The sequence below is a fragment of the Cheilinus undulatus genome, linkage group 17 (genome assembly GCF_018320785.1).
Source record: "Cheilinus undulatus linkage group 17, ASM1832078v1, whole genome shotgun sequence".
NCBI lineage: Eukaryota > Metazoa > Chordata > Actinopteri > Labriformes > Labridae > Cheilinus > Cheilinus undulatus.
The window spans coordinates 14,060,263-14,168,906 of NC_054881.1; the positions used below are offsets into that span (position 1 = coordinate 14,060,263).

A 108,644-nucleotide genomic window follows, 5' to 3' on the forward strand; every position below is an offset into this window, starting at 1 on the left:
TGCCCTTATATGGGCATGAGACTACAAGGCGGTGTGCAAACACAGAAGGCTCACAGGAATGCGAGGAAAAGTAATGAGATGTCAGTAATGTCTAAATTAAACCAAAAAAAAAATCAAAATACTTTGGTATCCCTAAAGTGGAGGAGCTGCTCCAAATGACACCAAAAGAGGAACATTTTGTTATATTTTTAGCACAAGTAGTAGATGTTAAATATATGCTTCAAACAGATCATTGGATGGCACTTTCATCCACTTACTTTTCCAGCCTTTGGAAAAGTGTTGCTGCAAACAAATTCACAATGAGCTAATATTTTTTACAAAATGGTAAAATGGGTCAGTTTCAACATCTGATATGTTTTAATGTTCTTTTGTGAATGAAATATGGGCTTGCTCATGAAATTTGCAACTCGATGCATTCTGCTTACAGTTTACGGTGTCCCAATTTTTTTAAATTTAGTTTGTATTTTCATATATATGGGCTCCAAATAAGCATTGCATATTGTGTATTTTTCTTTTTAATAAAATTAAAATTAAGTGAGTGGTTTCAATCGTATTTCTAAGTTAAACAGCCTTTTGAATTTGCTACTGAAGTGAGCTAGTCTCGGTGGATCGATGACGCTGTGATCTGTTAGCAGGGTCTTGTTGATTCACCGTTGCTGGAGGATTGTTGTCATTTTTGGTGGCTAGCCGTCAGAGCTAGCTAGCCGCTTGGTTTTCTCTCCAACATACTTTGATCCAGCAGGTGGGTCACAGTTTTTTGTCAGTAACTTTGTGCTGCATCACGCTGACAGAGCCGTGTAGTAGAGGCACTGGTGTATAATAACAGCAGCTCGTTGTCCGGTGTAAATGTCTTTACATGTTACGGGAGCTGAAAGTTAAAAACAAATGTCAGCTAGCAGCTAGCTGACTTGGTAACAAATTAGCTAGCTTAACGTTAGCTTGATGGAAATGTCTCGCTAGCGGCAGAGCTGAACTAATTACTTTACTTATTTTTTATCAAAAAACATGACGTTACAACACCTCTGCTAGTTGTCACTTCTCTTGCTTAGTAATGCTTGTGTGTGCAGTGCCAAGACTACAGAGTGTGTACTTTAAATGTTAACATAGTAAGTTGTTTTGAGTTTTACGCGCAGCGACCAAAAATGTCCATGTTAGGTCATCTGTAAACGACGGGTTATTCTGATGATAAGAGCTGTTTTATCTACCGAGGTAGACAATATTAATGATGAATTATAAGAAAGAATAGTATTCATGAAATTCCTGATTATGCACGGTTGTGTAATCTTGTTATTGAGGATATGCCACGCTAACAGGTCTCCGCTCCTGATGAGACTGTGAGAAAATGTAAGGTTTTTCACGGTTCTACAGTTTAATGCTAGTAAAAAATCAAACGATATCGACATCAACAAAAACATAAGTCTCAGGCACTCACTTAAGGATTGTGTTTTGCTTTTAAACCCTCTAATATGCAGGCAAACTCATGAGCACTGCCTGAATTGCTCAGATACATTTGACGTATTTCCTGTAATGTTGCCAACATATTTTGAGTAGTCTAGACCGGACTGTCACTCTTTGATACATGACAGATTTGGTAAAAACAGTGTTACTGAAAGCTGTCATTCAACATTCCTTAATACTAGTGATCATTAAAATAACAGAGGCTGCATCTGTTTATAACATGTGGCTTTGCCATAGTTTGACAACATCTGTGTGAATATATCATAAATTCCTCTTTCGATCTGTCCCTAACACTTGCAGCCCTAAAAAATGAAGAGAACAGTTGAGGATGCATTTAATATGACATGCTAAGGTAGTCTAACTATCAATTCTTTCACACTTTTGGATCCCAGATGCTTTTAAACAGTATAATCTTATCTATCAAAAGTAAAGCAAAGTACCAAAGCTCCAGGCTCAGTTGCACAGAAGAGGAATATAGCCATCAAAAACAGTAAGCAATCACCTGCACAACGACCATATTTTACAGAAAAAAACAACAGAACAAAGTTTGAAAATGCTTTTGCTCAGCTGAGACAATGTGCAGGATTTGTCAGATTTTTTTTTTGATTGAATACAAAGAAATTGCCCAGTTCTAGGACTTTGTTTTTTGTTGCTGCAGTATTGAAACAGATGGTAATATTACATTATTTTACTTTTATCTTATATAAATTTAAAACCCATGCTATATTGACATCCCTATGTAAAACATGATAATGCTGTCTTTTCACTGAGCGGCTTTGACTAGAACAGAGCTTCCTTCATTGCAACACGCACCAGTTAAACAGCTCTCAGCTGTCAGGCTCAAATTAGTCCCAGTCTGGGTGGGGCCTCAAGTTATTTATGGTTGAACAGGGTAAAATAATGTGATTATGTTAGTAAGGTTGTCAAAACATTCAATACTTTGATACCCTTTCATATTACTATTTTAAAACAATGTAGTCGCTGTTATTTTAAAGATTTATGGTATCTGTAAGTACCAAATCCTTAGAAAAACACAGATTTTCAGTCATATGTTTATCTAAAAAGTTGTGGCCACAGAACGAGAGAAATACTGTGTTGATTTTTTTTTTTCAAGCCCTGAAAAGGGGGAGTTCAGAAAACTGAATTATTTGCTGCAAAAAAGAAAATTAAGAAATAAAAGGCATTAAAAAGATCAGTAGAACAAGATTGGAAACATAAAGAATTAGTATACAAAGGAGTAAAATGAACTATTCAGGACAAAATTAATTTTTCACAATTTTGTCTCTACATTTTTATTCAGCCCACTGAATTAGATTAGAAATTGTTCTTGAGCTCCAAAACATTTAAAGAATCTCAAATATACAGATTCTTTTGCACTTTAACTCTAGAAATCCATGTTATAGCCATCCAATACAAAACCAGATTAAATCTGATTGGAGCACTTTGGGGAGATTAAAAGAGAGAACTGTGTGGATTGAGTAAATTTGCTTTAATTTGAGGTTAAACCCATTGGCCTTTGGGTTATGTGTGTGTTCTTCGATACTCAGGATGTTAGTATGGAGTGTGTCCCAGTTTTGCCGGACAGCCTGGTGTTGGAGATCTTCCTGCGTCTGCCCCATGATGCCGTGCTGAGAGCTGGTCTGACCTGCAGACAGTGGCTCGCCGTCTCTAGAGATGAGTTCCTTTGGAGGGAGCTGTTTTACAGCTACTACCGCATTCCTCGCTCTGTACCCCGACACCCAGGTAAGTAATTACACCCAAACAAGCCTTCCTAGTGATTGGAACATTTTTTAATGGGGATGTTTTAAAAAAAAAAAAAAAATCAAATCTTGATCTGTCGTCATGCAGCGGCGGTGTCATGGTACAGGGAGTTCAGGCGTCTGTTCGACTGCATCCCCTGTGTGGAGGTTCAGACGCTGAGAGAGCACAGCGACCAAGTCCTCCACCTGGCGTTCTCTCACAGGGGTCACCGGTTCTCCTCCTGCTCCAAGGACTGTACTGTGAAGGTAGGATTAATAGATTACTGAGGATACTTTCACACTGGATCTCACTCCTTACCAGTCTGTCAAGTAATTCTGTTCAACATTTTGTTACGTCCTTATCAAAAGAGCTTTTCTTTTCCTGGTTAGTTTGTAGTTCTGCTTTAAAATGTCAAATGTTTTCTGGTTTCAGCCTCTGGTAATTAGGATTAGCTGCTTCTCAGAGTTTTTAAGAATCAATAAAGAGTCTTTAGTTCTTGGTGTTTTTGCTGAAGGAAAAAAAAACTTTTTGAAGACGTCACTTTGGTTTTAATAAACATTTTCAACATTTTTTACATTTTACAGAAAATAGTTCTTTTAAAGCAATTCTGCTAAGAAAAATTGATGAAGTAAAATATATTTTAAATGTTTCCTCCCACAGTGCTTACATTTTTACTTTTCAAAATGTATTTTCAGTTAACTAAAACATTCTGAAGCCTGTTGTGTCTGAATTTTCTTCAAAAATATTATGGAAACGAGCTGAAAGATCAAAATGACATCTGCTTTTAGCCATCATTTATGCTATAATGGTAGCATGCAGGCATCATTTTTTGACAATACAAAATAAAACAAAGATACAAATCAAAAGGTGGTGCATTTAAGGTAGCTGCTGACAATTCTGTCATTGTTATTCTTTTATTTTTGTATATTTAGACATTCTTGAGCTGTTTTCTTCTCTGTTATCCACAATGTGTGACCAAAAGCAGTTTTCATCTTTATCATCTGCTCTTTTGTTTTTGTTCTGGCTTTTTGTGTGCAGCTATGGGACACTGAGCGCCAAGATGGCAACATCTCCCTGGTGCACAGCTCCAGTATGCGCCAGTTTAACTGGGGATACACACAGTTCTCCCAGTTTAATGCTGACGACACCCTGCTGCTCGTATCTGGTGTCTACCTGGGTCCACACCACTCTTCCTCTGGGGAAATCGCTGTCATCAGTCTGGGTATGAACCACAAACAGCTTAATCAACAGTCAGGTGTCATCATTTCCTGTTGATGTTTCTTTAAGCTGAGCTATATTAAGATTTCACACTTTGGTTTTGAGGGCGTTTTTCCTTCCACAAATGAAGATTTCTTCTGTATGTGTGCTTTAATTTTACCGTCAGACCTTAAAAATAGTGGTAATGGTATATTTGTAACAAAAACACAGCATTTCATGGAAAAAACAGCCATTTATTTCTACCAACACCTCTCTTAAGTAGTTTCAAACAAAAGCAGGAATGTTATCAAAAAATGCTTTTGTCAAAGCATGCATTGCCTTTTGAACCTGTTGTTGAGTTTATGGGTTTATAGAGACAGCTAACAGCCTTATATAGTGACATAAATGACTGATATGCCTCTGTGTAAAGGTAACTTTAAAATTTAGACATTTCTTTCTGTCTACACACTACAGAAAACTACACACTGTTGTCTCGTGTAAGGAACAAACCTTACGACGTGTTTGGCTGCTGGCTCAACGAGACCCACCTGATCTCTGGTAACCTGCACTGGATCGGAAACATGACGTCATGCTCCGTGCTCTGGCTCAACAAAGCCTTCCAGGTGAGATTGTGAAACAGCTTAAGCCGGTTCAGACATGTCAGTCAGATTTTTTTGTCTGAGCGTAGAGGGAGGGACCAAGTGGTCATACATTTGATCTTTATGAAACCTTGAGAAATCTTTGAGAAACTTTCGCTAGGTAGGGATAAACTCTGAAAAAAAGGATTTAAATTGTTTCTTACATGATTTTATAAAGAGCCCAGTGCTTAACAAGTACATAAATTTAACAAATAAATTGGAACATTTGTCTTTAAAAGCTCATTTCTCTCTTTAAAGCAGATAAACAGTGTGTTATTAATAGTAATGCTGAAATATGACTTTAAAAAGCAAACTGTCACAAGGGACAAGATTAACTGTCTTTTGTGCTAGACATTTTTAACAAAGATTAATTTTGTTTGTCAGAAAAAATATGTACATGTATACAGGACAAGATCAGCAAGTCTCCTGTTTTTTCCAAAGGAGGCGCCAAATCAACACAAATCAGACTTTGGTCACAGGAGCTTTAAAAAGAAAAAAACAAGAATGTGTTTGATCATGTCTTTTATCCTTCTATTGTTCTTTTTCTCCATCAGGATGTTGAATCAGAGAACATCAACGTAGTCAAGCGCCTTTTCAAAATCCAGAACATCAACGCCAGCACCATCCGCACGGTGATGGTGGCCCACTGCCGCCGTCACGACAACCCGGATTTGCTGCTGGACTACGAGGCTCAGTCTCTGGCTCGACGGCAGAAAGGGCAGCAGCAGCAGAACCACCAGCCCCTCCTCTTTGACCTGGGAGCCTCCGGCAGCGAGGAAGAAGACGAAGAAGAGGAGGACGAGGAGCGCCAGAGAGAGGCGAGATGTCACAGCCACACGACCCGTGTTCCTCAGCCCACATTCACCGGCCTGGAGCATGTTATACAGGTGAGTGACGTGAAACTACAGCATTTTGATTCAAGTTTAAAGTTATATTGTTTTTCATTTTGGGTTTTTTTCTCCTTTTCTGTTAGAGTCGTAAAAATGTCGGGCCCAGGGAGCTGGAGATTGAGACCCAGGTGGCTCAGATGATGGGCAGAGCATACACAAAGGCTCCTGCCTCAAACCTAATCGAGCCGTCTGAACCTGGGGAGGGAGAGGACAAAACGTACTTACTTTTCACCACCGGCAGCCTTACTTACTCCCCTCACCAGATAGGTAAGAATGCATTGAATTAAATTTAAACACAGTACCTTAAGATGCAGATGCTGTAACTTAGTACCAGTGCATTTTTTTTGTCTTTTTCAGGCATTAAACGGATCAAACCAGACCAGATGACCACTTCTGGTCCTGTTCTTGGAGAGGAGCGGAGTTCAGATGAGTTTTTTGATTCCCTGGATCATGTTATAGATATCCACGGACACATTATTGGAATGGGCCTTTCTCCAGACCACAGGTTAGCCTATATGTACATGTTGTTAGCTGAAATTAAGGCTGTGTATACATCTCCATATTGAATGCCTTTTAAAATGAAAAAAATCTGTACTTACAAGAATTTTACTTCCTTTGGAACAATAGTGTCCTTCCATGTTAACAGGCGTGTGATTGTGCAAGTCTACGTATCTGTCACTGCTGTGTCAGACAAACAACTAACAAGGAGAGCATTGGGGACTTTATCTTCTGTTTTAGAGCGCTGTTTTATAGCGTCTTAATGGATTAATGGATAAGTCAGCACCAGGATGTGGGATAACATTGCAACAATAGGTCGCTGATGGTTGTCTGTGACCTGTGCAGAAGCTGCAGCCATTAGGAGGAAGACTAACAGATCTCCATGGCTCATGTGGGAGCTTATTGTTGCTTTCATTTCACTGAAAATCTGCATCAGACCACAAGGATGCATTTTCATCAGTCCATGGATTACAAACATTCTGAGTGTGGTTTGGCCATTTTAACCTCAACAGTAGAACAGCATGGAGACAACAGATCTCTAGGCTGCAGCCCTACACTCTGTATGAAGGAAGCAGACACAACTGCACTAAATGCAGTTTTAAACACAGCATTGTTTTCTTACTTGTGACTATTTCTGTACAAACATTTACCTGCCATGTGGTGCAATGAAATGTATTCTCTAAACTGAAAATCAACCCACATTTGAGACTTGGCAGTGTTAAAGGGATATTCTGGGATTTTCGAAGTAGGGTAGTATGAGGTACTTGGCTATAGTAGTGGCATTAGCCTCCAGTGATATCTGTGAAAGTTGACCCTGTGGTTATAATGATCTCAGAGAGATACGGCATAGTGGCTGTAGATGGGAATGTTTTATCCGCGTAGTTTAACATAATAATGGGCCAAGAAAATATGTTGGCTCGCCCGTTCTCAGTGTCGAAAATGTACAAAGCACTTCATTTCTCTGAAAAAAACCCCTCTGTGTCAGGCACTAATTTACGATGAAGCTTTCGGCATTTTGTCTCCTTCCGCCGCGCACTTATCCTCTGATCAGCTGTGTGGGTCTGCGGGCTTCTACAGGGATAATAACACCACACCAAGCTAGAACAAAGATAATATGAGTGAGTGATTTCGACTCGAATGATGATCATGTGCCGTTTACTGTGAATACGAGAGGATATTTGGACCAAAGTACATCGAAGAAGAAGAACTTACACCGATGGAGAGTCAGTGGGCTGAAAAAGAGATCCCGAGTTACCTGGTGGTGTAGGTGTGGAAAATGCAAACCCATGCTCGGGATCTCTCCAGCTCAAAACTTTCAAATGAAGTTTCTCTGCTCTCTCTTTCAGCCTGCTGACTCTCCATCCGTGTAAGTTCTTCTTTGATGTACTCTGGCTCAAATACTCCAAATATGCAGCCCATTGGTTAAGCACTGGTCGCTTGAAACTTCATCACCTCTGTTTGCTCACCCAGAATGAATTTCCTGAATAACACCTGCAGCTTTCACACATCAGCTCACCACAACTTCAAGCACAAATTTAAGCAGATGGGGAAAAGGCCATCCAGAGTCAGGCTGAAACATTGAGCTAATCAAAGTTTCTGTACATTGGTATCTGACGTCAAATGTCAGCTCAACAGGTGGCTCTGATGTCAGGTTTAAAGTCAGCCTGCTATACTGACTTTACGATTTCACAGAAAAAAATGTGTGAAAGGAAGTGAAATATCCTGAGGTGTTGAATTTGTTTCCTTTTAAAGTGAGATGAAAGTGTTCAAATGCTTCAAGAGACTGAAGAGCCATATCAAGAGCACAACCAGCATGATGCAGCAGATAAAACAGCCACAGGCTGCAAACTGGAGAAACCAAAACTTAATATTATTACACGCTGGGTAGCAGATTTGAAACACTGCTCGCCTGAATGAGTGCAAGAGCTGCAAAGATCACTACACTCACTGTTGTGATAAAGATGATTCAAATGTCAGAGGCAGTTGTAATCACAGAGCTTGTAGGACACTTATCTAGCAATCTTGATGCGATACTTTTTAATCCACGTTTTTCACCGTGTAGTTTTGCATCATGTCATATATTCACTGTATATCAAGAACTTACCAACACTTCCCTCTCGTTGATTAGGTACCTTTATGTGAACAGTCGGGCGTGGCCTGCGGGGTGTGTGATCTCCGACCCTATGTCTCCTCCTCCAATCGCAGAGGAGATTGATCTGCATGTGATCGATCTTAAGAGTCTAAGGGAGGAGAGGAGGAGTCTACGCGCTCACCGAGCCTTTACGCCAAACGATGAGTGCTTCTTTATCTTCCTCGATGTCAGCAGAGACTTTGTTGCCAGGTAGGTGAGGAATAGATTAAATTTCACACTGAATATTTTTTTGCTTTTGTTGATATGAAAATAGGGAAATGGTAAAACAATGCTGCCCCAGTTTGACTGTTTGTTTTAGAGTAACATCTCTGTTTCAGAAAAAAATAAATATTGCACGCAAGACAAAGAATCACAAAGATTGAACGATGGCTGTGTTTCAAATAAAATGCGAAATACAAAAAGCAACCAAATTAAAACATAACTATTGCTGTTTGCCACTCCCACTCTCTTTGTCGTGCGTTTCCTTTTATTTTAATGGGTCTGTGTCCATTAAAGGCTACATACCCCCCCAAAAATTGAGAAATATCAAAGATTGAGTTTGTGTTTGTGGACTTGAGTGTCTCCTTTAGGAGCCTTATCCCGGTTTTGACAATGCTCAAGATATGGCAGGGAAACCTTGTTATTCATATTCCTGTAAACATGATAGAGAGCAGGAGGAAGGGATTATATCAGACTATCACAAGAATCTGATGAAATTGTTGAAACAGAAACGCTTTATTTTTAACGTGATGTGACATCTCGGTCATTAAATTTACAGGAGAGACATACTAGTAGATGTCTCTCTAGTATGCACAGATCGCGATTTTATACAGATGAAAAAATACAAAGAAAAATGGTTGGAAAATTAACTTCGGTGCGTGTAAATATTCGTGGGTGGCCCACCTAAATTTTGCCTGTGTGTGGGAAACACTGACTTATTTTTAAAGCCTGAAACCATTACTGGGGGTGATAGTTCACCAAGTGAGTTATAGCATATGTCAGAAACAGCCAGAAGATTACTGCTGAGTGTTTTATTTGAAAGCTAAATAAAAGCAGTATGATATTTTTTGTTAGAAATGCATAAAACACATATACAGGACAAAACCAGTAAGGTATTTCTTGGACCTTAGGGAACACCAGAATCAAGAGAAGTCAAAGTTCCTCACAGGAGGTTTAAAGAATAATCGTACTTGAGGCATTTCTGTCAGACAGGGAAGAAAATGTATGTTTGTAATGATACATAATGATAATAAAATAAGATAAAAACCATGACCAGAATCTGGCTTATGGCAGACTTCAGAAACATTTTTGAGTTGAACCTCTCCTCCTTGATTTGGATGTGCATGTTGGGACTTTCCTTGAAGAATTTCACCATAAAAAGAAGCTTTTCTGTTGGTGAAACCCACTCACTGGCATCACAGATTGGCGTATTTGTCTTGTGGGTGGAAGGGACTACAGATTGATCAGGTGTACGAGTCTTGGAGGATTTTCAAAGCTGAGAATGAAAGAAGAACTGCTGAAGGCCGTTAGTTATACTTTATAAATATGACTTTTTGACAGCAGAGTTAATCATTAATTGAGTTGGAATTAAGAGCAGTGGTGCTCAACTTGTGGGTTGAGATCCAAAAGTGGGTCCCAGAGCTGTTTTCAGTGCACCTGGAGATAAAACAGTACATTCATATATTTTGGTTTTCTCTGATTTCCTATGTTTGGTTCTTTTCTCTGGATCTTTTTTATTAATTAATTTATTTCATTATCTTGATAAACCACTACAGGTTAATATGGCTTATGTAATATTCTTCAATAATTTTAAAGAAACAATTAAAATGTATGTGTTATCATAGGATTGCATCTGATTGAGATGCTGTGGCATGACCTTAAACAACCCTCTAGTGTGGCTGAATTAAAACAGTTCTGCAAAGAAGAGAGGGACAAAATTCCTCCACAGTGATGTGAAAGCCTTAACCAGTTATTTGGTTTTAGGGCATTTGCTTTTCACATAGGGCCGGGTAGGTTTGGGTAGCTTTTTTTCCTTTAACAAATGAAAAAATATGCAACAACATAAGAAATCAGGAAGGGGGTAAATGCTTTTTCACAGCAATTACGCACGCATACCCTCCTAGGACTTATCAGCATCATTTGAGGAGAAAGAGGTGTTAATGGAAGGATGTGTGCAGAATGATTTGTTGTAAATAGAAATGTCCTGGTGTGAACAGATTAAAGGTAACGCTTTGACGGCTATTTCACTGACCTCTCTCTCCCCCATGTCCGTAGTGGAGCAGAGGACAAACATGGCTACATCTGGGACCGCCACTACAACATCTGCCTGGCCCGTCTGGCACATGATGACGTGGTGAACTCTGTGGCATTCAGCCCCGCCGACCAGGAGCTGCTGCTCTCTGCTAGTGATGACTCTACCATTAAGGTGTGGCGTTCGCCACGCATGGTGCGCCTGGCTCAGTCCTCCGCTCGCCCGCCGAGGCCTCGAAGCCTATTGTCATCATGGCTGAGTCGAAACAAGAACTCATCATCTGCCAGCAGTGTGAACGGAAAACCGTGAGTCAGGACGGAATAAAAAACACGAGCAGTGGGAGGGAGAGGGAGGGGGGGAAGTTTGATCTTTTCCTCCGTGGTGTGAATACAAGTATACATACACTCCATGTATATGTACAGTGTGGAAACAGTTGGTGGTTTTGCTTGAGCTGTCGTGACACACAGAAGTGCTCGTTGTCTACAGCTGACAGGAGACGGTTTGTGATGTGACTCAGGGTTAGACACAAGAGGGCGCCAGAACACCAGCACAAGGACAGAGTAGCACAGACTGCTGGGCAGGAGTGATGTGAGAGTTTTATCACAGATAGTGTAGAGCTGACACCTAAATGCACAAGACAGATGTCCTAACGGTCTCCCTGTGACGGTTTCTGTCTGTTTCTTTTGTTGGAGTAGGTCGACACAGGACGTGTGGGCCTGAGGTGTAAATGTGTAAATGTTCTGCAGAGAGAAAATCTTATGTCCTGCTCATCAGAGGTGAAACCGAGAATAATTTCAGAAATGTCTTTGCTTATTTATGGATGTTATTGTCACGAGTTTAAACACCTCCCAAACCAGAGGATTCAAACAAAACAAAGGGAAGATGACATTTCGCTGCGTTTACTGCAGTTGGCCTTTTTTTTTAATCCCATCTTGTTTTTGTGCCCGAGAAACGACCCTTCACCTCTCTATCAAGGAATAATTTTATCTAGAAGACTCTTTGAGAAAAAGTTAGCGTGAAGCATGACCGTAAAAAAAAAAGAAAAACAACAAATGTTTGTGTAGCTGATTGTTATTTGGACCTATATAACGTAGAGATGTATTTTAACACCTTCAGTAATTTGTAGCACTCTTTAATTTTGACGCATCAGGATCAGTTTTCCCCTCCTAGACTTTTTAAATAAACATTTCCCATTATATATGCGGGAGGGTTTGTGTAAAATCATTTTACTTGGTGGAGTTTGGTGTACCTGCATATAGAAAACCAAAAAAACCCTCTAAATACAGCTGAACTAATGTACAAGAACATTTAAATGGCAAGATATCTAACTGACTCATCACCCTGTTATCGCTCACATTTGTCCCTTTAAGCTTTTTTCTTTGGTGTCACATTATTGAACATGTTACTTTATATATTTAAAACTTTATATGCCCTTAAGGATACATTATGCATGTTTTTGTTGGTATAAGAGGGTTGAAGATGCCCACATTGTTGAATTTGCAAACTTTAAAACAACACAACAAAGATCTATTGGCGATTTAACATCATTTGAAGTTTTGTTGAATAACCCCTGCAAAAACTAAAATCTTAGGCTGGCTACACACTTGACAATTAAAAGGCCAAAACTTGATAAGATCTGCCACAATCAGGGGCCGATTCAAGGTTTGTCACAGCTGATCATTTGTCCAAATAATCCTCAAGTGTTTTGTGTCAAAATGATTCGTTTATTGCTCCAGATCATGACAGAGCCACCCTGATCTGGAATCGAAGATGTTTGATATTTATGATTTCATATCAGGGAGGCTCCAATGGGTGTAGCCAATAAAAGCCAAAGAGAGCAAGCAGACCAGGAAGTGTCACCAACTGGATGTTGGGTACTTTCACAGTTCAGTACTTCATAGACCTTTATCGCAACCCACTTTTGGGTCCCACCCCAACAATTGAGAATCCCCGGTCTAGTATGTGCAGTTGGAGGATTAGGATGTTAAAGGTCACATATTTTACCCTTTTAAGATGCATTTATATTGGTTTTAGAGGTCCCCAAAACATGCCTGAGAAGTTTGTTGCTGAAAAAACACTCCAGTGTAGGATTTTTGCATGTCAGAAAACCGCTCTGTTTCAGCCCTGTTACTGTGTCTGTGGCTTTAAATGTTACTGAGCTGTCGGACTCCGCCCCTGACCACGCCACTCTCAGGAAATGGATGTGGCTCTCCTGATCCTCGTGAGAGGAGGGTGGAACTTTCCACTAAGTGGGGAGGGTCAACTGAACCTGGGGGCGGGGCTAACTCTCCACATGACATCATGAGGGGAAAATCTGAGAACGGCTTGTTTTGGCACACATTTTCTGAAAGGTAGAAAAAGAGCGGGGGTAAGGGAATGGATTTTACTGATTTGTGGGGTGATTGTGGACAGGCCAGGGGCACATATTTTTGTTAGAAAAGCCTGAAAAAGTGTATTTTGCATAATATGTGACCTTTAAAAATCAGTTGAAACTTTCCTTGTGTCTGTGGTTGCCCATGTTTTTAAAATCAGTTAACATCTGAATATTGAATTGTGGTTACTCTGCCTTAGCATGTGCTTTTAGTTCAACTATAGCCTTAAACATCTTTTTACACCAGTTTTAAACCATAATCACCCAAAAGTCCTGATAAACATTGTATTTTAAGATGAAAAAAATCAAAAAACAAACATCAGAGATGCTTGTATGAGATTGTAAGGTCGTTTTCACACCTGATAGTCGGGGGTACTTGGTTCGACTAGGAGCTGAATTGCAACATTGTTGCACTTTCATGTGCACTTTCAGGCTGGACTTGGTCAAATGAAACAAACCGTAAGGGTAATGTCAAGCAGTTCTACATTTGTGGCGCGGTAGGTTCTTTGCAGATGACGCCACACAGCAGCAGAGACCCTCCTTGGGGGGCAATTAGGGATTTCTGCACAGAGAAATGCTACCAGAAATGCCATGTTTTGAGCTTTTTACAACTATCCCAAGCATTCAAAGTGCGAAAATGTTAACATTTTTAATAGTAAAATATTAAAGAAAAAAAAAAAAAAAAGCCTGGACAACAGTGACAATGTATTAAATCATATATATGCTACTTCCTGCCTTTGGTTCACTTGGTCTGCTTTGCTTTCACACCTGAAACAAACCACCCCAGGTTTCATCTGGAGGCGAACCGATCCCCTTGTTTTTAAGTGGTTTAGAGCCCACATGTTCAGTCTGCATCAGAGTTTAAATGAGATTTCATACCACTCCAAATGAATGAGGCTACCAGGGGAGATGAACCAGGCTTCATTTATAGTAGAGCAGACAGCTACATGTAAAAGAGACCTAACATATTGCCGTAGAAATGTACGTCAGTATCTGGAAATGATGTCTACATCTAAATTTGTTAGTACATCTCTGCATTGGTTGTTTTTTAATCACTACTTGCAAATCAGGTCTCATTCTTTACTTGCTGTCTTGAAATTCAATGTTTATCAGGACTCACCAGGAGAATGTGACTTATATAAAGTGTAATGAGATATTTTTGATCAGAAATAAGACAAACAGACCTGCTAGGATTTGAGTTTTTACAGTTTTTGTATTTAAAAAATACCTTTACAGCAAAACAGTTATTTTTATTTAGACACAATGCATGCTCACGCTGTTAAAGTCAGAGGCCTGTGAGCATATTTGCATTAATGAACAGCTGTACCTAATGAAATGGCCAGTGACTGTATGTGCCAGACAACTTCAAAAGTACCAGAAGCTATTGTGAGTTCACTTGCTGATATCGACCAACACTAACACACCTGTATTAAACACTCACAGCCATATAAAAACAGAAAGAAATGCTTTACCATATTCTCGTTAAAATCCTCTTTGGTGTTTTTCCCCCTCTTTTTTGTCTCCTTAAGTTTTTTTTAATGTTTTTGGCAGCATGGGTTTACCCCTTATTTTCCCATCATGCCTTTTGTCCTTGTTGACGCACATCAGTCTTAACGCTCAGTGACTTTTCTCTAATAAATCAAAAGTGACACATCAGATGTTGACATTTGCATTCAGTTACGGTTAAACCAGAACAAGGTTCAGGTACTTTACCTGCTGGGTACTCTGGTTTCTTGGAGATCCCCTTCCTTAAACAACTCTGACTAATTTAAAAACCCTAAAAAAAGGCACTAATATTTATGATCTGGTTGTATTTGCATGTCCATTTGTTAAAGTTAAAAAGTGTTAAGTGGTCACTTCTTTGGCTGACTCTTGCCACCAATTGAAAAATATTTCCCGTGTTATTCCAAGTGTTTGTAATAGGTCATAAACTTTCTTTGATTCCCCTTTCTTGTCTTTTATTTTGACTGTAGCTGCATCTTTTAAATCATGTTTCCTGTCAACTTATGTTGTTTTCATACACCCCTAAAATAAAAAGCATGCCCTGAAAGGCCAGAAGTCCGCAACTGTGTTGGATTACTTTTCTGTTTCAGTGTGTTTGAGCAAAAAAAAGTGAACGCGAACATGAGCTTTCTGGATGGTATAAAGGGTTAAGACAGGATGACTCTTTGTTTTCTACTGTAGGTACATTTTGTTCATTGTAACTCCACAAAAACATTCATGATCATCAGCAGTCAGACTTGTCCAACATTTATCCGTAAAGCTTTTATGCTGCACTTCAACATAACACCTCTTAGATTAAAGTCAACATCTGTATGCTGAAACATCCAGTGTTGCTGCTACAGAGACAAATATAAATGACTGAAGCAACAAAGATCTACATTAAACACCCCATTTACATGTACATTTAGCAGATACTCAAGAACGGTTAGTAATTATTGATTATTTCAAACATTTTATTTAAAAAAACTAAAGTACTACAGTAGTGCAAATGATGCTAAGGATGATCGTTAACATTGAGGAATTTTAAAATACTAATCTTATGTGTTAGTAATTACTGGCTCAAAAACAAAATAAAAGTGTGACTGAGAATAAAAATGCAATTTTTTTCGAACCAAATCCGTTTGGTCTATAATCAAAGAAGCAAATCAGTAAAATGAGCGTCTTTCTACCAACGATAATAAATTACAACTCACTTATCCTGGATTTTTATGTAAAACTGAACTGGATCACTCATATTCAGGTATGGACTTTAAAGGATCACAAAATCTGAGTTAACTTTGCTTTGCTGTTGACTTCATACTACTTACTTTATCCACAGGGGGGCGCTAAAGCAACAAAAGAAAGATTCTATATGAAATGTCTGCAATGATATCTGATAACAGTTGTGAGGAAAAACAATGCATTTTCTTTTTTTTGCATTTTCATGGGAATTTAAGCTTTTTTTGGATGCCTGTGGAAATTTGATTGGAATTCTTTCTGGTACTTTCAAGAAAATTAGGGAAAAGTTTTTGTAAATTTCTAGGAGTTTGATTGGGACTTTGGGGTGACAGCGTTATCCTTTGAAATTTTTAAAAAATCATGAATAACTAGGGAGAATATGATTTTTTGTTAATTTTTAATTTAATTTTTTTGCATTTTCATGGGAATGTTTTAGGTTTTTTCCTCTGATGTTTTGGGATTTGTTAGGAAAAGTTTTGTGCATTTTCAGGGAAATTTAGGGAAGGTATCTGAATTTCATTGAGTTTGATTCAGAATTTTTGGTGGCAGGGTTGTTCTTTGGAAATCTGAAGAATTTTCAATGATTTTATTGGAATTTGGGACATTTGTTTGGATGTTTGAGGAAATTAATTTGGATGTGTTCAACATTTTCATGGAATTTTGGAGAATTAATTTGTTTTTAATTAGGGGGGAATTTGCTTGAAATTTTTCAGTAATTTGCATGAAACTTTTGGGCACATTTTTTCCCTCGAGCTTCATGTTTGAGTTTCACTGAAAAATCAGAAGAAATTTTATGGTACTGTTCTGGAGATACATTAGAAACATGTTTAAGTTTTTTCAGTGACATTTTGGGGGAATTTCTTTGGAATTCTGGGAAACCTGTGTGGATTTTGGATTAGAAAATGTACAAATTTGTAATTTGAAACATTATTACAACAACAGTCTAGAGCAGATATATATTCAAAAAGGTCAACTACCTTTAAAAAATCCTAACTTTACTCAAAAGTTATGAACAAAACCAACAGGATTTCATCCTGATAACCAGGATTAGATTACCTGATCCCTCTGATTGCATCATCTTCCTGGATTATTTTTTACACTAGTCTGATATTATTTACACACATACACCCCCCCACCCCACCCACACACACACACACACACACACACACACACACACACACCCACACACACACACCCACAATCGTATCACACACACACACACATATCTGTTTGGGCTAAAGTCAGAAAATGGTTTGCAGAGTCTTTGGAAGATAATGTTCAATGTGTTTTGAACTCCTTAATCCAGATATGTTGGCCTAATATAAAAAGCAGAGATTAGAAATATTAAGATGGAAACATTTGTGCTTTAAAAGTCAAGAAGCCCCAAAAAAATGAGATTACAGTGACTGCTCAGCATCAACATTTGATTTAGAGGAAACTCATAAGTAAAGAACAAAAAGGGAAGGCACAGTCAGAGAGTAATTTTATCTCACAGACATAATTTCTAAGATGAGAGAGAGCTTTGGTAAAGACAGAAATTCCAGTTTCACTGTATCACAGTCTTCTGACAAGAAACAAGCCGGCACTTCCTCCAGTGTTTCCCAACATGTCTGCGAGTCTGTTCTCTTAAACCAAACCAAACGTGACACCATGGGTTTCCCTTTGTGCCTCAAAATGAGGGAGCCACTCAGCACATCGAGTTCTGGACTGGTAGTTACCACCATGGTAAAAATTTAGCTTCCTTTGTGGTAAAACTTAAACACCTTCAGTCTGCTGCAGGTCTGAGGTGACTCATTAAGGTGTGTTTCTATCAAGTTTGGTTTCATTTTCTTGAAAAAGCTCTGAATAGAAGTTATTTGAGGGAATGGTTGTGATGTTATGGTTAAACTTTCTGCAACTTTGAAATTGTGGGTTACACTTTACTTGAAGTTTTATTCACAAGACTGACATTATGCTGTCATAATCATGACATGACACCTGTCATTAACATGAATAGGGCTTCATGAATGTTGCCATTAAGTGTCATTTGCTAAATTATGACGCCTTTACCGCAAAGTTGACATTTTTTGTCATGATAACCTGACACTTGCGGTAAAGGTGTCATAATTTTGCGAATGACAATGACACTTAATGGCAACATTCATGAAGCCCTATTCATGTTAATGACAGGTGTCATGCCATGATTATGACAGCATAATGTCAGTCTTATGAATAAAACAGAGGTCTAATCTGGGATGAAATTAGGTGAGACCCAATCTAGGAGTAGTTATGCGACGGGCTATCACTTTAGCTACACAGACAATAAAACTATTGAAAGCTCTGTTAGCTTTAGCTGAAATTAGCAAATCTAAATAGGGCCACAGGTTGCATACCTAACGAGTCTCACTTTAGCAAACATAGCATGATCAAATGTAGCTTTGTTTGCCTTGCTTAAGCTATGTTAGTTATGTAGCAACGTTACCATGAAGCTTACTTAGCTAATGTGGCTTTGTTTGTTTTTGATTCAGCTGCATCAGCTATGTAGCTGCAGTGTTTATGTAGCTAATGTCGTTTTGTTATCTTTGATTTAGCAACGTTAGCTACAGTAACTGTGTAGCTAACAACTTTAATAGCCTTAGCCTTAGCTATGTTAGCTGTGTTACAGTGTTTTCATTGAGAACAAGCTTGCTTGCTTCCTGACTATTTTTGTTTATTAAAAGTTTTGTAATTAGATCAGGTTTTTAACTTTTAACTTTTGGTACCCTAACCCAGTGGTTTCCAACCCCCCCCCCCCCATGCCTGTATCTATGAAAGGCTACGTTTAAAGTAGTTGCAAAAATAACACTGCCAGGAATAAACCAACTGGGGGGATGTTGATGAAGAAGTGATCCAATCACCACAGTCCATAGGATTCATCCTCAGGGGACTGTAAATCTACAAGCTGCTGAATAGCAGTTGATTCCCCCTCCCCTTCATTAGCTTAAGTTAGCATGCTAACACATACAACATTTTAAGCACAATGAAATGTTGTTTAATTTAAACCTGAGTTTAGTAAATGATCATTTAGTCCGTGAAGTCTGAGTGAAAGTTTACTGAGCAGTTTACATGCAACCGAAAATAAAAATGTTCTCGTCAGTCTCACTGCTTTCGTAGGTGAGATCTTGGTATGCGTTTGCAGAGTTGTGAATAACCTCTTTCACATTTTGCTTTCCCTTTTAAGGCAAAAAGAAAACCTTGGTGGTGACAGTGACCACAGAAAATACAGTTGAATTTAGAAACCAAATATGAATAGTACTGTAGCAATTATGACAGCACATTGACAGAACATTTTCAGGCAACGGTAGAAGGATTTTGAATTAGCAAATTTGGTACCTTATATATTTGTTTCAGATGACTACATGTTCTTAGTATGTTAATTCAACATAGCTAGTGTTACACATGAAAATGGGATGCAAAACAGTCTATCCTAAAAGGGGCTACTTTGTGCAGCAGATCTACCAGCATGACATAAAATCTAACAAACTAGTTTTTAACAATTTAAAAACCACATTTAAAAAAAAAGTTGAGACAGTGTATAAAATATTAAAATGGACTGTGATGAATTTCAAAACATTAAAACCTCGTATTTATATGCAACGGTTTAGGAGCTGTGCAAAATGCGAATACAAACAGAATGCAATGAACAGATGTTGAAATTAAGACACTTTACCAATTAGTTATTTTTTATTAGAAGTCACACATTATGCAAATATGGCCTGGCCTGGCCCTCATGAAATCATGTGGGGAGTTAGCCCCGCCCCCAGGTTCAGCTGACCCTCCCCACTTGGAAGAAAGTTCTGCCCACCTCTCCTGATCATCCTCTCAGCTGTCAGCTGAGAGGATGATCCATTTCCTGAGAGGGGCATGGTAAGGGGCGGAGTCAGACAGCTTATTAATATTTAAAGCCACAGACACAGAAACAGCTTGTTCTGAAGAGGGCTGTTTTTTGTTTTAGACATGTAAAAATCCAATACTGGAGTGTTTTCTCAGCAACAAACTCCTGTTTTGGGGACCTCTGAGACGAATATAAACTTGTATTAAAAGGCTAAAATATGTGACCTTTAAATGGTCAAATGTCTCCGTTTAACATCTGATATATTATTTATGTACTATTGTGAATAAAAAAAGTTGTTTGTGAGATTTTCAAATCATTGCATTCTGTTTTATTTACATTTCACAAGTTGACCCAATTTTTTTGAAATTGGGATGTAGATCAACAACAGCAAATCAGCTATGAAAAATACTGAAACTGACTTGATTGCATTTTTTTTCTGTTTTTGAATCATCATATTCTGGTTTGATTTAGTCTACACAGCATCCCAACTTTTTTGCAAATTAGGGTTAAGGTGTGCAAATTTTAAACACTGTGACAGTTTTAGTTAAATTTGAAATCTTCTGTACATTCACAGTGCTTTAAACTACCCACACAGACAGCAGATAAACCACAAAACGATTCAACAACCTTTAAAGCTGAAATGAACTTCTGGCCTCTCTAACAGTTTTTTTTTTTTTTTTTTTTGGTTGCTGTTGTTGACACGGCCGTTTACTGTGTGGATATTTTCCTCATTTGCAAAGCAGGGTGTTGTGCAGGCAGGGGACGGACGGTGTGACACATCAAAGCTGAGATGATGCAGATAGCAGAGCAAAGAAAAACACGTGGGAAATACACCTTCAGTAGAAAAAAAGTTTATCTGCAACACTTTGAGGACTGTCAGAGAAACAGCAGCAGGCTGAGCTGTGGCTCAGAGGAAACTTTTGACCTTTAGTGATGCTGGCTCTGTCATCACATCCTTATAAGGGATAGGGGTAGAGATGATCTCATAAGGGAGTTTTTATATTTATTTGTTTGTTTATAGATAGAAATGATCTCATAGTTTTTTTTTATGTTTATGGTCAAAGAAATTATCTCATCCTAAAGCTTTTAATATTTACAATCAAATACAGAAATTATCTCATAAAGCAACTTTTAGATTTACCATAAAGCTCATCTGTAATAAGGGTAGGTGCGGTGTATGATGCTAACTTTCTGTTCTAGTTTAGTTATGCTAAAATGGCAAACTCAGGACTTTCATGTTTTTTAATAAAAACCTTTGAAATCTCATTATAAAATGCAGCTGAAGTTGAATTTAAAATACACCTGGTTTTATGTGACAAAACCTCTCAAATTTGCAGTTTTCAGTCACTTCTGATATTAGGGAAAGAATATAACAGGACACAATTTGTTAGGACATGATACAACAATACTTTACAATATGATAAAATATGATACGAAACAATAATAATTCACAATATGACACAAAACCAAAAGATTTGACTACATGATGATACCTTATGATACCATGAGGCATGATGGTGCTTTGCTACCATAAGATAGGATTTAATATAAAACATATCCACATTTTTCTGTTAATGTAGCATGTGTAGAGTGCTATATTGTCATTATTAAATAATCAATTTCCAGGGATGAGGTGTCCTGATATCGTGCAGTCTGACCTCATCATGAAGTCTCATAACTTGGCACCACTAACTGAAAAAACCTCCAAACATGCACAAAAAAAGCCACAACAGTACAATTCCTTTGCATGTTTCAAAATGTTCTTTATTGAGAAAGATTTTACCTCATGATTTTAAAGAGAATCTCTATTAACAAGTGAATGTAAAGTGATGTTACACATATGGATAATAAAAAATTGGATCAGGTTAAAAAGAAAAATGTAAATAAAGTCCAATAAACACAATAAAGAAACATATCACAATAACTTATAAATTCTAGCTAAGAGTTTTGGAACAGAGCATTATGCACAAGGCATGAAGGCATAGGTTTTTCTACATCATGAAATTCTATCTGCATTGCTTTTAAGGCATTTACCATACGTCTGTATGCTTCTTTCATTTCTGCTCCTGTAATTTTTTCTAGGATATTTTAAGTAAAATTAGTTTAAGGTTTAGCTTGTTCATGCAAACTTACGCATAACAATATAAGATGGAAGTAAAGGTATATTTTGAGGTTGTTCAAGGTAAAAAAAAATTAGCCTGTACATCTTTTACAAGAATATTTTGCTGTTATTAGCACACATTGGTAGATTGACTCTCCTATTTAAATGTTTAAACACACTGAGAACCCATATAATTCACAATATTCTTATCCTGAACTGGTCTGCTTTTAGTGTTGTTTTTTTATCATCCCTCTTTAGCTTTGTTTAAATCTTTCACCGCAAAGCACCTTTTTAATCTCTGCACTTAAAATGAGCTATTTGCATTTATTTGAAGATTTTAAAACAATACAACCCAGATATAGGATGATATGATGCCAGATTCAGATTCACAGTATTCATGGTTTACATCATTTCAAGACTTCTATTCTCATCCACATGCTTTTAAATTAGTTTGTGAAACCACTTCATTAAGTTTTGATGTAAGAGAAAATATGAGCATTTTTGTTGCAGTGTAGGATTCAGCACACAGACTGCTACTGATTAAAGACAATAAAAAGCAACTTAGTTTAGAGCAGTGGCTCTCGACTGGTCAGACATCAGGACCCACCACCACCTCCTTTAGAGAAACTGAGGCCCAAATTTTAAAAAGATTTCTAACCACTTTTCATTAAAAATGTTTCAGTTTGGACCCTAAATGGAACAAAACATGACTGAACAATGACAAAACAAGCACGTTTAAAAATCACATCATTGCATAGGGGACGTGGACGCACGCTTCTAATTTTACTCCTTTTTCTAGAGAGACTCTGGAAATTTGGTAACTTCCAGGAATTCCCTCATCATTTCAGGAAAACTAACTTAAAAAGAAGAAGTCTAGAGACAAATATTCATCATCATCATAGGGAAATTGAAAAAATAAATGTATTATTTTACTGCTTATCCACTTAAGCCTTCCATACAACACTTTTTACAACATTTTCTTAGCCAAAAATTCACGACCCACTGGAAAGAGTGTTGCGATCCACTTATGGGTCCCAACCCACCAGTTGAGAACCACTGGCTTATAGTATTATTATTATTATTATTATTATTATTATTATATATGTAGATATAACATAAGTAGGTATTTGATACAAATATATTTCAATAGATTTTCTCTCAATGTAGGGAGTGTCACATAGGAAGATTGTTTACTTACTTACCTATAAGAGTGATATTTACCTCTGTAACTGTTTATCATAACTAATGCTATTATAACTTTAAGCATTTTGTTCTACGCCATATATTAGAATATCTGATAAAGATGCTTCCTAAAGTCAGATAAATATTAAACATGTACACAAAAACTATAATGTTTAAAGGTATAAAATATTGCATTTAGACAAAATTAACTCTGTTTAATAACTCTCTCTGGGTTTGTTGTTCTCAGCTCTGTGTTCACACAGAGGGCTTATATGTCACTAGAGGCTCAAACATGTTTCATACATGTTTTTTTCATGTGAAGCCTTGCTACATTCGGAATAAAAGGAGACAGACCCAACCACTCATGGACAGTGCATGTAGGAGAACCTTCCAGAATACGGAAGACTTTGTTGGTTGTATATCAAAGATATAAGAGCCAAATCAACTTTAGGCTGATCATCTGAATGGATGGAATACAAACAGCCACTCATATTTGACAACTTTTTTCTTGTTTTAATCGTAATATAATCCATATCCACAAGCAAGAGATAAGAGAGAATTAGAGAGGCATCCTCCTCTAAAAACAAAAACTGAAGAGCAAAATCATGTTAAACTGAAGCTTCTGGTGTTGTTTCAATGGTGCAGGCACACTAAATAATTGAAGAGTCTCCTCCATATAAACTGCACTCGATATTATGTACTAGTCTGTAAACCACCATTGTCATTTCAGGATCAAGTTTTACAAATTGAAGCAGAAAATTTGTGCTAAAAGTGCCGACACCTTTCGGCTTCACGCTGCGAGTGGACACAAGCTTCACGCTTAACAATACGAGAGCGTGGAGCAGTGTAGGCCGGAAGGCGTCTGCACTTTTAACATCTTTCTACCTCGAAATGTGAAATCCCATCCATGAAAATGAAACACTGGTTTACTGTCTCATAACTTCACCTTATGGAGATCAGTTTTTATTGGAGAGACTCAATTCAAACAAGCGAGTAAGAAACAGAGGTGGACACAGCATGACACTCTGTTGATTTTTGACCTGACGTTACTCCTGGCTGTTTTTTTTTTTTTTTTTTTTTTTTAACCTTTATTGTAGGGATCAAGGGATGTTTTCTTTTCATCAGATGTTCTTGATCCCTCCTTGACAATTTATCTACTTTGTCCTTTTGTCACATTTTATACCTTTAAGTTATATAAAGCTAATTAGACATTTGATTAATTTATCAACTAAATATAAATTCCCATAACTAGTTCAGATCCACCACCATGTTTATTTTGCACACCTTAGAAACCAATCCTAATGTGACACTCCCAGGACATTTTTAGTATAGTACAGATATGGTATCTTAGCCACAAAATGTTCTATATAATATATAATGTTATAATAAATCTGCTATTATTCATTTAGTATATATGCTTATTTATAGTTATTTCCCTAAATTTTTTCTGAAACATGTTTTGGTGTAGCTTCCACAGCTCACTTTACAACCCCGTGAGGTCTACAATGGCTTTGATGAAGATTGTATCATCTCTGAGGTACGGGCTCTTGCCTGCCAGTTTAGCCAGCGGGCAGAAGAGCGGGCAGCCGCTGGCGATGTTCATCTCACTGATCGGCCTCTGGAAGGAGGTGGAGGTCACATCAGGGCGGAAAGCGTCGATAATGTGCTCCCTGTTGTTCTGATCCAAGAGCATCAGGGTCACCTTAGAAGAGAAGGGGGGGAACTGTTGGTTTTATGTTTTTAATCAGTCTTTAAATAAGAGGAAAGACTTTTCAATAGTGGTCCTACCTTCTGGCTGAATGGCCATTTGAGCAGAGCGTCACACTGTCCCCTCATGACGACAAAGAACAGCGACAGGTGAGTTCCTCGACCTGTCCCATCGCCATTCAGATATAACCTCAGACACATTTTGTACCCGTATTTGCTCGAGTAAAACGCTGTGAGAAAGAAAAGTAAAATCCAGAATGTAAGCAGAGGCTAAAAATAAGAGTCATGTGAAAACAGAAGACAGAAAAACACTCCCTGAAGAACAACAAGGGCGTAGTGAGGAGAAATTCCCCTCGACTACACGCCAAGAGTAAAGATCATACAAAACACATGAGTCTGGCAAGGACAATCATGACAGCTGCATCAGTTGATTTTTTTTCCCCTTCCTTATCATGTGCTCTTCTTTTGTTTATCAGACCATCATCTTTGTCTTAAAAGTTACACCCTTTTTCTGTCTATTCAGCACATGACAAGAACCATGTACACACAGGTAATCTGAAATGCATGATAGGTAGTGATTATACATTAAATTTTACCTGGAGAGAACATCGCAGGTGCTCTTCCCGCCACAGCGTCCTGCCTGCGTCGTGAGAAATCAGAGATTTTCCAGACAAATATACCGTCGTAGGTGCAGTACTGGAGCTCTCTCACCATCTGTTCTCTCTCAGACAGCTGTAAGTCTCTCATCTGGACCATTCGCTCCAGCTGATTCACTTTGTTAGAGAGGTTTTCTATTTTTTCTTGATCTAAACGATGTTGATGCGTAAAAGCCCCTATCGTCACTGAACTGCGCTCCACTTCTCGGTTCAGTACACAGACGATGTTTTCTAAAGCCTTTACCTGTAAAAAAACACAGAAACAGACTGATTCAGACCCTCATTTAAAACCTGGAAGTACATGAAGCATTTACACACATGCACTCCTGAAAAGTTCCACAAGATTTCAGGCAGCCTGCCCCTGAAATCTTCATAAGTGTTTTATTCACAAATGCACTTTAGATAGAGAAGAGTCTAGCACATTGATGACAGTATTTGTTCTCATCAAATTTATATGTGATTAGACTTATTTGCAGTATCGACAAAAGTGCAGAGGAGGACAGACTGGTGACAGAAAACACAATAAAACTGATTTTTTTTACATGCACAAAGATCACAACTGTCACAGGATATACGCTCCATTACCCCCTCCCACATGTTTGCTGTGAATTTCCTGAATATTTCCTGCAGCATTCCCACATGCACTCATCCTGACGTCATTGGAAATTTGACCAGGGGACAAGCAGGAAGCCCATGTCAAAACAGGGTAAAAAATCAGCAGTATGCATTCACACATGCATCAGGAGTTTTTATGCATGTGCGAACAGAGCAGTATGGGTGTTATGTAATGGTTTGAGTTCTTGTCTCTTCGTTAATGGTGTTTTTGACAAGCACTGTGGCAATATATAAACTATATAATAACCCTACAAAGCCTGGTTGCACAGCCACTATTGTATCATACAGTACAGGAGCATATCAGTGGTCACGAGATGCCTGATGCTACTTCTGACCAGAGAGGCAAACAGGAGCTTGGTTACAGGCATGCATCCATAGCAGAGTGCTGCTTAAACTGACTTCAAGGATGAACATAGCGCCCCCTAGTGACATTGTTCCCCTGTAACTTAGCAACCCAGTTTCAACTGTAAATGCCTGTGTCAACATCTGCCATTTTCTCTGCAGGAAGCACCGATGACCTCTGTTTCAGAGCCCTTCTCACCAGTTTTTATCTTTTCTAGGATATGAAAGCTGACTTTCGCTTCTCTCGATACTTTCCATCAGGTGCGTTTTAAATAGATCTGTGCACTTAACACTTCCCTTAAAATATCTAATCAAATTCTGATTATTGTTAAATACTTGATTACATGTTGTTAAGTCTCAGAAGTAACAAAACACACCCAGGAGTTTGAACACAAGTCACCTTGTGACTTGTGTTCCTACTTGAAACTAAATTGCTGGGCTACACGGTACTATTACAGAGATAAATATGAGGAAAGTGCATTTAAGTGACTTTGCAGATGGCTGATAAAAACAAGTAAATTACAGTGGCGTTATTTGTGCTTTGTGATTACACAAACACTTTCAGAGAAATGATAGTTTACCTCAGAGGAAAGCATTTGCATTGGAATTTCCTGGTTATGATAAACTGAGTCTCATGTTATGGCTATATGAGGGTTTTGGGGGCATTTTTGCTCTCAGGATGCTGATTGTTAAAAACACTGGACTATGATGGTTTTATATTGAAAATGAATACTACCAGAAGGAAAAACAGCGGCAGTGGACACAGGCCCTAACAGTTACAAAAGATAGATACAAAAGCACTCAACAAATTAAAACCAACCTTTTTGTCTAAGTCCACAGACTGCGCAGAGGCTGCAGCTCCGGCACCCATAGTGACTCCCTCCTCAGGAGACCTGTACAGGCCCAGACCAGAATCCTCCTGCCACTCCCCTGGACTGGGATCAGGACGTGATCGAACCAGGGACAGCACCATCGGCAGCAGCAGACGCAAGTGCTCCATGGTGCTGCTGTGCTCGTGGTCGCTGAGCTTTCCGTTCTCAATCTGAAAAACAGAACAGGAATTTGTGGTCAATAATCTGATGATGGCAGAAACTGAAAACTTTAAGAACAGTACTTGAGTTTAACTTATGGTGAATATTTCATAGATTTCAGAGTGAAAAAGAAGCTGTAATTCTTTAAGTAATGTGATATACTGCATGACTAGTAGAACATTAAATCGATTTACTTTTAGTATTACTGTTCTAAAATAGTGGGCATGAATGTTGGTTTTGATAAATACACAAAACATTTTCTCTCGCAAACAGAAAGCTTTAAGCTCCAGTGAGTAACTGCTGGTTTGTGCTGATTTTGGCACCCCCTGTGGACAAAGCAGTACCTCCAAAATCTTTGCTGATTCAGTCCTGAACATGTGCAGGTGTTATTTCTGTGATTAATTTCATTATTATTTAGTTTCAAAGCCAAAATATCACTAACTCAGAACTTCTGCTGTGGTAAATGTTAACTCAAAGGCTGTGTCTGCCTATCTGACACCTTTCCAAGTTCAGCCCTGAATGATAATGACAAGTAATCAATCTCCTCTCTTGAAATTCTGGAGAAATACACTCATGTACACACCCAATATCTATTCTCTAATCTAATGTCTTCAACAGCTAAAATCCATCAACAGTGTTACAACAAGTACCGCACGGGTGCAGTTTCACACACGCCTAGCAACAAAAACAAGCCCTTTAGATTTGAATTCAAACAATGCGTAATACCCTGATTTGTGGACAAAACCTTGTGACATTGGAAGAGCCACATCCCCTTCACTTGAGTGAAAAATACCTCATGAGAAAAGGTTTGGCAGGATAAGCTTGTGTTGTTCATGCAAACACAGCGATCACAGCATCACAGCATTCTTCATGCTAAACTACGCTACCCTTATTTATTTGTCTCCTGGCTTTGAAGGTCATATTTGCATATTTAAGAGCAGAAATAAACTTCTCATCCTCTTCTATGACATAAAGGTTCACATGAAGATGTAGAGTATGTTGCTTTTTAGTGCCCTGGACTGTGACACTGAAAATTTTCTCATCTCCCTTAGACAATAATATAATATTAACAACAACTAAAAAAAGCATAATATTTAAGCAGATGGGTGTACATACCACAGATTTACAGCCCACTTCACTGAATGGACAGGCACTCTTTGACTTAGCACAGGACTTGATGTGATCACTGAACTGAAAGAAAAAGAAACAGAATAAGTTAAGAGGTTTGGATCGGCTCCCAAAAGGTCATGAACTCAAACGGTAAAGTGAAAGTGTACAGGATTCATAGTAAGACAGAAACTTGGTGCTGTGAAGTTCTGAAGCCCCACATTGTAAAACCATAACAGAGAAGATATTACGCCCTTCAAACTAAAATGGACTGATTCAATCACTTCTGTGACCCTTTGCTTATACAGTAATTATATTATTGTCAACATATTTTTCAGCTCTGAGCAGGACCATTTTTTTAAGTTTATTTTGGGCATTTTTGTGCCTTTATTTGATAGAGGAGGATAGTGGATAGAACCGGAAACAGGGACGAGAGCGGGGGAGAGGCGTGCGGTAAAGGGCCTCAGGCTGGATTCGAACACGGGCTGTCCACGCACATAGGGCACGCCTTAAATCACTCGGCCACCTGTGCCCCTGAGCAGGGCCATTTTGGGAGGAATGTGCCTATAAAATTTCCTTTTAGTTTAATCGAAATATAAATCCAAATTATTCAACTGGTTTAAATGCAGAGAACAATCAGAAATACATCAAAAAAGAGCATGAAAACAGTTCAAATTGCCTGCAACTATCTGTAACAGTTCAGCATATTCTTCAGTACAAAACTTACAACTATTTCAAATGTTGCTGAAACGTGTGGCACGTTACAAATATCAAATTGGGTTTCTAATCAGGTTAACATTTACAGCGCTAACACAGTAATCCTTCTAAGTTAAATATCATTATGCCTATGTTGAATGCAAGTTGAGCCAAGGAGTTAAATGTCAGAAAAGCCTACAGAATAATGCCTTTTGTCCACACTACAGGTTTACAAGAGGCAGCAGAGCATCGGAGCTAGTGGTTTCACATAATCCATCTGGGGAGCGCTCCTTGTGCAAAATGCCTTTCAGAGCATACTGCTTTTTTTCTAGTCAATCTTTGCAATTCCACGGCACACACTTTCCTCCGTCTCTGACGTGTGCCCAAAGTGCCACTCTGTTATGCTTCACTTAAGATACGCATTTAGTGTACTTTCATGGGTGGCTGCGGCCAAAATGCATCAATCTACGCCGAGCAGATCGAACCAAACAGAAGCAATACGTCCCATCCAGTGGTACGAGTTAAAGTCATCAGAGGATAACAGAGGGAACACAATAAAATGGACAGGAGAAGTTGGTTTTTGGACCAAACCAAATCTCTTTTGTAGAAAATATAAATCTCTTGATAACATTATGCAATCTCCCAAGAAGAAAAAAAAGACAACTATTAAAATGAAAAGCAAATCCCCCTCAGAAAGGAAAAGTAATCTGTTGTTTACATGCTACTCTCATGTTGGACTCGTTTTCGTGCGATCTTGTGATTCCGACGTGAACTTGTTCTGCTACTGCGATCTTGTGATCTCTCTTCTCCAGCTGCTCAGAACAGAGCTATGCTCTACTGCGCTCCAAAAACGGATCCAGTGGGCTCAGGGGTCGGTCGAGGTAAAACCGCTGCTCGCACCAACGCTGTGAAGACGCAGTATGTGGAATTTGCCAGTTAGACACAACATTCAACCAGCATCGTGGGTCTAACAGTAAGATTAATAGTAAGTAAAGTAACAGTACGACTGGTAATTCTGGTGTCTACAAGACTAGTGGCGATGTTTAGCTGTTTCGTCTTCCAATCATACACATTTCTACATTTAGTTAGGCTTCATAATGAAGCATATGCTACAAATGCCACATGTAGCATTGACCTGTGTCCATTAAGAGCTTCTTTGTGCTGGCAGCTTCTATTCAAATATAAAACCATAAAAAACACATCACACATCTATTTTATGAGACAGGTGTGTAGGAGGGGAATGTGTCCATCAAAAATTTCAGGTAATGCCTGCACACTGTCCAACTTTAGAAAAAGTCACTTATTTGTCAGTTTTAGATCTTAGACGGTTTGACAGTTTGTAGTGCTTTTGACACTAGACCTTCATCAGTTTTACCAAAGACATTGCAAAAAATTTTATAAAAGATAAACAGTGGGAAGTGGCTTACCTGGGAATTTTTAAAACAAAAACCATCAAATTTGGAGCTTTTAAGGCTACCTCTTTAGCGCAGAAATGTCCTGGGTGTTAGCTGTTTTTTGTTGCTGCACTCACAGCTATCTCAGTAGAAAATAGCTTAACTATGTGAGCATTTACACACACTTCAATGCCACTTTTCCCACACCAGTCAATCAAAATCATGAAGGGGTTGGACTTAAGCTACTATTCTGTCAACAACAATGGTGGTCAAGATGCTAATATAAACCTTAGGTACAAGTTTCAGGTCTAAGGCTGCTGCTTATGTCATGAAATGTTTCTGTTTCACTGTTTCTGAGTTGTGAAATTTTATTGAATACCAGCTATTAAGAATATGGAGCAATATCCTTAAGCAAAAAAAGGTGCCATTAATCAGTTTTCATAAGCTGGCAGCTGTAAATGTCAGTGATGGTGCTCTGAAACTGAGGTCTTGAGTGCTGCAAGTGAAAAAACGGCTGCTAATGGACACAGGCTCTTAGTGTATTCTTGGTCTCTGCTTAAATGCAGTACAACAAAAGATCATTTTTCTCAAACCAAAAATTTCCAAGCACTGAAAAGTTGAATCATCTAAAACTACACAATCATCGAGGAGTAATTAAGGGAGAAGTTCAAACCTTTTCTCGTGGGATCTTCTTCTTGCCACAGTCTTTGCATTGTAAAGGAAACTTCACACATATCTCGTCATGAGCCTGAAAATATGGCATGAAAAGTCATGAGAATATCCCTCTGTATCCATTTAACACAACATGGTAATGCTTTCCACAAGTTAGGCCTCTCACCTTGATGTCTTTAAAGTTGAAGGTCATTTTACAGTATTTACAGTTGAGCATTCGGGCCTCACACTCCCTCTCATTGTGCCTGTCCCTCTCCGAACGTAGGATGAAGGTTTGGCAGGCCTCGCACAGAACCCGCTCGAATTCACAGTGACCTTCATGCTGACTCTAAACATAAAGGAGATTTATTGTTATTGAAATATTATCACTTCCTGCCTCCTTATTGAGCCAGGTATGTACTGTGTTTAGAGAGTTATTTTGCTTTAACCATGTTATCTACACAGTCAATCATTAAAACTGTCACATAAGAGCCTCAAACCTTTTGTCAGAGTGAAATGAAGCTGGCACACACCCTTTTTGGATCATTAAAAATAAAACTTACAGACACACCTTAACGTAAATTCAGTTGTGGTTCATGTTGTTCTGACAGTTGAAATGTAGAAAAACCAGCTGCTTTTTTTTACACAACCCATAAAAGATTATGTCTGGTCCATAAAAGTAGTTTGAAAAAAAGGTGCAATTATTTTATTGTCAAAGGGGCCGAGAAACTATATAACTAAAGATGTCTTAAAAATGTTTTTGTTTTCCTGTAATCCATTATGAGGATTAAAAATTTAACCCTTGAATAATAAGACTGCAGGAACATAATATATTTAAGAACATATTAAAGCTCCTGTGACAAACTTGCATTCTGTGTTGATTTTGGAGCACCCTGTGGAAAAATTTGTGCCTTTTACTGCTTATATATTTTGTCCTGTGCATATCTAAGTTGTTAAACAACCCCCCCCCCCCACAATCGCTTCAGACATTAAAAATAACTACGTAGATAAAGTCCATACATAGGCCAAATAGTCTTGTTTGCTTTTTAAAGGCCATAAACACGCCTCAGTGTTATTGGTCTGTTTCATAACTACATAAAAACCCCAACACAGGAGCTTTAAAGAGAGAACCATGAAAAATGTCAAAGAGTCTGATCAGGACAGAAATATTTTGTAATTAATTATGTGAGAAAAAGGTCCTCTGTGTATTATTACAGCTGGGGGGTTGTCATGTTTTAAAAAATACCGGGAAATAAAATAGGCAGAGTCTGATGAGGGGTGTGGTTCAGGAAGTTGGTCACTCTCCTAAACTGATTATGGTTTATCAGCAGCACGCGAGACTGAAGCCACCAAAGCAGGAACTAAAGGTAGGCTGGCCTGTTTTGTTGTTTGTCTGCTCTATTTTCTAGCACACTGCACCGCAAATGTAAAGCTGTATAATCAAATCTTTACACAAATCATCTTCATCTGCCTTCGAGTGACACATGTGCCATTAACACAACACTCAGACACCTCGTTTAGTCTGTTTTTCCAGTTCTTTATTAACTAGCTGTGTGGTAATGTCTACATAACAACAACACGGATCATTTAAAAACAAAGACTGCAACAGAGGTGACCTTCAACACGAATATGTGGGTGCAACAAACAGCAAAGCGATTAATTACAGACACCACCGTCTCTGACAGCACATTTTAGTTCACCAGAATTTAAGAACCACAATTTCCAAATAGCTTGTGTGTTTCATTTCTATGTATTCTGTCTGAACACCCTTGTAACATTTTGATGAGCTGACATACATGTGGTGGCATGTAGTTCAACCATGGATAGAACTCACCGAACCTGCTCAGGACATTTTAAGTGAAAAGGTTCTAGCCCCGCGCTCAGATGTTCAAAAACATGTTCAAAAACACACCCATTCAAACACAAAAGTACAGACAGCTTTTACGATTCTTTTATGTGATCATATAGAACCACGGTCGCTTTGACGGTCATAAATGGATGAACCAGTTTCTGCTTTATGCTTAAACAGCCAGTGTAAAGCTAGAATTTCCCCTCCAACCAAATAAACCTTAACCTCAAAGTAGTTTCATTTTCATGTATTGGTCAACAAAGGATAAACCCTCTTACAAGGCTTTTGTTGAAAATTTGATAGGGTACTTTCTATTTGGATGTTTTAAAAAAGAAACTTAAGAACCATATTCTTGAGGTGGCTTTAAATTCTTAGTAATTTTACAGCCTCAGTTTTCAACATTTATTTTTAAAAGTTTGACTGCCAGTATTTGTTTTTGTTCATTTTTTTCCAGATTAAATCCATTTTAGGGCTTTCAAAGGATCAAAAGACAAATAGTGATGAATCTGAGAAGTTTTGTGGTTAATTGAGATTTTTGAAATTCCACTTTATTGTATTTCATACTGTTTTTGTTTAATTTTTAGAATTTTGTACCGTCTTAAACTAAGGGTTTTAGACTCATTGTTTGGATAAAGACATGCTTTTTTTTTTCAAAAAAATAATAACCTTCAGGTAATGGATGCACAGTATTATCAACATGATATCGGTAACAGCAGATTAAAACAATTATGACACAATTTTTATAATTTTTATATCTGGCAGTTGGCAAATTATTAGTATCAGCATTTTATTTTCTGATTTCCTGCTTCTACTATGTTGCTCTGTGCCATTTCTCATGCTGATAGAGCTATGCCTACATTTTTTTTTTTCATAAATTTTACTTTTTCCAAAGTAAGTATACTTTAGAGCATCATAATACATGTATGCTGGTTCCAAATATCAGTAATTGGTCTCATGAACTTCTAATAATCAGTATTGGCGCTGAAATATCAATAACAGTTGACCCTTACAATGCTCTAATGCTAATGGACCTTAATTGAACCCAATTAATGCATTAACACTGACATTTATTCTATTGATTGCTAAAATGTTACTTTTTAACAGTTTTAAAAAAGATTTTAACACTTTTCTTGTTTCCTCTTCTAAAATTTAATCTAACACCAACAGCTCTCCTTGTTATTTCATGTCTGTCTGCTCTTTTGTGAGTGTTACGCATGGCAGGTGATGTGTACATAGATAAGACTAGAAAAAGAAACTACCTTAAAGCCTACTTTTGCTAGCAAATACTGTACCATTTGAACCTTGGGCAAAAAGTAAAACAGAAAAAAAAAGCGACTTAATACAGCTGCTTCAAACTAGGCACGGTTGCTGAGTTCTAGAGTTAAGATCTAGCCCTGAAGCTGTCAAACTAATCTGGTGTCAAATGGTTTTTCATGGACTGGTGCTTCCCCACACAGAGTTGTTTTTGTAATGCTGGTAAACGTGGGGACTTTCCAGTCTGCAGTTAGTTTCACTTCCTGATTCTTTGTAGCCACACTCAGTCCTGCGCACAGTACGAGCACACAGCTTAACCACAGTGCGAGCAGACGCCATAGAAGGGAAAGGAGCATGCACAAAAGAATGCACAACATGAGATGGTATACTCTGAGTAGGTACTAGTTCTTAGAAAGATAAAGATATGCTGACAGTACTATCTTGGGTTTGGGACATTTTTAACTTGGGCAAATGAGGCGTGCAAAAAGGAAACAGAAAGGAGACACTGAAGCAGTAAACACCCCCACAGTGTCTCAAAGGAAGCTGAAATTAATACTCTACCTCATACTCTTTAATTGAGCCGGTCCAACTGCAGCCTTGGTTCAAACATCTTGCAGGCAGACTTGCTATCTCTCTACCTGCTGCATTGTCTGGAAACGCCTGGTGGGCGAACAAAGAACCAACATAAATGAACTCATTCAGCTATAGCAGACAAAAAGAAACACTGTCTGGGGAGAAGGGAAACTCCCAGGAGACACATTGAGGTCATACTTGTTCTTCTGGGACTGAGTGGGATGCAGGTTACAAGGAAATGTGTCAAAGCTACATTGTTGTCTGGATACTTTTAAACTTACCTCATTGCTATTTAGAATGGACATGGGCTCCTCATAAATTTCCTCCTGGCGACATGCTTCACATGGTTTTGGCCCAGAACTGATAAACAAAGCAGTTTCATGATTTTAGAGTGAAAGATAAAAGCTGGTTGATGCTTACAGTCAGCAACCATGTCCTGTTGACTAATACAGACCGCGTGGTAATTAGATGAATCACTGGCACTAAACAGATGCTGCAATTCATGAGGCAAATGCATTTAAAGGTTAAGCAAAAAAATCGATAAAATAGCACTATAAGATACTGATAGGTCAGTAACAAGACACACAAAGTGGGCATAAGAACTGGTTATAAACACAATGAATTCTCCTGAGTGTTATTTATGTCAAGTGAAATCACCCTAAGAAACCGTGGTTTCACATGTGGTTTGTTTGAACTTCAGAGTGAAATTCTACAGAAAAACTTAAATTTTAAAGCTCGATTTACACTCTTGCATCACTCTACAACATAGCGACCTACGTCATTGTGAGCACAATATATTAGAGCGTAGGAGTCTGCTTAGCTCTGCAGTTCCTCATTATAACCAACAGATGTCAGAATGATTTCTATGCTAGTTAAATCATGAGTTCTGGTTCAAACATATTCTCTTTCTGCTTGTGTACAGGTAGCCATGGCAGCTGAAACCAAGCGTATTATGTTGAGGTTGGAAATGATAAATATTTAGCATCAGCCGAGACATAAGAGGAAATTGAATGTACCGCTGCTGAATCATGGGGGGATTTTATGTGCTTGTTTAACCGCTCAGAGACGAGGAAATGGACTTGCGACAATTTTGAATCTTGGCAATGAAATTGGAGGGAGACTGGAAATCATTTACAGCATGTATTTTAGGGCTTTCATGCTGTTTTTCAGACTCAACAGTGGATAGCGTTGAAAACTGGGGAGAGAGAAAGAGGGGAATTATGTGCAGGAAAGGGGCTGGATTTGAAACCAGGGCACCTGTTTTGAGGATAAAAGCCTGGGTGGCATCGACATAACTGCTAGGCTATTGATAAGAGCAGCCCAACATCACTTTCTACTCTCTGGAGTGACCACGCTTCTACTTGGATGAAAACGAGCCAAGAGACTGAATGACAGTAGATTAGAAAACACCATTGTGTTGTGTTTCTTGCTTCAGAACCCCCCACCACCACCACCATTTACAACATTTTTTAAACCTCAAATGACAAAAGAGAGTAAAGGAAGAGCTCTGTGGCTTTGGCTGAGTCTAGTGAGCAGCAATATGGTCAAATGTAGACGCGCCATTGTGTTCCTAAGACTTTACAGCTCCGGCTGTCATAGAGTGATCGCTGGCTCACTGATTCTTCATACATTTACTAACACATTAATGACATTTTAAAACTCAGACCCAAATCATCAAACACAGTTGGAATAAACATACAGTAAAGTCTATAATAGTTCATAAGATCTTTGGCCACGTGATGGGCTCATTTGTCCAGTCTGATGAAGAGTCTGACGAGACACTCACCTAAACTATAAGTTTGTTTATTTCGTAATTTAATGACGACATCCTTATTCAGAAAAGTCATAACTTTTTTTAACTCACTGGCAATTGGATTTTCTGATCCCAATAGTTGTTAAACTGTACGATTTTGGTATATCAAGCTTTTAAACCCCTAGGGGATCAATCGCCATCTCTCCCATTAGCCACCATTCTTTTAAGTGAAATGTTTTCATTCTGTGTCGGTCAGTGGATGTCAGTCTACATATGTAGGCCTCTGGGTAGGTACAGGGCTATGCAAACCTATGGCTTATGCTACAGCATAGATTTGATGCAGAAATATAAATCAGGCTTTATTATTTACATGAAGAAAGAGTAATTCCCAAGTCCATTTGCTAATGGGACTAGTTGATATATAGCAAAATGAAACCACAGTAAATAAAGTGCATATTATGTAGACTTACTTTAATAGAAGTAATTCAAAAGAGTCATGTTCTTAGTATAATGCCTGTTGACTTGTCCATTATCAGGAATTTATGAATGGCATCGCAACCAGAACATTCATAAATACATGATAACTGACAACTCATCAAAGGGCAATATTCCTCTTATACCATGGTCACGTACTGAAGAAAAACTAGCCAATTAAATATGTTTTTACACCGTTTGAAAATAAAAGGCATCTACTGTTGGCTGAACCATTATCATGCCTTAAGATTTAACTGCAGTAGAAATGTAGTTCATACTCCAGTTAATATAACATGTCTTGGCTGTGACTTAGCAAAGATGACATTTCTGTTTGGGCTAGTGAGTGCTTTCCATTAGAGCGCCCCCCACTGACCAGCTGGGTCACAAACCCTGTTCTGCCTCAAAGTTTCTCTGTTTTATAGTTTGGTCCCATTGTTATTTCAGATTTTCCATTTTTTTCAGAGTATTTTCCTTTAGTTATTTGATGAAAAAATAAAGGAGGTAACTTGACAGTACTCTGGACAAATGCAGCTCCAGCTGAGTTCAATGAATTAGCAGTGTAAAAGAGGAACAGCCAGAAGAAACAAAACAAAACAAAACAAACAGGATTCACTAGACTGTCTTTACAATGAGTGTCTGCTTGGAACCAACACTCAGTTCTGTTCTTCTGTGGATTTTATTGACTTTTTGGTAAGTAAAAGGTGCTTTTCGTTTTGTAGAAAGGGTAGAACTACTTTCTGAGCAGACTCTGGCTCCAGATGACATCTTGCAAAATGTTGTCGCTCAGTGAGTAGGTTATTTTGATTTGATTTTAGTACAACTAGAGAAGGTGATGATGCATGGTCCAGTAATGCTATCACTATACTAGCCAGACCAAAAAACACGAGCTTTATTAGGCAGAATTCTGCAGAAGCACTGTGAAAAGTATCACCATTTGCATTTGCACTTATCAACTATTGGTGTCCCACTGTGCAGTTTTGGTGATGGCGTAACAGGTGGAAATAATCCGCCTTGAACTGGTAATGTATTAGTGGCTATTGCTTAGCATTGGTGTGAAGTTGACATGAACTGATGGCAAGCTCTAGCTAACCAACCATGTAATTTTTTCCAAATCAGTGTTGCAAGTATTGGGCCTTAGTCAGGTTAGCGAGTGTGATCACAAGGCACAACTGCTCCATGATCAACTTTATTAGCAAGCGGGTATCCATCTTGGAACTTGTATATCACAAGCGCTATCTTGTGGTGCTTTATGATAATAAAGGACTATACTGATTGTTTCAAATAACTTTTTTTCACTTTAAAGTTTCTTTTTCTTCAGCTAAGTCACTGCCATCAGGGTCTTTACACCCTTACATGCAAGCTTCGACTTTATCTGTGTTGATTTGTACTTAAGGTACACAGCACATTAATTTTAAGATGTGAACTGACAGGCTCGTCTTAACTTTCTTTAGAGAATCTATTGTCTCACAGCCAAACAGAAAAGATTTTTCACCTGGACCATGGTATATAAAGGTATAATTGCCTGTATCGCCACCTCATGCTTAATGATAGCCACATGGTATGATTAAGCATGAAGTCACACACCAATGAATGATCACAGAACAAACAGTGAGTTGGCAATAAGACAACAGATAAGGAAAAGATGGACACCTGAGAATGAGTCAGCAGGGTCAAAATCCTTGTGATTCACTAACTGGAGTTAAAGATCCAGTCATGTGAGGATGAATGACCAAAGAGGAATTGATCTTGGGTGCAAGAAATCCCCAGAGGCGAGCAGGGATAGGTACACATGATGTGCTGAACTGAAGCATGTCCAGTAAGAGGGTAAGCATTAAGGTGCAGGCAGGGTAAGGGTTTGCATTTCACACGTTTGTGGGTGGTCTCAGGACCTCCAGTGTACCTGGTGAGCTGCTTGAAGCAGTGTACACAGAAGCGGTGGCCGCACTGAGCCTGGACAGGCTTCCTCAGGACCTGGAGACACTGCTGACATTTGTATTTATTCTCCATGGGCACTGACAGCACACTGAGGGGGATCCCTGGTAAAGAGTTGGGACATTCCAACGAGATTCGAGCCATTCTTCTCCATCAATCTGCTGCTAAATCCTGTAAATGAATAACACACAAAGCAGCTCTTAGCAGCCAAGTAAACCTTGTCAAAGCTAGACTGCACTTATGCAATAAAAAACAGTACACACTTAGGTCAGGGTGTTTAAAGTTGCATCTGACACAGCAGGGTTTTACCTATCAGATGCATCAGCACATGGAAAATTCAGAAGCTACCACAGCTGCTAAATGAGCACTTTTTAAGCCTTGACGCTTGTCATTGTGTGGAAAGGATGATTAATCATTGTGAAGATATGAGGGGCTTAACCGTGTTACCTATGACCTCAAACACGTTTTACATGTCACAAGGAAATGATGCAGGTTCACCACATAGCTTTGAATATATTTTAATAATATGCAAAACTACTAAGGCTTCAACAGAGCCTGTATGTAACTGAAAAAAGCAGGGTAAACCCAAGATGAACTAAGCGCTCCAGAAACAAACTCTGTTCTGCAAAACTGTTCTGAGAAGAAATTCCACGAAACCCTATCAGCATGTTGTGTCAACGGCAAAACAGATAGTAAGATAAAAGATTGATAGATAAAAGATGAGTGATGACAGCTTTTTCGGATGAGCTGTACTTCAATCTAAACATGGCATAGCTCAGTTATAAAAAATATGATAAGCAGAACTTCTTTTGTAATCCGTAATGAAATGTTTTGACCTACAAGGCTTGGTTTCTGTGAATCAGACCTTCAGCTGCTAACTTCATGTCAAGAAGAAATGTGGAATCAGGAAAACTGACTATACAAGTTAAAAATGGATGAAAACCTTACGACAATACAGCCATCACCACCAAAACACACTGTAGAACTTCTGATTACAGCAGTCACTGAGTGTGATTGACACAGATTGGACAAAGTTCTGATATTTCAGCATTTTTGCTCAAGGAAACAGTTTTATCTCTCTAAAAGTCATGACAGTCCAATGGTTTGAACTGCATTTTATTGCACTTTAATTAATGCATGTCTATTGCGTAAAGTGTTGTTATTTCAGAAGGTTGCTTTTGGCTCCACCTGGTGTTAACCTTAGCGTTTTCTCCAGGATGACTCTGCACTTGGGCGGTAAATATGACTGTCTAACCTTCTGGCATTCTGATATTTTTGCATTACTGCTTTTTTCGTTAGTATTCATAAGCAGAACATTTCTTAAAGATGCTCCAAAAGCATCACTTGCCTTTTTATCATGTTTTACTCGACATACTGCAGTCATAGCAGGTGAGCTGCACGTGTGAAGGTATATTATTGATAAGACGCAGAATCGTAACCATTGTCCAAGAGTGCAGGAGTACAGGATGATATTGGCAGCAAGAAGCTGATAAAAACATTGAAACAATAACATTCAATGCTCTGTTTTTAACATGAGATGTGGCATCTCCATTGGTGCATTTAGGGACATAGATGTCTAGCTATCCGATGCAATTGGCGATTACATATAAATATTAGTTTAAAAACACACAGGAAGCATACTTGGGTGACCCACTGAAGCGTTATGTGTGGGGTATTTTGTACATTGTGCTGTGGACAAAATAAATGAGTACAACAGAGTGCTTAACATATTTTTCCAAAAGTATCTGTTCTTACATGAAATATAAGATTTAAGACACTTAGTTCAAATCTTAACTTGCTTTGGTGCCATCTAGTGGAAAAATGAAGAATGACACTTGGGGGAAATAAGGCAGTGATCGCCAGTTGCGTCTACATGAGGAACAGTAAGAAAACCATTGCATTAATTACAGAAGTCAAAGAAGTATTGTAGCCCTGCACGCCCGATAGACTGTTCCACATAGCCATGGTTTCACACCCATCTGGAAAACACTCAAGAGACTGATTGGGCAGATGTTCATTACAAGCCAATCAGAGCGACAAGAACTAATGGGCAGCTCATGTTGTAACCTGAGCTTGACGGGGAGGTGCTGCTGTAGTTAAAAACTTTGGAGCTTGTTGGTGCACAAAACTCATGCTGATGCTCATAGGGAGAAGTGCAAAAAAAACCAAACAAACATCTATACTAAAAGAAGTTTTAGTATGGCTCTTTGCTCTTGTTTCAATAAAGAAGTCTGGTCCAGTTCTGATAAAACTACTGATAAACTATAGCTACATCCGAGCTTATTGCTACACTGGCAGCGGCTATTGCTGTTGGCTTCCAGTACAACTAAACCCCACTCGTAGATACCACCTTGTTCTCCTTAAATGACGCTGATTGATCAGGTCTGATTTGCAAGGTTATATAACCGAGTCCTGGTTGTATGAAAAGCAACTCAGACAACCAGAGAACATCGCTCTCTCTCCCCCTGCTAAATGTGGGATGTCACTGGACTCTTCTTAGGAAACCTGGACTAACAGGTAAGTGAAGGGTAGCTAGGTGAGAATCAGTCACAGAAGGGGTCATTCCCTCTGGTAGATACCGGTAAGAACTAAAACTAAACCATAACAATCCTTCAACATGTTCCTGGGTCATATTATCAAAAAAAAGTGGCTACCAAATAGTTGGAGTAACCTTGTCCATGACCATAAAAATTCCAGTTGGCATGGAAAGTTTTCCTATCACAAAGATGTACATTTTGGCCAAAAAAATACAACAAAATCTGGGCATTTTAAGCAAATATAAAGCTGGTTCCTCCAAGCATTCCTTCAACATTGAGTTCCCAATAATGAAAAATCAATAAGTTAGTCTTTATCAGAATAGTACCAATTCATAACCTATGTTATTTCAAGGCAAAAAGGGCATATCTAGACAATACTCTTTGTTGTATAATTTACAGGGACCCAACATCAATCCACCAAAGACAAAGACATAAAAAATATTCTGTGACTCTGACCTCTTCAGTTATAAAACAAAATGAAAGTTACATTATGGCACAAAGGTTAACTTTTTTATATGCATGATGATGGATAAATACAATCTCTCTTGGCAAAGTTACAGTTAGGGCAACGGCTGTACTTTCCTACCAGCTGTAGACGCCTCGTTATCAACCCATCTATGCAAATATTGGTTCAGTTTCAGGGTGTTTTGTGGGTGTCCACCTTAAAGTCAACACCATAATCATTAGATGATAAAATTTATTAGTTTTATTATGAATGTAGCAGGTTAAATGTCGTGTTCAAGCTCCCACAAGTTGTGGCTGTAGCTCCAGTTAGAGGGCTTCCTCTCACAGCTCTGGATTTACACCAGTCAGGTAGATGATGGCATCTCTAAGGAGTAGTGCAGGTAAACTGGCATATAACACTCAGCCTTTGCAAGAGGACATTAACCTCCAAGGAGGGCTAAAGGGTGGCAATGCTAGCGCTGCTAACGTAGCCACGCTTGTTTACCTGCAGAGTAGTGCATGTTGCAAACTGCCACAGACTTCAGCAGTTTAAATAGCTGTAAACAGAGTTACTAAAGAATGTAATGGACTGTTTCTGAAAAAAGTCAACTGTCTGGGTTTGAGAGTGTTGGCTGTATCAAATAAATTGTGCTCAGTCTTAGCAGTTTAATGAGTGTTTTCTCACCTTATAGGTAACCTAAGCTCAGCAGACTGTTGCTGCCATAGCTTATGAACGGTGGAGCTTGTTTGTGGATAAAACTCATGACGAGGCCGGTCAGGAGAAGTGCAAAAACATCCTCTTTGCCAAGAGAAGCTTTCAGTGTTGCCCTTTGATCTTGTTTGAATAAAAAAGTGCCATTGTTTAAGCCATTATTATCAGCTTCCAGTACAACTAAACCCTGCCTGTAGCTACGCCTCATTCTTCTAATATGACAGCTTAAGTCAGTTTTCAGACTGGGCACAATTGTTTCAGAATGCAGCTTAGCAAGATGGATTTGTCCAACGACAGACATGGCATCTTGCTAATGCATGCGCTTTGCAAGGTTAGCAGGATACAATAGATGTGTTGTCTTCAAGACACTAACGACAATCTCTACCTGTACTCTGCTGCTAGGAGGATGATATTGCACATATATGGCGGGTGCTGAATAGATTGGAAACCCCTTAGAATTTCCTTTGTAAATCTACTTGGTGGCAACTATGCTATTTGGGCTGATTGCACCCTTTCTCCCATGCACTGTGCCCAAATCTACATGAATCGTGCCCCAGACCCCCTCTTGAAGTGGACTCAGGCATGGTGCCCAAGTACAAATGTACTCAGATCCAGGCTCTGATCCTGAATGTGAAACCCCCTTAGACTTTCCAACTAGGCTGAATGTAAATTCCTGTTGAATCAACAGGGGAAGAAGTTGCTTGGAACATCCTGAATACAAATCAGACAAAAACAGCCGTGTCTATAATTTACAGTCTAAATTCAAACACCAGCCTCAAGCTTGTGCCCTATAAAAGTGTCTCAACTATAAATGCACACCCTAAAGCAGCAGACTTCATGATTAATTACTGAAAAGCCCCCAATGGAAAAGAAGTAGGATGTATTCCTCCCATAAACCAGCAGATGTCGTCATACATATATTGACTTATTCCTATACACGCCCAGAGCAGTTGCTCCTTTGATAAATAAGTCACAACACAGCTGCAAGAATCTGCTTTACTGCTGTTTGCAAAGTAAAGGTGCAATCCATGAAAAACTGAATTTAAGCAAGGGTCTGAGGAAACTCTGGAAATGGTATGAACACACTGCAGCTTTGCGTGACTGGTGCAATCTTTGACATCTGTACTCTCTTCTGTGATAGGCAGATGGGCAAAAACATGCAGTTTATCATGTTTCAACTTTATAGATGCACGCCAAATAGCTTCAACCTATTTTGTCTCCACCTGTTAACTGCCGAGTCTCAAAAGAACAAATTAACTTTCTAATTAAATGAATGTCAAACTAAGTCTGTCTATCTCTGCCTGTTTAACCTTCACATTTATTCAACCCATGTTTGGTTACAAAACACACCACTTATCCCCTACACATCTACTGTGAAAGTTTCACAGCAATATTAAAACTCAGTTCTGCAAACTTCAGTTGTTTTGAATAATGCAGACAAATGCAGGTTTGCTCATTTTTTCCTGGTTATGACCTCAAAGAAATTTTTGCTGACAGTGCATCCATGAAAATCCTCTTTTTGGTTTACATTATCTTGAATGAACTAGAGCTCTTCATGAAATACAAGAATGCTACTCAAGTTTACACAACTGGAGTATAAATTTCTGTTAGAACAAATATGTTAGAAAGATATCTAATTCAAAGCCACAAAAGGAGGAATTTCGTAATATCTTGCATGATTATCAGTCTGCATAGAACGAGTCAAAATGAAAATCCCATGATACTTAATAAGCCTCTCATGCTTATCATGGGGCTGCCACAAAAGAGCATATGACTGGCACTGCAAGAGCAGCCTTTGGTAGAAAAATAAAGCATTCAAGATACAAAAAATAAAAAGCACAGTCACACTTGTGAAAGACATCTCCTGCACTTATGTTATATAATTTCTATTTAACTCAACTTAAATGTTATCCTACAAGACTATTCTAAGTTGAATGTTTGTTGCACACATTTTAAAATCAAATCTAACAGTTTTGAAAAGACATTTTTGCACCATCTAGCGTCAGCACTTTCCCCATTTCATGCCACCAGACAACCTTCTGTTCTCTTCCATTGGCAGTTTTTGAATGAAAAAGCATTAAAATGTTAACTACACAGTGCTCATGTCTCATTCAAATGTCCATCTAAAGTTTTAAACATCTCTGACTTTAGAGTAGAAGGTTTCTCTCTACAGTAGAGAGATGCACAGATTGGAAAAATAAAGGCCAGTCCCAATGATGGAATAAAAATTGAATGGATTTCTGATAAAGATGTAAGCTCATTACATCTTTTGGTGCAAGACTCCCACTGTGCCAACACTTTCTCTCTTTTTTGACCGTGAAATCAGATCAAAGTTTGTCCAGCAGGTGATTTTTTCACGGTTTTTAATGGACTTATGGTAAATGGACTTAAGCTTGTAAGGCCCATTTCTAGTCGTCTGACTACCCATTCCCTCTTAGTCCATTCACTCCACATTCACACACTGATGGCAGAGGTTGCTTTGGAGAACTGGCCAGCAGTATTAGCTAATCCCATTCATACAAATCCAAACCCATTTACACGACACCGACGAAGGAGTGGGAGCATATTCTTACCCAAGGACACATGACACGTGACTGCAGGAGCCAGGGATTGAACCCACAACCCTCTGCCACAAGTGCCATATGTCAGCAAAGTCTTTTACTGCTAATACTATTCTTTCTCATAAGACAATCATGTTACATTAAATAAAGTAATTATATCTCACAATAAGGTTAAAAATTGATACCATAATGGACAATTTCACTCAATTTGACAAAAATGTTTTCAGTGCAGTTCTTTTAACCACTACAGGGCAGTGATTAATCAACTAGTGACATGTTGAGGGCATTTTCTGTCTTTTTAGAGCTTTTTATGGGATTAATACCTTAAAACAATGCACCTGTGTTAAAAGGGATTTTCATGGGTGCTGGTTTAGCTCAGTTGGTAGAGCAGGTACCATCTACAGAGGCTACAGTCCCGGATGTACTGCTCACAGTTGCAGATTTGGTTCCTGTTCCTGTCACTATCTGATAGATGTCTTCCTCCCATATTTCCTCACTCTTTAGCTGTCTAATCAAATAAAGTCAGAAGACCAAAAATTAATCTTGAAGAAAGTTATTTTTCCTACTTGTCCAATATGTAAAAATATCTGAATCAATCTATTTGAATCAAAATCATTTTTCCATTAAAAAAGGAGGGGAAAATATTTTTCATCATTAACTATATAACTTGAAAAATAAAAATGTATTACTTGTATTAATTACATAAAAATAGAAAAGTAATACAGTTACAGTTTTTGCTTTCTAATGTGGAGTAGATGAGTCAGCTGAACATTTCAAAATTTCATTTTTCTAGAACCATGACTAAGAATTACTCAGTATTCTGGTTTCTCAATCCACCCAATATCTCTTCATGATATCTCAAGATGAACCCAGTTTAAAGAGGAAAAAACATCAGTTTCTTGGAAGAAGCCCAAAACCGTTTATCACTTGCACAACATAATTTCCTTGCATTTCTCCAGAGCTTTCTCATACACATCATCTGCATACTGCAAATACCATAAATGACTAAGAGGTTACCACCGAAGAAACACAAATTCAACCTAGATATTGTACAATCATTTCACATGTATGTTTTAAACAAACAGAGAAGAGAAACTCAAAACTAAAACAAGCCAAACCAGTCCCTTAAGCTGTCTTTTGAATAATGAGCCAAGTACAACCAAGCCTCTGTGCTTTAGTTTACTTTGTGTCCACAGAAACCTAAAAAAAAGGCAATTAATAATCCAGAACAAACATCATTAAACGTGGGGATCTGGCATAAGAAACAAATGCTGGTCTTCTTTTGAAGTCAGCATAATCCACAGTTTTAAAAGCAATATGTAAACACAGCTGATTGTTAGCTGAGTGGTTGTTGAAAATGGAGTTGAAAAAGTCAGAAATAAGTCATAAAGTCAGCCCTAACTACAGACTCAAATACACTGTAAAGACTGATCTAAAATGTTTGACAAGTCTCATCTGCCATTAGTAGATAAAATCTTACTTATGACAGAATTAGCACTAACACCAAGAGGTAAGAAGTCACTCTCAAACAATTAAACTACAACCAAACTAGATTCATCCAAAGGTCGGCAGTCTGGATCCAATAGAATTACTACAGCCTGTTCTTTCAAGCTAGCAGCTGCTATCTAAAGTAGTAAATACTTCCTGTGCTCGCCATTTTCCTGCTCACGGAACCTGTGATCTTTAACTCAGACCAAAAGGGTCTGGAGTTTGTCCTTCTCTGTGACTCTGGGCTGTAACCAAACTTAAATTTAACTTACCCAAGCTGGTAAAACTGCAGATTCATGTAGTACATGTACACTGCCCAGTACTCACTATTCGTATATAGTGTCGTTCCTCCCCTCCCACGTCAGCAATGTGGTACGAAAGGTATAAATACTGCCCGAACTACACTCCAGTCATTTAGCGATGGACATCATTAGGTTATCATCTCATGCGCGGACAACGATTACAGTCAGCATGCTTACTTTAAAAAAAAAAAGATTTATTGAGCCTAAAACCAAGACTTTACACATAATCAGGAAAAATAAACACACTTTTCTTGTTGTTTAGTGTTGAAACGTAAGCTAACCCAACTTTACGTAGCTCGAAAATGCTACGTTTAGCTGTGCTAGGCAAACCCATTTCTATCAAACTGAGTTATTCGTTTGTTATGCACTAAATTTACCGTGCCTAAAGGAAACAAACATAAATTCTAACCTTACTGCAGTCGTAACGTAGAAAAGGAAACTTGTCCGCTACGGCAGGGGAAGGGCAACTCAACCTTTAGCTGTGTTTACTATTTTGTCGGAAATGCGCTTTTTTTATTAAATGAGACAGTCCGGTCTCCTCTCAGCAACAGAGTCCGCTGAAGTGATAAACCCCGCCCCCTTCACCAGGGCTGCCCCGGAGTTTAAATCCAGGGAATGATGTAACGCATGCGCATTTGCACTATTATCCACAATGTGGCTGAACGTTGGCAGAGGTCTCCAACGGTTGAATCAGCGACAATGCTGTTTATTCCCCACAGGTATGAGTTAACGTCCGCGATAAATGGCGTTTTACATCGTGACAAGCTAGCACAACTTCTAACAGAATCGAAAACGTGGGGTTTACTGTTTTTATGTAGAAATTTGGGGATACTGAAGCCAAGTTGCCTGCATATATATTCAGAGAAGGCACGAACAGTGCAGACTTCGTAGATGAAGGGCTAGCTTTAAAAAAAGATAGATTAAGAATCTCGGCAGGCCCTATCATTATAAACCCGTCTTTCCAGAACAATTAAAACATTATATGACACTTTAGTCCACAGTAAATGGATCAATTGGACGAATTGATACAGGAACGTGCCCGCATGTTATTACGGGTATCATTTGACGCCTCTTACATTTAAAAACAGTGGTGTTGTGGATGCTATCCCTTACTCACATTATCATGTATTCTAAATCTCAATTTTGTCTCGAAGTTACGCGTTTTAGCCTCAACATATATTACTATTACTTTGGCATTGAGATGCTGTAATGCAGTGGTAATAGTGAGTATCAGTTACATTGTATGATGTATATGTATATGTAAAAGTAACTTACTTTCCTCCACTTTGTCTCAGCAGTGTGTGCACGCCAGCTGTATAATAGTGGCACCGAGTTATCAGACAGCGGCTATGATGTGCTCTATCCCGGGCATATCAACACCACCCCTATCCAGAAAGCCCTGTTGGCTGTGGGTTCGGGTGTGGCAGCTCTCCAAAATCCCTACAGACATGGTAAGACCCACATACATCAGCATGGGGCTCAGGTTACCTTCCAGTCTATTGTTTCTCTCCCTTTCTTTTCTTGAATTGAAAAATGCCTTCCTATACTTCATCTCACCCAGTATCATGTAACTGCCATGCTGTGTTTTGCTTCAGCTGGGGGATTCTGCTGCATTTGAACTACAATCACTGCCTTCATATTTACCTTTCAAATCAGGCCAAATGCTCAAAAGTATGCTCTGTTTAGAGTAAGATCTAATGTAAGACTAAATATGCTCTCTCCTGTGGAGGAAATAAAAATCCCCTGATGTTCCAAATGTTAGAAATCCCTGAAAATAAATCATGGTTGTTGTTGAAAACAGATTTATCATTTCAGTTTAATTAATTGTAGAAATGTACGTTGACCTGTATTAACAGTCTGCCCACTCTAAAAACACAAAAGCAACATGTTAAAAAAGTAACATTAATTGAAAATAAAACATTTTGAGGATTTAAACCAATTAAAAAACTTCATCCAGAACCTTAAACCTTTTTGTGCCTACCCTTTTTACATTGCATATTCAGCCAGAATATCCAATACCAGGGTTCCTGCAAATCCTTGAGAAGTCTTCAATAGTATTAAACTGCAAGTTTGAAATTTAAGGCCATAAAAAGTCTGATTTTTACCATTGAGAGATCTGAAAATTTAGAAGGCACTTTGACTAAGACATGTCCTTATCCAATATTTGTTTTCGAGCCAATGTTGTATGATTTTAAAATGTTGCATAAATATTCTCCAGAATTCAGGGACTTCAGTGTTGGATGTCCTATATTTTCTGTGGGAGGACCCCAGATCCTTCTCTGATTTTATCTGACTCAGTGTGTTTTCATAAACTTTAATTTTGTGACACTAGTCCAGTTCTCTAACAACTGGTCTACCAGGTTAGGTATTTGAAGCTGCTGGTGCCTCTGGAGTCCCACCAACCTCAAGGTGTAGGATCCTCCATAGGCTTGCAGTCGTGCGTAATCCTACTATTCGGCCACCCCTAACCAATGCTCACAAGCAGAAACGGTTGCAATGGGCCCAGAAATACATGGAGACTAATTTTCAAACAGTCTTGTTTACTGATGAGTGCCATGCAAAACTGGATGGTCCAGATGGATAGAGCAATGGTTGGTGGATGGCCACCATGTCCCAATAAGGCTGCAAGGTCAGCAAGGAGGTGGCGGAGTCATGTTTTGGGCCGGAATCATGGGGAGAGAGCTGGTAGGCACTTTTAGGGTCCCTAAAGATGTGAAAATGACCTCGGTAAAGTATATAGAGTTCTGACCGACCACTTTCTTCCATGGTAAAAAAAAAAAAGAAGAACCGTGCCTTCCATAGCAAAATGATCTTCATGCATGACAATGCCCCATCTCATGCTGTAAAGACTACCACTGTGTTATTGGCTGCTATGGGCATGAAAGGAGAGAAAGTCATGGTGTGGCCCCCATCCTCCCCTGACCTCAACCCTATTGAGAACCTTTGAAACATCCTCAAGCGAAAGATCTATGAGGGTGGGAGGCAGTTCACATCAAAACAGCAGTTCTGAGAGGCTATTTTGACATCTCGCAAAGAAATTCAAGCAGAAACTCTCCAAAAACTCACAAGTTATACGGAAGCATAACCTTGCAAAGCAGATGGATACGCCCATTTCCTTGTTTTTCACTGGCGAATCCATCTTGCAAAGCTCCCGTCTGAACTGTTTGGGCCCGGTTAGAAAGTGACAGGACCAGTCAGCGATGAGGGGCAGTACTTTCAGGCACGGCAGAGTTGTGACGTAAACAAGCAGCAGCAAGAGGGTGTACAATTATGGCGGAAGAGCTTAGCATGGATGCTGCTAAAGCGTAAGTTTTATCAGAACTTGACAACAGTTCTTTGTTAAAACATGAAAAAAGAACAGCAGTAAGTTGTTTTCTTTTCAAAAACAACAAAAGTTGCGTACTTACGTCTATAGTCGCCATGTTTTGCGTTATCCCCCGTAGCTGTGCACGGGCAGCTCGATAGCTGCTATGTCACATGTTTTGATCTTATTGGCCCGTAGAGATGTGACAGACAGAACGTTAATCCAATCACACTCCGAGGTTTTTTTCAAAGCCTCTGCCTTTTCTCAAATGTTTCCTATTGAAGCTTTCCCAGATGGACGTGTAAAACACATCCATCTGGCGTGTCAGGTTAATGGAAGCAAGGATTGTGAAGTGATATCAAAGATGCGGTTCCTATGTTAAGTTTGTAACTTTGCCTGATGTTTTTGATTGAAATAGCTTTTAATTTCAGTAAATATGGCCTCCTAATCCTGCAAATTCAACAAATGACCATTTTCAGATCTTTACAACCTCTAAAATGTTTTGAAACTGTTGTGCATAATAATTTGGAACAGTGTGTTTTGAGTTTGTTTTTTTGTTTTGAAGAAAAAAGTTATTATTGGGAGGTTTGTTCAATAAAATTAAATTATGTTCTAACGATTGATGACTTGAAACTATACTGACTGTCACTTGCATCGACTATTTTGAAAAATCAGAGAAAAATATCCTTTGCATAATAATGTGGAACATGTAGTATGGTGATTCAATTAAAAACATCCTAAGATATTACATCTTTCAAGTATTTTTCACCCTCTTGAAACTGGCACAATAATGTCCTATAAGCACATGCTGGCTTTTTTGTTTTAAAAAAAAATCTTTAAGCCTTGTTCATTGATGGACTTTGTTGAATAAGGTAAAACAAAAAATGTGACTCAATGTGGAACAAATAGGACAAGCAAAATGACTCAGTACTGAAAGTATGTGGTTGGGTCGTTAAGTTAGAGGTAACAAATAATATCTTTTTCATACCTGATCAGTTTTATGGTTTGGAAAGTGAACTTTATTTGTGCTGATTGCAGCCATTTATGTATTAATAATTAAAAAATTGTAACAGTAATCCATTGTTATCATGGGCTGTTTCCAAAAATAATCTCTTGGGTTTGTGGAGTGTGTTCCACCAACATTTTCACGACAAGTTTTTACTTTATGTACAAAAAAGAAACACTCTCAGAGGAGCATGGGGCACATATGGCGACATTATCATGTTTGATCAATTCTAAGCCCAGTTCAGGTTGGCACAGTATGGTACACATCTATTTGCATTTCCATTATTAAAAGTTGGCAAGGGTCCCAAATAACCAACCCTTCTGTAGAGGTGCCAAGCTTACCTCATATCACACACTTGAACAATCAAGTCTTTACCTCTTGTATCTTTAGTATTTAACTTCTCAGATTATGGGAACAGTAATGATGCCTCATTCTATTTCACATGTTAGTGAAATGATACCTACATGGGACAGCACCTGAAGAGTCTTTCTTATGTAAAATGGAAGTAGAAGTGCTCATTCTCACGCTTCAATTCTCTAGTGACTATTGTTACCGTAGAAACGATCATGAAACAGAAAAGAGAACAAAGCTCTGAAAGTTTCAGGGAGGAGAAGAGAAAAAACACCTGTAGTGTTATTCATTTTAGAAGCCTCAGGTGTTTTCTAAAGGTTTCCTCGCAACAAGGCTTTAGTGTCAGTTAATCTCCAAATGTTCTTCTTTCTTAATATAACATTATTTTATAAACATATATAATTACTTTAGGGTGCTTTTAACAGAACTTTCCAGGCGGCTCAAACAACTCCTTGTCAGATTTTTGTAAAATTTTGGGGGCTTTTTATGATTTTTTTTTTTTTTTAAATAGTTCCAGTCTTCAGTTCAGCCAAAGTTTTTGGCTGCCCAACCATTACACTAACAGGTACTGTAATGACACTGTAGTCAGAAATGTACTTTATATGGAGTTGGTCTCTTTTTTGCAGTTTTAACAGTGTCCTCTCCTCTTGGAAGGCTTTCCACAAGATTTTGGAAATTGTGCCCATTCATTCTGTAGAGCATTAATGGGGTCAGACACTGATGTTGGACAAGAAGGCCTGGCTCGCAATCTCCATTCCAGTTCGTCCCAAAGGTGCTCTGCAGGGTTGAGGTCAGGGCTCTGTGCCGGACAGTCAAGTTCCTACACACCAAACTCATCACACCATGTCTTTGTAGTCCTTGCTTTGTGAACTGGGGCAGAGTTAGGTTGGAAAAGAGAAGGGCCTTCTTCGAACTTTTGCCACAAAGTTGGAAACGTAGTGTTGTTCAACATGTCTTGGCATGCTGGAGCGTTTGTTTTGCCCTTCACTGGAGATAAGAGGCCTAGTCCAAACCCTGAAAACCACCCCATACCATTGTCCCTCCTCCACCAAACTTCACAGCTAGCACAATGCAGTCAGGCAGGTAACGTTCTCCTGGCATCCACCAAACCTGGACATGCCAATGACTGCCAGACAGAGAAGCATGATTCATCACTCCCCAGAACAGGTTTCCACTGCTCCACAGTTCAGTGTCAGTGTGCTTTACACCACTCCACCCAACCCTTGGATGTGAGGCTTGCATGCAGCTGCTCAGTTATGGAAACCAATTCCATGAAACTCCCACTGCACAGTTTTTGTGCTTCCATTAATGTGCGGAACTCTTCAGATATGGAACCAGCAGAGCATTGGTGACCTTTTTTGTGGCTCAGTTGCTGATGTTTCCAAACGCTTCTACTTTCTAATAATGACACATTTGACTTTGGAATATCCAGCAGGGATTAAAAAGGGAATGTGAGTCAAAGGAATTTGATTGGCACCACATTTTCAGCAACAACAAAAGATTTTGTGAATTTTCCCAGTTTTAAATTTGATGCAACTCTCCCCACAGACATGGTTGCAGTTCTTGGTGAGACGACTGGACACCTAGCTTTGATTAATCTCCGAGACAGAATGAGAAACGATCCTGAAGGATACACTGTCCTAACGTGAGTCATCCCAAAGCTATCCAGTAACTTTCCTATTTAGGAGTTTTTAAGTTTTGTTTCCTCTACCTTACAAGGACAGAGATTCTGTCTTAGTTTTGTTTTGAATGTTTCATGCAGAGAGAGGCCAAGGATCAGGCTGTCTACACTGGATCTGGACATGATGGCCTCCCTGCCTGATGGCTCTTTCGGGCGAGAGTACCTCCGTTTTCTGGAGGACAATGTGAGTCTGCAGTTAGATTTAAAGGATTAGCATCGATGTTGTCAGTAAAGACAAATAAGTGTTTATAAAATTCCCTGCTTTTAAGTTTCTCTTTCTTCCTAACTCATGTGTTCACTTTCCTTATCTGTCAGCATGTGACCCCTGACTCCAGGGCTGACGTGAAGTTTGTGGACAATGAGGAGCTGGCGTACGTCATGCAGAGATATAGAGAGGTTCATGACCTGATGCATACTTTACTGGGAATGCCCACTAACATGCTGGGTGAGTCAGGTTTCAACAATTCTGAAAAATACTTCTTAGACCGATAATACAAATTGGAACTTCAGATCAAAGCTGCCTTAAATGACACTATACTCTACTATATATCTAATCTTATCAGAGGGTTATTCCAGTTAACTGACAACTAAACTTTGTTAACCATGAATGGAGGGAAATCCTGAACAGAGTTTGCCTTTACTTTTTATCTGCGCATAATGTGGCTGTAGATAACTCAGAGACTAGTTGTCCCCTGATCTTGACCCATCCCATATAGCCTTGGGAGCTTTAATGCTGTCAGTTTCAATTCCTCATTCATAGAGTTATAATCAAAACTGTATTTGGGTGCATATTTATATGCAGAAGTATAGATAATCCAGCTTTAGAAAGATCAAATTCCTGGTAGATATTACTTACCAGAAAACAGGTTTGACATGACTACTTTTGTAGTCAGATCATAAGTTTCTTGTCAGAGATGATAACTCCCGAACATTGAAGATACATCCTTAAGATTGAAATGTGGTGTATCCAAAAAGAAAAAAGATTGAATTCTGCATTGTTTTTTTGTAATACAGGAAGGTAAGGCTGTTTTTTAGATTCTCAGTCACACCCCTACATTGAAACATAAACCTCAAATTATCCAGTAATCAACACCTCTCATTTTTTGGCCATTCTTCAGTTGATGTATTTCTGAAGGATTCAGCTTGACTGAATATGCAAAGAGAATTTTTGAGGCTTTTTGGGCTGGACAGACAGAGACAAGAAAAGGGTGGAGAGAGGGAGTGGTTAAGGATATACAACAGATAGTGTTAAGCTGAAGAGTTTGCTCTGCAGCCAATGCAAAGGACTGATATCGCTATGACTGGGCAGCTTTGAATATTGAATTGACTAAATTTGAGATGATCAGATAATTTTGTATTCATTCAAAACAAAAGAACATTTCTTATCAAACAATATCACAACCTGAAACATAGGTTTTTTTTAAAATTTATTTGTTTACTTTTTATGTTATTTTATAGTTGGGCTGTCAAAATAATGTGTTATTTTTGATTCACAAAAAGTAATGCGCCAAAAAATGAATGCAAATCAATCGTATGCATTGCAACTCATACAACCATCCACATTAGCTTTGTAAACTTGATAACTTTCATGTACTTAAGTCCTTTGTTACATAACCATTCAGATCAACACCATTTGGGATGATCAATAAAAAAACCTGCCTCAGTTGCTCCTCCTCTCCTACCTGTGTACCTAGTCATACACACACAAAGACATGCTGTGTTAAATCCAAGCTTTGCTTTCATGTATGTTTGAGTCTTTCCCCCTTTCCCATTCATTATAAATATACTCCTGTCACAGTTTCAAAACAAGCTTATAAAGAAATTCGGATGCCTTTCAGAAGCACGTTCTTCCTGATTGTGTAGCTGTGTCATTTAAAAGAAGCTCCCTCCTGCATATATGTGTGAGACTAACAAAACACTGATGAGAAGGGAGGAGCAGCAGACTGAAATGGGGCAAGAAAAGCAGACTTGTGGAAAAATAGTGAATTTAGTCTTAAAAATGAAGAGCTGAGTAAAATGAAGATAACAAGTTGGTAGCTAGCAGTAAACCTACCTGTCCTCCTACTATCAAGCTAAACATACCTCAAGATATCTGATTAATTGCAGTTAATTGATTACAAAGTATGTGAAGTGTTTTAATTGATTGACAGCTCTATATTTTATATATCTATACTGTACATTTTCAAGTATTAGTTTCATTTATTGCTGATTTTTCAAAATGTAAAAAGTCCTGAAAAATAACTGACCAAAATAAGATCAGCATAAGTTCCAAATCAAACTTTTAAAATGTTCAAATAAATTTCTATGTAAAAAAAACAGCAACCTTAAACTGTTTAAAAGATATCTTCGCAAGTGTTTAAAAAAACCTTTTAAAATGTACACAGATAAAGAAAATGTGCAAAAGCAGGCTTCTCATAATGCACTAAAATGTTTAAAATGAAAACTACAGTTTTAAGTTCTTGCTTTTTTTAGCTCTAAATGACCAACCCCAGTCTTACTGGTTGGGCCTTCAGTTTTTAATATTTTGCCTGAGTAAGCTGATTTTGTTCACATCAAGCCAGAACATGTTGTGCCGGTATGTCAATAAAAGAATGAGATTACTTACAGCAGGGTTACAGAAAGCCAGTTTACCACTCACTGAGGAAACTCCAGTCTAGTAAATAAGGATGAGTGGACTAAAGTGATATAAAAATGAAATATTGTTAACTTAAAGACTTATTGCTTTAGTCTACTGTTAAAGATAGATGTTATGTCTGTTGTTGTCAGCATTAATATTAGAAGTTCAGCTGAATTCAGCTCTTTTATTGAACAGGAAGCACAGTTCAATCAGGTCCCTTCCCCCTAAAAACCAGTTGTCTTTACCTAGTTCCTACTCAGAAAAAAACATTTCCTGAATGTTCTGGATCGCTTCTTTTTGTGGACTAACCTAGTTGGTTTGTAATAAACTTATCAAGCTGACCAAAACACTGAAGAAAGGGGGGATTTTCAATATGCTGCAGTAGTTTCATTGCAGAAGCTCTCTCTTCTAGTTTTCCTTTCACATCATTTCTTCCCTTCTGTCTGCATTTATTCTGGATGTTTCCAGGTGAAGTGGCAGTGAAGTGGTTCGAAGCCGCTCAGACTGGACTTCCCATGTGTGCTCTTGGAGCTGTGTTGGGGCCGCTTCGGCTCAATGCGAGGTAAAATCCCAGTTTGAAATGCTGCTAAATACTAGACCAGTGTGATGATTAGGAGGCCATGCAGCTGCATGGTGGGACACAGCTTCTTATATTCAATACACTTTAATGAATAATGTTCTCACCTGTTTCTCCTGTTTTTTTCCCCCAAAAATATCAAAACAAATTTTAAATCAGAACTAGATTTATTGGTCAATTATGTTTGGAAATACAAGGAACTAGGCATGAACTTTGTTCACCATGTACAGTATTAGAAATTTTAATTAATCAATTACACTAATATACAAGACTACATCAGACAACAGTAAAGTGGAGAAAACTGCAAAGATACTAACATAAACATCTGAATCAGTCATAATGAATAATGTTTTTTTCATCAAAATGGACCAACCTAACAATTTGAGAACCTATACAGGGAATTTTCTGCTGGAATAACAACTCACAAACAATTCAAACTAAGAAAATAAGCACGCACTAAGAAGCCATTTTCTCCTACAGATATTTTATCCAAGAATATTTTCTGTTTTTATAGTATCAACAAATTGTTTTTCATTGTGTCAGTGAACCAGCTAAAAAGTCATGAACACAAGCATAATATAAGATGCATGATTAGTCAAAAGTAGGGAGGCATGATATTGGTATTGGCAGATAATAGCTAAAAAAGTAATTATCAGTATTGGCAGGTCTGGAAGTTTCCATCAGTGTTTACAGCTGATAAATCAGCTCTACATATTGGCAGAGTATACAAATAACTTTGTGCAGTAGAAAGCAGACTCAATGGAATAATTTGTTTGTTTAATTTAAAGCACTCTCTTCTGACTGTCTCAGGGAACCACCGAGCAAACCTTCTATTTATCATGTTTGATAACAGGGAGTTTCAAATACAAGAGAGGGCTGGTATTCTTTCCAATACAAAAGCTACGTATCAGTTTCACTATCGATATCAGCTGAAATGAGTTTAACAATGTCAGCATAAAACATAAAACATGCACGCCTAGTTAAAAAACTACATCTAACCTTGAAAATAATCAATGCCTTAATCCAATAAGCATCTCAAGTATGGATACTGGATTACAAACTGTATACAGTGCATTCAGAGAGTATTTAGACCCCCTCACTTTGTTTTTTTTTTTTGTTTTTTTGCTTTTCTTATGTTTCAACCTGATGCTACAGTCAAAAATCTTCGATTGGTCTACACTTAGTACCCCAAAATGACAAAGTGAAAACAGAATTTATTGCTTATTTCTCACTCCATGTGAAAGCGCACTTGCCTTTCATATGGATGGTTTGCAAACTCCAAGCTAGCTTTCGTGTGTTTTGCTCTGATGAGAGGTTTCAGTCTAGCCACTCTGCCATAAAGTATAGGAGGGCTGCAGTGATGGTTGCCGCTCTGGAACTTTGTTCAATCTCCACAAAGGATCCCTGGAGCTCAGTCAGACTGATCATCAGGTTCTTGGTCGCCTCTCTTACTAAGGCTCTTCTCCCCTGATTGTCCAGTCCAGCCAGCTGACCAGCTCTTGGAAGTTGGAAGAGTCATAGTTGTGCCAAACTTCTTCCATTTGATTTAAGGAGGCCACTGTGCTCTTGGGAAACCTTGATTGCAGCAGAAAAAAATGTAGCCTTTCCCAGATCTGTGCCCTGCAACAATCCTGTCTTTGAGTTCTGCAGGGAGTTTTTTGACCTCATGGCTTAGGTTTCTCTGATATGCATCGTCAGCTGTGAGGCCTTCTTCTATAGGCCTTTCCAAATCGTGTCCAATCAATTAAATTTACCACAGCCGGAATCAAATCAAGGGTGTAGAAACATCTCAGCAAAGATTGAGAGAAATGGGAGGAACCTCGGCTAAGTGTCTGAATACTGAATACACCTGTTTCTGTGTTTCTCACTGGCGAATACACCTTGTAAAGCTCCCATCTGAACTGTTTGGGCCCGGTTAGAAAGTGACAGGACCAATCGGCGACGAGGGGCAGTACTTTTGGGCGCAGCGGAGTCGTGATGTAAGCAAGCAGTAACAAGAGGCTGGTGCAATTATGGCGGAAGACATTTGCGTGGATGCTGCTAAAGCACCAGTTTTATCAGAACTTGACAACATTTCTTTGTTAAAAGAAGAACAAAGAACTGCGATGAGTTGTTTTCTTTTCAAAAACGACAAAAGTTGTGTACTGACATGTCTATAGTTGCCATGATTCGCGTTGTGCAGCTCTAATGGAGTTTACTCTGTCAGTAGGGGCGCAGCTTGCTGGCGGCTACGTCATGTGTTTTGTTGCTCTGATTGGCCCATAAAGATGTGACAGACAGAATGTTTATCCAATCACCCTCCGAGTTTTTTTCAAAGGCTCTGCCCTTTCCCAAACTCTGTGTATGAGAGGCTTTTAAGATGGATGTGTGAGACAAATCCATCTGGCGTGCCAGGTTACTGTTCAGTAGGATTTCTCCCAGTATTACTGTATGTTTCTGTTTCTGATTGATCCTAATAAATTAATGAAAACGGACAAGTCTGAACCCGGTTGTTTAACAATGTAGCATGCCAGATTTCAGTCAGTTATGATAAACAAAGGCCTGTGAAACGGTTTCCTCACTTGTAAATCAATGCTCTTTACTCATTTACAACCTGAGAACTTCCCTGTGCTTTCTGAAGAATTGGGCTGTGGCCTATTTACCAGAAATAAAACCTAATCTCTTCTGTATTTTTTCTTCCTTGTATGTTTCCTTCTTCCTCTCAGCCGTTTACAGACTCTTTTCACCTCCCTGGGTCCCTGGGCTCTGCAGAATGGCCGGCGGTCCCGCTGCATCCTCAGCGTCTTCTACGAGAGACGGTGGGAGCAGAGTCTGGAGGACCTCAGACAGGAGCTCAACATAGAGCCGCCTCCTGTCATAGTCAGTGCTACAAACAAGAGGAACATCTGACAGAGACAATAAGGGACTCGGATATGAGGAATGAATGCACAAAAGGACTTTAAATGGTGGAAAAACAGAAATACTTGACTAGGGGAGTTTTTAGTAAGAAGGATGTTGGGGAAGATTCAAAATTGGCACATTTTGGCTCGTCACGTGTTTGTTTATATGTCTTTGAATCAATTTTCCTTTAAAATCTGATTCATTTTGAGAGAAATCATTTTCTCCACTGAAGCTGTCAAACAGCAGGTTGTCTTCATCAGTCACTGATTGCTTTTGTTGATAGGGACTTGGTCTGTTTTCTGTATGAAACATTAATCAAATTAAAGTAATTATATTTATTAAGAAGTACTATTTTTTTTTATTTGTGTTGTACTTGTCTCATGCGCTCTGAAAAATGTATTTTTTCCTAGGTTTTTTACATATATGGCAAGATATTACCATTTGTGAAACATTTTCCAATATGAAATCCAAAGTAATTTAAACGTGAAATTTAGCAGTGAAATTATTGAGAAAAACTATGTACACCTGTTGTTGAACAGACTTAAAAATGCGTGGGAGAGGAGCAGATGTTGGCCTACAGCCCTATCACCACAGTTGCTGTAGTTTCACTCTTGTTCACATCTCTCTAAATAGATTTACAGCCTTTACCTCTTCTGTTAATGCTGATATTGAGTTTGACGAGAGGTTTAAATAAAATCTAGCAGGTGTAAGTTTAATACCTCTAGGTGTGGACCTTATTTTTTGGATATACAACTTTTTCTCATGTTAAAACCTCGCAACCCTCAGAAAGATGAGCATGTGCTACCTTGCTGTGGATTCGTTCAACAAACTTTGAATGATTTTAAATATTTTATGTTGTTTGAAGAGCTGGACTGTTGAAATTGCAGTTTTTCTGAGTTTTCTTAAAATAAAAAACATCTATAATCCTTAACCTCCTAAATCCCTTCATATGAAGACAATTCATTTTGGTTTTCCTACAACTTGGAAATAATTTCTGTTAGGATTTTTGAAATAATTGTCATAAAATGTTCGCTGAAGTTTAAGTAATTAGCTTGAAATGTTGGGAGAGTTTTCTATGATTTTATGGATATTATAGGGTTGTGCTTGGAAATTAGTACTTCCATGAAAATTTTAGGTATTTTTTTATTTTCAAACTTTTGGATGGTTTCTTTAGCAGTTTTGGGAGAAATTTGCTTGGATATTTTTTGCTTTTTCAGGGGAATTTGGATAATTTTTTTTAGATGTGTTGGCGAATTTGGTCATTTGGTTTTGCAAACTTTTGATTTTGGTGGAATTTCAGTCATTGTCATTGAAATTTGGGGAGCATATCTGTAATTTTCGGGGGGATTTGACAAGAAAGTTTAGGGTAGAATTTGCTTTTAAATGTTGGGAAATTTTCTTGAAATTTTGATCTATTTACAGTCAATTTTGAGGGTATATTTAAAATGCAACTTTGAAGCTTTATGATAAAGTCTTGCTGAAACATGTAGGGAATATTAGAAGAAATTTGGAGGCATTTTTGATGGGATACCTTTAAAAAAAAGTTTAAGAATTTTCACAGAAATTTTATGTTATTTCTTTGAAATTACAAAGAATTTATGTGGAGGAAAATTTCCAAGAAATTCAGAATTTTTGGTGGAAATTTTGGTGATGCTTGGTCTGAAGAAGTCTTTGTTGTTCATCATGAAAATTAAAAAGTGACTCCACAGTACCTCTTAATGACTAACATTGCTTCTTACTGACTGAAAACCACCAACAACTGGCCTACTGTGTGACACACAGCCAAAACACGAGCTCTATAAAATGATCCAGGGCTACTAATCACAAATAAGTAGGTGAAACTGAGCTCAGGAGGTTAATTGTACTACTCAATCCATACTGAAATAATCATTGGTTCTAGTCTTGCACAAAGTGCTGTGGTGTGAGTAAATGTGTGAAAACACAGTAAATAAATATTTATGTGTGAAGTCAGTAATTTTAGTTTTGAAGATTACTTTGACCTGAGAATGAGACTTTCTCTTGCACCAGTTATTCTGACCTCCTTTACATGTCAGAACAACCACAATGATCCGGTCACCTCGTACTTCTTCAGCATGTTGCTCTGATAGAGAACTCTCTAAATAGAATCTTTAAATAAAACGTGACCATATCTAATCTGTTTCTTTTCACACAAACATTCACTCAGAAAATATGAGCGTGGATTAGTCAGCACCAGTAGCTGTCCGCGGTCCTGGAGTATGTTTTTTACGTTGCTGAGCTGTGATGATTCATCAGGTCCACGTGTTTATGATTCCTGATTGTGTTTGTCCGAAAACTTGACTTTACTGCCATCTAGTGGTGTACTTGCTGTAACCTCAATATTGACACTGTTGGATGTGGACCCTTGTGTATGTTATACAAAGAGATGGCTTCAAGCTGTTTAAGAGATGTAAATCATATTTACATGTCTCTCTGGAAGAAACTACATTACAAGATTTGTAAAATTCAAAGTTAAATCAAAACTTTTCCAAAGCTTTGAAAAACAAATGTGATTTTAAATCACTGAAAAAAGTGACAAAAACCCCCACAAAAGTTCAAAAGTGTATTTTTTGATTGAAATGTCCATTTCAGAGAGAAAACATTCAATAATTTACCAACCATTTAACATCAACGTAACTTTATTTCAGAGTATTTTCTATGATACTTTCTTTGCTGAGCAGCATTTCCAATCCTGGCTGTAGAAGTGATGCATGATTTTTTTGTCTGGTGGGTTTTATGGGCTTCAAACTACTTCAAACTGATCATCATCTAAGGTATAATTTAAAAAAAACTATTGAAAAACAACCATTATCAGTCAAAAATACAGCTTTATCACTACTCTACTATATGATCTGTAAATGAAGACATCTAAGTAATTAAAGCACAAATAAAATAAAATAATCAACAGCTACTTAAGAAACCTAAAAAATAAATAAAAGTTTACTCCTGATAGATGGGTTAAGCTCAAAGATAGGGTCTCTGCATTAAACTTGTATTAACTAGGGGTGTCATGATACCAGAATTTTGATACAGCCTTAGTTAAAAACCCAACTTTAATACCTCTTTTAATACCATGGCAAGAAAATCAACTATTACTGGGTAATAGCTTGTTTTTTATTACCAACAATGGCCAGTAAAACTCCACCATCGGATGACCTGATGTGGTGAGAACAACCTGCAGCTTAATTTTCTGAGGTCAGTAGAGATGGTTGTAGACTTTTGGAAGGATGCTGCTGCCCACACTCCTGCCCCCATAACCCTCTGTGACTCCCCAGCTTCCAATGTGAACTCTTTCCACTTCCTGAGGACTCTCATCACCCAAGACCTCAAGTGACTGAGTACTTCCTATGGCATTTGAAGAGATTCAAACTTCCTAAGACGGTGATGGTGCATGTCTACACTGCCATCCTCATCCCCTCCATCATAATCTTCTGTCTGTCCACGGCCTGTACGCCTCAAGGACCATGCATCCATTTTCTAGAAGGGGTCACAGGAGGCTGGAGCCTATCCTGGCTGGCACTGTGCTAAAGGCAGGTTGCCAGTCAAAAGGACAAACAACCAGGCACGCTAACATTCACACCTATGGCCAATTTTTAGTCACCAATTCACCTAATACACGTTTTTGGTGGAGTACCTGAAGAAAACCCACGCATGCAGAGGAAGAACAAACTCTGCACAGAAAGGCCCTGACTGGGAAGTTAATCAGGAACCTTCTTGCTGTAAGGCAACAGTGCTAACCCACCATGCAGCTGGCCACCAAGACTCATGCAGATAAAATTGTAGCTGGCCCCTCTCACTGTGGGCGTGGACTTTTGAGACCCTTCCCTTCTGGCAGGACGCTGAGGTCCATCAGGACCAAAACCTTACGTTACAAGAGCAGTTTTCTTCCCCACAGCTGTCTAATGCAGGGGTACTCAACCTTTTCAGCCCGCCACCCCCAAAATAAAGGTGCCAGAGACCAGGGACCACAAATATACCTGAAGGAGGTTGAACAGCCATGCACATTCAAGAATAGTGTGCAGACAAGGCCTTCCATAAGGGGGGATAAAGGGGAGAGCTTTCTGGGGCCCAGTCACACTGGGGGCCAGTGGAGGTCAGCAAAATTATGGTCTACTGTAAAGTTAAACTGTGATATCCATATTGCATATTTTGCCTGAATAATAATCACTCTTATCGAATAAATACATATATTTTTAATTCTTTTGTGCTGTAGTAAATAGCCTTCTTAAAATGTAAATCCATTTTCTTTAAAAAAAAAAAAAAAGGGGTTAAAATGGCAAAAAAAAATTGGTGGAAAAGGTGGTGAAATGGGAGTTTTAAAGTAGCAGAAATGAGTTAAAAGTGGCAAAAAAATAAGCTAAAAATGGCAAAATAAAAGCAAAAAATGGCAAAAAATGGTTAAAGTGGCAAAAAGAGGTATAAAAAGTGGTAAAAGGGGAATAAAATTTAATAAAATTGATTTAAAGTGTCAAAAATGTGTGGAAAATTTGGTGAAATGGGATGAAAATGTGTTTTAAATGGGCAAAAATGGGTTAATTGAGGCAGAAAAATAGATAGAAATTGGCAGAAATGGGTTAAACTGGCAAAAATGGTCATAATGAATGGTAAAATGTGGTTAAAATGGGCAAAAATGGGTGTAAAAAGTGGTTAATCGTGGAAATAGTAGGTCAACATTGGGACAAGTGGTGGAAAGGGTTTAAAATGTACAAAAATTGGTTTTAAGTAGCAAAAATGTGTTTAAATTGCAAAATTGTTGGGAAAATGGATGAAAATGGGTTAAAATTAGTGTTAAGTAGCAAAAGTGTAGTTTAAAGAATATCCACAGTTTTTCTAAGGCACGTGTAGACCCCGTCAGTCCCACGACTGCCAAGGGGGTCCCGACCCCCACGTTGAGAACCACTGGTCTAGTGAACAGTACTCTGGCCCTCTCCCCTACCAGAACCAGAACCAGCAGACAAAGTAATGCATGTTTGTAAAGACTCTATGCGTTACATTAACACTCACTGGACTTTATCTCTTCTGTTTACAACTGCAAACTCTATGTGCCATATTTTCTTTAGATAATTGCACTATAACCAGTAAATCTGAAGACCTGTCCAGTTTCTCCAGTTTTGCACCTCTGTACATACTTTTGTGATGTTTATATACTATTACTACTATATTTTCTATAACAATCTATTTAAGTTTCTGGCCTCTTAATATTTTTATTCACCTCTTAATTTTTATTCTTCTTCCATGTTGTCTCTTTTGTACACCAAGTCAAATTTCTTGTAAATAAAAATGTACTTGGTAAGTTGATTCTGATTGAAATTGCAAAAATACATTAGCATTGGTTTGGTACAAAAAGTTGTCACTGTTGTCACTTTTAATGGATTGACTCCTCTCGAATGCACCTGTCTATTAAAAAATCTTAGCTCCTCTACAGCTTTGGTGCTTTTTGTTCCTACTGATCACTAAAATAACAGAGATTGTATCATTTAAGACACACGGTATCAAAAATCTTCACAACCTTTATGTCAACACTTGCCTATTTGGTGCCCTTTTCCCCACTGTCTTCTTCATACAGCCATTCTCTCTACAGTTGATCTAATTTAAAGGCAAAAAACCCAAAATAACAAGAAGGAAATACATCTCTCACAATTGCACAGATTTAGGATATTTGGCTTCATAGAGTTGTCTTTCTCTTGCATTTCTTCACATGTTAAAGGTAAATAAAGTAATTTCTGTTGCTCTGTCAATGCAGTATGGTGATACTGCGGTCAGTCACAGCGCACGCCGGCAGCAGCGGGCCACTAAAAGGATGTGTTATGCTGTACACAACAGCAAAGGAGTCTGGCTCATAAAACAACAGCGTTTTACTCGGCCAGTCTAGCAGCAGCCCGATCCTCTCTGGTCTCCTCACTACTTGCAGAGGAACCTTCTTCCCCGCGTGGCAGAAGGAGTAGTCCCCGTCATAATGGGACAGCACCCAGGACTGATCATTGTGACCCAGTCGAGCCCCATTTCCTGAGCCCTTCCGCTCCAGAGAGGAGTAGCAGACCCCGACCTTGAAGGCGCCGCTCTGGCCGACGTCCACCACCCAGCTGTGGGTGCCGGAGGACATGGACAGGGATCCCAGCGCGTTGGGCCAACAGTCGAAGCGTGCGGGGTCATAGGGTGGCGACTGGCGAGATTTTTTGTGGAGGAAGGTTAAAGTGCAGAAGTTGTCAGAGAGAGAGAGGAGGGGGCTCACGGTGCGCTCATCAAACTTTAAATACGGCGATCCGTAAGCTTTGGGAAGATAAAAAGATAAATAAAATGTCACACACTTACAGAGGAGGATCGAGGCCAGAGGTAAAGGAAAAAATAATGCTGTGCACTTAGAGAATAAAGTTGAAGTCATGTCAAGAATAAAGTCAAAGCTAATTACTATAACAAACACCTGATTTTAGACACTGTATTTTTGAGCTAAATGAGAAAGAATCTCTTGTCGATGTTCATCAATACAAGGTGATTTGTATAGACAGTCAAGATTTGCTGTTTCTTATTGTCTTCAGTACTATTGGCACAGGATTAACTTGTTGACCTCTGGTAATAAATCAACCCCTGATGTCAGTGTTTGCTGTGATGCATGCGCATGGGACAAACAAAGTCAATGTAAACAAATTTACTGTACAAAATAGAAAAAAGTATTTGGCCACCTGCCCAGTACATCAACAGGACTGTAACATTGAATTCAAATACATGTAATTTAATATGGAATTGAAAGGCTTTCCACAAGATTTCTGAGTGTTTATGCCGATTCCTTCTGCCGGAGCATTCATGAGGTCTGGATGTTGGACGAAGCCTGGCTTGCAGTCTCCACTCTAGTCCATCCCAAAGGTGCTGAACGGGGTTGAGGTCAGGGCTCTGTGCAGGAAGGTCAAGTTCTTCCACGCCAGCCTCGTCAAACCGTGTCCATCTAGTCCTTGCTTTGTGCACTGGGGCACAGTTATGTTGGAACAGAAAAGGGCCTTCCTCAAAATGTTGCCTCAAAGTTGGACGCATAGAATTTTATGTGGTCTGCTATGTGGCTGAGTTGCTGCTGTTCCTAAATGCTTCTACTTTCTGTAAATATCACTTACAGTTGACAGTGGAACATCCAGCAGGGATGAAATTTCACTGTCTTACTACAAAGGTGGCATCTGTCACAGTACCATGCTTGAAGTCTCTGGGCTCTTCAGACCGACCCATTTTGTATCACGAATGTTTGCAGATGGAGACTGCATGGCTAGGTGCTTGATTTTATTCACCTGTGGCAACCATGAAACACCTGAATTCAATAACGAACAGGAGTAGCCAAACACTTTTGTCCATACAGTGTAAGATAAGCCATAACACAACACTTTAAATGTCTAACATGGCTGTATTTTAAATGTCTGGAATCAATCAAACAAGAATCCATAATATGTGTATGTAATGCCCTATTATCAGAATCTTTAAGAAGAGTTTACAGTTACAAAATGCACTAACCATTTGGCCCCAGCAGAACAGCAGAGGCCCATAGCCCCCTGAGCAGCTTGCTGTCGCTGCATGCAGGGTTCAGGTTGAGCTGGTCTGTGTCAACTGGCTCCCCGACCCCTTCGGCCTCCTCCACCCTGACACATAAACATCAAGAAGAGGGGACATATTATCTTTCTGGTATGCTCTGAGCAACAAAAAGTATAAACATTTCATATGATAACAGCCCACCTTTCTGCAATCTCCTGGACACTTGTCTGAAAACAAGGAAGGAAGTGAATGATTATGTAGTTTAGTCATTTATGGCTGTTATCAGGACACTGCTAATCCAGCACAAGTTCCTCTATTCTTTCATTTCCTAGCAACAATTTCCAAATCTCTCACCACTAGCTGTGTGTCTGGAGTGTGTGTCAGCGTGTGCACCAGGCTGGAGCGTGTTTGCGACAGACTGGACAGAGCCTGGCTCCAGTGAGCTCTCTGGGTGAGGAGACACTGCTCCACTCGCTCCTCTTCTCTCTGCACCTCCTCCAACAGGCGCTGCTCCTCCTCCTCCAGGGCTTCACGTGCCGCGCTGACCTGAGCCAGGACCTGCTCTCTGGCCCTGCTTGCTGCTGCCTACACAGAGACACAGGGAGGAAGGAGGAAATAGTGGAAGATACTGTGGTGGGTTTTGATCCCATTGCATAATCAAGAAAAGAAGCACTGTGACTCACAAACAGTTCAGCTGTGATGTGGGGGAATTTTAGTGGAAGCCAAATGAGATAACACCTTGAATCTGCATGCATTTTTGTGTTGTGTTTATGTTGAAGCTTCAGGATGAAATTTAACAGGACCAGATGCGCTATTATCTCACCTTTTATATGATTATATCACACAGATGCAGGGCTTGCTCATAGCAGATACAGTAACACTTATGACCACTGACACAATTACTCTCTTTCTCAGCAGGTTACACATTACCAGTCAAACACACTAACCCAGTTTTAGGTGCTTGACATGCTTAAATAAACTAAAAACCAGGCAGAACATGACCTAAAAAACAGGATAAGTAACCTACTGAAATTGCAGGGGCTATAAACAATAAAACTTTTATTTATTCAGCTTGCTTTGCCTGAATCTGCTCATTTCTGTACTCAAGCAACAGCAACAAAATAACTGTTTTAGATAATTTATCATTTTTTTGCTGATAAATCCAGACATTTGACATGAATTGAGCATTTTAACCACATTTAAAACTCCACACATGGCCAAAAGGGCAGCTTTATTCACTGTAATGGAACAAACAGGAGGGGATCCATGGTAATTAAATGACCTGGCTACTGACTGTATGGCGTGGCTAGCTGGCAGGGCTTAAGTATCCATTCCCATAGTTTTCTGTGATCAAAAGTCTCTGCAATGTTCAGAGTTCCTGCTCTCCGTTCACAGTGCTAGTTTTTAATTTTTGTCCTTTTGTCAGATGTAATTCTATTTTGCTGCTCCCTGGGTAAGACAAGCAGCATGCTTTGACTTTCCAGGGAGTGCAGGCAGGTCAGTTCAGCACCTGGGCTCTTCTATTGTGAAGCCATGCTGTGGTTTAGCATTGTCTTGCTGAAATATGCAAGCCTTCCCTGAAAGAGATGTTGTCAGGATGGCAGCATAAGCTGCTCTAAAACCTCTGTATACTTTTCAGCATACATAGTACCGTTCCAAATGTGTAAGCTCTCTGCACCGTATTAACTAATGCAACCCCACCTTAACCAGCTTTTGAACTGTCCTTTCAGCTTTGCTCCTTGTGCACATAGATTTCTTCAGACTCTCTGAATCTTTCGATAATATTTTGCAAAGGAACAATTTTTTGAAATTGTTCCAATTTTTTTTTAGATTGGTGAGCCTCTACCAATCTTATTCTGAGACTCTGCCTCTCTAAAATGCTTCTTCTACCCAGTCATGTCACTGACCTGTTGCAAATTAACCTAATTAGTTGCAAAATGCTCCTCCAGCTGTTTTTCATTAGTATCACTCACTTTTCCAGCCTTTCTGTCCCTACTTTTTTGAGATGTGTTGCTGCCATCATTTTCAAATAAAACTCATATTTTTCATAAAATGTTGAAATGTCTCAGTTTTAACATCTGATATGTTGGTTTTGTTTTGCTGTGAATAAAATTTGGGTTTATGAGATTTCCAAATCATTGCATTCTGTTTTTATTTGCATTTTACACAGCCCCCCAACTTTTTTGGAATTGGGGTTGTATTTGTTCAAAGGAGATTTTTTCATTAAGATAAAATCATGCTCTGAATTTTGGAAATCATTACATCCATCTTTTTTTTTAACTTTTAACATGGACACTTCAACCTGGTAAACACTCTTCTCCCCCTCTTCAGCTGTGCATGTAAGCAGGACATGAGGTATTATATTCACTAATATTTGAGAAAGTAAAGGCTGCAGTGGCTAAATTTGTCTGTTAAAACATTATTCTCAGCAGACATCTTAGTTATAACAAGAATGAGCTAAATGTGCTGTTAAACTGCATTGCTACATTATGATGGTGATGATAAAGGAGTAAGTGAAGAGTGGGAATCATACATCCTGATGTTATGAATTATCAACATGATAAAGATACGAAACAAGTGGTTCATGTCTAGTACTGTCCCTGCAGAGGTAGATTTATCGTATAGTAACCACAGAAATAAATCACTTTAAATTGAGAGTCATTAATTTGGAAATGATGCATTGTCTCCTTAAGTCACATTAGTGTGATCTGACAGGTGTTACAGACCAGCCTGCTGCAAGTTTCAAGTCATGTTATTGCAAATCTTTGATCTGAAATTGGCTCAACAGATGTATAAAATAATAAAACCACAAAAAAGTTCACCATATCACCAGAAAAACTTGTGGTTTTAACTTTTTCTGTTGGCCCTCTACCTCGTTTTAAGATTCATTACTTAACAAAATGTCCAGGCCAGTATGTTTAGCTTTGTTTGCAGATAATAATTTCAGTTTATAACATCTTAATGATGAGAGGTTGATGAATCATCTTTCTGTTCTAGCTGCTCAAATAAAGTCCGTTATAATGACTGGTTAAAAAAAAATGCACTTTTTGTGCTATTTAACTATTATTATTTTTAATCGTGTTTAACTGTGGAGAACCATCCATGCATACAGGCACTGACACTGATCTCTGGTAATCACAAAAAAAAGTGATTTTTTTTTGTTCATTGCTGATAATGGTTTTATTATATCCATGTATCGAGATAACAAAATAATTTGCTTGAGGTAAAGAGGCTGTTTTCACCTGGTTATTATCTCCTGGTAGCTTAACTGTTTTTGAAATCTTAATTCAAAAATGGAAATAAATTTTATGTGTTCCCAAGTTTCTGATGCTGTTTCACCCTGTAAAGCCGACCTCAAATAATAGCCAGAAAATTCTACTTTTTTTGGAAATGAGATGTGTATTTAACATTCTACTAAAACCCAAAAAACTAAAAGTTGCAATAAAATGTCACATTTTTTATATCACATTTGCACTCTAAGGCATTTTTTATCACTTATATGATTGTATACAAAAGGTTTTTAAGGAAATTATTGATCATATCTGTAAAGGTCTCATCAAATATGATACAACTGGCTTTAAAGGGTTAATGGCCACAATGTTGACCCATACTATTACAGAGGCTTTAGCTAACACTTTAAATGATTAACTCTCTAAATCTGACCATAAACACAAAAGTGGTTAAAGAGATATTACAGAGAAGTGCACAGACATCAAGTTTCAATTTCAGTAACAATTCTGACTTCCCACAATCGTGTTCTCTGCTCATTGAACAGTTCTTACTTAAATTTAAGTGAGCAGAAGGGGGAGCCACGGCATATACCCTAGTTAGTTTGAAAATGTTGCCTGTCGATGACATCATGCCACAAAGAAGTGGTTTCTGGATATAGAGAAGTGCTATAAAATTCCATAGTTTTGTCCAGTTTACAGCTTACTCCTTTTGAGTCATTAAAGCAGTGACACATTGAGGCAATACGTTTACAAAGCTCTCAGAGAGAAATTCGGACATGGATTAAAAGCCCCCATCTAAAGTCTGGAGAAGTAGAATGAAACAATGCCCAGATATGGTCCTTTTTCTACCAAGCAGTCACGTTTGGTTCAGTACAATTTTTCTGCAATTTGGCACAGAAATTCCCTGAACTTTTCAGTGTCTAACAGGAAATCAGTCTCTTGTGCCATCAGGATTATCTGACAGCAAACAATCCATAGCAAGCGACATAAAGAAGATGACAGAAAGGCAGCCTTTGGTTAAAAAAAAAAGGTAAAACTACCTTGGTCATAAGGGACCACTCTGGTTTTGAGGAGTCAAAACTGAAGCAATGCAAAATAACTTGCAGAATTTGTTATACAGTTGTGGCTGCCTTCAAGGCAACACAGCAAATTAATTGAATCATTTGAAATCCAAACAGAAAGTGGTATATTGAACAACAGTTGTGATTATGAGTTTTTGCCATAATAGAGCAGCCATATTATAGATAAATATGCTGACGAGGTGATTTTACTCTTCCTGGATAAGGTATCCATCAGTTTCAGTTCTCCTGACTTTGTTAATCCTTGAGGGTTAATTTGCTTAAAAAACTTGTAACCAAAATCATGCATGCACGAGAAATTAACATGAGGCAACCGCTGTGGATGAAATCAGCAAACAAAACCTCTAATTCTAGATGTACTCTACTGTGAAAGCATGCTCATAATCCTAAGATTTCATACTGTTTTACAAACAATACACATGCACACCTAACATAAATACTGTAGTTTGAAGAACTAAGAATGTAAACTTCCATGACTATATTGAGTCAATTTTCTGTGCAGGGATGACCTCTTTTCAATTTTCCACTACATGTGAGCATGCAAAGAAGCACTGAGATGATTAGTCTGAAAATCAATCACCCAGTGAAGTTAATATTCATCATTGATCATTTACTGGTTCCTGTTTCTCAAAATATGCAGGTTTCAGCTTCTCTCTTGGTGATATTTCTTTGCAAACAGAATATTTTAAAACTTTGGGACAGCTGGATGGTGCCTAGGTTTACAGCATTTTTTACTTTGTTTGAAAATTGTATGAAACATGGAGGTAGCCAACACAACACGTGTGAAAACATGCGGGTGGTCATATGGAACCCTTACATTAAAGAGAGTGAGCCAATGTCAAAATTCTGCATTTAGTGCGTCAGTATTGAAGCTAGTGGTGTGTCTGTGTGGGATCATGGTCGTGGTTTAGTGGGTGGGGATCAGGGGCGTTTCTCACCTGAAGCTTTTGCTCTTTGGCTGTCAGCGTCTGCTCGATAAACTTCTCAATCCTCAGAGCCTGCAGCTGTATTTTCTCACACACATCCACCAGTTGGTTCTGGGGGACACACATAAATGTACACAAAGATAAACACACACACTGTGGTTTTAGAAAAGCTCATCACATAGCCAGGGCATCATCAGCTGGAGACTCAACAAGAAATTCCTGTCTTTTCAAATACCAGGCAGAGGAATCAGAGAAGTATAATACATGCAAACTGTGGCACACCCATGAAAAATTACAAAGTAAACACTGCATTGCATACAGTGTTAGATTAAGATCATGATATCCAAATCAGTACTTTTGTTACATGCTTCAATCTCAACTAAGTTGCACATGAACAGTTTCTAAATAAACATAAAAGCAGACATTTCAATTATGCTATATAAGTTTAAAAGAACAAAATCAAATCTGTCTAATGAGGCCAACAATGACATGACCATTCACATACCAATACAACCATCGGCCACAAGATAATGACCCACAGTCTAACTACTTACTTTGTCAGAAATGTGATAATTCCATCAGGTTGTATCCTTATTATTAGAGTTGCTGTGGGTAGTAGCAGTGTAGCCTATTAAAGTGCATTGTATTGAAATATGTTATAATATTTGGCCTACTTTTTTAGCATACATGTGGGTCAAAGCTATTAGCAATACCTTTCAATGCAATGCACTATAGTACACCATAGTGATGTGTCATTTGTGAACGAGCCAATTCAAAGAGCCAGCTCTGTTACACGAACGATAAGATTTGAATCCTATTTTATATCATTGTTACTATCTCTAATGTTATCTTTATATATTTTGTGTATGTCCGTGTTTTATCTGACTGATTAGTAGAGAAGATATTTTCTCCACACTACTCCACCACAGGTACACTATGCGTGAGGACTCAGGCTTGATGTTCTAACATTGATGCTTTATATCAGGGATATCATACAGCCCAGCCAGGTGCGCAATTTCCATTTGGTCCACAAAGTGTTTAGAGGAGAAAATATATTTTCAAAAATAACTATTTTCATTATGTTAAAAAATTAGGCATAACTGGAATAAAATACCAGCACAAATATCAATCAAACATCATGATATTGCTAAATTTGGCAGGTCAAGTAAGGCCAAAGTGGTACTAAATGAAGAAGCCAGAAGTGCCAGCTCTTCTTCCTGAGCTGAGTCAAATGACCCAAATCACCAAAAAGAGCTTAAATACCCATCACAAGCATACCACCAACCACTACAACTTCACAGATAGCAAAAAGATATCATCTTTCTACAGAGGCCAGGCCCAAAGAGGACATTTATCTTTGCATTTGATTTTACTCAATTTCCTGTTGTTTCTGTGAGTAATTTGGCACTTTTCCAGTTATCTTAGCATGTTGTTACCTTACCACAACAATGCTAGCTTTCTTGTATAAACATGTTAATTTCTTTAATTTATTAAAAACATTAGCAATTAACATATTACAAGGAAAACTAGCATTGTTATCTCAAGATGAGTCTAAACAAGTCCAAACCTCAAGAAAGTCATCACTTCAGCAAATCAATTGTTAGCTAAACAAAATGGGATAAACAACATCTATGTGTGGATGTCTGCTTAGGGCTTCCGTACCTTTTACCTTCGTAAAACTTCCAATTAAGGCTAAACGACTTACTGAACTGTATTTAATGGCGCAGGTGATTTTAATGTTACTTCTGAAAGGTACAGGTTGGAGTGTTAACATTCCTGTGCTAATTTCAGTCCTCAAATCCTTAAAAGTCTTTATCTTGCATATTTTGTTATCGATGACTGTTAATTTGTCGCTAAAAGGTAAACTTTATCAAAAGATAAGGTTGCTGCACGTGACTACATCACTCACCCTTACTGCGGTTACTCTGGTAACCAAACGGGTCACCGTGTGCCCGTGGCAGGGGCCCACAATGGCGCAATGAGAGCAAATGAGTTTCTGCTCGGTCCCACAGAACCAGTCCAGCTCAGTTTCATGCTCCACGCACAGCTCCAATTCACCGGAGAAGATCCCAGACTCGGTGTCCGTGGCTGTGGCGGTCCCTCCCGGAAAGTTCGCCTCGACTTCACCGCCGAAGGAGCTCTTGTCCCCCGCCTGCTGGTGCTCCTTCTCCTTCACCCCGTCGCTCAACACGGAGAAAATAGGCTGTTCAAAATCCATATCCTCGATTTTAACGCCGGTAAAAGTCTCCTTTTTGTCGACGGGGGACGTCGGACATGTTAACTCGCACGTTATGAGCTCTTCAGTCATGGCACAACAACGCAACAGGTGCACCGGCAGAGCTGGAGTCGCACCTACACAGCGCAGTAATACAGGTGTAACAGGTGAGCGGAACACGGAAGTAACACGGACATCAGAGGTCAGAGCTGACAGGGAAAAAAAGGTTTCTGCTCTGCTGGTTTTCACTTGTTTGATTTGGGCGTCAGCTTCACAGCCTTTAAAGTTTTACATTTAGCCTAACTGTTAGTCTACACATCATAAAGAGGTAAATACTGGCATTTTTAGTCTAAAGTATGAAATTCCATGAATTTTAGTACTTTTTATTCAATTTAGCTTTTACTAATATCCTGTTTAACCATCTATTGGGTCTTTTAGTCCCACATAACTTCTCAAATACACAACTTTGTCCTAAAATGAAACCAAACCTAAAGGATAGTATCAACATGCAGCTTAGTTGGCCTGTTTTGAGGTCCTTGACACAGTATTTTTCTGGCAAAACGCCTAGTTCTCATGTGTAAGTGAAGAATTGTGAATAGAGGAAAAATGTTGTTATTTACTGATGAAAAAGATGCCTGCCTTTTTACTTGATTGTTGAACAAACATGTGGCCCTCTCCCAACGTCTAAAAGTACAGTTATCACTGAAATTAAAAGTATGATTGAAATGAAAATCCATGGACAGGGTTTTGTTGAATTTGCATTCATTGTTTAGGTTTCACATACCAAAATGACACTAGCTCATAAAATGAAAAAGATTTTTAGATTGTGATTTATGATCTTTTCAGCTTATGCAGCTATAAATTTGAATTTGATTTGATCTGATTTGGCTTCTGTTGGAATTCAAATCGCAAAATTGATAACAGTTTCCATTCATTCCATTTACTGGCAAATATTTTAGTTTTTTTTTTTGTGGATGATAAATCAGTGGTATCGGTCACCCTTTACATCTGTCAGTGGGTGTTAAATTTTAAAACAATATGGTGTCAAAAAATGCTGACTATGGTCATTCAGTGTTAAATTATTTGAAAATACAGCATTTTTTTTAACTCCCTGAAAAGTGGCGGTATTGGAGATAAGAGGTCTTGCCCTGGTGTCAGTGATATAAAAAATAAGAACTGACAAATCCAATATAGATGTCTTATTTAATAATTTGAACAAACACAAGTCTGTGTGATTGAAATATACATTCAGTAATGCCAAACCAGCATGTATCAACTGGGGCAGACGTAGCTCAATCTGTTTAGACCTGACTGGAACTGGCAAGTCCTTGTATGGACCAAAGTGTCAAAATTGATCTGGTTGCTGGAGAGGTACCAGTTCATTTTAAACTGGAGGCATTAAACCCCCAACCACTTTAATGCCTTCATGTGCAGCCCCTCACTCTGCATCTCTATTGTGTTTTTCGTTTGTATTACCAGCCTATCGGTGCATTTCCCTTCAGAGATTAATAAAAGTATATACAAAAATAACACTAAATGTACAAAGTAGTGCTGAGCAATTCATTGGGGTTCAGTTTCAGTGACGATTTTGGCTGACCACAATCAAAACAAGATTACTGGGATTAAACAGATATTGTGCCACATGTTGTTTTATGCTAATTCTCTCAATAGGTTTTGTGATCTGTGCTATTTTTTTCTGCATTTGTTGTTGGCCATGAGAGTAGATCAGTAAAATATAGTTGAATATATTATACTAATAATTTATTGTTATTTATACATATATATATTTATAGTATCATTTTGCTTGTTTTGCATAATCTCTTGAGTAATCATGTATAAAGATACAATAAATGCATATTCCACAACATGACAAGGCTATGAAGCAAGTTTAGCAAATAAAGCAATACAAAATAGAACTAAAAAAATACAGCAATCTAAAAATAAGATATCATGTAAAACTATGTTTTGATTCACGTTATCGATGGCTGAAGACTCTTTGTTTCTTTCTTGTACTGTAAGATAATTCTTAATTAAGAGCATTTCTTTTTCCCATAAAAATCTTTGTTAAATTCATTGATTTACCTGTTTCAGTTTCATTGCAACAAAAGTAGAATTCCTTGGCAGCTAGTTTTGTGTAATTTCTAGCTCTCAGTTATGATCAACTTCAAACAAACTCATTTATATCATCTTGAATGCACAACAGCATTAACATTTTGGTATCTGAATGTTGCCGATGTTTCTGTGCAGTTTGGGAGTGTACAGGAGTTTCCATGCATTTTTTAATTGTTATACATCTCCTACATTTCCCCCTTGTGATGCAGGTGTAGTCTTTAGAGTTTTGGTGCCATATAAATCTGATAGTACATTAAAACTTTACAATTATTACCAACAGGTATCTGAAAGTGTCAAAAATTCATTGAAAATCCTCCCCCAAAAAACCCACTTGTCTCATGAAGTAGAAGTTCTGTTGTTTAAGTTTCAGGACTTTTCGGTACTTTTGATCATTAAAATTGGACTGGACACACCTGGATACTGAAGAAACTTTTGATAATGTGGATAATTAAATTTTCCAGGGTGGATAGGAGTGACAGTTTCAGTTTCATCATAACCATTTGCAGGGATCAGAGGTGCAGCCACACCTCAGACACTACTCTGTTTAGCAATATGGAACAACACCCACTGTTGGGAAAAGAGAGAATATGACTAGAATATTTCAAGAAAAAAAACGTATGTAGGATCAACACTTATTACAAACATTTTTTTAAATTGACCATTCATCTAATACTACAGTTTAATGCATTGTAGTTTTGTTTAACTGGATTCTTATGTGGAAGTTTTGCTGAACTGTACCAACAACTGGATGCCAGTCCAGTCAACTCCAGCATCCTGAAGAGAACAACTTGCTCAAGAAATTTAAAACAGAGTCTTCTGTCCTTTTGTACATAATTTTCTATCATATTAGAAGCTTCAATTAATGACATTTTATTAAAGCTGCAGGGATCCTTGGGAGAAAACAGATCAAATCTCCAAGCAGAAATTTAAACCAGCGTAAGAAACTCCCCTTCCTCTGTGCTCCATGTGTCTGTGAGTAACTGGATAGGAGTGATGGACAGAAGAGTCATACCCTCTGGCTGTAGCACAAGGTGGGCTCACACACATTTCACTTTGAAAAGAGAACAGTAGAGGAACAGGACTTCTATTGTTTCAAGGCCAACAAGCTGCTCTGAGAGGGTACAACTGGTAAACAAAGAATACAAGTGTTTATGTTATACAGTGAACCAGATTTACCAGTGCATTATGTTTTTATAAGAAGGAAGAGCTTAACTCTTTTGAGCATCTATGACTTGGACAGAAAAACAAACAAGAATCTATTTGTAACTGAATTAAGGAACTATGATGTTGTAATAAATGCAAAGGGTTTTTAAAGACAGAAAGGTACAATATTTCTCAGCAAAAAAGGAGAGATGTAAACATGTGCTTTCATTGTGTGGTAAATTCCAGATTAAAGCCAGGTGCTCTTGAAGAGTGACACGTATAGTCGGAAAAAGGGAGAAGCCACCAGGACAATCTTCAGGCACACTCGCTCAAGTCAAGGATTTGGGTAAAAAGCCTTTATTGTTTCAGGGCACATCCAATAAAAATTAAAAATCACAAGGAAAGCTGACCGGTTCATGCCCTGATGAAGACCCTGTGCGGTTGAAACCGGTCGCTTTCCTTGTGATTTGTAATTTTTATTAGATATGCCCTGAAACAATAAAGGCTTTTTACCCAAATCCTTGACTCGAGCGAGTGTGCCTGAAGATTGCCCTGGTGGCTTCTCCCTTTTTTAGTACAATATTTCTGTTTGGTTTTCACCTGAAAATAACATCATTTTCTTCCTGAGAATGCTTCCTCTGACTGGAAATTGTCCGGTTTGTAATGTTCCTGTAATATGTGTCCTGATCTCCAGAGGGCGCTCACTCTCTTCATGTACTAAACTGAAAGTAAGGGACAGATGTGATGGAATGAAGACAGGCTGGTAACATGATTGAAAAAATACTTAATGGTCCCAAACAAGAATTCCAGTCTGGATTATTTATTTGCACATTCCAACTCTGTGCTTTATTTGGTTCATAAAAAAAATGCATGTTGCATTTTGTTCCTCTCCAATATTCCAGCATGCATTTGTGAAACTACTCTTGTGTTCACATAGCATGGATGTGTAAAGACTTTTTAAAGAGGGGGGTACAGATTATGTGTTCACAAACCCTTAAGTATTTACGCACCATTAATGTTCGTCTACTTTAACTGTTAACAGAGATATCCTTGTCCTTATATGACTACATACAGTACTTTCCAACATTTGAAAACACAGGAGGTTTGGAGCAGGGGTGTTTCCAGGGCTTGGGTACATGGAGGGCTGAGCCCAGATTCCTTACAGTTAAGAATGTGAACAGTTCAGCACTACACTGCATGAGGTTTATCAGAAAATGTGTAAATGAGTGAGAGAAATAATACAGTGCTGAGAAAAAGTATTTTCCACCTTCCTGACTCATTATTTTTTGCACATTTGTCACATTTAAATGTTTCAGAACATCACGCATTATCCATCCATTTTCTATACCGCTTATCCCATTTGGGATATATATATATATATATATATTTCTACTGACTCACAAGGTTATCATCTTTTCAACATTACAAAGTAATTTGCTGTGTCTTTAAGAAGTTTGCTGGTCAGTGCACTGTTATAATATGTAAACATATGAGAAGACAGAAAAGGGGAAGCACTGCAGGATATTTGCCGTACTCACACGCAGGTGCTCTTTGGGTACTTTGGACTTGCTATACTTGATTCATCTTGTGATAGGGTTGCACAGGTAAGAAAAAAACAAGTAACAAAACTGTCACCTTCCTTCAAAAGAACTTTTTTTTTTAAAGATTTTTTTATATAGCAACAAGAGGAATCAAATGTGCACCTGCAGTACTGATTAAAACTCACACAAATTTAAAGCCTGGAGGTCTGCTGATTCCTTGGTTATTCTATACAAACTAAAGTGAATCCTCAACACAGCCAGATGATGGCTTTCCATCATAAAGTTGGTGAATAAAGAAATTAATAGAAAGTAACCCAATGAACAAAAGAAAAAAGTTACATTTAAAGCAACTCAGGTGCAATTTTGGAATCAGCTTCAAAGACTCTGTGACGTGTGGACACTGTTGCAGGTCTTCAGTACACCCAAAACAGGTACTAATTTCCTACATTATTAAATTACAACAGTAAAACTAAGTAATATAAGTTCAACCCCACAAAATATATTTTTGTAGGATAAGCTGTTTTACTTCTGAATACTGCATGTCATCATCATGACGTTATTATCATCAGGATGTCAACTCGGCTATTTATACCTGCCTCCCATGAGTCAACACCTGTCTGATCACATCACCATTACATCCTCTCCTGATAAATCTGAAATAGTAAGAGGAAACAAAGCATTATAGTATTTTTAAAAACCTTTAGTGATAAAATAGAGTAGTTATACTTACAATATTGCAGAACTGAAATACAATTTTAAGCTAAAACTATCTATTTGTACTTCAGCTATTATTTTCTGCCAACTTTTATATTGTATATCTAATTCAGATATGTTGTAATTTTTTTACTTAGCCACATTAATCTGATGACAGCAGCTTTTAACATTAAGGTTTATTATCCAATATATTATTCAATATTAAATATATATTAACAGAAAAAAATATCTAATTCTATAAAGACCTTTTTTTTGCTTGATACAGCACAATATATGGCATGTTAATTAAATTAAAAAAACCCTCTAAGATTTAGTTATTTGGTTGTGTAAATCCCTATTTATTTTGGGGTTCCTGAGATGAAATTCAGGGGTGCTCCAGCACATCTTAAAGGATCTAAAATCACCTGTGAAGTAGCCTTACGTAGCTGAAATGACTTACTTTAGACCAGCCTTTATTGGGTGCCTTCTGCATCATCAGGGGTGCCTTTTATGCATATCATTAGCTATCCTGACATAAATAATCCACATTTTCTTTATTTTCAGTTTTGCTGGTTTGCTGAAATTCACTGAAATATTCTTTCACGAGCTCTGTGTCCATTCTATGGAAATATAGGCATTTTAAGAAAGTGCTTTAGAGCAGTGGTTCTCAATTGGTGTAGCTTTAGGACCCACCAAAGTCTTTTAAATGAAAAATCACAACCCAGATGTAAAAAAATAAAAAATAAAAAAATGCATGTTTATTTTACATAAAATATTGAAGTTTTGATCTTGGATGAATCAATAGATATGACTGAAAAATAGAGACAGGGGAAAATAAATACATTTTACACCCCATTTCCTGATGACAGAGGATAAAATTTTGTTTTCCAGAGATTTTCTGGAATTGACTCATAATGGAAAAAGCAGCTATGTAAACCCAGGAAACAGATAAACGAGTAAGCAATAACGAGAAAAACATTTAAAATTGTCTATTATCTCTGTAGAAGAGAGTAAAATGTATGGTTGTCTGTCCATTAATGACCTGATTCCCTAATAGACGCCATTTTTTCCCGTCTGAAATAAGTGCTGCGACCCACTTATGGGTCACAACCCACCAGTTGAGAACCACTATTTTGGAGACTTATCTTCATTCTATTATACACTAATGCTGTCGTGTTTCTATTAATACATTTTGACCGGGGTGACTTGTCATATCTCAAGTATTGTAACCCTAATGCCTTGACAGAAAAAAAGGTTGAGAAACGTTGATTTATACGCACAGTCTCAATGTTTCAACCTCATTTCAGGTTAAGTTTTTGTTTCCCTCAAAAGTCTTTGGATTTTATTTTACTTGAGCATATTTACATTCAAGACAAAAAACTGAAAGTAGATTTTTCAGATCACCCAGCTATATTCTTGTCAAAATTTCACATTCACCCACCCATCAAACATTTCGCGCGAAAATGTCTGGAAGTGGTCACGAGAGTGTGATGACGTTAAAACTGAAAAAGGCGGTCTTTAGGAATGCTCGTTTTCAATTGGATAGCACGATTGGACGCTTTGCATTAAAAAACATAACGTGGCGTTTGATTGGACGGGCTGATTAGCGTCTTGTCCCGCCCCTGCCCGCCCCGCCCCCATCAGCTCGCTCGGCTTTCCTGCGCCAGCAGCGGTGAGTGTCACCGAGGTTGGGCTGCTGCCGGAGAGACCCGGAGTCAGGGCAAACCTCGACCAGTTAACCCGGACTGGCATCTCGAAGGGGCTGAGGGGCTGCCCCTACGAGCTTAAACCTGTATACCATCAAGGTTGGATCCTGCGCCTCTCTCCGTCACCACCGCCCGTCCTCCTGATGTCGGATTTCAAGCTCGGGATCGTACGGCTCGGCCGTGTGGCCGGGAAGGTGAGCTGGATCCCAGGGCTGCCATGTGCGGCCGGGGAAGGGCCCTCGGGGACTAAAAACGATGGAAAATTTACCGTTACCGTGATGAGTCGGTTGTAGACAACTCCTGACATGGGCATTGAGCTGTTGTTGATGCAAGAGTCGTTCAGCTTTACAGATTTCAGCCGCATTTGAACGGATTAAAGAAGCCGGCCGTGCCGAGCTGGAGAGGTTTTCCGTCCCTCTGCCGCCACCACAGTCTCGCTGTGAAGCTAAAGCTAACTAGCATGTAGCAGCATACGTTAGCTCAAGGCTCACGTTAAACGGTTGAATAGTGACCTAAAGGTAAACAGGGAGCTGTTTTTTCGCGTGACATGTGTCGGCTGATGTATTTATTGAGAAGACACTTTCCTTTAACGTCGGTAGTTGGTACAAACAGTATAACAGTCGATGGTGTAGCTAGCAGTGCCACGCTAGCGGTGTTATTTGGATTACACGGTGAAGTGTCTGCTAATGAGGAAGCCATTGCCATGCTCCATCAACTGATTCTTTTGTGCAACGTGACAAAGCACCGGCAGCACAGCCCACCACCCAACAGCTGTGGCCGAAAAACTTGCTTGTGTTTTTGCCACAAGTTACATAAGTATATATTTCCACGCTGACGTTATATTACGTCTGAATGCTGGTCAAGAAATGTGTCCTGGCTGCTCCTCTCACGAGACACTCAGTCGGGATAGACGTTGCAGCCCGTTTTGAGTGAGCTGTGACGTATCAGCTGCACACCTGCTGAGTGACAGGACTTCTGGGCTCTAACCAACCCTCATACAGCTCATTTACATGTTGTCACTCCTGATAAAATCTATACAATAAGTCTGACAGTTCAGGCAACGTGTCACATTCCATGTTTGGACCTTTTGGTATGTGGGAAACACCGTGCTGTATCATGCTCTGTCTATCGTGGGGCTACCGTGTTGGTGTCTTGTCACGTGCACATATAAGTCCCTTTTACAGGTAGCTCTTGCACGAGATTCTGTTCTTTTTAAACCTCACAGTAGAAACACGGTACTGTTAGAATTTCTAGGTTGGTTTCAAGGGATTGTTAAGATTATTTTTAACTCTATGACACTGATATTTGTGAAGCCTAAAGGACATTTCTGTCGTTTATGTTAGCCATAGCTTACACGTGCGAGGCAAATTCCTTGCTGAGAGTTTGACCATACCTTCAACTGCTTATCTGTGTGGTTGTGGCTTATGCAGTGCTCTCTGTGCTGAGTGGCTTTTATGAACCTTTATGAACGTTTCATGAAAGGCTCGAAAAAGTGGCACGTTTTTGGTGCTGTCCTTTTTTGATAATTATTTTATTGAATGATTGTATCAAAAGTTAGACTCTTAAAAATAAATCTTTTCCAATGAGACGTGTCGTTTGGAAGGGAACTAATTCTGTTGCTGGTTGATTTTAAAATTAATCACGTTAATCACATGATTATGCTGTGATTAATCCTGATTATTTATCAGACATTACTAATACAATCATTTGCTTTCATTTTGATTTGAGATAAAAGAATCACTAGTATAGTAAATTAATTGTTATTATAAACTGTCTTAGCTTAGTTGTAATGGTTTGCAAATTACAGTATCTTAATTTACAGAACAACAATATCCATAAACTGCAAACTAAATCAGCAAACACATCAAGTTAAAAAAACTTAGGCTGCAGAGTGAGCACAAACTGCTTGATTTGAAGCCCCTTGTCCGCAACGATGTTGGATCTGCAGGCCTTGGTGACCCACTTAGCAGTTGCATTGGTTAGATTAGTTGTAGTCATTTTGTTGACAAATCCAGGTCTGCTTGGTCCGTTAGCATCTTTGCTGGTTTTATCTAAACTTCTGTTTGGCAGCTTTTTAAATCAGAATTTGCCGTTGGGTAGACCAGGGTTTGTCTCCTCACTCATCACTTTCACCTCTCCATCCTCAGGCATGTAAACATCTGCACTGGAGGACTTTGGAAGGAAGCTGTGTCGAACTTGGCCAAATGATTAATTTGCGTTATATTTATTTGTTTATTTTTTAAGAAAAGAGAAAGTGTGTGTACCTTTATTGGAGAGATGGGATCAGAGAGTGGGGAATGACATGCGATGAAAGAGACATAGGCTGGACTTAAAACTAGACATTGGGCGCAACCTAACCACGAGGCCATTTGCGCCCTAATGGGTTAAGGTTGCCGTGTCAAGGTTAAAGTGTGCAGCTCAGACAGATTACAGCAATCAAAGCAAATATTTATTGACTATTTGGGAAGTTGTTCTTGTCTAGATTAGGGGTGCGCCGATTGCAATTTTCTGGTCGATCACCGATCTTTAAAAAGCCTGACCTGCCGATTCTGATTTTGGCCGATACCAATGTTTTTTTTAATAACTGACAGCATACACCTTCAATGTTCCAATCTTATTTTATTGAAAAACACTGAACAATACCTGTGAAACAATACAAACTTGTTGTTTTAACTGCACATGAGGTAGTTCTCTCAAATATAAATGAAAAGTTTAGAGCATTGCTGTCCAAACTAATAAATTATATCAGTTCCTTTAGTCTTTCATTTTTCACATTTTAGTAGGTAGAGGTACATATGAAACCAAGCTGATTCCAATTTTGGCCGATCGATCGGTGCACCCCTAGTCTAGATATCAACCAGTATTGATATTGATGATTATTAGAAGTATGACATGAAGGTATTAAACTGTAGAAAATAGTTGGCTTGAAATTCTGGTATTGTAACAACCCTAACGCTAAATTAGTTTGTGCATATAAGAAGTTGTTCCTAGTATAAAACAATGGACATAGCAAAAGATCAAAAAGCTTTGTGTTAGCCCACTGAAAATTATATTCAACTTTGTACAGATCAGCACGATGTGTAAAAACACCATGTTGTTTTCAGAAGAAATTCAAACTCAGAAATTTCATATTTACAATACTAATAAGGTAATAATACAAACTAAGAAATATTTTTTTTGTAACTGATGAAACCAACTACTCTCAGAGGAAAATGAGGTCAGCACAACACTGACACTAGAGAGGTGGCAGGGTCTGCTACATATGCACCATGTATAAGATGGTGCTTTTCTTCTGTTTTTATTTGGTTTATTCATCGTGAAACTGAAGAAAATCTGCAGACATGAAAATCAACCAATTAAGATTTTTCTTGTTTGATTAAAAATGTCTTCCCCAAAACTACATAGTGCCCCTTTAAAGTGCTATTTCACAGTTCCACCCTGTAACAGTAAGGCCAGTGGTACTCCACCTTATTCAAAGAGCCACATTCTCTAAAAAACACTTTAGCGAGAGCCACAATACAAACCAGGAATGTAAGGTAGATAATAGATCAGATAATCTGTTGTTGAAATTAAATAAAACAGTGGATTGGTGGATAATTATGAGGTTAAATGGATGCAAATGTCTGTATAGAGTCAGAAGAACCAATATGTCACTGATAATGAGCATATAGTTATTGTATTTATCACTGACATCAGGCAAAAACCTTGTATCTCAATTTTTCATGATTTTAATTTGTTTTTATAAATCATATTTATATCATTTTTTATAAATAACAAACTTTTCATTCCCTGAAAAGTAGTCATCTTGGAGATACCAATCTTTGGCCCAACGCGTTATGAAAGTTTCACCTGGCCTAAAGATTTTTTAAGATATTGGCATGTGCTGAGTTTGAGCTCTGAGATGCTTTCCAAAGAAAATGATGAATGATGGTTGGCTAGTTGGGTATTTATATCCCACACTGGGGCATTTACTGGAGTTCTGTGACTTTATTAACATAAAAGAGGTGCTTTCTAATTTTTTTCCAGTCATTATTATTAGCCTAATCCTTTAGTAAAAGGAGGAGGGGCCTCATATTGGTCTTTGCCCTGGGCCTCCAAATGACTTAAACCAGCCCTGCCTCACACCTGCAGCTCTCCAGACACATCATTTCACCCTGCTTCATTTTGGAAAAATTTCTCTAGATATTACATTATCTCCACGTGTGATCTGTGTGAGTTATGCTCATTGATGACGCGCATCTGCATAATTGTCAAAAGATATGGGTGTGAGAGAGCATTGGCAGGATGTGGCTGGAGAAAAAGTTAAAACAAGGAAATGGGAAGTTTCAGATTAAACACGACAGCAGACCTCAATGAATGAGCAAACTAAAGAGATGCGCCACCGGCAGACCTCCTCTGCTCTCTTCTCTCACACACACTCCTACGTCGAGCGCATCCGACAGTAATAACATATGGATTTAAAACAATAAATGTTTAAAATTGGAAGTTAAAGCCTGTCTTCTTTATGTGGGTAACAGATTTATTGATGTGAGCTACCGTGAATCTTTACTGATGACAGTGTTTATCTTCATAAGGGTTTTTAGTTAAAGTTTGTGCAGCTGTCTGGACATCAGCAGACACGCCAATGGAGGCAGCGACACACTGCATCTGGCTACTTGGGGGCTCTGTAGTAACAGAAATGAGAAAGGAAAATAAAATTAATGAATAGAAAAGCTCAGAGTTGTGCTTGCCTGATCGGGCAAGTCCTTACAAGTTTTGCTTGCCCGTCGGCTTTTTGAAGTTGCCCCGGGCATTCGGGCAACCGTTAATGTCGGACCCTACTGAAGTAAACTTTCTGTGTAGAAATGGAAAAATAAAACCATGTATGCATAATATAATATTTTTAGTAACGGTTGACAGCATTACAGTTGGCTCATTCACACTGCCACTTCAAGGCCTAATATTTGCGTCTGTCGTGTTTCACCTGCACTAAGAATGTCAGAGACATAAAGGGAATAGAGGCGTTAACGTAAATAGATCTGTGCTTTTTATAACCTTCACGCCCGCATATTTAGTCTGTGTTGGGTTGAACGTTTAAAAAATCAATCCACTAGAGGTTGCTGTTTAACACGGACCTCCATAGCTGCTTCATTGCTGCTTTATCTGCCTGCCACCCAGCTGTTCAGTTGTAGTTGTCTGTCTTTTACTTTTGTACCATATTTGTCAATGTTTCCTTAAAGACTATGTAAAGTTCTTAATCCTTCAAACTATTCTTTTTTTTGTGTTTTGCTGGTCTGCATTAAACTGAACCCATGATTATACATGGTAGTGCAACGTTTTGTCTGTATCTGTAAACTTTGAGTGAAAGTGCAGAAATATGGATGAAATGATCGCAGAGTACGTACAGAAATGTAGAGCATAAACAAGCCATTATGGGGCAAGAAGGGATCAGCAGAGCCAGTGGGGAGCATAGTGCCCTGTGAGTGTGAAGCTCCCGCTGAGGCATGCTTTCTCACATTTCTTAATTCTGTAATTCAATGTAAAATAACAGATGGGGAAACCAGTTAAGCTGTTGTGGAATATGAATGTCTAGAGATGGACCTTTGTTGTGATGCTGTTGTCGAAATGCACTATGAAAAGGGCTATGTTGTGCGGTTGAAAACCAGTTAAATTACAGACATGCATTAGCGTTTTCCCTGTTTTAAGTTGACCAGCTGCTTATCAACCTTAAAGTTGTGAATATCTCTGTTGTTTTATCAATCCAGAAAATTTGTGCTTGCTTGATGGCTGTAATTTTAAAACTTGTAAGCAGTCATTGGTTCTGGGTCTGTTCCCACGTTGGCCCTTTCCTGTTTAGGTTTCTTTAAAATAATCACAACGTAATTTAAAAAAATGTTGGTGTCTTGCTAAAGCAGGATGTGAATTGAAAGCTCCTGTTGCAAGAGTACTTCCTATTGTTTTTCCAGTTCAGTTAATACCTTATCATTTATTATGTATTATATTGTAATCCTTGTGTTTTAAGTGTTTATCCGTTTCCTTTTTCAGACAAAATACACACTGATTGATGAGCAGGACATACCTCTAGTGGAAAACTATGCCTTCGAGGTAAATCAAGAGAATTTAACAGTGATATTTTTTAAGCCCTTTTTTGGTTAATATCTTTTGGTGGCACCAGGGGATGAACAGCGTTCTTCTTTTTCAGGCGCGCATGGAGGTTGATGCAGATGGAAATGGAGCTAAGATCTTTGCCTACGCTTTTGACATCGGTAAAGGCCGCTGGGCAGGGAGGCCGTTACACGAGCTTCTTTGGTGAGTTATTTTTTTTCTTTGTGCTCCTCTGAACGATCCTTAAAGTCCTGGATAGGACATGTCGCCTTTCAAGTGGTCGATTATATAAAAAAATAGAGTATTGTAAGTGTGCAGATATAACCTTAAATAGTGACATATCTAAATGAACAGATATGAACATTACTGCTGATATATATAACTGATATTTTGGCTACAGTGATCTGCCTGTATCATATGTCAATATTGGCCATATGAACAAGCAAGTTAGTTGGGTTGTAAGCCAGACCAATAGACCTACATCAGCTGAAATGTTTTTATTTATTTATCATCATGCCTTACACTTTAAAGTGTGTTTTAAGGACTGAAGTTTTAGGTCTAAACTAGATTCAAAAGTCTGTATCAGCCAAAATTATTCTGTAAATATTGGCATACCAGATATCAGCAAAATCCCATATCTTTCATCCCTAAAAAAAGAGTAGTTGATTTTGGCTTTCATGTTTTCAAAAAGCATCAAATGAAAACCTTTTTGCACTGTATAAAATGAGGCACACAATGCTTGGGTTGATTTGGGCATTGCATTGTTTGTCCTTTGGATCACTCTGCATCTATTGTTTACAAAACCAGCATCACTTTGTACATCTCATGTAGCTGAGCATCACAGCTGAAATGGGAAAACTGCTGCACATACTAATTGAATTGGCTGAGAGTAATGCTAGATATTCTTTATTTGTGTACGCAAGGTTAGTAGATAGCAGCTTGTTTAAGAAAGCTGCTATCTACTAACCTTGCGTAGGTGTTGAAGTTCAATTATTGGTGCACAATTCATGTAGAAAAGGTCTGTTCTTATTTTAGCTTAAAGGTTCATTTTGGTCCGTGCCTTATTAGTACTTTACTAGTAGTACTTAACGCTTGTTTTTCCCTCTTCGATCAGTCTAAATTTCCCGCATTTAACCTCAAAGGTTTGCAACTAACTGCCCCTGAGTCAACAGAGATGTTAGATAGTGCTGTTCCATGACGAATAATTTGGGATCCAGTTCAAGACTAAATTTCACTGCACTTAATTGACTAGTCTTAAGTTGGGGATGTACTCAGATACTTTTGAAAATTAAGCACTGTTTATTTAACATGAGATGGCAGTTAATGTTGTGAAGTGTTCTGAAGACTGTGGCAAAATTAAGCAATACTAGCACCACCTGCCTTCAGCCTTCCTTGCTCATTGACAACCACAATCTGGCACTGAATATGTTTACTCATATTCAAGTCTAGCCTGACATGGTCTATGCACAATGTTATCCCCTTTTTCTGGATCAAAATAGCACAAAATTACACTTTTACTATGAGATGCTATCAGTGTTACCTATCCACCGTTGTTTACATCAGGTTAAGGAGCATAATGTCAAAAGGGCAGAAGCCTTTAACCAGAGGAACAGTGGCTACTAGTGGAAGAGGCTGTGTTTCAGTTTAGATGGAGATTTGACAGGAATTGTGGGCCTGAATTTCAAAAATACAGTTTCAAGAAAAAGTATGTGTACCCTTTGGGATTTCTTGGATTTCTGCATAAATTGGTCATAAAATGTGTTTTGATCTTCATCTAAGCCACAACAATAGACAAACACAGTCTGCTTAAACTAATACCGCACAAAAAATTTTCATGTTTTTATTGAACAAACCATGTAAACATTCGCAGTGCAGGGTGGAAAAAGTATGTGAACCCCTAGGCTAGTGACTTCTCCAAGAGCTAATTGGAGCCAGGAGTCAGCCAACCTGGAGTCCAATCAATGTGATGAGATTGGATGTGTTGGTTAAAGCTGCCCAGCCCTATAAAAAACACACACCAGTGTTGAATTTGCTGTTCTCAAGAAGCATTGCCTGATGTGAACCATGTCTGGCACAAAAGAGCTCTCAGAAGACCTATGATCAAGAATTGTTGACTTGCATGAAGCTGGAAAGGATTACAAAAGTATCTCTAAAAGCCTTGATGTTCATGTGTCCACGGTAAGACAGACTGTCTACAAATGGAGAAAGTTCAGCACTGTTGCTACTCTCCCTAGGCGTGGTCGTCCTGTAAAGATGACTGCAAGAGCACAGCTCAGAATGCTCAGTGAGGTGAAGAAGACTCCTAGAGTGTAAGCTAAAAACATTGCTACATGTTCAGTTTGCAAAGAGCAGCTGGATGTTCCACAGCACTACTGGCAAAATATTCTGTGGACAGATGAAACCAAAATTGAGTTGTTTGGAAGGAACACACAACGCTATGTGTGGAGAAAAAAAAGGCACAGCACACCAACATCAAAACCTCATCCCAACTGTGAAATATTGTGGAGAGGCCTTCATGGTTTGGGGCTGCTTTGCTGCCTCAGGGCCTGGACGGATTGCTGTCAATAACGTAAAAAAGAATTCCCAAAGTTACCAAGACATTTTGAAGGAAAACCTAAGACCATCTGTCCGCCAACTGAAGCTCAACAGAGGATGGGTGATGCAACAGTACAACGACCCAAAGCATAGAAGTAAATCAACAACAAAATGGCTTCAACAGAAGAAAATACACCTTCTGGAGTGGCCCAGTCAGAGTCCAGACCTCAGCCCGATTTAGATGCTGTGGCATGACCTCAAGAGAGCGATTCACAACAGACATCCCAAGAATATTGCTGAACTGAAACAGTTTTGTTAAGAGGAATGGTCCAAAATTCCTCCTGACCATTGTGCAGATCTGATCTGCAACTACAGGAAACGTTTGGTTGAGGTTATTGCTGCCAGAGGAGGGTCAACCAGTTATTAAATCCAAAGGTTCACATATTTTTTCCACCCTGCACTTTGAATGTTTACATGTTTTGTTTAATAAAAAGATGAAAACATATAATTTTTTGTGTGGTATTAGTTTAAGCAGACTGTGTTTGTCTATTGTTGTGACTTAGATGAAGATCAAAACACATTTTATGACCAATTTATGCAGAAATCCTTAAGGGTTCACATACTTTTTCTTCCAACTGTATATGAAGAATTGGTTAAATTGAGGAGTACTGGTAGCGACTACAAAGATGTTGAATTATTTAGCCAACTAATTCTGCACATCCCTAATTATAACATTTTTATGTTAATGAATTGCACTGTATTCAAATTGGCGCATACCAAGGCAACTTATTTCAAAGTTGATTAAAAGTAAATTTAAATCACGATTGTTTAACAGTCTAATGAAATACATCATTGTTCAACTTTGACACTTCTCTGAAAGAAGTGTAAAATTGGTTCACAGAGTCCGGCTAACTTTAGCAATTCTAGCATTCAGTCCTTCTGTGGTTACTTATTATTCTGGTTGAGTGGCTACATGACAGTTTAACCTGACACAACCTACATACAACCTTATCTCCATTTTCTCTGTCAAAACACTGCAAAAACCACTTAGCACTTACAAGATGGCATACATTTATCTGTTTGTTCACACCTTGGTTGGGCATGAGTGACTTTTTAGCAGGTTTTACAAAACATTTGAAGAGACTGTGAGCCTAAATTAATATAAATATTCAACTGACTTAAAATTCTATAACTGACAAGCAAAGCTGGCCTTGTTTATAAATTCAGTCACCGTCATTCCTTTCTTAAAACTGCCCGCACTTTTCTCTGCTGTTGTCATTAGTTTGGTATTTGAGTAGTTCAATGACTCACTACTGGATGGCCTACAAATGTCAAAGTCAGCAGTTAAATTGGATGATGGTATTTCATGTCTATCAGAACAAAATTAATCATTTTCCCTGAGTAACACTGAATAATATGGACGATGACTTGTTTTTTACCTGAAATAAGTCTAAAAGCAGTGTTCGTGGACCCCATAATTGGATCTCTTTTACACGATATAGAAATGTTTTGAAATAAACAAAGCCATTCATCACACGGACCCGGTTGCTAACTGGAGCTTCAGCCTTTGGGAACTCTGCCTTTGTTCTAATTAATTGTGATTATTTTTGTTTGTAACTGACATAAAATCTTTTCATGTCGTTACACAGGGAGAAGCATAGAGGAGGCATTGCCCCCAGTTTTCAAGTCATCCACATTAACTCAGTCACTGTGGACAACAGGCTAGACAACCTGCGACTGGTGCCTGTGGGTTGGAGCCCCAAACCAGAGGAGATTTCCAGCAAGCAGAGGTATGACATTACTAGTGCACAAGGTCGTCCATAAGGGGGGATAAAGAGGAGGGGAAGTTTTCTGGGGCCCAAGGATGTCAGGAAAATCACAATCCATTGTAAAGTTAACCTTTGATAGCCATATTTGACATTTAACCAGAATAATAACCTATCAAAGTACTGCTGTTATATAATGTAAAACCCATTTTCTTAATACAGAATTACAACCTTATTGGTGAAGTTAATGGTGTGGATGAGTACAACGACTCAACCATTTGGAGAGTAATGTCAGACTCTGTAGCTAAACCAAGATGTGCACAAATGCCAGGATGCCAGAGAATGAAGTAGAAGCAACTGAAATAAATTTAAGAGAAAAATAATTGCAAAATAAAGGCTGGAATTGGCAAAAAAAGTGGGTTAAAAGTGACAAAATGGGTTTCAAGTATCAAATATTGGTAGACGTAAGTGTTGAAAAGTGGTTTGAGTGGTAAAAATGAAATAAAAGCAGCAAAGATTGATTAATAAATGAAAAAATGGGCAGTAAAATTGTTGAAAAACTTTTAAGTGGCAAAAATAGTGGCTTGAAGTGGCAAGACATTGGCTAAAAGTGACACAATGGGTGGTAAAAAGGGTGAGATGCAGTTAAAAAGTGGCAAAAATGGGTTGTAAGAGTTAAAAATTTGAAGAATTATGTAGTGAAAAGTGATTCAAAAATGGAGAAAAAAAATTTAAAGGAGGCAAAAAAAAGTTGACTATCAAGTAAAAATGGGTTGAGAAAGGAAAAAATGATGAAAAGGGGCAAAATTGATTAGCTTAAGTAGTGAAACATGTTAAAAGTAGCTAAAATGGACTAAATTAGCCAAAAATGGGTTTAAAGTGAAATCAAATGTGATTATAAAGTGGTTTAAAAAGGGTGTAGAAGTGGCATGAATTAATAATTTGAACATCAGAACCCAAATGTAGGTTGACGCACTTTTCAGCTCCAAAATGACGTAACTGTTACCCAGGAGGCTAGCACCAATGGCACTGAACCAACACTCATGCAATAATATCATCAGTAAATCATAACTAGGGGGTTTTTCAGGGGCCCAGTCAATTCTGTAGGTAGGCCTGCTAGTATGGCATACTATATACAAATGAGATATTTAAAGGTTGTATGGGAATTGGAAAAAAAAACCCTAAAATCATCTTTGATTACTTGTACGTGTTAGGTTAGGTATAATTGGCTGTAATTATTGCTGTAAAATCTTCTATATGCATCATTGCATGCATTTGTATAAGAGGATAGACATGCATATTCAGAGGCAGTTTCAGTTTTCTTAAGTTTTGTTTAGCAGATTAAATTAATTATTTTTATTTGAGTCCAAAAATATATGGGTTATGATGAAGCTTTTTATTTGTTTCATACAATGAATTCCAAATAGTTTATTAAATTGAGCATATCCTTCAATTTGGGAATAATTGGCCCTCTGGCAGTGAGAATAAAACAAATGTGGCCCTCTCAGTAACCAGAGTTGCCTGTCCCTGCTCTAGAAGAACTTTATGACTGGAGGCACATACCTAATATTACTTCTGCTGTGCTCTTGTATATCCAGAGAGCAGTCTCTGTACTGGCTGGCCATCCAGCAGGTACCTGCTGACCCTGTGGAGGAGCAGTATCTGGAGCTGAGCCGCACACGCTACTACAACGCTAACGGGGAGCTGGTAGAGGAAGAAGAGTGCTCCTGTACCTACTATGAGTGTCATTATCCTCCATGTTCACTCATCGAGAGGAGGGTACGAGCCTTAACTAGGATTTTATGTGACTAAATCTGTTGTTAAATTCTATTTCTGTCTTCACACAGTGTAATCTTTTAACCCAGAGTTAAATATGACTTTTCTCTTTGTCTTTCCACAGCTCCGGGAGTTCAACATCTGCGGCCGCTGCCAGGTGGCTCGTTACTGCGGCTCCCAGTGTCAGCAGAGGGACTGGCCTGCCCACAAGAAGCAGTGTCGTGAGCGCAAGCGGGTGCTGGCCCTGGAGTCTGAGCCCGAACGATGATCTGCCCTCATCCTCGCCTGGGAGAGAGGAGGGAGAACAGAGGGGGGGAGCAGGGTTAGACTCGTGGGTGGGGAGCTGGGAAAAATGCTGACAAGAGACTAACGACTGAGGACAATGTTGGTAGCCTGATGGACTCTGGGGGGAAATAGACGGAGGATTAGGAATCAAAAAGACATCTACCACTTCCCAGAACTGGTATTTCTCCATAGCTTGCTTTTCATGTGGATGACGGGGAAAGTTCTGTTTTTGTTTATCTTTATTTTTCTCGAGGACAGAGACCCTCGAGCTCTACTTGCTGCTATGGTTTTGTATGTGAGGGGGAAAAAGTCGTCTTGTTGATGAACTGGACAAGCTTCTTTGGACCACAATACGGACAGTCGTCGTCATCCACTTTTGTTCCTCCACCCAGCCGGGAGGGAGGGTGGGGAGGGAGACCCCAGGGGCTGCAGTACCCGTCGTTCAGCTGGTACAATGGGACATGGACCTTTTCACTGTATCGCTCCCTTTCTGACCTCTCTGCTGCTCACGGCTGCTGTCTTTATGGTCAGCGACACCTTAGCCGCCTCCCTGTCCATCTGTCCGTTGTACCCCCACTAACCCCGCCCCCCATACCCACACGCAGCCAACTACAACACACGTCGGATTTCACTGATTGAATCACACTACCAGTATTGAGTGTGGAAGTGTGCGTATGCTTGTGTATGTGTGTGTATGTGTTGCCAATATGTACTGAAGGACTTTGACACGGTCAACATGGGTAATGGGCGAGTTGATGTACGTCTTTTCTCTTCTTAAAGGGGCCGTATGACACCGTTTTAAATTAAATGTTTAATCAGAAATCGGTGGGTTAAATATTTTCACTGTTTGATTATTAAGTTGCTGCCAAATAAAAGCTTTATTTTATTTTCTGGAAGGCTTCTTGACACCTTGATAATTATTTAAATTTTTTTGTGAATTTGGTGAGACTTTTGTGAAAGATAAGGTACAAAGGTTTAATCTTCAGAGGCTCTTGTACATTCAAAACTAGAAGGATTGTCAAACTTCTCTTATTTAAGGCCATTCCTTATGGAGTCATTGTTGTGCAAAACTTGATTGTACATTTTATCATTATGAGAGCAATGACACTGATTTTGGACTCAGGCTTTTCTTCAAACTTTACATTTTAACATGCCTTTGTGTTTAAAATTCCCCCTTGATTAGATTTCCCTACGCTCAAATTGTCTGCTTGCTCTCAAATCTTTAGTTGCTAGTTAATTTTCCTGTGCTCATGCGCCAAACTATTTCTTCCCCTCTTATTCAGGCAGCTTCTGCTCTCTTGCAAATCTGCCACTCTCAGATTTTCTGTACATGAATGAAACCATCTCTGCTTGTACTTACAACTTCTAGTGTATGAAATTTCTCTGCCTATGAAATTTTTCCTTGCTCTCAATTCTTTAGTTGCTGTCATGAATTTCCTGAGCTCATGCTCAAACATATTTTCTCCCCATAAATTCATAATTTTTTTTTCTGTGCACATGAAACTCTGTCTGCTTGTACTCAAAACTTCACACGTACAAAATTTTCTTTCTGTCTACTTGAACTTTATCTACCCTTGTGTGAAACTTTCTGTGCATACTTAAAACACTCTTTCCGCATACAAAAATTTCTGTGCTTGCACACAGCTTTCTCCATGCTGAAAATATTTGCTTGCTCTTAAACCCTTAATTTTTGCTTAAATTACCTGCACATTCTCAAAACAGTTTCTCTCATTCGGGCGGCTGTGTGCATGAAACTTGTTCTGCTTGCACTCTAAACTTCTCATGTACGAAATTTCCCTGCAAGTGCTCGAAACAGTCTCTGCCTGTGTAAGCAGCTTGCTGAACACGCTCAATATTTTTTTTCCATGTATGAAACTTTCTCTGCTTGTGCTTAAACCTTCCTATGAGCACTCAGAACAGCACAGCGATAATGGGCAGAGCTAACATGATTTGTCAATCCTGTAGCTTTTTTACTGTCTGTTGGTTCTTTCAAAAAATCCAAGAGCAGAAATACATTGAAGGCACAGAAGAAAGTTTTGAGCGCACACAGAGAAAGTTTTGAGTGCCTGCAGGAAAAGTTTTGTACGCACTACTGAGCTTGTTATGACTTTTACAGCAAAATGTGATGCTCCTTTACCACCACCATACACCATATGTTCCTAAATCCAATGCGGAGAACAACCAGGAGGGCAACTAGAAGAAAGTTTGATTCAGTTCTGTTTTCTTCTCTCTTTTCGGTGCATTTCCGTGGCAGCAATACAGCGCCACATACAGGCTTGGCATATGCACTACAGCTATTTCTGTCATTTTCAGTTACGCAGTTATTTCCTGAAACGATCCCATCTTTATGGAAAACTTTTTAAAAACAGTACGGCAATATATCTTTCTCGTCTCTGCGGGACAGGGCCTGAGTGTTTCACAAGCAAGAATAAGCAACCTGAATGAGAGTAGAATGGCTGGAGTATGAGGGCAGTACTTTCAAGAGAGCTACTGAATATTTAAGCACAAGAAAATTTTTTGAGCACAAGCAGAGAAAATCTAAGCACACAGAGGCAGATTTGAGCACACTAGCAGGTATAAATGGAAAGTTCAAAGTGAAATCTGAGCCCAAAACCAACAAGTCTGGCCTTTAAAATGTTCAAATGCACTGTTGAGTTTTGCTATTATAATGACTCCATAGTTCCTGGTACGTAAACAGGCAAACGTTCACTGTCCTACAGAAACAAAGCTCATTGCACCCATCAAAAAGATTCTTTTGAGACTACGTTTCTACCAAAGTCTAGGTTGACCCGCACTCCTGTATTATTTTTCCCCCCACCAGTTAATCTAGGTGCCGTTTTTTAACACTCATCTTTTCAACTGTATTTTCATCTGCAGGGTTACGATATGTGCGTGTCTGGGGGGGTTGTGCTCAGTCTTCTGTGTGAGAGTTTGCTCTAAGGGTTATTTTTTTGAAGAAATTATATCAATGGAGCTATATTTATTTAAACATTTGATTGTGAAATCTGTTCTTTTTCTCTTTTTTTTTTTTGTCTTGGTGATATTTGAAGGCAAGCATTATAAAGTGGACAATGTGGGACCTTTTATGTTACATCTTTGAGAGCAGGGAGAAGGCATAAACACTTCAGCCTTGTCTTTTCTTTGCCCTTGTTTTCTATTTCTATCCTGAATGCATGAGTGAGTCCTACACGGTGTTGCCCTTCCAGATCTTTCCATGAAAATACTGCACACCATCTTTTTCACTTAAAAAAATCTTCCATGTGAGAGACGTCTGGGAGTGTAAAAACTTGAATCCCCCCACCTTTTACACACCCTTTTTTTTGTAAATTTTTTTCAGGAGATTGGTTGTATGAACTGAACCATTTCCTGCAAGAGAATTTTCTTTGTCGTCTTTCTCCTGAATCGCCTGCCTTCCTTGTATTACCTACAGCGCACACCTGCTTAATGTGTCCTCACATGTCTTAGGTGGAGTCCAGACACTTAGTAAGCATGTAATCCACAGACGTACATGCGACTTGTTGATTGTTCATTTTGTATGTGTGTGTGAACAGGTTTTCAACACTGCACTAAAATTTGGCTCCCCGTGTTAGCGTATTTGTCATAGATGGGTCGAAGGGAGGGGGTGTGATTTGGAATTTTGGAGTGTACAGATTGTGTCTGAAATCTTTTTGTTTTGTAAGAATATAAACATTAATCACCATAGAAATAAAGAGCTACAATATGTGAATGGAAGAACAGTTGGGGTAACTGACCATTGCTTTTCCAATGTTAAAATGATAATAAATAAAATGAACCTCATTTGACGTAGTGTTGGCAATAATTATTATTTATTTTTATGGTTAATATTACATATACAATGTGGAGGATGAGGCACATGAAACTTAAGAGCATGTTGGTTGAATTTCCTTGTCTGAATTGTAAAATAATTGCAAGTGGAGTTGTGCTTAATTCGATCAAGAGTTTGTTTACTATTAATAATCTGCATTTGTAAACATTTCTGAAAAATTACTTTGCTCCTAGAATTTCTGACTAAAATGCTACATAAACCACAAAATTTCAGTGGAAAAGTTTGCTGAAAATGTTTTTCAATTTTCAAAAAGAAAAAAAAAATGGTGAAATTTTCTGTTAAAATTTCCAGGGAATGTCCCCAAAAATGGCTGTGAAATTCTTGAAAATTCCACATTTCTGACAAGTTTCTGAGAATTGGTCTTTCCCAACAGAAGTTCCTTCAAAATTTATTGTGAATGGTCCCTAAAAATGTCAAGAGTTAAAGCTTTTCAGATGAAAACCCTTTAATTTTTTTTTCTTTTATTCCATTAAAACTCTGAACTTTGCTTGAAATCTCTGGAAACTTCCATGAAATTTTCCCCCCGAGGCTTTACAAAACAAATTTGAAGCAGAGTTCTCAAAATAATAAAACACATTTCAAACTGAAGTTTGCCAAAATTTCCTTGAAATTCTTCATGATTTTCCATGTAAATTCCAGATAACTTTGCCTTAAAAAGTCTGACAAGAGTTGTTAATATCAAGAAATATCAGTGCAAGTTTCAGACAACTTCCTTTAAATTCCTAAAAATTCCTGATAAAACATCCTCAAAATTTTCCTTTAACCTTCAATACATTTTTTTACTTCAGCTCAAAAATTTCTTACAGATTTTTGATGATTTACATTAAAATATTTTAAAATGTTTGCAGGAAGTACGAAAAACTCTAATGAAAGTTGTGAATATATCACTTAAAAATGTGATTTTCCAAGATTTTATATCTCCCAAATTTCCAACGGTATCCAAAATATTTCTGACCAGTTATCAAACTTTATACAACAAATTTCAGACTGAAGTTCAATAAATTTCCTTGAAGCTATCCAAGAAAATTCTAGAGAATTTGCTGAAAAAGTATCACCAAAATTACCAAAGTTTCATGAAATTTCCATTAAATTCCAGATAAAATGTCCAAGAATTTTCAGAAATTTTTGACTTAGGCTCACAATATTCATTACATAGAAATTTATTTAAAATGTTCGCAGAGTTTTAAAAAATATTACAAAAATTCTGAATAAATCATCAGAAAATGTTTTTCCCAAAAATTCCATTAAATTTCTCCCAAATTTTCAAAGGTTTTCTCAAAAATTTTGGCTTTAGTTTTCTAAATTATACAGAAAATCAGATAGAAGTATCATAAATTCCAGAGAATTTTGCTGGAAACGTCTGTCCAGTTTTTTGAGGAAAATTGAGAAAATTAAAATTTTAATGACAGTTATAAACAATTTCCATCAAATTAAGCTAAATTATTGATAAAAATGTCTCCAAATATATTTACATGATATCTTCATTTTTTTAACTTGTGTTCTGCTTTACTACTGTGTTTTTGAATAAGGACAGCATTGCAAAACATATTCATCACCCAGTCTGTTGACCAGTGCTTTATGGCTCTCAAAGTTGATATGAATCCTTTCTCTCTGTCCTTGATGACACGTAACAGATGAACAGCTGCTTTCCTTTAACAGTCTTGTAACTTAAGCCTCTTGGTTGTTACTGTTATCTCAGCAGCGGTGGTCGCTTTTACTCCCATCTGCCTCTTTTTCTTCTTCATCTCCAGCATTAAGCTGAACCCTGAGGTCACTGGGGTGTCAAATGTCAGCCCAGGGATCACAAGTCAGAGGTCAGCAGGCCGCGCTGTTGTGGTAAGTATAGCTGTCTTCACCAGTGCTGTCCTGAAAATGTCTGAAATCCTCCCAAGTCGCTCACTTTATATGTCATTGGCATGAAGTTCCCGGTGGGCTGGTCTCAGGAGGCAAGACATGATGTAGAGAAGAAAAATGAACTAAAACTGTGAGTAGTATGAGGTCTGCTTCCTGTATAATAGGGCTTTGAAGTTGAGGGATTGTAAATAATCAACCTGTTATCTGAAGGAAAGCAGAAGTTGTTTCCTCTTTTACTCCAGATCAGGAGAGTCAAAGACCCCCTAGTGTGCGAGGATTCCTGCTTGAAAACAACCCAAACTGATTTCAGAGAACTGTTCATTGATCGACTCATCAAACTCTACTTTGATCAGGATCTGACACAGGAAGGATTTGTGTTTTTTATCTTAGTGTTAAGATTAGTCTGTTTCTTCTAAAGCTGCAACTCCACAGGGACCTGCACAGAACAAACAAACAAAGGATGTTTTATTGTGTTAATTATCATTAGAAACAAGTCCTCTGTTTTCTTGTGATAATGAGAATCATCAGCTATAGTCATATTTTTATCTGCGGATTAAATCCTAATAAAAACAATCTTGCCAGGACAACATCAGGGTTGTGAAGTGGGAACATTCTCCGATAGGTCCCATGACAACTCAGAATGGAGGACAGTGACCATCAGCACCTCAGAGCCACCCCCTACCCTCGTACTAGCACTTACAGCCCACCATACCCCAACATAAACATTTTTGTCTTACCTTTCCTACTATATGGTGCTTACAGCCCGTACATCGCCCCCGTCAACAGACTTGGGCTCTGTATTTGCGAGCTCCAGGTAATGACAGCGTTGGTGCCGAGGTCATAATAGTTTTGGATTTTTCATTAGTTTTTATTTTGATTTCGTTTTCATTTTCTGTGTTCAGTTTCAGTCTAGTTTTCATTAGTTTTTACTGCTGATTTGTTAGTTTATTTTAGTTTTTATTTTAAAAAAAATGCTTTGTTTTAGTTAAGTTTTTATTAGTTTTAGGGTTAGTTTTAGTTTTTTCGGATACATGTCAGGGCGGAGTGAACGTCATACATTTTAAAAAACTTTTTCAAAGAGTCTGCTCTTCACTTATCATTTTATTTATTTAAAGATTATGTTTGAATACCACTTCAGACAGAAAACAACCACAATGTGAAGTCTTAACCAATCAATTCAGACAATTTTACACCCCCCAGACTTATGTGTAGGTGCCAGTCAGTATGGTTGTGTCAAAGACTAAAACTAAGGATACTTTGTCTCTATTTTAGTTTTAGTTATTTAGTTATTTTTAGTTAACTATAATAATCTTGGTTGGTGCTACTATCACCCTACAAACAAAACACAGCTATTCCTGGTGCCAACATCACTAATGAAAAAAAAACATGAGAAAAGCAGACAATCACAGAGGAAATTCTTAAGAGAGTGCTTAGGAAAAGGATGGGAAGGTAGAGCCAAGGTGGGATGCCCTGATTGTGAAAGCACTCACCCTGTTGCTCTACCTCCCACTACTCCCAGATTCTCTTAACAGAAGAAAGTACTGAACAGAAAATGAAAAGATTTTCTCTTATCTTGAACTGACCCCCATCATTCCACATCTGTTCTTTCACAACCTGCCCCCACACTTACAGCTCTCAGAGTGATGAGAAAGCTGATTGAACCCATTACATCCCACTTCTACGACGCAAACCCAAACTTTCCCCACTTGGCATTGAGCTCTGGCCCAAAAATAAGTATATCTAAGCTTTTCAGATCGGAAGCATTTTTTTTCGAACTCAAGAGAGGATCATATTTCTTTTGAGTGGGTGTGGCTTCAGCTTATTCAACTGACACGCCCACACCAGCCTAGAGCAGATTTTACTGCCTCATTTTTCATGATTTTTAAGGCTTGATTTTAGAAACTTGTAGATGTTTTTTCATGACTGAAATTTGGTCTGTTGGTTGGTAACACAATGGTCTGTCATACAACAAACCTAAAAATAATGACTTTTTAAATCACTTTATAGGGACTTTAAACAACAGGGATGGGATGTAATGCTTGTCCAAAAACTGGACAGCTGCTAAGACTTTTTTTCTTACAGTATTTTAGCCCTCATTGCTGTATTTCATTTAAATGATATATCGTCCTTATTTACGGGAGTGTACAGCATGGGAAACATTATATATCCTTGTTTTTGTTTTGGTTTTTTTTGTATTTTTTTCCATTTTCAAGTATAATTTTTCATTTTGCCTTCTGTTCTGAGTATTGGTTTCATGACCAAGACGTCGCAATACCACCTCCCTGCCGTTAGGAGTCGCCAGAGTTTTATCTACACAGTTGTCCCCCTCTGTGTTTCTGTTCCTGGTCAACAGCACGGGAAGTTTTATAACAGCAGGGTTATATAGAAAGTCTTACCATGTAAATTTAGATTTACCTTTAGCTTTACAGAAGAAAAAAAAATGGTTAATCTCGGTCTCACCAAAGTGGACGATGCAGTGGCTGCAAAACATCCGGTGAGGTGTCAGTTTGTTGTCGTTTTTCTCTTGCATGTGCACTCCTGATGATTTCTGGAGGACAAATGAATTGCAGAGGCTACTGCAGATATCAAAGTCTCTGCAAAGTCTTTAGTTGGATGCAGTAGTTTTAACAGCATCAGTAAAACTGTTCAAGGTTGTGAAACGTGTCAGTATAGACATATAATTCAGTGTTTCAACTACAATTATTTGGGGTTTGTTCTCCAATACAACGTAATCTCCTTTCAAAATAAAAGCAAAAATATTCTGTATATGGAATTAATTTAGACAGATTGCACTTTTACAGTATCAGACCGTCAAATGTAAGAAAATATATATTTTCGATATTTTTTGTAATGAATGAATGAACGAATGCCAAAGCTTGAAAAAAAAAAAAACACATCCAGTTGGAAGCGATATCCTTCACACTGTTTAAATCGGACAAATATGTTGGTCTGTAATAATTTTCTTACAATTTTTGATCGTTTAAAACAATTTTTTTCATATTAATATGACCTTGCATTTTAAATAAACTGCCTGAAGAAGGCCTACTACTAAAATTTTAGTAGTACATGACTTCATTAATTCAATAAATACACTCATGGCCACTTTATTAGGTACACCTTGCTAGGACTTAGCTGGACCCCGTTTTGCCTTCAGAACTACCTGAATTACTTTTGGCATAGTTTCAACAAGCTGTTGGAAAAATTCTGCAGAGATTTTGGTCCATATTGACATGGTCATCATCATCAGCAGTTGCTGCAGATTTTCTGCACATCCATGATGCAAATCTCTCTTTCCACTACGTCCCAAAGGTGCTCTGTTGGATTGAGATCTGGTGACTGTAGAGGCCACTGGAGTACAGTGAGATCACTGACATGTTCAAGAAACCAGTTTAAGGGGATTTGAGCTTTGTGACATGGTGCATTATCCTGTTGGAAGTAGCCATCAGAAGATGGGAACACTGTGTTCACAAAGGGATGGACATGGTCAGCAACAATACTTAGGTAGGCTGCAGAGTTTAAACGATGCTCAGTTGGTACTAAGGGATCTGGGTAAGGGGTACTGTGTTATGCAATTGAACAGGTGTACCTAATAAAGTGGCCAGTGAGAGTATATTTTTGTAGGTTTGACGGTGTGCAAGAGTTTACATGTACAGTACTGGGAAAATGTACTCTACTTTCCCACTTCTTATTTATTTGCATATTTCTGTGACTTAAATGTTTCAGATAACCAAAAAGATGTTATTAGACAGAGATTACCCGAGTAAATACAAAATGCATTTTTAAAATGATGATTTCATTTCTGACAGGATAAAAGCCATCCAAATCTACCTGGCCATGTGTGAAAAAGTTATTCTGGTTTCATAATAACCCAAGTTTATGTTGTAATTTGTGTCTCTAATCACATTTTCAGGGTTTAAGTAGTTATGCAGCCTGTCAATCTCATGCTTTCATGAAAGGGACCGGCACTTTTGTACTTGGTAAGTGATGCATTTGCCTCAAGAGAGTACAGTTTATTGCCATCTTCATAATGGTTCATTAGAGCTTGACTGTCTGGCATTAAATGCACTACATTGCAAAATGTTTTACACATATCAAACAGTCCTTGTGTTCGCTGAACTACCAATTTATAGAAGCAAAAATGCCAATTTATGTATTATATTGTGTTATGTTTTGTTTGCCACAAGAGGGGGCTGTACTCCACCCAGCAAATGTTTCTTGTAACAGTAAATTAGTTTTTCATTACATGGTGCACACAGAACTTACCATATGACAATGATTGTGTCTAATCATAATAGCTGTGAAATAATACAAGCTCTGATGTGCATTATTTTTTCAATCATGGGACAATCTGCTTTGAGTTTCATTAAGATGGATTCTAAATTCACACACAACCTCAACTGAGATGTCCTTATTCAGTTAGAGGAGTTGGTAACATGGGATTTTCTGAGTTAGAGTTTTGACTTCATGGAGTATTCATCCTGACAAGGATCAAATTGAAGGTTAAAGTCTGAAACTTTGAATACATTTTTGGTTTCCTTCCCCTTTAATCACTGCTCCCTGTATTTTCCAAATGCCAACAACTGGATGCAAAAACCCAGAGATTCATCAGAACAACAGCACCACTATGTATTTGTTGAATAAAAATATAAATCTGATAGATCTAGAGAGAGCCACATATAAGTTGGGTGTTTAACACCGATACCAGATGTGATGTGTCCTGTGTTTCTCCTCCAGGTGTTGGCGTTTTATTTGCCGTTCAGAAAGCTCTCCAGAGGAAGCTCCCTTATCCTCTTCAGTGGAACGTTCTTATTTCAGTAGGTGAGGAGTGACTCATGGATCTAATGGGCATAAGACATCAACGATTATTTCAAGAGCCACCCATACTTCATCATCTTATTTCTCTCTCCTCTCTCAGTGGCATCATCAGTGGGAAGTTATGCAGTGACTCGCTGGGAAACGCAGAAATGCTCAGACCTCTGGATGCTAATAGAAACAGGAAAAGTGCCGGATAGATCGCCACCTGAGGGTGAGTGCATATTGTCTTGTGATAACTCAACTAAACTAAGCTTGACTATCACTGTTCTGTTCCCTGTGGATTTTTAGGAAATAACAAGAGCAAAGGTAAATTAAAACCCAACATTAAAGGAGGAGATAACAAGAAATGAGCATGCTGAGGGACTTGATCATCAAACTGAGGAAGGATTCATAATGAAAGTCAAGCTTCTCCAAAAAAATATAAACAATAGAGAAGTCGCTCTATCTTACAAAGCACGGATGCCCGATACTGGATATCCAATCTGCCTCTTTTTGTAAGTTGATTATAGCCAATACTGATATATAAATGTAGTCCAGTCCTCTTAAAACACTTTAAGGATGAACAAAGTTTACAGTTTAACGAATGAGGATGTATAACGAAAAGGACTCGAGCTGATGTTGTTCTGTTAGTCCTGCCTAAAACTTCACAAACTTATTTGCACATATGGCTGATATTTACTTTCCGAGCTCACTGTCTGTCAACGTTGGTCCACAGCTGCAACTTAAAGCTGTATCACGCAAAGAAGAAGCCACATGTGAACATGATTCAGAAACGCTGCCATCTACTCTCAGCCAAAGCCCCTATAAAAAGGAGTGAGACAAATTGGAAAACTGTTCTGTGGTCAGATGAATCAAAAATTGAAACTCTTGGTTGCTTTTGAACAAAAATATTGGAAATGTCCTTTTATGTGAAGTGGGTTCTTTCCAGTATTTTTGTTCAAATATTTCCAGATAAGCTCACTCTCACCAGAGAACTCTGTACTTTTTATTTCATATTCTGTTGAACCTGTTTGTACCAGTAAAAGCAGTTTGCATACTTACCATGTTTTTGTTTTTTTTTTAATCTTTGTCTGTGTTTTTCTTACAGTACCAAAACCAGAAGAACCAAAAGGACCTGGGAAGACAAAATATGGTGATGTGATGGAATAAATATAGTTTTAAAAAAAATTATGCATCTTCTGTTTATAAAACTTCTTTTTTGTACATGTCCCTCTGTTGGGTTATTGAGATAAGCTGTACTGGGTGTTGCATGCATATTTTTTTCATGTTACTCACCACATGAATGAAGTATGTTGTATTTTTTAAAGGGGAAGCTTTAGAATTTCATAACAGAATTACAGTGTGGATAAACAGATGAGTTTCCTTAATCAGAGGTCAGGCATTAGTTTGGCTTTTTAGAAGGAATCCGAGGTTAAGCTCATGATCCCCGTATTATGATGTGGATCGGTTTGTTTGACATGCAACTGAATTCCTGCTGAACTCCTAAAAGCAGCCACATTTTATGACCAGTTTTCAAGTGTATGACCTGAATTTAAACCTTCGTTAATTAATGTATGCTTAGGACCTCAGAGAGCAAACAATATGTGGTGTTTCATCCACTTTCCACTGTTGGCTGCAGTATGATCATGGAATCATTTACAATTTTTGCTTTGAGCCACTTCGTGTTCATTCATCCGTCTTCAGCTCTGAGCTGAAGCAGTGAACCCTGCAACCCCTGAGGATGAATAAATATTAATCCTGTTTGGACTTAAATCTACCTGGCATCAGTGATGAAACAGAAATACCATGAGCTGAGGTGCTAATTTAGAATGACAGTCCAAGCGTTATGTTTTGTAGATAATAGGATGGCAGAGGAAATGAAGAAACACGGCAATTCCAACATGACATAGAAAGAAAGTGACTAAAGATTAAGGTGAACAAAGACGCTAAGACAGGAAGAATCATTTTGACATTTGAACTCTTTTTATATCTACCTCTGTCCTGCTACCTGCTGCATTTTCATGATTTAACAATAGGGGTTTCTTTATGTTGCACTTACAAATCCACTGTTCTTCAACTATTTAAAAGCAAAAATTCTAAATTAAAATTCACTTCAATAAAAAGAAATCCATATATATACATATGTCTAAGCTCGTGTTTTAAATGTTCTTACATGTGTGGGATGCTTGGGGCTTTATGCCAACATATAGAGTGCAAAAATCTCATAATGATCCACCCTCCCATCACAGGCACAAACACACCCACATACTCATGTTGACAGCAACACAGAGGGGCTAAGTAAGGACAACGAGCATGAAAGAAGAAGATAAACCTCACAAAAATAACTGAATTATGTTGGGGAAGAAAAGAAATGCTAAAACTTGTATCATATCATCAACATGTATTTCACTGGTTACATTAATAATATTAATCGTTTAAAACAATGAGTAGAAAATAGAAATTTATTATCATAAGCCATTGAAAAAAATCTGAAACTCTTCACCATACTTTAAATAAAATATTTATTTTAACCTACAAAAAAAAAACTAGAAATATAGTGCAATGGTAGGAAAATATATTTTGCACTATTTAAAATACATTGCAGTGCTGCAGAAATAAAAAAATAGGTTGCATTTTTTAAAAAACGTATTAAAAAAAGCAAAAATATATTGCGCTACAAGAAAACATATATTGCATCAGTTTATAAAGATATTAAACATTAAAATAACTGCACTAGTTGGAAAAATATATGTGAATACAACCTCCAACTCCAAAAAAGTTGGGAAGTTGTGTAAAAAATTAACAAAACAATAGAAAATCCCTATGCATGCTGGTAGTCGAGTGGTTAAGGTGCATGCCATATACGCAGGTGACCCAGGTTCAAATCCAGCCCATGGCACTATTTCCTGCATGTCTCTCCCTGCTCTCTCTCCTGTTTCCGACTCTATCCACTGCCCTATCAAATAAAGGCAAAAAGGCCAAAAATAAATCTTAAGAAAACAATAGAAAATCCCTTTCACTTATATTCAGTTGAACACAGCAAATCAAGACATTTATTATTCAAGCTGATAAACTTTATTATGTCTTAAAATCATACACACATTTTGAATTGACGCCTGCAGCATGTTCTAAAAAAGTTGGGACAGGAGCAAGGAAACCACTGTGCTACATCATCTTTTCTTCTAACATTCTGTAAGTCTGTGAACTGAAGACACAAACGATTGAAGAACTGAACATGGATTTTTCCCCAATTCTTTGGAACAGGCTTTCATTGAGGATATCTATAATTTGCACCATTCAGCTTTCCCTCAACCATAAAAAGTCTCCAAGCTCCTGCTTCTGAAAAACACCCCCACGGCATGATGCTGCCACCACCATGCTTCACTGTTGGGATTGTATTAGGCAGGCAATGAACCTTGCCAAGTCTCCCCTAGACATAACACAATTTCTCAGTTTTGCTGAGTGACCAGTTCTTGGAGTCCTGTTTGTGCCAAACCTCTTCGATTCTTAATTTGCCTTCCGCTTTTCAGATAATAGACATAGACACAGCCACACCAAACTTCAGTGTTAAGTTACTCAAGTGCAGAGCTTTGTCCCTTCACAGAGGTCAAATTTCCTTGAAACATCTGTCGTCTGTATTCTGAAAGCTGTCTTTGCTTGATTATAAATACTTGAAAAATTGTAACAAAAAGAAAAAGTTTAGTAAAAAGCTCTCTAACATCTGAGCGTATGCTGACTCAGATTCCTTTTTTGTCAATTGCAGGATTGAATTTGACTACCAAACCAAATCATGACCTCTGTTTATCTGCATACCTGAACTAGTTTGTGCAATAGAGAGCTAGCAGCATGTTTTCTTCTCCATGCAGAGCAGGTCAGTGAAACAATGGAGTCCTTTAACCACGCTTTAACACCTCTGTGAATGATGCGGACAAAGTCCGGGTATTAGATTTTTGGATAACAAGCTTAAGAAAGTCTTAAGGGAGTTTAAAGCAGAAGCTCACACTGG

General features: G+C 38.3%; 6 protein-coding genes across 10 annotated transcripts; 4 read left to right on the top strand and 2 right to left on the bottom strand.

Annotated features, from left to right (window-relative positions):
• The first annotated feature begins 658 nt into the window (after positions 1-658).
• fbxw5 (F-box and WD repeat domain containing 5) lies at positions 659-12,909 on the top strand. The gene is made up of 10 exons (XM_041811711.1): positions 659-742; positions 3,006-3,201; positions 3,307-3,464; positions 4,237-4,420; positions 4,870-5,018; positions 5,588-5,920; positions 6,007-6,190; positions 6,281-6,428; positions 8,550-8,762; positions 10,827-12,909. Exons 2-10 carry the CDS (start codon positions 3,015-3,017, stop codon positions 11,110-11,112), a joined length of 1,842 nt encoding a protein of 613 aa, XP_041667645.1. The 5' UTR covers positions 659-742; positions 3,006-3,014; the 3' UTR covers positions 11,113-12,909.
• An 11,181-nt stretch (positions 12,910-24,090) lies between these two features.
• traf2b (Tnf receptor-associated factor 2b) lies at positions 24,091-47,641 on the bottom strand. Of its 4 annotated transcripts, none has more exons than XM_041811702.1 (11): positions 47,519-47,641; positions 39,034-39,236; positions 35,188-35,266; positions 34,895-34,993; positions 31,418-31,579; positions 31,253-31,327; positions 28,499-28,573; positions 27,172-27,393; positions 25,335-25,638; positions 24,820-24,968; positions 24,091-24,733 (listed from the first exon to the last, which is right to left on the bottom strand). In XM_041811702.1, the coding sequence occupies exons 2-11, from the start codon at positions 39,207-39,209 to the stop codon at positions 24,515-24,517; spliced, it is 1,560 nt and encodes a 519-aa protein (XP_041667636.1). In that variant the 5' UTR covers positions 39,210-39,236; positions 47,519-47,641; the 3' UTR covers positions 24,091-24,514. The 4 variants fall into 4 exon arrangements, with proteins under 4 accessions (XP_041667636.1, XP_041667639.1, XP_041667638.1 ...); XM_041811705.1 differs by lacking the exon at positions 47,519-47,641 and adding an exon at positions 47,135-47,158; XM_041811704.1 differs by lacking the exon at positions 47,519-47,641 and adding an exon at positions 47,080-47,130.
• A 49-nt stretch (positions 47,642-47,690) lies between these two features.
• On the top strand, positions 47,691-60,241 carry coq4 (coenzyme Q4 homolog (S. cerevisiae)). 2 transcript variants are annotated; one of them, XM_041811708.1, is made up of 7 exons: positions 47,691-47,828; positions 48,408-48,560; positions 53,319-53,415; positions 53,533-53,635; positions 53,767-53,896; positions 56,537-56,630; positions 59,351-60,241. In XM_041811708.1, exons 1-7 carry the CDS (start codon positions 47,762-47,764, stop codon positions 59,532-59,534), a joined length of 828 nt encoding a protein of 275 aa, XP_041667642.1. In that variant the 5' UTR covers positions 47,691-47,761; the 3' UTR covers positions 59,535-60,241. The 2 variants fall into 2 exon arrangements, with proteins under 2 accessions (XP_041667642.1, XP_041667641.1); XM_041811707.1 differs by having other exon boundaries at positions 47,720-47,828; positions 48,405-48,560.
• A 3,881-nt stretch (positions 60,242-64,122) lies between these two features.
• Positions 64,123-74,660, bottom strand: bspry (B-box and SPRY domain containing). Its single transcript, XM_041811304.1, has 6 exons — positions 74,197-74,660; positions 72,300-72,398; positions 67,407-67,637; positions 67,254-67,279; positions 67,035-67,159; positions 64,123-65,813 (listed from the first exon to the last, which is right to left on the bottom strand). Exons 1-6 carry the CDS (start codon positions 74,593-74,595, stop codon positions 65,278-65,280), a joined length of 1,416 nt encoding a protein of 471 aa, XP_041667238.1. The 5' UTR covers positions 74,596-74,660; the 3' UTR covers positions 64,123-65,277.
• Positions 74,661-81,648: 6,988 nt separating this feature from the next.
• On the top strand, positions 81,649-95,029 carry zmynd19 (zinc finger, MYND-type containing 19). Its single transcript, XM_041811687.1, has 6 exons — positions 81,649-81,891; positions 87,722-87,781; positions 87,879-87,985; positions 91,966-92,106; positions 93,681-93,861; positions 93,983-95,029. Exons 1-6 carry the CDS (start codon positions 81,841-81,843, stop codon positions 94,124-94,126), a joined length of 684 nt encoding a protein of 227 aa, XP_041667621.1. The 5' UTR covers positions 81,649-81,840; the 3' UTR covers positions 94,127-95,029.
• Positions 95,030-102,173: 7,144 nt separating this feature from the next.
• tmem141 (transmembrane protein 141) lies at positions 102,174-105,827 on the top strand. Its single transcript, XM_041811382.1, has 5 exons — positions 102,174-102,338; positions 103,755-103,821; positions 104,579-104,662; positions 104,760-104,870; positions 105,747-105,827. The coding sequence occupies exons 1-5, from the start codon at positions 102,285-102,287 to the stop codon at positions 105,806-105,808; spliced, it is 378 nt and encodes a 125-aa protein (XP_041667316.1). The 5' UTR covers positions 102,174-102,284; the 3' UTR covers positions 105,809-105,827.
• Positions 105,828-108,644: the final 2,817 nt, after the last annotated feature.

Excerpts from the sequence above, each read along its gene's own strand:
- fbxw5 (XM_041811711.1), top strand. The coding sequence starts at position 3,015 with ATGGAGTGTGTCCCAGTTTTGCCGGACAGCCTGGTGTTGGAGATCTTC. Across the intron at positions 5,019-5,587 it reads GGCTCAACAAAGCCTTCCAG|GATGTTGAATCAGAGAACAT; the intron begins GTGAGATTGTGA and ends TTTCTCCATCAG. Across the intron at positions 8,763-10,826 it reads AGCAGAGACTTTGTTGCCAG|TGGAGCAGAGGACAAACATG; the intron begins GTAGGTGAGGAA and ends CCATGTCCGTAG.
- traf2b (XM_041811702.1), bottom strand. The coding sequence starts at position 39,209 with ATGGCTCGAATCTCGTTGGAATGTCCCAACTCTTTACCAGGGATCCCC. Across the intron at positions 31,580-34,894 it reads GCTCAATTAAAGAGTATGAG|AGTCAGCATGAAGGTCACTG; the intron begins GTAGAGTATTAA and ends CTTTATGTTTAG. Across the intron at positions 28,574-31,252 it reads AGAAGATCCCACGAGAAAAG|TTCAGTGATCACATCAAGTC; the intron begins GTTTGAACTTCT and ends TTTTTCTTTCAG.
- coq4 (XM_041811707.1), top strand. The coding sequence starts at position 47,762 with ATGTGGCTGAACGTTGGCAGAGGTCTCCAACGGTTGAATCAGCGACAA. Across the intron at positions 47,829-48,404 it reads ATGCTGTTTATTCCCCACAG|CAGTGTGTGCACGCCAGCTG; the intron begins GTATGAGTTAAC and ends ACTTTGTCTCAG. Across the intron at positions 53,636-53,766 it reads TCCGTTTTCTGGAGGACAAT|CATGTGACCCCTGACTCCAG; the intron begins GTGAGTCTGCAG and ends CTTATCTGTCAG.
- bspry (XM_041811304.1), bottom strand. The coding sequence starts at position 74,595 with ATGACTGAAGAGCTCATAACGTGCGAGTTAACATGTCCGACGTCCCCC. Across the intron at positions 72,399-74,196 it reads CCAGAGTAACCGCAGTAAGG|AACCAACTGGTGGATGTGTG; the intron begins GTGAGTGATGTA and ends TGTGTCCCCCAG. Across the intron at positions 67,160-67,253 it reads GTCCAGGAGATTGCAGAAAG|GGTGGAGGAGGCCGAAGGGG; the intron begins GTGGGCTGTTAT and ends TTTATGTGTCAG.
- zmynd19 (XM_041811687.1), top strand. The coding sequence starts at position 81,841 with ATGTCGGATTTCAAGCTCGGGATCGTACGGCTCGGCCGTGTGGCCGGG. Across the intron at positions 87,782-87,878 it reads TGGAAAACTATGCCTTCGAG|GCGCGCATGGAGGTTGATGC; the intron begins GTAAATCAAGAG and ends CTTCTTTTTCAG. Across the intron at positions 87,986-91,965 it reads CCGTTACACGAGCTTCTTTG|GGAGAAGCATAGAGGAGGCA; the intron begins GTGAGTTATTTT and ends GTCGTTACACAG.
- tmem141 (XM_041811382.1), top strand. The coding sequence starts at position 102,285 with ATGGTTAATCTCGGTCTCACCAAAGTGGACGATGCAGTGGCTGCAAAA. Across the intron at positions 102,339-103,754 it reads CAGTGGCTGCAAAACATCCG|GGTTTAAGTAGTTATGCAGC; the intron begins GTGAGGTGTCAG and ends TCACATTTTCAG. Across the intron at positions 103,822-104,578 it reads GACCGGCACTTTTGTACTTG|GTGTTGGCGTTTTATTTGCC; the intron begins GTAAGTGATGCA and ends TTTCTCCTCCAG.